This window comes from Heptranchias perlo, chromosome 5, assembly GCF_035084215.1.
Source record: "Heptranchias perlo isolate sHepPer1 chromosome 5, sHepPer1.hap1, whole genome shotgun sequence".
Lineage (NCBI taxonomy): Eukaryota > Metazoa > Chordata > Chondrichthyes > Hexanchiformes > Hexanchidae > Heptranchias > Heptranchias perlo.
This window is the reverse complement of record NC_090329.1, coordinates 90785855-90930033: the sequence shown is the minus strand read 5'-3', so window position 1 is coordinate 90930033 and position 144179 is coordinate 90785855. Positions and strand designations below refer to the sequence as shown.

Here is a 144179-nt window from a genome sequence, read left to right as displayed (position 1 = left end):
GCCGCGAGACTAGTGGGATCCATTTTGGTAGTGGACAGAACAGACTATTGCAAAGAAGCATACCGACAACTGGACAACCAGGAACACTACAGACGGTTACCCGCAGATCCGACCAAAGAACACAACCACCAGCTCAACAAACTGATCAAGACCTTCGATCCAGACCTTCAAAGCATCCTACGCACTCTCATCCCACGTGATCCCCGCGTGGGAGACTTCTACTGCCTCCCAAAGATACACAAAGCCAACACACCCGGACGTCCCATCGTATCAGGCAACGGAACCCTGTGTGAGAACCTCTCTGGATACATCGAGGGCATCCTGAAACCCATCATACAGGGAACCCCCAGCTTCTGTCGCGACACGACAGACTTCCTACAAAAACTCAGTACCCACGGACCAGTTGAACCAGGAACACTTCTCACCACGATGGACGTCTCGGCACTATACACCAGTATCCCCCACGATGACGGCATCGCTGCGACAGCATCAATACTCAACACCAACAACAGCCAATCTCCGGAAGCCATCCTACAACTCATCCGCTTCATCCTGGATCACAATGTCTTCACCTTCGATAACCAGTTCTTTACCCAAACACACGGAACAGCCATGGGGACCAAATTCGCACCCCAATACGCCAACATTTTCATGCACAAGTTCGAGCAGGACTTCTTCACTGCACAAGACCTCCAACCAACACTATACACCAGATACATCGACGACATTTTCTTTCTATGGACCCACGGCAAGGAATCACTAAAGAGACTACACGATAATATCAACAAGTTCCATCCCACCATCAAGCTCACCATGGACTACTCCTCAGAATCAGTTTCTTTCTTGGACACACGAATCTCCATCAAAGACGGGCACCTCAGCACCTCACTCTACCGCAAGCCCACGGACAACCTCACGATGCTCCACTTTTCCAGCTTCCACCCTAACCACGTCAAAGAGGCCATCCCCTATGGACAGGCCCTGCGAATACACAGGGTCTGCTCAGACGAGGAGGACCGCGATGGACACCTACAGACGCTGAAAGACGCCCTAGTAAGAACGGGATATGACGCTCGACTCATCGATCGACAGTTCCGACGGGCCACAGCAAAAAATCGCATAGACCTCCTCAGGAGACCAACACGGGACGCAACCAACAGAGTACCCTTTGTCGTCCAGTACTTCCCCGGAGCGGAGAAACTACGCCATGTTCTCCGCAGCCTTCAACATGTCATCAATGAGGACAAACACCTCGCTATGGCCATCCCCACACCTCCACTACTCGCCTTTAAACAGCCACCCAACCTCAAACAGACCATCGTTCGCAGCAAATTACCTAGCTTTCAAGAGAACAGCGTCCACGACACCACACAACCCTGCCACGGTAACCTCTGCAAGACATGCCAGATCATCGACACAGATACCACCATCACACGAGAGGACACCACCCACCAGGTACATGGTTCATACTCCTGTGACTCGGCCAACGTTGTCTACCTCATACGTTGCAGGAAAGGATGCCCCAGAGCATGGTACATTGGCGAGACCATGCAGACGCTGCGACAACGGATGAACGGACACCGCGCAACAATCGCCAAACAGGAGGGTTCCCTCCCAGTCGGGGAACACTTCAGCAGTCATGGACATTCATCCACCGACCTTCGGGTAAGCGTACTCCAAGGCGGCCTTCGAGACACACGACAACGCAAAATCGTCGAGCAGAAATTGATAGCCAAGTTCCGCACCCATGAGGACGGCCTCAACCGGGATCTTGGGTTCATGTCACGCTACACGTTACCCCACCAGTGAACAAATGTTATCTGTTTTTAATATAATGGGTCATTTGCTGGCTTTCTCTGCCTTCCGGATGTTTCTGCCTCTCTCTGTTTTTTCTTCCTGTTTGTTTTTTTGTTGAATGTGTATTCGGGGGTTCTGCAGGTGACACCTCTCTGTCTGAACACGGTGATTGCCTTGGCAACGGGCAGTTGCAGGGGCAGTCTGTAAACACCATGTATTGTTCTGTGATGTATAAATGCGTAGACTTCAAGGAGCTCCTGAACATTTACCTGACGAAGGAGGAAGCCTCCGAAAGCTTGTGAATTTAAAATAAAATTACTGGACTATAACTTGGTGTTGTAAAATTGTTTACAATTTATAAATAGAGGCAGAGAGTACAAAAGCAAGGAAGTTATGCTAAACCTTTATAAATCATTTGTTAGGCCTCAGCTAGAGTATTGTGTCCAATTCTGGGCACCATACTTTAGGAAGGATGCCTTGGAGAGGGTACAGAGGAGATTTACCAGAATTATTATTGTCCTTAGAGCAGAGAATGTCATGAGGAGATTTAATAGAGACGTTCAAAATTATGAGGGGTTTTGATAAAGCAAATAAGGATCAACTGTTTTCACTGGCAGGTGGGTCAGTAACCAGAGGATGCGCATTTAAGATAGTTGGCAAAAGAACCAGAGGGCAGATGAAGAGAATTGTTTTTATACAACGAGTTGTTATGTTCAGGAATGCACTACCTGAAAGGAAGCAAATTCAGTAGTATGGTCCCACAAGACCACACAGAATACGTCGACCCACGGTTGGGACCAGGCATATCTGGGACCCAGTGAAATTTTCAGCCATTCCAGTGGACGCCCGCTGAAGTTACAGCTCATTTTAGTTTTTAAAATTCTTTTCATAGTAGCCCATGCTTGAGTTTTGACACAAAGGTTGGACTATAGCCCGAGAACTTGTATTGATGATTAGGCAGGGACACAGATCAATTTACCCAAACACCATAATATTTCTATTTTCAATTTAGAAATGTCTACCATCCCTCACATGCTGAGTTCCAAACTCAGCTGCGATGACTCCAAGTGAAGGGTACTTCTCCTCAGTAAGAGAGAGGAAAATTGGTCACTACATATGGCTCTCACGCACCTCCTAGTGGTCACTTAAGGGTGGCACTTGCAAAGAGGTGGAAGCACGTTTACCTGGCAACCATCTTCAGCCAGAAGTGCCGAGTGGATGATCCATCTCGGCCTCCTCCCGATATCCCCACCATCACAGAAGCCAGTCTTCGGCCAATTCGATTCACTCCACGTGATATCAAGAAATGGCTGAGTGCACTGGATACAGCAAAGGCTATGGGCCCCGACAACATCCCAGCTGTAGTGCTGAAGACTTGTGCTCCAGAACTAGCTGCGCCTCTAGCCAAGCTGTTCCAGTACAGCTACAACACTGGCATCTACCCGACAATGTGGAAAATTGGCCAGGTATGTCCTGTCCACAAAAAGCAGGATAAATCCAATCCGGCCAATTACCGCCCCATCAGTCTACTGTCAATCATCAGCAAAGTGATGGAAGGTGTCATCGACAGTGCTATCAAGCGGCACTTACTCACCAATAACCTGCTCACCGATGCTCAGTTTGGGTTCCGCCAGGACCACTCGGCTCCAGACTTCATTACAGCCTTGGTCCAAACATGGACAAAAGAGCTGAATTCCAGAGGTGAGGTGAGAGTGACTGCCCTTGACATCAAGGCAGCATTTGACCGAGTGTGGCACCAAGGAGCCCTAGTAAAATTGAAGTCAATGGGAATCAGGGGGAAAACTCTCCAGTGGCTGGAGTCATACCTAGCACAAAGGAAGATGGTAGTGGTTGTTGGAGGCCAATCATCTCAGCCCCAGGGCATTGCTGCAGGAGTTCCTCAGGGCAGTGTCCTAGGCCCAAACATCTTCCGCTGCTTCATCAATGACCTTCCCTCCATCATAAGGTCAGAAATGGGGATGTTCGCTGATGATTGCACAGTGTTCAGTTCCATTCGCAACCCCTCAGATAATGAAGCAGTCCGAGCCTGCATGCAGCAAGACCTGGACAACATCCAGGATTGGGCTCATAAGTGGCAAGTAACATTTGCGCCAGATAAGTGCCAGGCAATGACCATCTCCAACAAGAGAGAGTCTAACCACCTCCCCTTGACATTCAACGGCATTACCATCGCCGAATCCCCCACCATCAACATCCTGGGGGTCACCATTGACCAGAAACTTAACTGGACCAGCCATATAAATACTGTGGCTACGAGAGCAGGTCAGAGGCTGGGTATTCTGTGGCGAGTGACTCACCTCCTGACTCCCCAAAGCCTTTCCACCATCTACAAGGCACAAGTCAGGAGTGTGATGGAATACTCTCCACTTGCCTGGATGAGTGCAGCTCCAACAACACTCAAGAAGCTCGACACCATCCAAGATAAAGCAGCCCACTTGATTGGCACCCCATCCACCACCCTAAACATTCACTCCCTTCACCACCGGCGCACTGTGGCTGCAGTGTGCACCATCCACAGGATGCACTGCAGCAACTCGCCAAGGCTTCTTCGACAGCACCTCCCAAACCCGCGACCTCTACCACCTAGAAGGACATGAGCAGCAGGCGCATGGGAACAACACCACCTGCACGTTCCCCTCCAAGTCACACACCATCCCGACTTGGAAATATATCGCCGTTCCTTCATTGTCGCTGGGTCAAAATCCTGGAACTCCCTTCCTAACAGCACTGTGGGAGAACTGTCACCACACGGACTGCAGCGGTTCAAGAAGGCGGCTCACCACCACCTTCTCGAGGGCAATTAGGGATGGGCAATAAATGCTGGCCTCGCCAGCGACGCCCACATCCCGTGAACGAATAAAAAAAAAATTTGGACAATGTAATGTAAGGTGACTGGTGCCCACAAACTTGTACCACAGCAAACCTTAATGTCTTTGATTGTAGGTGGGGCGGGCGGGGGCGCGAGGGGAGAATGAAATTGGCAGAGAAAATTGATGGGAAGAAGACAAAAGGTTAAGTGTTATTCCAGTGTTCCTGAAACCACAGTCTTTGTACAAAAGATATTCACCCAATCAACCTGCAATATTACCTTTGCTAATATCACTGAGAAATCCTTCACATACACTGCAATACCATAAAGATCTGCTGGGGAGAGCCTGTGTTCTTCCTCATGCAGCAAATAAATAAATCACTGATTCTTATAAAGTATCTAGTATAATTGCGACACAAAATGACAAATCGGACACTCAGCAAAAGCTAATTGCTGTCTACTGATGAGGCTGTTTATTGTAAGTGGTGACCTCGTTTGATTCCACCACTGAAAGGTGGGTGTCTTACAGCTATCTATCCTGTATGGTGAAATATCAGCCATATATACATATATATAGTGGGTAGTTTTGATGAGTCATTTTAGTTGGGCCTTGCAAATTCTTTTAGTGTCATACAAATTGGCTTAAGGAGCCAAAAATCACACAAAAAGCATCAGTGCTTTATTTATTTGCTGCATGAGGAAGAACACAGGCTCTCCCCAGCAGATCTTTATGCTGTTGCAGGGTATGTGAAGGATTTCTCAGTGATATTAGCAAAGGTAATATTGCAGCTGATTGATTGGGTGAATACTTTTTGTACAAAGGCTGTGGCTTCGGGAACACTGGGATAACATTTAACCTGTTGTCTTCTTCCCTTCAAAATCCATTGAAAATATTGCTGAGGAAAAAAAAGTAGAGAAGAAATATTTTCAGATAAAAAAGAGAAAAATTGCATGTACTGGAAATCTGAAATCAAAACAGAATTGCTGGAAATAAACAGTAGATTAATTAGTGTATGAAAAGAGAAAAGGCAGGTTAACATTCTGGGTATAGATCCTTGATTCGAACTGTACTGATGAAGGGTCTATACGTTAAACCTGTCTTTTCTCTTTACAATGCAGACAGAACTGCTGTGTTTCCAACAATTTATGTTCTAAAATATTGGGGGTTAAATTGATTAACCCCCGAAAACAGGCGCTGGGATTGTGGTGCGTGATTAACCCACGCCCATTGGTTGCGATGCAGGCAGCATGTAACATTCGTGCTGTCTGATCATCTAAATGATTGCTGCGTGAAGCCAGTGCTACCTGCGCTGTTGATTGGCTGCACGCACCAGTAGGGGGCCCCGATATCGGGAGTGGCTAGCGCTACTTAAAGGCAGCCTGCACATCTGAAATGGGGGGTGCTGGAAGAACCAGAATTCGTTTGACAACTAACTCTTTGCTGCAGGATAGTGAGGAATGGCTGCGCCTGCGAGAGGGCATGCACCAAGGTTCTCAGACGATGCACTAGAGGCCTTGGGGAAAGAGGTGGAGGCATGGAGGGGCATCCTTTAACCCCGGGGGGCAGGAGGCCCTCCAGACATATGCTGAAGAGACAGTGGGAGGAAGTCGCGTCAAGATCAATGCCAGAAGCATCGCACCACACACATGGATGCAGTGCAGGAAGAAGCTCAATGATTTGACATGAGTGTTCAAGGTGAGTGAGTTCAACTGTCAAGTGGCATCTCCTACCAACAGCGCCACTAGCCTCATCCACTGCTCCATGCACTACACCCCCCATCACCCACCTACCAACAAACTCTTGCAATCAGTACGCGACTCTTCAAATCAAATGCTTCATCTCACCCTCACACATTACCATTCTTGCAAGCGACACACCCACGACTCTACTTTTTTTTCCTCAGCAATATTTTCAATGGATTTTGAAGGGAAGAAGACAACAGGTTAAATGTTATCGCAGTGTTCCCGAAGCCACAGCCTTTGTACAAAAAGTATTCACCCAATCAATCAGCTGCAATATTACCTTTGCTAATATCACTGAGAAATCCTTCACATACCCTGCAATAGCATAAAGGTCACACACACTGGCAGCTATTCACCCATGACAGCCACATCACACAAACATCTTGCAGGACACTCACTGACACACATCCCACTTTCTTGCAGGAGAAGGTGGTGCATAAGAGCACGCAGCAGGAAAGAACTGGGGGAGCACAGTCACATCTACACGTCCTCACCCCCATGGAGGAGACAGTATTGTCTACCATTGGACGGGCCGTTGCTGTGGCCCTGGCCACTGGCAGTGCTGGAGGTATCGACAATAAGGGTCTCTGCATACCTAATCCTCCTTCTCGCTTCCCACATCTCCCTCATCCCATAATCTTTTATGACTCACAACTTAACTCGTGTCCCTTTGTCATTTCAAATACCCAAGAACTGGAACCGGCACCATCAGAGGAGGCAGAGGACGATGACAGTGATGATGCAGACACACCGTCACTCAATCTTACACTCACAGCCACCAGCTCAGAGACTGACACTGCATGTAGTTTAGATGTTGGGATAGAGGAGGGATCTGCACGTGGTGAGACACTGGGCACAAGTGAGGAGGAGTCGGGGCGGGGGGAGCAGATACTGCAGGTGCCAGCTCGTCGGAGGGCGAGGTCACACACACTAGTTCTGCTGCAGAGAAGTCAGATGATGACTTCGATGGGCCAGGCTACAGAAGGTGGCTGATAGGCATATACAACCAAATGCTTGGCGCACTGGAAAGCCTGCCAGGAAGCCTGCGCACAATGTCAAGGGGCATGGAGGATTCCAGCTTCAACTTGGCACAGGGCTTTGTGCACAGCTTGGAGCCCATCTTTCCTGCTTGGAATGGGTGGTCACCTCCATCAGCACATCATGATGCAGTCTCTGATGACTGATGTCGCAGCTTCCATTGCAGCACAAACATCTGCCACCCAAGGTCTGACTGCTGCTTTGGAAGCTCATACTGCTGCTAACGTGGCTCTGGGTTCCACTGTGGAACGGGCCTTCCAGGGTGTCACAGCACTCCAGCAATCTGTTCTCCAGCAGATCACCAGGATTGCTGAGGCACTGCCCTGGGAGAATGGCAGTGGCTCCATGGAAGACGAACCTGCTGTCCTTTCCCATGATGACAGCATTTCTGCTCCCACCCCTGCCACTCCGCCAGTGCCCTTGCTATTGCCTGTCAGCCAACCAAGCCAGATTGCTGCAGCCTAGGCTGAGATGGTGCAGTCTGAAGCCGGGCTCTCCCAGCCCAGAGCTGCTCGAAATCGTCCTCCAAGGCCACTGCACGCTCCTCAGTTGAAGATCAGCAGCCTTCCACCACCCATGCTCCAGCCACTGGGGATGCACCCCGTAGGCGTACTAGAAAAGGTAAAGACACACCAACGACAGGCACTAAGGGAATGCATAAGGGTGAATAGTATCAGTTTGTTTGAATCATTTGATGTGTAAATCTATAAATTTGGTTATGAATTTGTATTTGGTGTTGGTTTTCTTTTTTGCAATGAACTGTGGGAGGAAACAATGTGTAATCATAAGGAGGATGATTTGATGGTCATGTGGGAGAGGAACGGTAACGAGTGTAGGACTGTTGGTGAATGGGGAGGTGTTGTTGCGGTTACTGGTATCACTTATTAATCGTCTGATCACGCAGAGCCCTGGCAGAGAGGGCCTGTCTACCTTGTAGCCTCCCTGCCTCTTCCTTCACTTCCTCCTCCTCCTCCACTTCCTCCTCCGTCTCTCCCTCCTCCTCCTCCTCCTCCTCCTCCTCCACCACCTCTTCCTCCTCTTCCTCTGCCTCTGGTTCAGGTTCTTGTTGGATAGGTGGTGGCAAGGGTTGTCCCCTCATAAGGGTGAGGTTGTGCAGCATGCAGCATACAATGACAAATCTTGATACCCGCTCAGCTGAGTACTGCAGGGCTTCTCCAGAGTGGTCCAGGCAGCGGAAGCTTTGCTTGAGGACGCCTATGGTGTGTTCTATGATGTTCTGTGTGGTAGCATGGCTCTTGTTGTATGTCTGCTCTGCACACGTGCGTACATTCCTGGCCAGTGTCATGAGCCACTTCATGAGGGGATAACCCTTGTCGCTCAGTAGCCAGCCTTTGACTTGCCATGCTGGTTGAAAGATAGCTGGCATGTTGGACTGCCGCAGAATGAAAGAATCATGACTGCTGCCAGGATAACGGGCATTGACCTGCATGATGTGCTGCGTGTGGTCGCACATTGAGGGAGTGGAATCACTTTCTGTTCATGAATGTGGCCGAGTTCAGATGTGGAGCATGCATGGCAATGTGCATGGAGTCAATAGCATCCTGCACCACTGGGAAGCCTACAATGTGAGCAAACCCTCGTGCTCGCTCATGCTGCATGTCTCTGCAAGGGGGAACGTGATGAATCTGTTTCTGAGTGCGTACAGAGTGTCAGTGACCTCCCTTATACAGCAGTGCTCTGCAAACTGCGAGATGTTGCTTATATCTCCAGCAACAGCCTGAAAGGAGCCAGAGCCATAAAAATTAAAACCACTGTTACCTTGACATTCACAGGCAATGCTGTCCTTGCCCTGCTCTGAGGGTGCATATGTTGACAAATCTCAGTCATGACCTCTTTGGTGATCTGCAGCCGTCGGACGCACTGGTCGTCGCTGAAGTTGAGGTAGGAGAATTGCTCCCTGAAGACCCTCGTTGAATATGCCTCCTGCTGAGTACCGTGCTCCTCCTCCGCCTCCTCCTCCTCCCTCTTCTAGCAGCTTGTCCTGCTCTGCGTGGCCTCTCTACATGCTTCCAGTTATGTTCAATTCTCAGAGGAAGCTTTAGCAGGCCACCCATGTCTGGAAGCAACCTTGTTCAGCACACTATTTTAAATGCCACTAACAGCACTTCAAGATCAGCCAGACCACTCCCTGTATAATATTGCAATTTAGTATAGGAAACTTCCACAAACACCCACAATTGCACCAGCAGCCAGAATAACTAATCCAGCAACTAACCTGTAACTCATGCATGCTAACATTAAATAGCGCTGGGGTGGGTCCTTCATGTCCATTTACTGCTGTTCAGCTGTGTGAGCTTGGGACAGTGCATTGGCTGGAGTAGGGAGTTCGAAAATGCTGCCGACTGCTTCAAATCAGCGTTGCACACTGATTAATGTCATAATCTCCCTACTCTATGTGCTGCTGGCGTTCGTTAGGTGCAACCACATTTACCAAGATGGCATCCTGCACACATCATGCTGGAAGTGTGTGCATACATCTCGGACCCCATTTTTAGAATCATAGAATCATAGAAGTTTACAACATGGAAACAGGCCCTTCGGCCCAACATGTCCATGTCGCCCAGTTTATACCACTAAGCTAGTCCCAGTTGCCTGCACTTGGCCCATATCCCTCTATACCCATCTTACCCATGTAACTGTCCAAATGCTTTTTAAAAGACAAAATTGTACCCGCCTCTACTACTGCCTCTGGCAGCTCGTTCCAGACACTCACCACCCTTTGAGTGAAAAAATTGCCCCTCTGGACCCTTTTGTATCTCTCCCCTCTCACCTTAAATCTATGCCCCCTCGTTATAGACTCCCCTACCTTTGGGAAAAGATTTTGACTATCTACCTTATCTATGCCCCTCATTATTTTATAGACTTCTATAAGATCACCCCTAAACCTCCTACTCTCCAGGGAAAAAAGTCTCAGTCTATCCAACCTCTCCCTATAAGTCAAACCATCAAGTCCCGGTAGCATCCTAGTAAATCTTTTCTGCACTCTTTCTAATTTAATAATATCCTTTCTATAATAGGGTGACCAGAACTGTACACAGTATTCCAAGTGTGGCCTTACTAATGTCTTGTACAACTTCAACAAGACATCCCAACTCCTGTATTCAATGTTCTGACCAATGAAACCAAGCATGCTGAATGCCTTCTTCACCACCCTATCCACCTGTGACTCCACTTTCAAGGAGCTATGAACCTGTACTCCTTGATCTCTTTGTTCTATAACTCTCCCCAATGCCCTACCATTAACGGAGTAGGTCCTGGCCCGATTCGATCTACCAAAATGCATCACCTCACTTTTATCTAAATTAAACTCCATCTGCCATTCATCGGCCCACTGGCCCAATTTATCAAGATCCCGTTGCAATCCTAGATAACCTTCTTCACTGTCCACAATGCCACCAATCTTGGTGTCATCTGCAAACTTACTAACCATGCCTCCTAAATTCTCATCCAAATCATTAATATAAATAACAAATAACAGCGGACCCAGCACCGATCCCTGAGGCACACCGCTGGTCACAGGCCTCCAGTTTGAAAAACAACCCTCTACAACCACCCTCTGTCTTCTGCCGTCAATCCAATTTTGTATCCAATTGGCCACCTCACCTTGGATCCCGTGAGATCTAACCTTATGTAACAACCTACCATGTGGTACCTTGTCAAAGGCTTTGCTAAAGTCCATGTAGACCACGTCTACTGCACAGCCCTCATCTATCTTCTTGGTTACCCCTTCAAAAAACTCAATCAAATTTGTGAGACATGATTTTCCTCTCACAAAACCATGCTGACTGTTCCTAATCAGTCCCTGCCTCTCCAAATGCCTGTAGATCCTGTCTCTCAGAATACCCTCCAACAACTTACCCACTACAGATGTCAGGCTCACCGGTCTGTAGTTCCCAGGCTTTTCCCTGCCGCCCTTCTTAAACAAAGGCACAACGTTTGCTACCCTCCAATCTTCAGGCACCTCACCTGTAGCTGTCGATGATTCAAATATCTCTGCTAGGGGACCCGCAATTTCCTCCCTAACCTCCCATAACGTCCTGGGATACATTTCATCAGGTCCCGGAGATTTATCTACCTTGATGCGCGTTAAGACTTCCAGCACCTCCCTCTCTGTAATATGTACACTCCTCAAGACATCACTATTTATTTCCCCAAGTTCCCTAACATCCATGCCTTTCTCAACTGTAAATACCGATGTGAAATATTCATTTAGGATCTCACCCATCTCTTGTGATTCCGCACATAGATGACCTTGTTGATCCTTAAGAGGCCCTACTCTCTCCCTAGTTACTCTTTTGCCCTTTATGTATTTGTAGAAGCTCTTTGGATTCTCCTTTGCCTTATCTGCCAAAGCAATCTCATGTCCCCTTTTTGCCCTCCTGATTTCTCTCTTAACTCTACTCCGGCAATCTCTATACTCTTCAAGGGATCCACTTGATCCCAGCTGCCTATGCATGTCATATGCCTCCTTCTTTTTTTTGACTAGGACCTCAATCTCCCGAGTCATCCAAGGTTCCCTACTTCTACCAGCCTTGCCCTTTACTTTATAAGGAATGTGCTTACCCTGAACCTTGGTTAACACACTGTTGAAAGCCTCCCACTTACCAGACATCCCTTTGCCTGCCAACAGACTCTCCCAATCAACTTCTGAAAGTTCCAGTCTAATACCATCAAAATTGGCCTTTCCCCAATTTAGAATTTTAACTTTTGGGCCAGACCTATCATTCTCCATAGCTATCTTAAAACTAATGGAATTATGATCACTGGTCCCAAAGTGATCCCTCACTAACACTTCTGTCACCTGCCCTTCCTTATTTCCCAAGAGGAGGTCAAGTTTTGCTCCCTCTCTAGTCGGGCCATCCACATACTGAATGAGAAATTCCTCCTGAATGCACTCAACAAATTTCTCTCCATCCAAACCCCTAATTCTATGGCTGTCCCAGTCAATGTTGGGAAAGTTAAAGTCCCCTACTATTACCACCCTATTTTTCTTGCAGCTGTCTGTAATCTCCTTACATAATTGCTCCTCAATTTCCCGTTGACTATTTGGGGGTCTGTAGTACAATCCTATCAAAGTGATCTCTCCCTTCTTATTTTTCAGTTCTACCCATATAGACTCCATGGGCGAACCCTCGGATATATCCCCTCTCACTCCTGCCATGATGTTCTCCCTAATCAAGAATGCAACTCCCCCTCCTCTCTTACCTCCCGCTCTATCTTTCCTATCGCATCTGTACCATGGAACATTGAGCTGCCAGTCCTGCCCCTCGCTTAGCCATGTTTCAGTAATGGCTATAACATCCCAGTCCCATGTACCCATCCATGCCCTGAGTTCATCTGCCTTGCCCATCAGACTTCTTGCATTGAAATAAATGCAGTTTGATCTAGACTTCCCTTGGTCTTTGCCCTGCTTTCTCAGACCATCTGTCCGGTCATGTTTTGTACACTCTCCCTTACTGCCTTTTGTTTCTGTCACCACTTTACTTCCCACTGACTTTCTGCATCGGTTCCCATCCCCCTGCCACATTCGTTTAAACCCTCCCCAACAGCACTAGCAAACACTCCCCCTAGGACATTGGTTCCAGTCCTGCCCAGATGCAGACCGTCCAATTTGTACTGGTCCCACCTCCCCCAGAACCGGTTCCAATGGCCCAGGAATTTGAATCCCTCCCTCTTGCACCATCTCTCAAGCCACGTATTCATCCTAACTATCCTGTCATTCCTACTCTGACTAGCCCGTGGCACTGGTAGCAATCCTGAGATTACTACCTTTGAGGTCCTACTTTTTAGTTTAACTCCTAACTCCCTAAATTCAGCTTGTAGGACCTCATCCCGTTTTTTACCTATATCGTTGGTACCTATATGCACCACGACAACTGGCTGTTCACCCTCCCCCTCCAGAATGTCCTGCAGCCGCTCCGAGACATCCTTGACCCTTGCACCAGGGAGGCAACATACCATCCTGGAGTCTCGGTTGCGTCCGCAGAAACGACTGTCTATTCCCCTTACAATCGAGTCCCCTATCACTATAGCTCTGCCACTCTTTTTCCTGCCCTCCTGTGCAGCAGAGCCAGCCACGGTGCCATGAACCTGGCCGCTGTCACCTTCCGCTGGTGAGCCATCTCCCCCAACAGTATCCAAAACGGTATACCTGTTTTGGAGGGAGATGACCGCAGGGGACCCCTGCACTGCCTTCCTACTCTTCCTCTGTCTGTTGGTCACCGATTCACTATCTCCCTCAGTAATTTTTATCTATGGTGTGACCAACTCACTGAACGTGCTATCCACGACTTCCTCAGCATCGTGGATGCTCCAAAGTGAGTCCATCCGCAGCTCCAGAGCCGTCAAGCGGTCAAACAGTAGCTGCAGCTGGACACACTTCCCGCAGGTGAAGGAACCAGGGACACAGGAAGGATCCCTGAATTCCCACATCCCACAAGAGGAACATGACACGGGTCTGGGATCTCATGCCATGACTTAACCCTTAAGTTAGCTTAACAACAACTACAATGTCAAGAGAAAAATAAAGGAAAGAAAAACTACTTACCAGTCACCAGCCAATCACTTCCCTGTTGGCTGTGACTTTGTGCCTCCAGCAGCTGCAGTGGCTCGATCCTCCTCCTCGTCAACTTGCTTGCCCTCCTCACAAGGACCTTGATTCACTGAACCTACTCACCAATCAGCTGCCTCCCCTGCGCCGCGTCCCTTTTTCACTGGTGACGTCACCTCTGGAACTCCGCCGCTGGTCCCAGTTTACCCGCCTCCGGTCTTGCTCAGCTCACCTCTCCCACTCTCGGGCCCTCCTTTATCCGCCTCCGGTCTTGCTCAGCTCAGCTGTCCCGCTCTCAGGCCCTCCTTTATCCCCCTCCGGTCTCGCTCAGCTCACCTCTCCCGCTCTCGGGCCCTCCTTTATCCGCCTCTGGTCTCGCTCAGCTCACCTCTCCCGCTCTCGGGCCCTCCTTTACCCGCCTCCGATCTCGTTCAGCTCAGCTCTCCCGCTCTCGGGCCCTCCTTTATCCCCCTCCGGTCTCGCTCAGCTCACCTCTCCCGCTCTCGGGCCCTCCTTTATCCGCCTCCGATCTCGTTCAGCTCAGCTCTCCCGCTCTCGGGCCCTCCTTTATCCCCCTCCGATCTCCCTTAGCTCACCTCTCCCGCTCTCGGGCCCTCCTTTATCCCCCTCCGGTCTCGCTCAGCTCACCTCTCCCGCTCTCGGGCCCTCCTTTATCCGCCTCCGATCTCGTTCAGCTCAGCTCTCCCACTCTCGGGCCCTCCTTTATCCGCCTCCGGTCTTGCTCAGCTCAGCTCTCCCACTCTCGGGCCCTCCTTTATCCGCCTCTGGTCTCGCTCAGCTCACCTCTCCCGCTCTCAGGCCCTCCTTTACCCGCCTCCGGTCTCGCTCAGCTCACCTCTCCCGCTCTCGGGCCCTCCTTTATCCCCCTCCGGTCTCGCTCAGCTCACCTCTCCCACTCTCGGGCCCTCCTTTATCCACCTCCGGTCTTGCTCAGCTCAGCTCTCCCGCTCTCGGGCCCTCCTTTATCCGCCTCTGGTCTCGTTCAGCTCACCTCTCCCGCTCTCAGGCCCTCCTTTATCCGCCTCCGGTCTTGCTCAGCTCACCTCTCCCGCTCTCGGGCCCTCCTTTATCCCCCTCCGATCTCGCTCAGCTCAGCTCTCCCGCTCTCGGGCCCTCCTTTATCCGCCTCCGATCTCCCTTAGCTCAGCTCTCCCGCTCTCGGGCCCTCCTTTATCCCCCTCCGATCTCGTTCAGCTCACCTCTCCCGCTCTCGGGCCCTCCTTTATCCGCCTCTGGTCTCGCTCAGCTCAGCTCTCCCGCTCTCGGGCCCTCCTTTATCCCCCTCCGGTCTCGCTCAGCTCAGCTCTCCCGCTCTCGGGCCCTCCTTTATCCGCCTCTGGTCTCGCTCAGCTCAGCTCTCCCGCTCTCGGGCCCTCCTTTATTAAAAGGGCAAGACCTAGACTATAGTGAGTTCAATTGCAACTAGAGCTATAATGAGTGTTTGGGCACTCTGGTAAGCAGAAGTGGCACATTCCACCTTGAGGAGGGGGAACTGACTGAGTCACTTCACCCCCTTACAGTAGTGGCCTTCTGTTGGTGGATCATGACCTTGTATAAGCAGCTGGCATGAATTACACAGTTTTGTTTGTCTCACCCTCTTTGATGTGGATATGGGAAGTTGATGATTACCCCTTACAGGAGAAAATACAAAGTTTGGGAGATAGTAATCTGTGGAAACATAAAACATAAGAAATAGGAGCAGGAGTAGGCCTTAAGGCCCCTTGAGCCTGCTTCGCTATTCAGTAAGATCATGGCTGATCTTCTACCTCAAATCTACTTTCCTGCCCTATTCCCATATCTCTTGATTACCTTAGTGTCCAAAAATCTATCAATCTCAGTCTTGAATATACTCAATGACTGAGCATCCACAACCCTTTGGGGTAGAGAATTCCAAAGATTCAAAACGCTCTGAGTGAAGAAATGTTTCCTCATCTCGGTTCTAAATGGCCGACCTCTTATCTTGAGACAATAATCCTTAGTTCTAGACTCTCCAGCCAGGGGCAACAGCCTCTCAGCATCTACCCTGTCAAGCCCTCTAAGAATTTTATACGTTTCAATGAGATCAAATTCTAAACTCCAGAGAATATAGGCCCATTTCACTCAAACTTGGCTCATAGGACAACACTCTCATCCCAGGAATCAATCTGATGAACCTTGGTTGCACCCCGTCTAAGGCAGGTATATGCTTCCTTAGGTAAGGAGACCAAAACTCTACACAGTACTCCAGGTGTGGTCTCATGAGAGCCCTATATAATTGCAGCAAGACCTCCTTACTCTTAAACTCCAACCCCTTGCAATTAAGGCTAACATGCCTTTTGCCTTCCTAATTGTTTGCTGTACCTGCATGTTAACTTTCTGTGATTCGTGTACAAGGACACCCAAATCACTGTGAATAACAACATTTCCTAGTTTCTCACCTTTTAAAAAATATTCTGCTTTTCTATTTTTACTACCGAAGATGATAATTTCACATTTCCCAACGTTATACTCTACCTGCCATCTTCTCGCCTGTCTTAACCTGTTTTGACCACTTAGCCTGTTTGTATCCCTTTGCAGACTCTTTGTGTCCTCCTCACAGCTTACTTTCCCATCTAGATTTGTATAGTCAGCAAACTTGGATACATTACACTCAGTCCCCTCATCTAAGTCATTGATATATATTGTAAACAGCTGAGACCCAAGCAATGATCCTTGCGGCACTCCATTAGTTACATCCCGAAAGTGACCCGTTTATCCCTACTCTCTCTTTTCTGTCCGTTAACCAATCCTCAATCCATGGTAATATATTACCACTAATCCCATGAGCCATAATCTTGTGTAACAACCTCTTGTGTGGCACTTTATCGAAAGCCTTTTGAAATCCGAATATACGACATCCATTCGTTCCCCCTTATTTACCCTGCTCGTTACGCCCTCAAAAACTTTAATAGATTTGTCAAACATAATTTCCCTTTCATAAAACTGTGCTGACTCTGCCTAATCATATTATGATTTTCTAAGTGCCCTATTACCACATCCTTAATAATAGATTCTAGCATTTTCCCTACTACTGATGTCAGGCTAATTGGCCTATGGTTCCCTGTTTTCTCTCTCCCTCCTTTCTTGAATAGCATGGTTACATGTGCTACCTTCCAATCCATGGGGACCATTCTACAATCTAGGGAATTCATAGAATCATAGAATGGTTACAGCATGGAAGCAGGCCTTTTGGCCCGTCGAGTCCATGCTGGCTGTCTGCAAGAGCAATCCAGCTCGCACCACTCCCCCACCCTTTCCCCTGCAAAATTTTTCCCTTCAAGTACTTATCCAATTCCCTTTTGAAAGCCACGATTGAATCTGCCTCCACCACCACCTTAGGCAGTGCATTCCAGATTATAACCACTCGCTGTGTAATAAAGCTTTTCCTCATGTCGCCTTTGGTTATTTTGCCAATCACCTTAAATTTATGTCCTCTGGTTCTTGACCCTTCCGCCAATGGGAACAGTTTCTCTTTATCTATTCTGTCTAGACCTTTCATGATTTTGAATACCTCTATCAAATCTTCTCTCAACCCTTCAACCTAAGGAGAACAACCCCAGCTTCTCTAGTCTATCCACGTAACTAAAGTCCCTTATCCCTGGAACCATTCTGGTAAACCTCTTCTGCACTCTCTCTAAGTCCTTCACATCCTTCCTAAAGTGCGGTGCCCAGAACTGGACACAATACTCCAGTTGTGGCCGAACCAGTGTTTTATTAAGGTTCATCATGACTTCCTTGCTTTTGTACTCTATGCCTCTATTTATAAAGCCCAGGATCCAGTATGCTTTTTTAACCACTTTCTCAACCTGCCCTGCCTCCTTCAATGATTTGTGCACATATACCCCCAGATCTCTCTGTGTCTGAGCCCCTGAACCTCTTCATTCTTTCTACCAAAATGTATCACTTCGCACTTTTCTGATTGATATTTCATCACGTGTCCGCCCATTCCACCAGCCTGTCTATGTCCTCTTGAAGTCCTCTGGCACACCCCCGTATCTAAGGGCGATTGGAAAATTATGGTCATCCTTACTTCCCTCTGCAATCTAGGATGCATCCCATCTGGACCGGGTGATTTATCTACTTTAAGTACAGCCAGCCTTACTAATACATCCTCTGGAAGATGGGGTTCTGGAAGATCAAAACCAATGCATCCATTATCTCTGCAGTCACCTCTTTTAAAACCCTAGGATGCAGCCCGTCAGGTCCAGGGGATTTGTCGACTTTTAGTCCCATTAATTTCTTCAGTACTTTTTCTTTACTAATCTTAATTATTTTAAGTTCCTCACTCTCATTAGACCCTTAGTTCCCCATTATTTCCGATATGTCTTTTGAGTCTTCTACTATGAAGACAGATACAAAATACTTGTTTAACGTCTCTGCCATTTCCTTATTCCCCATTATAATTTCTCCTGTCTCTGCCTCTAAAGGACCCAGGTTTACTTTCACTAATCTCTTCCTTTTTACATTCTTGTAGAAGCTTTTACAATCTATTTTTATATTTCTTGCTAGTTTACTCTCATATTCAATTTTCTCCCTCTTTATCAATTTCTTGGTCATCCTTTGCTGATTTCTAAAACCCTCCCAATCCTCAGGCTTACTACTTTTTTGACAACATTGTAAGCATTTTCTTTTAATCTAATACTATCCTTAACTTCTGTAGTTAGCCACTATAATATAGCACTAGATACAAGGGGTAATTTTCTGACTTTGCGTGCTGAGGGGAAACCTCACCTGCTGGAAGTGCATTTCAGAAATCTGGGTGTGCATCGTGCAGTTCTCTGTCCGTAATGGTCCAAAAATCTTGCACAGCTTGTGTCTGAATTTCCCGTACGCACTTCTGGTGGGCAAGGCTTCCCAGCAGCTTCACCAAGCTGGAAAATGACCCTATAGGTATACAATTGCTGCTGTCCTGCTGTATAAGAGGGATGACATGATGTGTTTGTGAATAGAATTTTTTTCCAAATTTTACCAAGTGAGGGAGGAAAACCAGAATCAAAAATTGCAATCAAATTCATTCAAGTTTTATTTTATTTTCACTGGGAGTATGGTCTTGAATTTAAATCTCACCATGCAAGAAATGCAAGCAGGCAATTAAAGTTTGCAAATACAGGCACTGTATTTCCAGCTTGGAAATATATCGCCGTTCCTTCATCATCGCCGGGTCAAAATCCTGGAACTCCCTTCTTAACAGCACTGTGGGAGAACCTTCACCACACAGACTGCAGTGGTTCAAGAAAGCGGCTCACCACCACCTTCTCAAGGGCAATTAGGGATGGGCAATAAATGCCGGCCTCGCCAGTGACGCCCACATCCCATGAATGAATAAAAAAAATGTATATGAAAACTTGAGCGATGATGTTGAAATCGTGAACTTTCTGGGAAGCAAGATTCCCTGTAATTCACTGGCAAAAGTTAACATTCCTTGTTGGTTGTTCCACTCAAGATTAATTTGTTTACAGCAAATACCACCTTAAGACCGATTTACACTGATGTACCGGTTTTTACATCTTAAAGCAGCAGTGGAAGGACAAAATCCTCTGAAAAGCAATTATACTACCAATGAATTATAGCTCAGAGCAGTCTTCCTTGAAACAGATCACCAGTCTTAAAAGGAAGACACTGCATTTGGAAACTGGGTTCCAAAAATACCAGTGTTTGGTGCAGAAGCTGCTTTTTATGATTCAGGTATAAAATGTTGTAAACTTGACTTCTTGAAAATCAGGCAAAAGTTTAAGTTCTCACTTTTATGAAAGCACAATGTAATTAAATTCAAAATGCTAAGCACTGCAAAACACACTTTCAATTGACCACACCTGCAAGAAATGACAAGTTCTGAATTGTGTTTAAAATAGGAATGGCCTTGGATAGGCATGACGTTTTATAAATTCAGAAAAAATAAATGTTTTTGTTCCTCCTGCAACTGTATGATGTGATACTGGCAGCAATGCAGCACATCAGTATGTTACCATCTCTCTATGGGATTCTGGTGTCAGTAACTGGAAGGTAATAACAGGGAATCTGAAATCTCTTTACCGTGTTTTATGCTGATGATCTGTCAGATTTCTACAACTGTGCATCTGCAGGATCTATTTCCCAGATGACTTACAAATTATGTTTGTGTCTTTTATAGAGACATGCCAATAAAGAAACTGCACAAATGTTGCAAGCTGTGAAAGTTCATCTTCAACTCTCTGCTTTTTTGCACTCATTGACAATGAGGTTGAACCTATTCTTTCTAGTTATGTATTTAAATAAAGCATGTAGATTTTCTATTTATCAGCTAGATATTTGAAATTATTCCAGAACATTATTAAAGTGATATTATCTATATGTTGGACATTACATTCCTCTATATTTGTTTTTTTGAAAGGTTTGAAATTATGCTGTGCGATATTGGCATACAAACGCTTAATGATTTGATAGTAATTCCTCTGTTCTTTATTTTAATGGGGGTGTTAACCTATTTAAAACAAGCAGATTAAAATATTGGAAAATAATTTTAGGTGAACGCTTTAAAGGTTTGTACCCTGATACGATGGAGCATAATTTCAAGGTTGAAATCTTCTAAATCAACGTTAAGTCATATCTGATTAGTTTAAATAAAAATAATTTGAAATTATATAGCAGCTTTAATATAGCAAAATGTTCCAAGCACTTCGCAGGTAGGATGTAGAGGGGACTAGGGTATTATTTGGACTTAGATCAGGAGTTGGGGGAGAAAACTTGGAAGGGGGAAGAGATTGAAGATGTGGTCAAAGAGGTAAGTTTTGGGAAGGTTTTTGAAGATGATGAGAGATATAGAAGGTGGATGGATTTAAGAAGGGAATTCCATGGTGGCGGAAACCTCTACCATTAATAGTGCATCAGAGGAGGGGGAGAGGGGACACATCATCGACCAAATTCAATGCATTTTTATACTTTCTTTCTCTGTCTCTCTATCTATCTCACTCACACACACACGAGATAGGTGGAATCTCCAACTTGATGCTTTTGTCTCCAGTAAAATCCTTACTTTCTCCCACCCTGGTCATTTCCTCTGTTACAACCACCATCTTCGCTCCCTCAAGTCCAAGGGACATAGACTTGAGCATATCTGGCGCACAAGTGATTTAGCCATTCGTCATCAGATCTGGCTGGATAACATCAAGCATTATCTGGCCTATCTCTCCTCTGCCAAAACCACTCATTACTCTAGGATCATCCTGCAAAGCAAAGATAACCCCTGGCTTTTTTTCCCCACCACCAACCATCTCCTTAAACCCCTCTCCCCTGCCCCCTCTACCCTCATCTTCAACAGCAAGTATGAGAGGATATCTTTGTTACTAAGATTGAGACCATTCATTCAGCTGATACTGTTGTACCCCTCTTCCACTTGTCCATCAAGCCAAACCTCTGCCAAAGCTCTCACCTGCCCTAGTCCTGAACCCGCTTATTTTGCTAGTTTGTCCCTATCTCCCTTCAGGCCCTCTCTGAGCTCATCTTGTCCATGAATCTACCTCCTGCTCGCTTAACTCCATTCCCATTAGACTGTGGACCACCCAACTTCCCTTCCTGGCCCTCATGCTAGCTGACATTGTAAATGCTTCCCTCTCCTCAGATACTGCTGTCATCACTCCATCCTCAAAAAAAACCACCCTTGAACCCTATGTCCTTGCAAACTACAGCCCCATCTCCAACCTTCCTTTCCTCTCCGAAATACCTTAATGTGGTGTTGTCTCCCAAATCAGTGCACGTCTTTCCCATAACTCCATGCTTAAATCTGTCAAATCTGGTTTCCGCCCTTGCCATAACACTGCAACGGCCCTAATCAAAGTCACAAATGACATCCTCTGTGACTCTGAACATGGTGAACTATCCCTCCTCGCCCTTCTCATCTCTCTGGAACCTATGTCACAACATCCCCCTCCAAAGCTTCTCCTCTGTTGCCCAGCACAGTACGACCACCTTTGCTTAGTTCTACTTTTACCTATCCAATCATAGCCAGAGCATCTCTAGCAATTGCTTCTCTTCCTGGTCCTGTAATGTTAACTCTGGAGTCCACCACAAATCTATCCTTGGCCCCCTCCTGTTCCTCATCTACATGCTGTCCTTTGGCGACATCACATGAAGCCATGAGTCGGGTTCCACGTGTACGCTGATGACATCCAGCTATCCCTCTCCACCGCCTCTTTCAACCTATCCACTGCTTCTGTGTTGTCAGACTATTTATCAGTCATCCAGTCCTGGAGGAGCTGCAATTTCCTCCAGTTATATATTGGGAAGACAGAGCCATTGCCTTTAGCCATCATCACAAACTCCATTCTGCAGCCATCAATTCTCCCCCCCTCCCTGGCCACTGGCTCAAGTTGACAGACTGTCCGCAACCGCGGTGTCCTATTTGGCCCCGAGCTGAGCTTCAGACCCCACATCCTCTCCAACGCAAAGACTGCCTACCTCCACCTCCATTACATCACCCGACTCCACCTCTGCCTCTGCTCATTTGCTGCTGAAACCTTCATCCATGCCTCAGTCATCTCAGATTTGACTATTCCGATGCTCTCCTGGCTAGCCTCCCATCTTCTACCATCCATAAATTTCAGCTCATCCAAAACTCTGCTGCCCGTATCCCAATTTACACCAAGTCCTGCTCGCCTATTGTCCCTGAGCTAGCCATCCTACAAAACCTCAAGTTTAAAATTCTCATCCTCTTGTTTAAATCCCTTCTTGGCCTCAACCCTCCCTATCTCTGTAACCTCCTTCAGCCCGACAGCCCTCTGAAAATTCCTTGTTCCTCCAACTGTGGCCTCTTGTGGATTCCCCACTTTCTTTGCCCTCACCACTGGCCGCCATGTCTTCAGCTGCCTAGTCCTAAGCTCTGGAATTCCCTCCCTATATCTTTCTGCCTCTCCACCTCCCTCTCCTCCTTTAAGACTCTCCTTAAACAAACCTCTTTCACCAATCTTTTAGTCACCCCTCCTAATGGGGAGAAATTAGTTTGGGCTCATTGATTCGATGCTGCGGAGGAAGCGCGGGCCCGAACCAAGAGGCCCAGACATTGATAGAAATTGATCCTTGGGCCACATCCGAATAATTGGGGTGAGCTCCAGCACTGGTTGTGCTTCCACAGGTAGCTCGCCCCAATGGGGAACAATAATTTCGGGCCACCTGCCATGTTGGCAGCGACCTTCTGGGAGGGGGATTGGAGCGGGCTACTAGGGGAATCAATCATGATGCCTGTGGAGTCTGGGGAGCCCTCCTGCTTCTCCTGGCTCCACTGGAAAGGTTTTCAAAAAAACATTCTCAAAATTACCTTTGGTTGGTTGGCAGCCATTGGGGCTGCTGAAGAGTCCTGAGTGGAGCAGGCCCAACGCTCATCGAGAACTTATTTTAAAAACAGGTCCTTCAACAGGCGTTAGGCCCTTCATTATCATATTCCAGGGGCCGAACGCCTGTTTTAGGCGTCTTTTTTTTTATTCGTTCATGGGATGTGGGCGTCGCTGGCGAGGCCAGCATTTATTGCCCATCCCTAATTGCCCTCGAGAAGGTGGTGGTGAGCCGCCTTCTTGAACCACTGCAGTCCGTGTGGTGAAGGTTCTCCCACAGTGCTGTTAGGAAGGGAATTCCAGGATTTTGACCCAGCGACAATGAAGGAACGGCGATATATTTCCAAGTCGGGATGGTGTGTGACTTGGAGGGGAACGTGCAGGTGGTGTTGTTCCCATGTATCTGCTGCTCTTGTCCTTCTAGGTGGTAGAGGTCGCGGGTTTGGGAGGTGCTGTTGAAGAAGCCTTGGCGAGTTGTTGCAGTGCATCCTGTGGATGGTACACACTGCAGCCACGGTGCGCCAGTGGTGAAGGGAGTGAATGTTCAGGGTGGTGGATGGGGTGCCAATCAAGCGGACTGCTTTGTCCTGGATGGTGTCGAGCTTCTTGAGTGTTGTTCCAGCTGCACTCATCCAGGCAAGTGAAGAGTATTCCATCACACTCCTGACTTGTATCTTGTAAATGTTGGAAAGGCTTTGGGTAGTCAGGAGGTGAGTGACTCGCCACAGAATACCCAGCCTCTGACCTGCTCTCGTAGCCACAGAATTTATATGGCTGGTCCAGTTAAGTTTCTGGTCAATTGTGACCCCCATAATGTTGATGGTGGGGGATTCAGCGATGTTAATGCTGTTGAATGTCAAGGGGAGGTGGTTAGACTCTCTCTTGTTGGAGATTGGTTCAATGAGGAGTGTAGAAGTGCATGCCAGGAGCAGCACCAGGCGTACCTAAAAATGAGGTGCCAACCTGGTGAAGCTACAACTCAGGACTTTATGCATGTTAAACAGCGGAAGCAACATGCTAGAGACAGAGCTAAGCGATTCCACAACCAACGGATCAGATCAAAGCTCTGCAGTCCTGCCACATCCAGTCGTGAATGGTGGTGAACAACTAAACAACTAACGGGAGGAGGAGGCTCTGCAAACATCCCCATCCTCAATAATGGTGGAGTCCAGCACGTGAGTGCAAAAGACAAGGCTGAAGCGTTTGCAACCATCGTCAGCCAGAAGTGCCGAGTGGTTGATCCATCTCGGCCTCCTCCCGATATTCCCCACCATCACAGAAGCCAGTCTTCAGCCAATTCGATTCACTCCACGTGATATCAAGAAACGGCTGAGTGCAATGGATACAGCAAAGGCTATGGGCCCCGAAAACATCCCAGCTGTAGTGCTGAAGACTTGTGCTGCAGAACTAGCTGCGCCTCTAGCCAAGCTGTTCCAGTACAGCTACAACACCAGCATCTACCCGACAATGTGGAAAATTGCCCAGGTATGTCCTGTCCACAAAAAGCAGGACAAATCCAATCCGGCCAATTACCGCCCCATCAGTCTACTCTCAATCATCAGCAAAGTGATGGAAGGTGTCATCGACAGTGCTATCAAGCGGCACTTACTCACCAATAACCTTCTCACCGATGCTCAGTTTGGGTTCCGCCAGGACCACTCAGCTCCAGACCGCATTACAGCCTTGGTCCAAACACGGACAAAAGAGATGAATTCCAGAGGTGAGGTGAGAGTGACTGCCCTTGACATCAAGGCAGCATTTGACCGAGTGTGGCACCAAGGAGCCCCAGTAAAATTGAAGTCAATGGGAATCAGGGGGAAAACTCTCCAGTGGCTGGAGTCATACCTAGCACAAAGGAAGATGGTAGTGGTTGTTGGAGGCCAATCATCTCAGCCCCAGGACATTGCTGCAGGAGTCCCTCAAGGCAGTGTCCTAGGCCCAACCATCTTCAGCTGCTTCATCAATGACCTTCCCTCCATCATCAGCTCAGAAATGGGGATGTTCGCTGATGATTGTACAGTGTTCAGTTCCATTCGCAACCCCTCAAATAATGAAGCAGTCCGAGCCCGCATGCAGCAAGATCTGGACAACATCCAGGCTTGGGCTCATAAGTGTCAAGTAACATTCGCATCAGATAAGTGCCAGGCAATGACCATCTCCAACAAGAGAGAGTCTAATCACCTCCCCTTGACATTCAACGGCATTACCATCGCCGAATCCCCCACCATCAACATCCTGGGGGTCACCATTGACCAGAAACTTAACTGGACCAGCCATATAAATACTGTGGCTACGAGAGCAGGTCAGAGGCTGGGTATTCTGCGGCGAGTGACTCACCTCCTGACTCCCCAAAGCCCTTCCACCATCTACAAGGCACAAGTCAGGAGTGTGATGGAATACTCTCCACTTGCCTGGATGAGTGCAGCTCAAACAACACTCAAGAAGCTCGACACCATCCAAGATAAAGCAGCCCGCTTGATTGGCACCCCATCCACCACCCTAAACATTCACTCCCTTCACCACCGGTGCACTGTGGCTGCAGTGTGTAACAATCCACAGGATGCACTGCAGCAACTCGCCAAGGCTTCTTCGACAGCACCTCCCAAACCCGCAACCTCTACCACCTAGGACAAGAGCAGCAGGCACATGGGAACAACACCACCTGCACGTTCCCCTCCAAGTCACACACCATCCCGACTTGGAAATATATCGCCGTTCCTTCATCGTCGCTGGGTCAAAATCCTGGAATTCCCTTCCTAACAGCACTGTGGGAGAACCGTCACCACACGGACTGCAGCGGTTTAAGAAGGCGGCTCACCACCACCTTCTCAAGGGCAATTAGGGATAGGCAATAAATGCCGGCCTCGCCAGCGATGCCCACCTCCCATGAATGAATATGAAAAAAAAAATCACGTGGAGTGAATCGAATTGGCTGAAGACTGGCTTCTGTGATGGTGGGGATATCGGGAGGAGGCCGAGATGGATCATTCACTCGGCACTTCTGGCTGAAGATGGTTGCAAACGCTTCAGCCTTGCCTTTTGCACTCACGTGCTGGACTCCGCCATCATTGAGGATGGGGATGTTTACAGAGTATCCTCATCCCGTTAGTTGTTTAATTGTCCACCACCATTCACGACTGGATGTGGCAGGACTGCAGAGCTTTGATCTGATCCGTTGGTTGTGGAATTGTTTAGCTCTGTCTGTAGCATGTTGCTTCCGCTGTTTAGCATGCATGTTGTCCTGTGTTGTAGCATCACCAGGTAGGCACCTCATTTTAAGGTATGCCTGACTGCTGTTCCTGGCATGCTCCTCTACACTCCTTACTGAACCAGGGTTGATCCCCTGGCTTGTTGGTAATGTTAGAGTCAGGAATATGCCGGGCCATGAGGTTACAGATTGTGCTGGAATACAATTCTGCTGCTGCTGATGGCCCAGTTTTGAGCTGCTAGAAATGTTCTGTATCTATCCCATTTAGCACGGTGGTAGTGCCACACAACACGTCAGCTGGCGTCCTCAGTACGAAGACGGGACTTGGTCTCCACGAGGACTGTGCGGTGGTCACTCCTACCAATACTGTCATGGACAGATGCATTTGCGACAGGTAGATTGGTGAGGACGAGGTCAAGTAAGCTTTTCCCTCATGTTGGTTCGCTCACCACCTGCCGCAGGCCCAGTCTGGCAGTTATGTCCTTCAGGACTCGGTCAGCTCGGTCAGTAGTGGTGCTACCGAGCCACTCTTGGTGATGGACATTGAAGTCCCCCACTCAGAGTACATTCTGTGCCCTTGCTACCCTCGGTGCTTCCTCCAAGTGGTGCTCAACAAGGAGGAAAACTGATTCATCAGCTGAGGGAGGGCGGTAGGTGGTAATCAGCAGTTGGTTTCCTTGCCCATGTTTGACCTGATGCCATGATATTTCATGGGGTCAAGAGTCAACATTGAGGACTCCCAGGGCCACTCCCTCCTGACTGTATATCACTGTACCGCCACCTCTGATGGGTATGTCCTGCCAGTGGGACAGGACATACCCAGGGATGGTGACGGAAGAGTCTGGGACGTTGGCTGAAAGATATGTTTCTGTGAGTATGGCTATGTCAGGCTGTTGCTTGATTAATCTGTGGGACAGCTCTCCAAATTTTAGCACAAGTCTCCAAATGTTCGTGAGGAGGACTTTGCAGGGTCGACTGGGCTTGGTTTGCCTTTGTCGTGTCCGGTGCCTAGTGGTCCGTCCGGTTTTATTCTTATTATGACTTTTTTTAGCGAGATTTTACAACTGAGTGGCTTGCTAGTCCATTTCAGAGGGCAAATAAGAATCAACCACATTGCTGTGGGTCTGAAGTCACATCTCAGCCAGACCGGGTAAGGACAGCAGGTTTCCTTCCTTAAAGGACATTAGTGGACCAGATGGGTTTTTACGACAATCCGGTAGTTTCATGGCCACCATTACTGATACTAGTTTTTTAATTCCAGATTTTATTTAATTAATTGAATTTAAATTCCCCAACTGCCCTGGCGGGGATTTGAACTCATGACTCCGGATTATTAGTCCAGGCCTCTGGATTACTGGTACCAGTAACATAACCACTATGTTATCGTACCTGATACTCATCTGCCCGGGTTGCATTAAAAATAGGCCCCATTAATTTAGCGATGGGGCCAAGGCCTGCACAGATTGGGCGCAGGCCGACCCACTGCTAAATTGGTATGCTTTGCACCCATTTTACACCTGATAAACGGGCGTAAGGCATACCAATTTCTGCCCCAATATTTCCTTCTTTGGCTCGTATCAATTTTTGTCTCATTATGCTTCTGTGAAGTGCCTGGGGACATTTCTATATGTTAAAACCACCATATAAATGCAAGTTTTTATTGCTGTTTTTGAACAACTACCGCATTGAACTCTTACTCTGTTTATAAACATAAAACCCGATGTATTTTCACCACTTTTTTTGGACAACATTTAGAACTTTTGTTTTTTATTTGTGACCAAGTGCACACATATATTAGATTACAAATACAACAGTTCATGTACAATACATATAGAATGCAACAGTAGAAAAAAACACAGCCAGCACTCCGCAAGCTGCTACATTTCTTCAATTTACAATAAGAAAACCAAGCTTTCAGTCTGCCAAAAACCCTAATTACCACTGTGCATTCACCAAATCTCATAGGCAACTCATCAGATCACAAGCCACTTTTTAACCCTCTGTGTTCTGGATGTTTATTAACCCATTAAGGACTGCACTATCATCTTATACCACATAAAAAGTTACAATTTCCTCCTAATTGTTTTATATCGGAAATAGGGATATGTTCTATTTGTTCTGAAATCTTTTTTACATTTTTCCTTAAATCATCTCCATTTTTCCTCAGTTCTATTGGCCTGTGCCTTCACGTGGGAGAGAGAGGCAATCTAGGCTTTGGCTGCTTTTATGACCATCACCAACTCAGTTGCATGTTTAGCTAAAAAAAAGGCGGCCTAGTGGCAGGTTAAGATGAGGAGTGTCACTTTCCTGCCGTTGTGGGGGAAAGACAAAGGTGTTTTACTATACAGCTGGAGGATTGGAGCGTCTGATTAATTCTACAATGCAAATCTACAGTCCCTGGATTCTCTGACTGTCCTACACAGGGCAACTGTTTAATGCTCTTTGTCGTGAAAGTTTCATGTTTTCAGAATATAACTTAAACATAAGAATAAAGATAGGCAAGAATGAATGGTGGCTAGGAGAGAGGATATGCAAATATGCAAATACAATACAGTGGATGATATCGGGCATTATCAAGCTTACAAGCTTGGATGATGATGGAACTAATCAGTCCAAGTTAGCGTGCTAAATTAGTTTTGCACATCCTAGTTATTTAGTTTAATGAGTCATTGGAATGAATGAATAAATAATTGGTACAAGACACTGGTGATGCTCAAAACTCACTTCCAAGTAACAAGATATTGCAAAGAAAATATCCCATTAGGCAGGAGTCACAAAGTGTATAAATGGGAGGAAAACATTTGTTATTCAGAATTGTTTCTTAAGGGTCCTTCAGTCCCCAAAGGTCAAAGTGATAACACCCATTTTTCTAGGTCTAACTAGGAGTAGGCCATTCATCCCCTCGAGCATTTAAAATAAAATTAAATGAAGTAAAGTGAAATAAAATAAATATTGATGAGTAGCCTAAAAGGGTTTAAAAATAGTTGTATATTCCTTCTGTTAAAGTTTAGTGCTGACACAGCATGCAACAGAACAGTGTTTCAGCTCAGTGTAAATAATATGATACATTCTTATAAGAATTTTAAAGTGGCAGGATTCCTTTCATTGTATTTTTGCTGTCATGCATTAATAAAGTATGTTTTAATGGAAGAAGCAGATAACTGGCTGCTGATACTGATGGGGGTCTACTTTCTATTCACTGCAGTAGGAACCAAAGGCCAGCTCTTCACTCTTTCATCCTCCCTCATCTTCCCCATACTGGCTCTCACCTCCAGTGCCACCTTTACCCGAAAGGAGTGAATAAGTAAGCAGGCAAATTCAGGATTCTAGCACCAAGTCTCTGTCACACACAAGCCAGTGAAGAAAGATACATTATTTCAGTAATTTATTCTGCTTCTCTCCTCCTTCTCTCAAGGTCAGTCTGTCACTCAGTTGCCATGAGGCAACCCATCAGGCAAAGCATCACTGATCCTAATAACTGTGAGTATGACTTGCATATTCAAAAATGATAAGATCTTTTAGGTGTGACCACAGAGTAGGAAAGTCAATGGCTGAATGGCTATAATTTAAATTTCAACAGTTTCGTTTTTGGATAAGTGACTATTCTTACTATTGAAATTAAAGTGGTTGGAAAATAACACATAACTAGTAATAGAACATACCTTGTACTTATAGTCGATCCAATCACTTGCTGTACAGATAGTAAAATCTGAGTTAGACTGATTGCACCAGGTTAATTCAAACATCAACTTGCATTTATATAGTACCTTTAATGTAGACAATGGTCTGAGATGCTTTACAGATGCGGGGGAGAGAAGAAAAAAGAAAAAGAGAATAAAGGTGTGGATGCTGAGCCATAGTGCAAGAGTTAAAGAATAACTGAAAGCTTGGCCAAAAACAATGGGTTCCTGGAAGGAATTTAAGGGTGGAGAAATAATTGGGGAAGGGAATGAATTTAGCCAGGAAATTCCAGAAAGTAGGGCCGAAGGGGTTAAAGGCTTTTCTGCCAATGAAAGGAGGGGGGATATGCTAAGGTCCAAAGTGAGATGACCGAAGGGTGCGGAATGAGATGCAAGGCTGCAGAAGGCTGCAGAGAAATGATGAGGTGAGGCCATGGATTATTTGAAGATAAGAACAAGGATTTTAAACAGGAAAACAATGTCGGTCAGTCAGGATGGATGTGATGGGTAAGCATGACTTAGTGTGGGACAGGATACGACCAGCTGTGTTTTGGAGAAGTTGGAATTTATGGATGGTGGAAGACAGGAGGTCAGCATGATGGAGATTGGAGAAAGCAAGTCTAGATTTGAAAAAAGCATGGATAAAGATTTCAGTGGTGGAGGGGTCGAGGTAGGGATGGAGGCAGGCAATAATACTGAGGTCTTGGTGAGGGATATGATGTGGGGTTAGAAGCTCAGTTTAGGATCAAACAGGACACCAAATGTTTGTATGGTCTGGTTCAGCTTGAGCAGGTGGCCACGGAGGAGGATAGACACATGTAACAAGGGAGTAGAGTTTATGTCATGGGAGGAAAATGATGGTTCTGACCCCTCCCCAACAATGCTTATATGGAGGAAATTTTGATTCATCCATGACTTGAAGTCAGACAGGCAGTACGACAACACAGAGTTGGTTCTAGAGCCAAGGGAAGTGATGGAGAGGTAAAGGTGCGTGTTGTCAGCATATGTGTAGAAGCTGCGTCTGTGTCTGTGGATGATACTATGAGGGGCTGCTTAGATCAGGAAGACGAGAGGGCCAAGTGCAATTTTATGTTCCTATACTGAGAGATCATTGGAGGAACTTTAGAGGGATGTTATGGGAGCAGGAAGAGAAGCTATTGCTGGAGATGTGCTGGCTGTGTATTGACAAGTAGGAGTGGAACCACGTGATGACAGTCCATGGAGGAGAGATAATGGAGGAGAATGATGTGATGACAGTCCATGGAGGAGAGATAATGGAGGAGAATGGTGTGCTCAACTTTATCAAACACTGCAGAGAGGTCAAGGAGGACAAGGAGAGAAAAACAGTTTCTTTGAGTGAGTTTAAAAGATTTGACTCCAAATTGACACTGGAATTGGTAAATTGCAACCACTTTGAATTATTTTGAGAGTGCATTTGAATTCTGAACAGCTGAAAACTTAGGGAGAAATTCCAAATTTAAATGAGAATCATGAAATTGTGCACCAAGTTATCTAGGCATTTCTTGCAAGAGAAACAGTATGCATGTCATACAGCTTGACCAGGCATTTTAATTAAAGAGATACAAAAAAACTGCATACATAGGGCCTATACTCTCTGGAGTTTAGAAGAATGAGAGATGAGAAGTGAACTCATTGAAATGTATAAGATTCTGAGAGGGCTTGACAGGATAAATGCTGAGAGGGTGTTTCCTCTGGCTGGAGAGTCTAGATCTATAGGTCATAGGCTCAGGATAAGGGGACGGCCATTTAGGACTGAGATGAGGAGAAATTTCTTCACTCAGAGGGCTGTGAATCTTTGGAATTCTCTACCCCAGAAGGCTGTGGATGCTCAGTCGTTGAGTATATTCAAGACTGAGATCGATAGATTTTTGGACTCTAAGGGAATCAAGGGATATGGGGATAGGGTGGGAAAGTGGAGTTGAGGTAGAAGATCAGCCATGATCTTATTGAATGGTGCAGCAGGCTCAAGGGGCCGTATGGCCTACTCCTGCTCCTATTTCTTATGTTCTTATGTTCCTATACTGGGAATCTGAAAGAAAAAGTTCTAAAAATGCACAGCAGGCTGATCAGTGACTGAGAAAGAGGGCAAAAGGTAAATGTTTTAGATGTGATCATGAGTTCTGTTGAAAGGTCAGACCCAAGATATTAACCTCTCTTTCGCTCAGATGTTGCTCGACCAGCTTGGAATTTTCCACCTTTGCTGTTTTTCAATAATGTCTGCATCTGTCTTTTCATAGGTAAGATAAATTGTTCATAATTTTTCTTAATTATAGTGTGTTTTAATTTTTTGAAAATGTAAAACTAACATTTCCTTAATAATCAAATAAGTCATTTTAGTGTCAAATGGTAACGAGCTTTTTGTCACTCAAATTGAAAAAAAAAACTCACTGAGGTCCACATGTGCTGAGATATCAATACCAAAGCTCAACAGTGTCACTGTCACATATAAGTAACAATACTACAAGATGCACAGAAAACCAACTTCATTTTGCCAAAAAATAAAATAATTTAAAAAGGGTTTTCAATTAAGTTCAAAGTGAAAATGCACAGAGGACATGTGATCAGCCATGTGATTATGACGAATATTTTTATAATCAATGTCCTGGTCTGTCTGACAAGTGGAGATATTTATCCTACCACATGGCTCAACATGACAGCTTTTATTTATAACACTTGCAGTCAGGAACATAATTTGAATGAATGCTTTAGCAGTTTTTGTTTCTCTGTGTTGTCACGTTACATCGTTGTAATGATATACCAGTGGAAATATGGGCCCTGAAAATCTGTGGCCATTCCCGCTTCCTCCTGCCATAACTTTGGCGGGAGTCCACCAGAATGGTGGAAACTAGGCCAGAGCTCAAATAAACTGAGTCCTGGTCGAAGCCACACATGTAAAATCAGAAGATTCCAGGATGTTCTGGGGAGACTGGATTTCCCAAGAATCTTGAGATGGTGCAATCAAATTACATCATGTGAATATTGAGCTGGTTTCATGGCACATCGTGTAGACTGTTATCTGAAAAGGGATACTGCACTTTTGAATCCAGTGATTAAGTTGTGAAGTGTATCACTATAAACACTATAAAAACAGCACAAATGTGCACTAAATGTTTCAGTTTTGTAATAATTGTGACTCCCATGTGAAGCTTTTGTTGGCCTCTTTCTAGTCTTTCTACAAGAGAATAAAACACCTTCTTTAAAAAGTGGACTTCAGCAGCAAGAAAGCTCTGGTGACTTCAAAGTTCATTCACTGAGTTCATTCTGTTTTCTCAATCTTGCCATCTTTTTGAGATGACTCCAAGCTCTTCCGCAGTGATGCTTTATCTGTGTTGCCATTGCCCTGGCCATTCTCAGGTGAGCCTCCGTTTTTAGTAACCGTGTGCTTATCCAGGTAGTTGAGCATTTCGCTGAGGACAGTTTGGAAGCTGCTGAGGGCAGCGCAGATAGCAGGGGTACCAAATCCATGTGTGATCAGGCTACATCAGATTTAAAAACAGGATGTGTTAATATTTGTGTCTGAGTGTACTTAAACAGTGAAAATTCATTATTACTATAAAACTATTATTAGAAACACATAATTATAAGCAACTTTTCAGCAGAAGCTCTGTTATAAGCAGAAAGATTCTCAAACCAAATAAAGATGAGCACCTTGATAAGAAAATCTACTCACTGTAGCTAACATTACAGTTGAAAAAAATCGCTACAAAGTCTATTCATGACTTAGCAGGAAATCACAATGACTTCAATGACAATGATCAGAGTTAAAGGAATGAATAGAATAAAGAGATCTGCACTGAAACTATAGAGCTGATACATTTGAAATTCCAACTGCTCAACATAAATCTTTGTATCAGATTAATGTTGCTCCCACTTTCAATGGAGTTTTTCAGTAATATTTTCATAATTTATGTTTCAGTCATGCCCATTGTGTTATCAGCATAACGCACGGCACCCTCCTGTGGAGGAACTCATTTGGCAAAAGGGTGGCTCACCTGACGAAGGAGCAAAGCTCCGAAAGCTTGTGATTTCAAATAAAGCTGTTGGACTATAACCTGGTGTTGTACGACTCCTAACATAAAATTTGTAATACAATTTATAACTGTAGGTTAGGAATCCAAATACTGGACTTTGACAACGAGTTCATCAATGCTCAGAATTCATCAGGTAAACAGTTTGGAAACATTGGGCCAGATTTTGCTGTAAAAATAACAGAGAGGCTTTCTGCACTCACCGTTATTTATGTGCAAATCTGACAGTGACTTCCAGCAACTACACATGTGCAGTTAAACGCGCCAAAAAAAGTTAGGGCTTGTCCATTCCGGTGTAAGTACCTTTTTAATGTCACGGTAAGTCTTAATTACTGCCAAATACCCTCACTGGCACTGAAAATGTACTTTTACAAGTATGGAGTTTCATTCCTTCAGTTTTTATATTTTTTTTAAATTTAAATAAAATTTTTTCGCTTACTTTTTCTTTTTGTCTCTTTTATCTCTGTCTCTTAATCCGATCTTTTTTTCCCCTCTCTTTATTTAGCTTACTGTACCTGATTTGACATTGAATTCACTATTCTAACTTACATTTCCTGGTTCAGTCTCTATGCTGCTTATTAACGATTCTTCAGTCTGATTGATTAAGGAGACACACAGTTGCTTGCCCTGTTCACACAGGTCCCAGATGCCCTGTAGAGGGTGCCGTGCTGAATGGATCTCTAACTTACAGCAACTTGCAGTGCAAAACCCCTATGGGCAAGTGTAAGTCTAATGAAGGGCTGGCGCCGTTCGTTCACCGCTCACAGCAAAATCCAGCCCATTACTTCCATAAGATTATATAGAAAAATGCAAATTTGATTAAACTTCAAGAATGGTATATTACTGAAAGCACACCTTAGGCAGAATTTTACACTGACAGTTAAAAAATGTACATTTGGGAATTGGTGGTGCCACAGCATCAAGTATTTACCATCCTCCTGTGTTCAAGCACTGATGCCAAAAAGCCTTGCCTAGGCTCAGAGCCAGAAGAAGGTGGGTCAGGGGTCCCACTAGTATACATATCATTGGAGCATCAAGACATCAGCCATACAGTGCTGCATCTTACCACATGCAGACCAATATTAACCCGCTGCGTCTGATGAGAACAGGGTAGGCGGGTGGTTAAATTTCCGTTAGAGTACTTACTGCTGCATTCTCAATGCACTCCTGCCCACCGCTATCTTAACTGCACAGTTTTCTGAGTCATCCAAGGGGCCCGCCAAAGGCACGCAGGGGCCTCATGAAGACATGTAAATTGTGACACAATACCATTTTAACATGAAATTGCAAAAGTCCCACACATAGCCCAACCTGCCAGTAAAGCCTAACTGGGTTGACCTGTCAGACCTGCTAGAGCAGTATTTAAAGGGGCACTCATCTGCAGGTAAGTCGATCACAGGGTCTGTGTGCTTTTGTGCTATTTGGATTGCCAGGAGAGTTTCCAGCTTCCAGATTGCTTCTTTCTGGTATTTACTTATCCTCAGTAAGCTTTATCCGCTTATAATGGGTGCTATTATTGCCAGTTTTATTTGAATGGAGGAACAGTTAGAGGAAGAGCAGCAGAAGCAGCCTCAGCAACCAGCAGCAGCAGCTGGGCCTATTAGAAGAGAACAGGTGAGGGGAGCTGTCTCGTAGGAAGCCATACGCAGCTCACAGGGTGTACAGGCCAGGAGTCATTTTCTCGGATCTACCAAAGAGCAGATCATCAGGAGGCTGCCCTTCTCCAGGCAGGCTGTTGTAGATCTCTGCAGCCTCCTGCAACAGGACCTGCTGTCTGCAGGGCCAATGGGCCATGCTTTTGAGAGTTAGTCACGAGCTTGAGGAAGCTTGCCACTCTCCCTTTGTGCACAAGGTTTTCTAATAAACTTTAACTTGGTCAGCAGTTCCAGCTCCGTCTGGTTTTGCTCCAAAAATTCGAGTCTAACACTTTGCCACTGGCTTTCAAAGTCACTACAGCTCTCAACTTCTTTGCCACTGGTTCCTTCCAGGGGACACAGGGGACATCTCCCGCACCTTCCAGCCTACAGTACACAGCTGCATTAAGCAGGACACCAATGCACTGTTCACCAGGGCTGACCAATACATCACCTTCTTCATTGACCTCAACAATTAACAGGAGAGAGCTCGAGGATTTGCAGCAGTGATTGGCTTCCCTCACATCCAGGGAGTCATTGACTGCACATATGTTGCCTTCAGAACACAAGAACACTAGCCAGATGCGTTTGTGAATAGGAAAAGCTACCACTCTATTAATGTCTCCAATCACAGAAACAGGATCGTGCAAGTTTGCGCAAGGGAGTCAGGCATCTGTCATGATGCATTTATCTGGTGACATTCTACCATCCCTTCAATATTCGACCCATCCATGAATGTAGTAGAATGGATGCTGGAGGACAAGCCCCTGTGCTCATGGGTCATGACAACCCTCTGCAACCCCGCCACTTCTAAGCAACATGAGTATAATCAAAGCCAGGGGACCACCTGGATCATTATTGAGCATAGGATTCTGAAGCAGTGGTTCAGGTGTATTAACAGTCAGGGGGCTCCTTAAAATAGGCCTCAGAAAGAGTCTCCTGCATCACAGTGGTGTGCTGCATCCTGCACAACTTAACCATATAGGGAGTCTTGCATTTGGAGGAGGCAGAGCAGTAGCAGTAGTTCCCATTTGACAAGAGGAACCGAGGAAGCAGCAGAAGAAGGAAAGTCACCTCAACACCTTGCAGCAAGAGATGTGAGGGAAATTAATTGCTCAGCGATTCTGATGTCACACTCATTCCCCTGTGTTACCCAAAGCTCCTCTGCATTAACAACCCTTGTTACATCCTTCACTGCTCCCTTGATCCTGTATTAAAGAACATTGAAATGATTCAGACAGCTTCTATATCAATGACATACTGACAATGCAGACTATGAAGTTGCGATAAAAGCACACTGTAGACCAAAGTGCCAAATGTGATAAAGGTGATGAATTTAATTCCCAACACACTAAGTGCCTTGCATCCATTTCTCACCCAAGTGTCAACACATAATGCCTTTCTTTTAAGAAGATTTCCTAACTCTACCACTCCTACGAGATGCTCCCTTAGTGGCCTCAGTAATGCTGAGGGAATGGTTGTTGTTGCTCGTGCGGGGACCCTTGAGATGGCTCATGGCCGGTGACTTCTGGGCACTCAAGCCTGTGAAGGTCCGGCTTCAGACTGTGCACCTCGGCAGCTGCCATGGAGTCTGGTCCAGCTGACTTGCTGGTACCTTGATGGGTATTGGTTGAGGGAGTGGTGAAGGAGCACACATGCTGACATTCTGAGAGAAGGCAACACGTATTGCTCCCATCGCGCCCCTGCCATTCCCATGGGGCTGGGGCTCATCACTTCCACAGATCTGTGGGAGAGAAGATTGCAGAAGATGGGTGACTCATTGAAAGCCCCTATCTGTCCTCATCTCTGTCCTGCTCAGCAAAGCTGGGAGATAACCTTGCCCTCTGGTGAGCTGTCTCCTGGCCTGTCGTTGTCACCAGTATCTGCTGCTGCTCACTTGTGCTGGGTGTTTCAGCTCGCGCAGTCCCCTCTGGCTCACTACCTACCCACACAGAGTGCCAATATTTGTGCTGGTGCTTGGGAGAGATGCAGTGCATGTTAATGCATCCTCAGGAGGTTTGTCCTCCTATGAGGTGTGTTATTCTGCAGGGTCTAGGTGTTGAGAAGGTACTAGAGGAAAGAGAAGAGGGGCAAGCATTAGGATGGTATCGAGAGGCTGGACATTAGCAGGTGACAGTCTTGAGAATGCAGCTTGAAGTTGTGCAGCTTTCTGAATATTTGCTGAGGTGAATGAAGGGTGACAAGTAATAGGCAGTCACCCTGCTCAGATAATTCGACAGCCTCTCCTTCCCCGATGCTCATGGCTTTGCCCAAGCCACTAATCTCCAGGTCTTCTTGCTTCGCTTGAGTGAGGGTAAGTTTTTATTCCCAATGATTTCATAATAAAACTACTGTAATAATGCATTATAATGCAAACTCCAGATGGTAAAATATGGTTTAAATCAGCAATTATGTCAAGAGCAGATTAACTGTCTGTTGCTAATACGATATCAGGTGACTGAGAATTGAAATTGTCATTTCAGTCTTAAACATGATAAGAGAAATAAATACCTAAAATGTGTTAAATGTCTCTGGATGTCGAGGTCTAGAATTGGAGTTGGTCTGGAGGATCCCAGAGGTGATCTGTCCTGGCTTAATAGGTCCTGAAATTCCTTACAGATTTGCCTGCAATATAAGAAACAACATAATTCATTAATGTCAAAAGCAAAGTACTGCAGATGCTGGAAATCTGAAACATAAACAAAACATGCTGGAGAAGCTCAGCAAGTCAGGCAGCATCTGTGGAGAAAGAAACAGAGTTACCGTTTCAGAACTCAGACGACCTGAAACGTTAACTGTTTTTCTCCACAGATGCTGCCTGACTTGCTGAGCTTCTCCAGCAATTTTTGTAATTCATTAATGTATTGGGTTTAATGCCACTTGTGTCCAGATATCTGTTAGGTAGCATCCAGGCGTCTTGGTTTTGGTGAGATATGACCTTGAATAGACAATCTCAGGAAAGCTCAACAGACTGAATTGGTAAAAAAAATAGTGTATGAAACAACTGGTGCCTGGGAGTCTCTCACAAGTTACAAGACAATCTCAGGTCCTAATGTCCACATAACCCTCTCAATTCTTACATTTTATGACATCACCAGAGCCCCTTTATTGTGCTACAGTCATGTAATATGCTCCAACCCATCATCTCTTCCCTGCATATTCTGCTGTTGCACCAATTCTTTTTACTGTTTTATCCTTCCTCTTTAGGCCTCCGGCATCATACATTGTATCTCTCTCATAAGGGTGGATGGGCATCCTTCTCATTAGGCCAGTAACTAGAGAATGCTTTGGAGGAGCATGAGAGAAGAATGGGTTGATAAGCCTGTCAGTTTCCTTCTTCCCGCTGGGAAATACCATTGTCTCAGTGTCTTCCCTTGTCAGTTTGGACAAAATTGTGAACTCACCATTTGGGAACTCCCTCTTGTAAAGCACTTCCTACCACCCTTTGGCACAGTTCTACAAAGTGCTACACCAACAGGTCACTTTTGTTTTTCCCATTTGTTATCATGTGACATTTGCAACGTTAATTCTTTTGACTCAAGATCAGTGGTGGCAAACATGCAGGTCATAAACCACATGTGGCTCAAATATACCTCTGTGGCCTTTCAACATGGTTAATGGCACTGCAGCTGCAGGATTGGGTAGCTGCAGTCACATCGTGCACTCAAGAAGCAGATAGTACCATTTTTTTGTCAGAGGAAAGTTTTTAAAGAAGCAGGACGAGTGCTTAGCGGGGTGCGGGAATGGCATTGTGGAGTGAAATTGGTATTTACAAGTGGGTCTGGAGAGGGACTGATCTTTTTGGCAGAGTGGAGAGCAGCAAGCTATGTAGTGATGCCAATATAGCAGCAGCATCAAGAGAGAACAGCAAACAAAATGGTGAGTAAAACATGATGGGGACTTTTCTGTAAATCTAAGCCAAGATAATTTTAGCAGTAATGTGGCTAAGCAACTAAGACTAAGAAAAATGCCAGAACTATCATTTGGAATAGTGGTTGAGGTGTTGGAGTGCAACTAGCAACCATAGGACCTAACACTGAAGGAGTCAATGGAGCCGATTTTCATACGTAGGTCGCATCAGGTGGGCAATGGGTGTAGCGATAGTGCCACCTACCCAATGGCACCAGTGAGAGGCCCAAATCATTTTCATAGTCAGGCCTCATCTGCATAATTTAGGCAAGCTGCCAGCGCTCAATAAATGCTGATAGACTCTTCACTGAACTGGGAGGGGGTGTGGAAAATCCTTCAGTTCCTCTGCAGAACCGAGCTGGAAAATGCCTTAAGGAAGAGGAGAGGTTATCCCGGGGCAGTGGGGTCACTGAATGACTGGCAGCAGATGGAAAGATTTCTTGTGAGGCCAGGAGAAGCATTCGTGCTCCTCCTGGCCTGACGAAAATCAATGTGGCCATTTTTGGAGTAGCCTGTGGTGGACAATTTAAGGACCACGGGTGGCTGAGAATTGCATCAGGGTCCTACACATGACCTGGCACTCCAATTTAAATGTTTTAATTAGAAGTGCTGGCTGCCCATTTTGAGGCCTGCTCAAAAATCGAGTCAGGTGGGCCTTGGGCAGCCAGCGGGTGGCAAGCTTAAAACAAAATTGTCAACCTACTGCCCCATTTTTAGGAAAATTCACATTTTCAGCGTGAATAGGACAGTTGGCAGATGAAAATCACCCCCAATGTCTTCAGGAGAGATATGAAAGGGAGGAAATTGGGGAGAAAAACCAACACTGCAGAGGAGATAGTGACCACTTCAGGTGTAAAAAAGCATTTACTTTGAAGCTTGTTTTTACTGTGCAGGTCAAGTGATAAAAATGAATTGCTATTGCAGCTCATTGTTGAAGGAGTGTGCTGTGCTACCCAGTGATTCAACTGAAAAAGGGCTGTCCCAGTATATGGGCTTGATTTTCAAAGTAAAAAATGGGTAGGTTGGGGGCAAAGGGGGGGCCAGGGGGGCACTGAAAATTGCTACCATTTCAGACCAGCCTTGGAGAGGACATCTGCAGGTAAGTCTGCAGGTGAGTCTTTGTTTGCATGGAAGGGAGGGGGTGAGGGGGGCATGGGTGGGCACGGGGGCATGGGTGGGCATAGGTGGGCATAGGTGGGCATGGGTGGGCACAGGTGGGCACAGGGGTCGCGAGTCATGGGGGATGGGATCAGGGGTCAGTCACTGGGGGGGTGGGCGGGATCGGGGGTAATCGAGGGGGTCCGCGATTGTTGAGGAGGAGGGTCGGTAGTCGGAGGATCGGGGGACCCGCCTCCAACCCGCCCATTTCCCATTTTCAAGGGGCGGGACGAGGGGCGGGTGACCATCCTGCTCCCAGGAGGAGGGTCGGGCCTTAAAACCTTTCAAGGAGGCTTCAGGCCTCCATTTAACTAACTCCCCATTTCAACCCCAGGGGGCGGGGATTCCCGGGCCTTCTGTTTTACGCCTCGTGAAAGGAGGCAAGAAGGCCCGAGACTGAGGTAAGAAAGGCATAGCTTGTGGGGCCCGGAGGAGCAGAAGTGCTTCCCCCAGGCCCAACAAGCCTACCTGCATCGCCCTCCCCACCAGATCGTGGAGCCCCCCCGATTGCGGCCACCCCCCCACCCCCCCGGTCATGGACCCCCGACCCCCTGACCCCAATCCTCCCTCTCCGACCTCGATCCTCCAACCCCGATCCTCCGACCCGATTCTCCGACTCCGATCCTCCGACCCCGATCCTCCGACCCCAACCCCGACCCCCCGACCCCGATTCTCCGACCCCAACCCGGACCTCCGACCCTAACCCCGATCCTCTGACCCCGATCCTCCGACCCCAACCCGGACCTCCGACCCTAACCCCGATCCTCTGACCCCGATCCTCCGACCCTAACCCCGATCCTCTGACCCCGATCCTCCGACCCCAACCCCGACCCCCCGACCCCGATTCTCCGACCCCAACCCCGACCCCCCGACCCCGATTCTCCGACCCCAACCCGGACCTCCGACCCTAACCCCGATCCTCTGACCCCGATCCTCCGACCCCAACCCCAACCCCCTGGACCCCGATCCTCCGACCTCAATCCTCCGACCCCGACCCCAATCCTCCGACCCCGATCCTCCGACCCCGACCCTGATCCTCCGACCCTGACCCTGATCCTCCGACTCCTCCCCCGATCCTCCGACCACCGACCCTCCTCCTCAACAATCGCGGACCCTCGCGATTACACCCGATCCCGCCCCCCCCCGTGACTGACCCCTGATCCCATCCCCCATGACTCGCGACCCCTATGCCCATCTGTGCCCACCCATGCCCACCTATGCCCCTTGCCCACTCATGCCCTCGTGCCCACCCATGCCCCCGTGCCCACCCATGACCCCCTCGTCCCCCTCCCATCCATGCAAACAAAGACTCACCTGCAGACTTACCTGCAGATGTCCTCTCCAAGGCTGGTCTCCCGTCCGACTGAGACCAGCCTGTCAATCAGCCGGTCAGTCGGACGGGAAACCGACAAAAAAAAATAGAAGATTGCGTCAAAATCATAAGGACGTCCGGGAAACCGAACGGTACAAATGGGTTTCCCGACCTCATATTGACCCCCTGCTCCCTTCCTGGCTCCGTTTGAAAATTGAGCCCTATAACTGGACCACACAAACCAGAATGATTATGGGGGTAATTTTGACTTTGGACGTTAGCATAAAATGCGTGATTTCGATTCAGCCACCCCGATATACATCTCTCCACTGAATTGATAGCATTTTGCACTATCACCCAAAGTCAAAATTACCCCCTACAGTTCTAATTCTGACCTGCACTGAGTCAGTTGATCTCAACTTGAGTAGGAATGCAGGCTCTATAGTTAATCTCAGTGCCCCTGGAGTAGGAATGGGAAAAATCAATCACTATTTTCATTTCTCATTACTATCCAGTGATCCCGGTTGGAAAATGCCCATGTGTGGATGTTAAGTGAGACCAGATTGAGCTCCCATGGTGAAATAACCTGCCGGCACTCATTACCTAGGCTCTCACATGAAGAATTTTAACTTGTCCAAGGTGCAGAAAGGCAGCCAGTGTCTGTAGAACCCCAGTATAAATCAGAACCGTCAGGAGAGAAGGGAAAAATTTGAAAGGAAAGGAAACGTAGTTTTATTTGATGCTGGAGCTTTCCCTTAAATGTTCCATAATTATTTAAAATAAATATAAGGTAGAATAAATGAAATGTACAGAAGTAAACAATATTTATTTTGTTTGCAGCATTCTCTGAATAAGCAAAATATTTATAACTATGTTGGATTTTCTATTATAGTGCAAAGTGCAGGCCTCAAAGGGATGAGATGAAATCAAATGATTTCAAAATATATATAAGGAAAGAAACATTCAAAGTTTCTGTTGGAAATCACCTCAGGGAACAATTACTTCTTGAAGAAAAGAAAGAAAAACAGACTTTAAATACAACTCCTTGATTCACATGGTTTCAGCTTCTTTATGATGTGTATGACCTCCAGTCCTAGGCTATTCTTCCTGAGCGATGCCCACCCTTTCGGTAGTCTCAGACAGTTACCAAATACAGGTCATTCTAATTACACTGACTCCTGCACAGTCAGCTAAGCTGTCAATCAAACCAGTCTGATAGCAATTAATATAACTCTTAAGAAAAAAATCAATACACGAACACTTAGCCTTAGCACTGTATCACAGACATAGACACGTACTGTGTCTAGAAATTGAGGATTGATTTTTTAGACTCGAGCCCCCAGAAATTTATACCCATGAAACTGCATTTCTATTTATTTTATTGGGAAATTACATATGCTGCAGTCAAAGTAATCCTTCAAGGACCTGAACTAAACTAAAACCTTAAATGTATTTTTTAGGCTTCATATTTTGATTTCACCTTTACTGAACATTATTTATTATGATTCAGAAACAGTGCTGATTCTCAAAAAGATGTTTCTCTAAGTCAATAAAATTGATGATACTAAATATGCTAAACTCATTTACCCCTAGAAAACACATAGCTTTGTCTTCAAGGGAAGCTTTCTGAAGAACCTTTAATGCTGAACCTTTCTGGTACTCTGCAGAATCTTAAGGGGCAATTTTAACTGGAAGTAGGATTCAGAGGTGGGGTGGGGGGGAGGGGAGTGGGGCAAGCGCCATATGAGCCTGATGTTGACAGTGTGAGGCCCACACAATTTTAACTCTCGGGTCTCATCTTCATGCCGCCAGAAAGCGGCAGCTGGCTGGCGGGCGGGAGTGAAAGTTCGGGTGGCAGGAGGCTGCCATTTTTTAAGGGACCTTCCCTTGGGCACATGGAACACCAGCCTGTTTCTGGTCTCTTGATTATGCAACTCATGGTCTTACAAAGTAGTTAGAACCCCGATTGCAGTTTTCAGGGGCACGTGGGCAGAGCGTGCACCACGGACATTCTGCCCACGTATCCTGGCGTTGAGTGGCCTAACCACCGATCCTTAAAGGGACAGCTTCCGACCACCCCAAAAATGAGCCAGAAAAGCTTCTGAGGTATACTGCAGGTCACTTTCCCCAAGATTAGTGATCTTTGTTTTATTGAGGCAAAAAATTTGAATCAACCTCTAAGTCCAATTAACCCATCACTATTAATTCTATAAATTTGATTCAGTTAGCATACAACATAACAGCAGAATGGGATATTTAAATTGTTGATGTTTTTATTTTGTTTATCTATTCCTTCAGATACATATTTTAATGTAAAACATGCTATTTTCAGTTAAACTCATATTTTGCTGCTAACATTGCTGGAAAAACAAAATCAAAATGAGTGACATATTCGCAATGTGAAAATACTTTATTTCACAGTTATGTAAAGATGCCACTATTGTACTTGAATACACTGGACAATTTCACTGGTTCCACCTGCATCACGGGAGTACCTGTCAGAGCAGCAGATCAAGGGAATAGGAGCTAGACTCTGAAAAATTCAGCACTTCACAGGATTATGGGATCTGATTCTCAAAAGCTGCTGTGGAACAATCTATATACAGCTCCTGAATTGGTTATTGTGAGAGGTGTACACAAGCTATGCCTTGGCTTACATTGCAACTACAGAGACAGTTCCCAGAATTCCATCAGGTTCTGACAGCGTGAAAGTGTCAGGGAGAATTTTATTTTTAAAAGTTTCTCTGACACTCAATAAATTTGCATATCCCTTTATTGCAACCAACAATAGCCACTTTTAATTTCCTCTGCGGATTAGAGATAACATAACTACATTGAACTGTAGTCATTTTGTGTGCTATTATTAGTTAAATTGGCACTAGCATTTTCCCACACACCCAAAATGTTATTTTTGGAAGCAATAGGTATAACATGCTGACCCTGCATTAACAATCTTTCTGCTGGATAAAGGTTTCTTAAGGAGGGATTGAAAGGTTTCTCTCTAATTTCCTAAGACTTTGGCGTTTAATGGAAAAGGCGTTTTATTAATGTTTGTTTAGAGTTGATGCTATAGCAATAGAAGGAAAAGAAAGATCCATAAAGTGACCTGAAGCTGACAAAACCAGCATGTGAAACAGTGGAGAAACTAAGATAAATGTATAGAGTGGTAAAGAGAGTGAAGAATAGCTAAGGGTGTCCTGATGGAAAAATGTTTCATGTACCATAAACACCCGGGGATGCATTAACACACGGGCCTACAAGGCCCGGGCAAAAAATGGGGCTCCCTCCAGGGGTGGCGAGCCATAAGTAATAGATAGCCCGCCTGTTACAACCCAAGGAGCTCAGTCTCCCAGCCCCCAATCCAATTGGAACGAGAAGCCGCCTGTCAACGCCTGTGAGCAGCAATAATAAAAACAGAAAATGCTGGAAATACTCAGCAAGTCAGGCAGCATCTGTGGAGAAAGAAACAGATTTAACGTTTCAGGTCAATGACCTTTAGTCAGAACCGGAAGAAGTTGAAGATTAAACAGTACAGAGTCAGGCAAAGGTTGGGGGGGGTGGGGGGGGGAGGAATGGGAGGGAAGTAAAGAACAAAAGGGAAGGTCTGTGATATGGTGGAGGGCTAGAGTGATTAAATGACAAAAGGGATGATGGTGCAAGGCAAGTCGGGGGGTAATGAGACAAGTAAAGAAACAAAAGATGGGTCTAGAGGAGCTGTAAATGGCAACAGCAGAACCATTACCAGCGCCTGCTGTTCGAAAAAATGGGAGCAGTGGTTATGATCTGAAGTTATTGAAATCAATGTTGATTCCAGAAGGTTGGAAAGTGCCTAATTGGAAGGCCTTCTCCACTGGGGGAGGTTGAAATGGATCAGGCGGGGGGTGGTGGGAGATATTTTGCGGGGGTTGTGCAGGGGGAAACCCCCCCTTAAGATGCTCAATACATGCTCAATATGACAGGCATTGCTTTGTTGCATTGGAATTAAAATTTGAAAATGCTGGAGATGCACAGCAGATCTGTCGACATCTGAGCAGAGAAAAGATAGGGGACTAAAAAATCGGCCATGTAGCACCCATTGTTTCAGTGCTACATGGCCTCCCGAAGTTCCAAAATGGCATCTAGGACGGGCGTGCTGCTTCTAGTGTGACATGCGCTGAACGCCATCTTGTTAAAGGGTTTCGCACACCCGCAAATAACGAACGCCGGCAGCATGTCAAGTCGGGAGAATATCTGTCAGTGTGCAACGCTGATTTAAAGTGATATTTTGGCACTTAACACTCCACTCAACACATTGTCTTAACCATGAACACCTGAACATGTCTCAGATGGCCTGGAGGACCTCACACCACAAAAATTTAAAGGGAACGTGCATGATTTACAGGTTAGTTGATAGATTATTGCTCTTGGCTGCTGGTGCATTCATGCCTGTTTTTAGAGGTCTCCTATACTTGGATACTAGGATGAGGGGACATAGCCTAACATTTAGAACCAGGACTTGCAGGAGTAAAGTTAGGAAATGCTTCTACACACAAAGCGCGGGAGAAGTTTGGAACACTCTTCTGCGAATGGCAGTTGACGCTAGCTCAATTGTTAATTTTAAATCTGAGATTGATAGATTTCTGTGAACCAAGGGTATTAAGGGATATAGGGCTAAGGCAGGTATATGGAGTTGGGTCACAGGTCAACCATGATCTCATTGAATGACGGAACAGGCTCGAGGGGCTAAATGCCACTGCCACTTGCTGCTGCCTGTCGTGTGCCACCTTCTCCTGCAAGAAAGCAAGAAATGTGTCAGTAAGTGTCCTGCAGGATGTTTGGGTGATGTGCCCGTCATGGTTGAACAGCTGCCAGTGTGCATGACCTGTGAGTTGTGGATGTGCAGCTGACAACAGTGGTAATGTGTGAGGGTGAGAGGAAGCATCTGATTGAAAGAGTTTGTTGGTATGTGGGTGATGGGGGGGGGGGGGGGGGGGGTGGGGGTTGTAGTGCGTGGAGCAGTGGATGCGGATGGTGGTGCAGTCAGTAAGAAATGCCACTTGACAATTGGCTTCACTCATCTTGACCATTCCTATCAAATCATTGAACCTCTTCCTGCACTGCATCCAAATTCATGTGCTATGCATTGACTGCATCCCCTACTGCCTTCCATTGCCTCTTGAGCATATGTCTGGAGGGCCTCTTGCACACCCCTCCCCCACCGCCCCCCTACGGATATAGGATGCCCCTCCTTCTGTCCACCTCTTGCACCAAAGCTTCTAGTGCATCAGCAGACAACCTTGGTGCACGCTCTCTCGCAGGCCTGGTACAAATTCCGATCGGCAGATTAGTGAGGTCTGGCGTGCAGATTGGAGGATGTGGAATTTAGTAGTGCGCAACCTTTATTCAATGTTTTAACATAACTGAACATCTTGTAACATAGGGATGGGACCTGCATCTGTGTTTCACGTGTGCAATGTTTGATCTCCGTTCAAAGTCTGTGCGGACCCGTATCTTATTTTTTCCAAATAAGAGGTGCAGGCAGCCTTTAAGAGGTGCAAGCAAATCACGCAATAATTCCTCCCCTCCCCCACACTGGTGAGAAGTGCAAACCTTGTGCAAGGCCTGATTGCTGCGCTTCGATGAGGTAAATGACCAGGCAGCATGAACATCTCGTGCTGCCTGCATCGGAACCATCGGGAGCGGGTTAATCGCGCACTGCGATGCCCGCGCCCAGATTTGGGCCGTATTCAATTTAACCCCAGGTTTCCTATTCATAAAGGATCTCTACTCAAAATATTAAGCTATGACTCCTCTTTGAGATACATATGCACCTGTTGTTTATTCCGAGAATTATATGCTTTTATTTCAAATTTCCAAGTTTTGTATTTTTCTTACCAAAACTTCAGCTTTTAATATATTCTTTACATGCTGACTTTGTGCCAACTGTGAGTTCAATTTTTCTGTTTCTTATTGTGTCAGTTTCATTCAATTCTTAGCACTCTTGCGCCTGGATTAAAAGCTTGTGGGTTCGATCCACACACTAGGACCTAAGCTCATAATGTGCACTGGCACTTAAATGCAATACTGAGAGAGAGAGAGAGAGTCAGAAGTCCGTCAGATATGATGTTAAACTGAGGTCTTGTCTGTCTGTGTAGGTGGATGTTAAAAAGGTGAAGACAGTGGGGATAATGACCTATCTTCTGACCTTTTGTCGCAGTTACATATGGGTTTACTGCTGGCTTTGAGGGGTATGTGGATGAAGATGTCAATTTGAAAAATAGTAGCAAAGTTAGCAATATGAGTAATTGACAATTATGCCACACGCTATATATAGGTATGACTGTCAATTACTTTACATTGCTACATATGGGTAGGAGTGCCCATTATCTTACATTGTTAGAAATATCTATCCAAGGAGGTTACAGGTGTCAGCCATATTTACCGGAATAATTTCACACAAGAGTATTATTAACCCAAATTTACGCACCATCTCGCTGAAGTGAAACAGAAAAGAGAGGTAATGAGGATATTTTTGAATTATTACAACAGGTTAGAAAAGGTAGGCCTCCTTATTAGCAGCTGAGAAAGATTGTTCTAACTACCCTTTCACGTAGACATGACTGACTACACAAAAGCACTTAATTTGCTTTCCTGCTTTTGTATCATCTGGTACCAAGGCATTTTACATGTCATTCTAGTAGATCAGGCAGCATATACAGAGTCAGACAGTCTTTGCTTCAGTCTGCAAAATTACATATCATGCAAAACATGCCATTCTTTTTGTTGCAAAAGAAGATATTCTTCAACAGGTGCCAGAGTGCTGAGACTGGTACTTGCACACAATGAGTAAAACCTCTATGAGAACATTATCATAGAGGTCATAGAGTAAAAAGTTGTACAGGGCCTGTGGGAAACTGAAGTTTGTGGATATGACAATGTCGTTGATTTGTACAATGATAATCGCATACTTTTGCTCTAGCAATGATTTTTATTTTCATCAGATTCAATAATGTACTCATCATGAACCATAGGGGAGAGTTTTAAACTTCACTGCCTATATGGTAATCCAGCGGAGCGGTTGCAATGGGATGAAAATCGGGCGGGTTCTACAATGAGCTGGCGATCTGCTCTGCCAGGGTACCGCTCGGGTGACGAAGTTGAAAATTACCCCTATAGGGTTGTTCACTGTTATAGGAGCAATATGTATTTACAATTCCACGTGTTCATGCTGTGCCATTTCCTTTTAACAGAAAGGCTATGGATCCTACTGAGTCATTTGTGTTTCTGACCTCCAGGTAAGGGAAAAGGCTTTCTTTGTGGGGCCAGGAGGAGAAGGTGTGCTCCTCTGAGCCCCGCAAGGAAAGTCGCGGCCTCCCCTACCCCAGACACCCCTGCCCGCCTGCAAGACCATCCTGAGATTCTCTCCCTGCCACTTATCTGCCAGCCCACGGCCAAGCAAGGACTACCCGATCTTCCCCTACAGGCAGCCGCTCTACACCCTCTTACAAAGTAAAGCTGCATTCTGCAATTTCCGGACTTTCTCCCTTGATTCCATTTTCCCTCCTACTTTGGTATCAGCTGCAAATTTCATTATTTTGCATTGAGTTCATGAATCCAAGTCACTGACGTAAATTAGAAACAGTTGTGGTCCCAACACTGAGCCCTGAGGCACTCCAGCCAATACCTCTCCTTACATCTACATAACTCGTCTAACGACTATGTATTATTTTCTTCCCTTCAGTCAATTTCTTATTTCTTCCCAAGATTTAGCCTAGATGCCCACAACTTTTGAGCTTAAACAATATCCTTTCGTATGGAATTTTGCCAAAAGCCCTTTGGAAATCCGGGTACACCATGTTGTGGGGTTTTCCACTTGCCACATCATTTCCTCAAAGCAGTTGAAGAGATTGGTTAGGTAGTATCCTCCGCTTCTGAAGCCACGCTGACTGTTATTTATTTGGTTATTGTTGCACTAATAATCCTCAAGTTTATTCTTGACACTCAGCTCTATTATTTTACACAAAATTGACGTAATCATATTTCAAGACTGTGCATTCCCACGATTTTAATTGTTATTTTGCAAAACAACAGGCATTTATTCCATTTTTTAATAAGAAAAATAGAAATGTTGGTAACTTAACCATAGGAGAAAAACAAAATCAGTTAAAATGGATCAGTCTGATTTCAAGACATGCGGTTGATTATATTCTGAGGCATGAGACGGTTGATAATTGCCGTGTGTGGTAATTCCTTCAGGATGTAAGACAGGTTTGTCTATTCCTTCAACAAAGTATGTGAGAAACATTCAGTGAATTGATTAAAGAAATTAAAGGAGCAGTACCATCATGAGATGCTTTTCTTTATGTTATTTTATATTTTTCCCCTTTATAAATCTCTCCGAACCACACAACATAAAATTGCAGGAAGCACTTTTACTGACTGTAAGTGCCTTGACTGTCACCATACAGATCTATCAACCATGGCACTCTTGAAGATAAAAGGAGTAATTTTAACTTAACTCGTCCAGCAGGAAACTGACCAATGTGGGTTAGCCACCCACTTCACACTTCATGTGATTTTACTTTCCAGTCAAGTCAATGGAGAGCAAAATCACACAAAGTGGGGGTGATTTTAAACCCCAAGAACGGGCGGGTTGGGGGCAGGTGGGAATTGAAAATAGTTGTTCTTTTGGGTCGCAACTGCAAAATTTTCGGACTTTGAATTCCCAGTGGGAAGCCTGTAATGCGCTGACATTAAACCCAGAAATAAAGCCGGGTTGCGGACATGATCCAAAAAACAACTATTTTCAATTCCCACCGGCCCCAACCCACCCGTTCTTGGGGTTTAAAATCTCCCCCAGTGTAAAATGGGTGGCTAACCCACACCGGTCAGTTTTCCACCAGATGGGTTAAGTTAAAATTATCCCTAAAGTGTCTAAACTGCATAGAACGAAAAACAATGTAGACACATGGGGGTTAGTTTTAAACTAACCCACCCGGCGGGAATGGGGCAGTTTCGGGTCGGATGCCCAATGTTTCTGGACCTACCTAATCCAGTTAAAAAAAAATTCACGGGGGCAATTTAGATAAAAAGAATTTATTAAATTGTTTATATTGTCATTTGACTTCACTTTCCTGGAGGCTTGTCAGAGCCTGATTCAGGTATTTGGGAACTTAAATGGAGAAATCGTGGGTGCAGCATACTACATGACTTATGTTATTAGGAGGTTACAACTTGATGAGGGGGGAAAAAAAAAAAAAAATCGGATAAGGCCTATTATTGGGCGTGGGTAGTGCGATCAGCTGTTAACCTGTGCCCAAAGGACTATGCAGGACGAGAACTTCATCTGGCGTCAGTACTCACCTTCAAGCAGTGTTGAAATCTAGGCCTTACACATTGATTCAAGTAAATGCGCACTTTCCACCAGCAGGGGAGCCCCAATCTCTTAAAGGGAGGATGTCTCTTAAACTCTCCTAAAGGCAGCCGGTACCTGTTATTTGCTAAATATAACAGTGTACTGTCTGCACGGAGTCTGAACGGAGATCAGACATCACACACGTAAAACACAGATGCAGGCTCATTCCCTATGTTTACAAACTGGCGAGTTATGTTAAAACATTGAATAAAGGTTGCGCACTACTAAATCCCACATCCTCCAATTTGCATGCCAGACCTCGCCAATCTGCCGATCTGAGTTGGTACCAGGTCTGTGAGAGAACATGCACCAAGGGTCCCTGCTGATGCACTAGAGGCCTTGGGCAAGAGGTGGACAGAAGGAGGGGCATCCTATATCCACTGTGGGGGGGAGGGGGGCAAGGTGCTCTCTAGATATATGCCCAAAAGGCAGTGGGAGGCAGCAGGGGACAAAGTCAACGCCAGGCACACAGCATCATGAACATGGATGCAGTGCAGGAAGAAGTTCAATGCTTTGACAAGTGGTGAAGGCGACTGAGGTCAATGGTAAAGTGGCGTCTCCTACCAACTGCACCACTAGCCGCATACACTGTTCTACGCACTACACCCCCCATCACCCACCTACCAACAAACTCTTCCAATCAGATGCTTCCTCTCACCCTCACACATTACCACTGTTGCAAGCCACCCACCCACAACTCACAGGCCACGCACATTGGCAGCTATTCAACCATGATAGAAACATCACCCAGACATACGTCCCGCTTTCTTGCAGGAGAAGGTGGTGCATAACAGGGTCCAGCAATTGGCAGTGATATTTAGCCCCTCGAGCCTATTCCACCATTCTTTGAAATCATGGTTGATCTGTGACCTAACTCCATATACCCGCCTTAGTCCTATATCCCTTAATACCCTTGGTTCACAGAAATCTATCAATCTCAGATTTAAAATTCACAAGTAAGCTAGCATCAGCTGCCATTTTCAGAAGAGTGTTCCAAACGTCTCCCACCCTTTGCATGTAGAAGCGTTTCCTAACTTCACTCCTGTCCCTGCGTCCTAGTATTCAAGTCTAGGAGACCTCCAAAAACAGTTACAAATCATCAGCAGCCAGAAGCAATAATCCAGCCACTAACCTGTAAATCTTGCATGGTCCCTTTAAATAGTGCTGGTGGGAGGTCCTCTAGGCACTCTAAGACATGTTCAGATGGTCATGGTTAAGACTGTGCGTTGAGTTGAGCGTTAAGTCCCAAAATGGTGTCTATCACTTTAAATCAGCGTTGCATGCTGATTGTATCCATCTTCTCCTTACTTTACATGCTGCCTGCGTTCAGTATTTGCACATGCGCTAATACCTAAACCAAGATGGTGCCCGGCACACGTCACGCTGGAAACGTGCGTGCGCAGCCAAGGCGCCATCTTGGCACTTCAGGAGGCCGCATAGCGCCGAAACAACGGGCGCTACATGGCCCAATTTCTAGCCTGATCTGCTATGATACAGTTGAACACACTGCAACAATAATTAATAGAATAAGGAATAACTTAAGGAGCCAATATATCAATATATGATCTTCAGAAATAACTACTAGGGAGTTAAACCAATGGAAAAATGCAGGTAAAGGCCAGAAAAGAAGATGGGCAGCTATTATTTGACTTAGTATCTCTGGACTAGGGAGGGGGAAATATCAGCCACAACTGGTTGCTATTCAGTGCCACTCCTGGAAAGTGTAGGTGTCAGATTAAGACAGGATCAGGCTCGACTGTGATGCCCCCAATGTTAAATAGCCTGAAACACACACCATTTAGGCTCGCACATAATGGAGAGCTGCAGATGATAATGAAACCAAGAGTCACCAGTTTAATAGAGAAAGAGAGGAATGGGGGGGGGGGAAACAAATGAAACATATCATCAGAATAAAAGAGTAATGCAGATTACATACTTTGTTGCTAGAATCATTTTTTTCCTTGGCGTCTGTTCTTTGGGCTCAAGATACTGTCGGGCCAGTTGCTCCCCCACTGCTTTGGCAGGAAACTCTGTCTCACAAGTATAGCCAAAATCCCGGGCCAAATGGAGAGCCTCGCCTTATGGGGAGAAGAGAAATTAATTTTAACTCAAAAAGACAAACTTTGAAACTGTATTAAATGTGGTTGTTGACTAGAAGATTCATTTTCAACTGATAAAAGTGTTGAATTAGGCACTGTTACAGGATCTCCAGTGGTAAATAACTAGGTTCCCAATATGAGCATCTGATGATAGTGTAAACACTCCCAACTATATTGTAGCGCGCATGGATACACATTCCACAGTGTGGTTACTACGTGGCTGTGTACGAATATAAACTCCATTGTGCAATGATCAGACTGCAAGCTGTTCCTGCACCAGCTTTCCTCTGATTATCAGGTGGTTTCTACACTCAGCTGAAATTCCTGAAAAATTCACAACAATGATTTCGCCCAGCAGCCATGACTGATGTTCAAAGTCTAGTATCATCACTGGGCATGTTGCTCTTATTTCAGTCAGGCCACTAGATGGTGCACTTTGTGGTGGCAGAGTGGTTCATCTTTTAGGGGAGGGAAGGAGGGGGGGGTGGATGTACAAAAGCCCCATACCCTCTGCAGAAAAGCACCTCCCTGATGTCTGTTCATGGAGCTGAATTGACAACAGTCATGGAGAAATCTGCAGGGCAGACTTGTCTGTTCTGTGGGCTGAAAAAGGCGTGGCAGCAGTGGTGGAAACTAAGGGGATAAAACTCTAATAAAAAACACATTATGACAGATGAGCTCACACCGAAAACAAATATAACAAGAAAAACATAAGTATCAACAATAAGGAGGAAGCAAAGATTGTAACAAAATTTATAAAAACACATGATTAATTTCACTGAATTTAGCAAAATGAGTCTTATGATCCAGTTAGACTGTGGTTTTTTTTATAGATGTGCAATGATTATCAAATCACACAAATACAAAACAAGAGTGAAACTGCTGAACTGAGGAGACGTCAGCTTTTGACAAGTGCTGCAAAGCCACATGAGGAGGCATCTCGCATCACTTTAGCTTCACACTGATTGCAGTGTAAGTGCAATCAGTATAAAGCAAATGTTATGAAGTCCTCGGATGGTCTTTCGAACTTTTTAATCTTTTCCTCCACTTTTTTTTCTCATTTTCTCCCTTCCCCTATCCTGAAGCTGTTGATTATTTGATGGCGTACAGTTCTACAGTGTTGGTTGATGAATCAGTAGCTAGAGGACTTAAACATCATCACCAAAAGAAAGAAACAGAACTTGCATTTATATAACACCTTTCACATCCTCAAGGCATCCTGAAGCACTTTACAGCCAATGAATTACTTTTGAAATGTAGTCACTGTTGTTATGTAGTCAAACACAGCAGCAAATTTGCACACAGCAAGATCCCACAAATGACCAGATTGTCTGCTTTTGGTGGGGTTGTTTGAGGGACAAATATTGGTCAGGAAATTGGGGGAACTTGCCTACTCGTCTTCAAATAGTGGCATGGAATCTTTTACACAAGAGGGCCTGATTTAATGTGTCATCTGAATGATGGCATCTCCCCCAATGCAGCATCCACACAGCACTGCATTGAACTGTCAGCCTGGACTGTGTACTCAACTGTGCGAGTGCAGCTTAAAACCATAACCTTCTGACTCAGAGATGAGAGTGCTACCACTGAGCCAAGCTGAATCTAAAGAACAAAGAACAAAAAAAAATATTGGGAATAGTTAGGAGAATTTTTTTCATGCAGCAGGGTTTTAGGACATAGAACTTCTTACTAGAAACAGTGGTGGAAGCGAAATCCATTATAGCTTTTTAAAAGGAAGCGGTTAAATACTTAAAAAAGAAAACAATTAAGAAGAAAGAAAGAACTAGCATTTATATAGAGCTTTTCATGATCACAGGACATCCCAAAATGCTTTACAACCAACAAAATACTTTTAAAGTGTAGTCACTGTTGTAATTTAGGAACCGTGGCAGCTAGTTTATGCACAGCAAGATCCCACAAACAGCAATGAGATAATGACCAGATAACTTGTTTTAGTGATGTTGGTTGAGGGATAAATATTGACCAGGACACCAGGGAGAACTCCCCTGCTCTTTTTCAAAATAGTGCCATAAGAAAAAGGCATTCATAAAGGGCAGCAACATTGAACTAAGTAGGAAGGATGGAGGAGTGGAATAGGTCTTTCAGCCAGCTTGATGGGCTGATAGATCTCCTTGTGTGAAATTCTCTGATTCTATGGTCACCCTTTGGTGTGTCTTCCAAGTAACCATTCTTCTGGTGTGAACATTGACAGGACATGCTACATGACTGTGAAAACATCAAAGCCAAACCCAGTTTTGTCCTCATCCAATGGCCACATACTTACGCATACTTTTCAGGAGGGATCTTTGGATAACAGTCAGGAGCAGGAACTCTTTATCCTGGAGTGTTGAGTCTGATTGTAGTACCCGACCACCACCCTGGTTGAAAGCAACTAACTCAGCGCAGACCGGATATCGAAATTGGAACCTTCCTGCTCTAATGTAACTCAGTTACTTGGAGCTTCAACCCACTGAGCCTTTGGGACAAGTCAACTTTTAAATGTAAGCAAAGAACTGACTGTCCTTTAAGCTCTCCTCGAACATTAAAAATGTAACTGGGATTTAGACACTGAGGGGGTAGATCTTGACTTTCTGCAATAAAACGGATGATAGCGAGTCGGCAGCCCGTTTTACATCTCTCCCGATTTTTATTTCCATTGAAGTAAACCTATTCTTAGAGTTTGCTCTGTAGATATTAATATTATTCAGTGTTAGTCAAAGATCTACCCCTGAGAGTGAAGCTCTGGGCATGTGGAAGTGCATATGGATAGAGTTCTGCTTCTCCTGACCAGAGAATGATGCGAAGCCAGCAATATAATACAGTGCTTCAAAGTAGGTACAGGAGTCAACAATTGTGCCTCCCATCACAGTGGTCCTGAAATTAAAATGCTAAAAACAATCCTAAAGTGCAACAAGGTCATTCAGCTTGGTAGCACTCAGCTGCCTCCATTATTGACATATTATCCTGTAAGGTATTCAGCTTGATGTAAATGTCTGAATGTCAGCCCAATTTTAGCAAAATGGTCTAATCTTGTTGCCCCAAGGATGAGACCAAGTCAAACTCAGGATTTAATCCCTTGACTGGCTTAGAATCATCCTTTGGATCCAGTTTTTAGTTAATTAGGTGATTTAAATTAGTATCGATCAGAGCTGGATCCAAAATAGGAGGATGCAGAAAGCAGAGAAACAGGAAGGAGATTGACTTCAACTTTTAAAAAAAATTGAATAGGGCACTTAATAATAAATAATGTAAGATAAAAGTTAAAGTAATAAGTATGGGAGAAAAGCTAAATAGGGAAGAAGGGAAATTGAGGAAAAAGAGAAGAGCAGCAGAACTGAATTAAAAGCGGGGTCCAGACTGGCAGTAAACAGTCCTGACCTTTGCAGCATCAAGGGACTTTAACTCCCAGGCCTCATCTGCCTGCCCCAGCCAGTTTCCTGCCCAAAACTGTCAGGAAGCGGCAGCTGGCTGGCGAGCGAGAGCGCAATGTCGGACAGCAGGATGCCATTGCTGGGAATGATGGAATGGCGCCGACTCCTCTTCCTGTTAGTTGGATCTGGCGGGAAAGCCACAAGCCCTTCCCTATTCAAGCCCACAGTTAAAATAGCAGTCAGGCCCCGATAACGGCATCTGCATATTTAAAATAGGACCCTGTCAGTTTCCGACAGATGTCCCTCTTGCCTGCTCAGAAAAGCAGGTTAAAATCAGAGTCTGTGGGATTGATGTCAGATTTCAGCCAGTGTGTTCCACAGGTGATTTTAACTGCCCACCCACCCGGTTTCTGCCAAGCCAGCAAAGTTAAAATCGCCCCTTAAGTTTTTCAAACTTTTTCATTTAAAATTTCTAAAAATAGTATATTTTAGTTTTATGAGATTAATATCATGATAATAAAGCTATAGTATTTCTGACAGCGGAGTTTTATTACTGTAATATTGGAGTTTGCACCCTCGTCATTTTGTGTTAACTGAAAACTCGAAACAATGGAGGAAGATCAAAAGTCCCTGGAGCTGCAGAAGCTTAAGGGTTAAAAAGAGCAAAATCTATGGGACAAATTTCTTCTTGCCAAAGAGCCATTTTTCTTAGGAAATGCCCAAACTCATTTTAAAGTGTACCTTTACAGCCAGTAGGGAAAGATGGGTTTCATCCTGTCATTCTGCATTGGATTTGGACCCAGAGGTGAAATGACATTGTGCCACTCAGTCCTCAAAAATCTACTGTACCTGGCATTCCCAGGAAACCTCCCTTCTAAGAATTAACCAGAGCTGCCCCAGCTTGGCTTCTGAGATCAGACAGGAGGGGACAATTTCAAAGTAGGATAAGTTGATGATGTCAAACAGCTGGCCTGTTAGTTTTAGTAAGTGGAGACAGGAGTAAATGTTTGTTTTTTGTGAAATGTCTTTGTGTTTATAGGAAGAGAATGCCTTTTGCTTGATTTAACTCAGTGATTACATCATTAATTAATCACAAACTAGCCACTTCCTGCATAAAGCAGGAGATTGCTTGAGAGGACAGTAAAAATTCAGTGGGCTCAATATAACAGAAGATCTCAGGTAAGTTTTAACATTTATTTCAGATTGCTTTAGAAAATAAGAAGAATTTAAGAAAAGTGAGGGTGAGAAAAGGCTATTTAGCCTATTGAAGCTCATTTCTCGTACCCAAACTCTCCCATCACATCAACCAACTGTGTTGTGAACAACTTGAATGTTATTGTCCCTAATACACTGATTTCAAAATCCTCCACTGATTTCAAAATCAAATGCTAGATGTATCTCAAAAATTGGAAAGCAAGTTAGTATGATCTTCCCTCATTAATACTCCTAGAAAATATCCATTTAACATTTCAACTATTTTATCTCCTTTAATTTCACTGCCACTTTTATTCTTGAGAGTTTTAACATTCTCTGTAACTACACAATGGCAATTCTACTACTAGAAGAATGTTTTCATATTGTGCTTACCTGGAATGAATTTTCTGTGGCCTTGCTCACCAGCAAGACTTCTGCCCATCCATTTATGTCCTTGAGCCTAGCCCACTTTCTGGCATCAGGACATCTAAATACTTGGGTGGACACTGGTGCCATTTACAGTGCCACTGCAATTCCTGACTCAGTTGGGTGGGGAGGAAAGTTGCTGCGGTACCTTGTCACAGTGAAAGTGGGCCCCAATGGTACCAGGGAACATTTACAGGCAAAATTAGCCTTTTTCAATTTTAACTCTTGCCAAGACCCTTAGCAGTGCTGAATGCCAGGGAAGTACAGGTGTAAGAGATGCATCAGATGATAGTCAAAGAATGATTCCAGTAATTTCTATTGGTGAAGTTGAACTTTTAAAACTCACTTGTGACTTCGTAACTTGTGACATTTTGGGGTGCTTCCTGAGTTCCCATGAAGCATTTGTTATGAACTTTATCCGTTCCAATATGGCCTAAAATATGACTTAATAAATCCTTCAAAATGTAAATCACAACTTATGTTGGGCATCAATAATTCATTGTCACTGATCCTGTCTGAATGTTGCCCTTACCTTCGACCAGTGAGGTTAGCAAGGTGACATTGGCTGCTTTCCGTCTGCCAGCCGGTAGGTTCAGTCCCAACCTGTCCAACTTCTCTCGTAAACACCGCCCCCCATTCTTAGATTTTGCTCTGTAGATATTAATATTACTCAGTGTTAGTATCATTCACAACGAAAACCAGCTCCACTAAGTGAAGAGCACTAACACAAATATGCTAATCCTTGAACTCAAGTCAAGATATGCATTACAATGTTTAACTAGCCAATTTCTTTCCTGTCCAACCTAGGATGGTAAAGTAAAGCCTTTAGGGCTGATTTTAACATTTGATGGTGGTAGAAAACAGGCAGTAGCAGATTGGCAGCCCTTTATACACCTAGTCTGATTTTGGAGTTAATGGAAAGGAAAACCAGATGAGTTGTATAACAGGAAGCTGATCCACTACTTCCCGTTTTTCACCACCATCGGAAATTAAATTGACCTCTTTTATCCAAAATCAGTCTGCCTTGAGATGCTCTGGTAAATAGCATGTTCAGGTTCCGATCAAGCCATGTGAAAATAGTACACCCAGCTCAAGAAAAATCTCTCAAGGATTCTCTTTATTAATATTGACATTACAGCAGCTTGAATAACAAAACTGTGAGGGACAACTGGCCTTTCACCTCTGGGATCTGCCTTCACATTCAGCCCAGACTAATGGCATGGAAGTCTCCTCTGTCTGCTGGCTACAAGGGCCCTATATGAAATTAATTTTGGCGGTTTCAATCCAGTTCCTAGTGAGCATGGGCCCACAGATACCCCTAATTAGAAAGGAAGAAGCACCTTTCATATTCTCGGGACATCACAAACTGCTTCACAGCAAATAAATTATTTTTGAAGCATAGTCACTGTTGTTAGGTAGACAAACATGGCAGCAAAGTCCACAAACAGCAATGAGCTAAATGACCAGTTAATCTGTTTTTGTTGGTATTGGTTAAGGGATGAATATTGGCCAGGTAACTGGGAGAACTCTCCTGCTCTTCTTCACCTAGTGGCATGGAATCTTTAGCATCTAAATGAACAGGTAGACATAGTCTTGGTTTAATGTCTCATGTGAAAGACAACATCTCCCTCAGTACTGCACTGAAGTGGCAGCCTAGATTATGTACTGAAGATCTCCTGACTTGAACATGCTACCAGTGATCCATTTGACAATATTGTCAACAGTAGCTGGTGTAGGAAATGGGAAAATAATGCACTGGTGTAGTGGGGAGGGGGGTGGCGGGGGGGCTCTTCTAAGTTTGGAGCTAAGGCACATTGTTGGGCACAGTAGAGGGACTTTACTTCTGCTTCCAGCTGTGCGACACTTGAACTGAGAGTGCTTGCTGCTGACATCAGATGGTTAAATTAACACCCAGTGCCATTTTAGGCACCCAGAATGAAACTCTTCCACCCTTACCCACATTGATGAGCACAAAAAATCATGACGGGGTCGGTTTCCGTTTCTTTCCATTAGTTATATCATCGCAAACCGGATGGAATTGGCCAAACAAGCGCAAAAGATCGGGGTACTTTAACCATAAATGAGTTACGCCCAAAACCACTTACGCTCGTGTTTTCCGCAATCTTTTATGCTGGCTCAAAATTCGATTCACCCAAATCAGGCCCTGCCCATAAAACTGGCCACACCCCCAGGTCGACATTGCGAGATTCCGCCGATTGCGCTGGTTCGGGAAGGCTTTTCAAATTGCCTTCGTTTTCTTAGGCTCACCAGCAATATTAGGCACGTTTTTTCATATGAAAAAATATTTAATTTACTAAGAAACTGACTAGTGCACACCAATGAAACTATTAAATGGTTCAGCATAGTTTTCTTAAGTCATTTTCAGTGATTTTAAATCAGGTTACTCACAGGTGGAGGGCTGGATACCAGTATTAAAAATGCTTATTTTTGATCATAAACCCATTTTCAGCTGTATTAATAAAACTGCACCAGGTTACCAGTCTTAAATACATAAAGGAGGTGTAAAAAAATGGGTGCTAAATTGGGCTGTGTAGCGCCCATTGTATTGGCGCTACGCGGCCTCTTGAACATCCAAGATGGCGTCTTGGCTGTGCACGCACATTTCCAGCGTGACCATGCACCGGACGCCACCTTGGTATAGGAGTTAGCACATGCGCAAATACCGAACGCCGGCTGCGTGTAAAGTAAGGAGAAAATGGAAACAATCAGTGTGCAACACTGATTTAACGTAATAGACACCATTTTGGCCGTTAACGCTCAACTCAATGAACAGTCTTAACCCCAACCATCTGAATGTGTCTTAGAGTGCCTGGAGGACCCCATTCAGTGCTATTTAAAGAGAGCATGCAGGATTTACAGGTTAGTGGCTGGATTATTGTTTCTGGCTGCTGAGACATTTGTACCTGTTTTTGGAGGTCTCCTATACTTGAATACTAGGACGCGGGGACATATCCTAACATTTAGAGCCAGGACATGCGAGAGTGAAGTTAGGAAGCACTTCTACACGCAAGGGGTGGGAGAAGATTGGAACGCTCTTCTGCAAATAGCAGTTGATGCTAGCTCAACAGTGAATTCTAAATCTGAGATTGATAGATTTCTGTGAACCAAGGGTATCAAGGGATATGGGGCTAAGGCAGGTATATGGAGTTAGGTCACAGTTCCACCATGATCTCATTGAATGGTGGAACAAGCTCGAGGGGCTAAACGCCGCTGCTGCTTGCTGCCTCCTGATATGCGCCACCTTCTCCTGCAATAAAGCGGGACCTGCGTCTGGGTGATGTGGCTGTCATGGTTGAATAGTTGCCAGTGTGTGTGACTTGTGAGTTGTGTGTGTGCGGCTTGCAACAGTGGTAATGTGTAAGAGTGAGAGGAAGCTTCTGACTGGAAGAGTTGAGTATTGATAGGAAGAGTTTGTTGGTATGTAGGTGATGGGGGGTGTAGTGCGTAGAACAGTGGATGCGGTTAGTGGTGCAGTTGGTAGGAGACGCCACTTGACAGTTGACCTCACTCACCTTGACCACTCGTGTCAAAGCATTGAACTTCTTCCTGCACTGCATCCATGTTCATGATGCTGTGCACCTGGCATTGACTTCGTCCTCCGCTGCCTCCCACTGCCTTTTGGGCATATGTCTGGAGGGCATCTTGTCCTCCCCCGCCCACACCTCTCCCCCCCCCCCCCCACCACCACTGGATGTAGGATGTCCCTCCATCTGTCCACCTCTTGCACCAAGGCCTCTAGTGCATCAGCAGAGAACCTTGGTGCATGCACTCTCGCAGGCCAGGTATAAACTCAGATTAGTGAGGTCTGGCATGCAGATTGGAGGATGTGGGATTTAGTAGTGCGCAACCTTTATTCAATGTTTTTAACATAACTCATCAGTGTGTAAACAAAGGGATGGGACCTGCATCTGTGTTTTACGTATATGATGTCTGATCTCCATTCAGACTCCATGCAGACAGCAGACTGTTACTTTTAGCAAATAACAGATACTGACTACCTTTAAGAGATTTTAAGAGACATGCTCCCTTTAAGAGATTGGGCTTCCCCTCTTGGTGGAAAGTGCAAATTTCATTGAATCGACGTGCAAGGTCTGGATTTGACCCCTATATCTTTTAAAAGAAGGAAAAAAAGGAAACAATTACATCCTATTACGCTGCTCGATTGCCCCCAAAGCGGAAACACTAACCCAACATTTTCTATTTATCCATGTGATCAATTATTTAAACAGGTATTTATTCATTTATTAATAAAGTTTTTAAAAGTTGCTAAGTATTTTGTTGAATTATGGACACCAAAATCTATATCCATAAATTTTTGTTATTAGTATTCTCTGCGTTACTATTAACTAACATTTTTTTTATGAATTGAACCATCGAACAATAGAAGTTTATAGCGCAGAAGGAGGCTATTCAATCCATTGTATCTCTGCTGGCTCTTTGACAGAGCAATCCAAAATTTATCCCACTGCTCTGTTCTCTCCCTATAACCCTGTATCTTCCTCTGTTTCAGGTACCTATCCAATTTTCCCTTAAAAGAGGCAATAGTCTCTTTCTCAACCATTCTTTGTGGCAAAGTATTCCATGATCCAAATACCCTTTGTGTAAAGAAATTTCTTGTAACCTTTTTTCTTACTCTTTTAGTGATAATTTTAAATTGATGACCCCACATCACTGACTCTCTAACCAGTGGAAATAACCTTTCCCTATTCACTTTATCAAAACTTTTCATAATTGTTTTGAATGCCTCCATTAAATCTCCTCTTAGTCTTCCCTACTTCAGTAAAAACAATGCCAGTATCCCATGTTTCTCCTCATAATTATAGCTTCCCATTCCTGCCATCATCCTGGTGGATATACACTATACATTCTCTATGACTTTAATATCCTATCTACTATGGAGCACCCAAAGCTGCATACAGTACTCTAAGTGTAGCCTAGATAATGGATTGTTAGGCAAGGCTATTAATAGTTACGGAACCAAGGTGGGTAGATGGATTTAAGATACAGATCAGTCATGATCTAATTGGATGGCGGAAAAGGCTGAAGGGGCTGAATGGGGTTCTCCCAATTTCTTGCTGTAACTTCGGTTGAAGAACGATGGAAATCCTGGAAAAATGGTGTAAATGGTTGTAAGTGGTTCGTAGGAACATAGGAACAGGAGTAGGCCATTCAGCCCCTCGTGCCTGCTCCGCCATTTGATAAGATCATGGCTGATCTGTGATCTAGCTCCTTATAACTGCCTTTGGCCCATATCCCTTAATACCTTTGGTTGCCAAAAAGCTATCAATCTCAGATTTAAATTTAGCAATTGAGCTAGTATCAATTGTCGTTTGCGGAAGAGAGTTCCAAACTGTGGAGTTGAGGTAAAAATCAGATCAGCCACGATCTCATTAAATGGCAGAGCAGGCTCGAAGGGCTGAATGGCCTACTCCTGCTCCTATCTCTTATGGTCTTATGGATCTGACTGCTATATTAATCCCAAGCCTGTGTTTAGAATTCCTTGTTGCTTTCCGCCAGGCCAAATGTGCTGGGAACAGGAGTTGGGCTAGAAGCCGCCCAGCAAGGTCGGTTTTAAAAGTTTTTTGGCAGTTTCCTTGTGGGCCAGGAGGAGAAGACCGCTCCCCTGCACTGGGATTCCCTCCCCTTCCCCCGACTGCGATGGCTTCTGGATCCCTCCCCCTGATGATTTACTTTATGCCAGGGACCATTCTCTCGGGTCTCCGGCAGCAGATTCCTGCCACCCGCCATCCCATCCCACCCACCGCCTCCTCGTCATTCCCACTGGGTTCGGGCAGGAATCTGTTCTACAGAATATTAATGCGGTCCGGTTGTTAAAATAGCTTAGGCCTCCCCACTGCTGCTCCCAGATAGTCCGGCAGCTCGCTTGGCCGTGTTCCCGCCCAGGGTTAAAATTAACTTCCATGCATCTATGTGAATTGTTTACTACAAGAAAATATTTTATAGAAACAAAATATATTGTGCAGTGGTAAAGACACAATGAAGGTCTCAGTACATACAGTAGAGTTATCAATTATACGTTATTGATATAATTATTTGTTCCAATTTATGTCCAATTTATCTTGCTCAAGCTGTCATTTAATTTGCGCAATTGGGAGACACAATCAATTCTTCTTAGGAGCGAGAAAGATTTCCGACAAAACTTTTCTTTAAAAATTGCTCCTTTGAGTATTTTTTCCAATACTGCTAATTGCCTAACAATTTTGCACATAAAGTTAAATTACTCTTCAGTAACCTGTTCTTAAGGAAGAAATAAACTGTATGTAGCAGAGGCCTAGGGGGTAATTTTAACCTAACTCGCCAGGCAGGAAACACACAGGATCAGGTGAAATGCCAGTTTTAAACCTCGCCCAATTTACTCTTCATTAATCAGGCAGAGTGTAAAACCAGCGTTGCACCCCAATCTTGTCAGTTTCCCGACAAGTGGGTTAGGTTAAAATTGTCCCCCTAGATTCAAATCCAAGGCCCAAAGCCTGAAGAGTCAGTTAGGTTTACAGTGTTCAGAGCTGGAAGCTATTTGATTCCCATAAAGTCAAAAAATAGGCTGCTGCTGGCAAGTACAAGTTGATTTTCATCATTTTTTCTAAAAGACAAGGTTCATTTTAAGGATGAACAAACAGGTCAGATTTTACTTGTCCCTTAAAGAGATAGATTTTCTGATGTGCGGGCTTTGATCTTTTTGTCTGACTTTTGTTTCAAGCTTCAATCAGTGCTATTTTCCTAGAATCAGTACTGTTCTGCAGCATTATCAACAGACAGATGTGAGAATATAAACTACTATAAAATGAGTCCATCTTATGCAAAGCGAAATTTAAATAAACTATAAAGGTGAAGTTTCCATATTTTAGCATAAATACTATTGATTTCAAAAGATAAAAGATTACAGAAAGCTCATCAAAGGAATTGCCCTTTTAAGAGGGAATGAACTGTTATTCATTCTTGTATCAATTTAAAACAGAGGTCAAGTGCTATATTGTAGACAAAACTGATATTTTGCATCATCAGCAACAACTTGCATTCATATAGTGCCTTTAACATAGAAAAAGGCCCTAAGGCACTTCACTGAGGTATAATAAAAACAAAACAGTTTTTGACATTAGTTACTTAAAACATTTTACACTCTATTCTTTTTCTAGAACCTGATAAGAAATAAAACTATATGCTCAAACTCTCAAGGAACATTTGAAGATTGAATGTGGGGCCATTGAACTGTAGACATTGCAATTAAAATTGTGAGTCTATGAAGGTACCAGTACTCAAAAATACATTGTTCCGACAAAAGCTGATATGAACTATCTGTCCACGCAAGTTCATTTACCTTCCCTCCCAACTAAAGGATTCTGTGAAAATGTGAGAGTAGTGAAAGGGAAAAAGTAGGAAAAATGGGGGAACATGGTTTTTTTTTAATTGATGGCAATTAGGAATTACTTAATTATTTTATTAATATGCTGATTATGGATTTGAATGATTCATATATTTCTCAGGTGTTATTTTATAATTAGTTTTCCCTTTAAATAAATTACTGAAACATATGTCCTAAAAACAGTGTACTCCCAGCCCAGGGTATATCCAAATCTGGTAGAATGTATGTTTACTAAATGGCCCCCTGTTAAAGGAAATATGTATTCAAATGTTGTATGTTTGCTAATACATCCTAATGGAACAAGTTGCTGGTTTGCAGGAACAAGCTGAGGCTGCTGTTTCAGGGGCAGATTCCTTAGCCAGCACTGTGGGAACTGACAGTCTCCTGTAGATCGACTCAACCTATTTGACTTGTCTCACAGCAAAAGCAGATTGTGTTGAAGCAGCAGTTCCTGGCCCAAGGGTGGGGGGTTGGCGAGGTGCGGGGGGAGACAATAAAATGGGTGACAAGCTAAATGAAAAATAAAATACTTGTATTTCTACATTGGAATTCATTTATTTTCATAACTTATCTGTTCAGTGGGATGATCAAGGCAATGAACTTGTAATACATGCATGTTTCTTCATCTCATACTTTGATAGCTTTTATATATTTTATCTGCATTATCAAGCATTTTATTAATACTATTCAAGTAGTTGCTCTAAACAAATTCTAGCCATTATATATTGGTCTGCTTTTAAATCAAATATCGGGAGCTTGTCATCTATGAACTGGTTCCCGGCAGCTGTGCTGTTAATGCATTTTTCAAGATCTCAGTCTACAGAATAAATTTTCATCTTTACACCTTGCATAAAGCATCGTCTGGATGGAGCACCGAGATGAAAATTTGGTGGGGAAGATTGCACATCCATAATGGAGCCCACCTGATTCCTCCTGCCTAATTTTCCTTTCTGCATTCTGTCTTTGAAATGCTTTACACCCAAGCAGTAAAGATGAAAATCTGCCCTTAAAAATCTTCCACCAGTCCACAGATTCAGGATAGCCAACTCACAGATACCAGTCTCCTGGAACCAGAATTAAAAGAAGACGAATATAAAATACCCCTTTGAGAGCACTTCTATGTAATAAACAAAAGCTGAAAGAACACCCAAGAATTCTTACAGTGGCTTCACATACATAATACAGTAGCTGCTTGCTGTAACACTTGCTCACATCTCACAATTACGGGTATAACATATGCTGTTTCTTATTCCCTCATTATCAGAGAAACTACATAAAAAGTCTCATGTAGAATCTATCTGGGTATTTCAATTTGGCTTAAATATCAAACTCAGGATGCATGGTGATGAAATGTCACAACAGCTCTATTAGAAAATTAAAAGGGGACTTGGAGTGTGAGTATAGCCTTCCACTACACATATTATCCCAATTTCATGTTTATGCTTATCAAAGTGAGGGCTGTCAATGCTGAGGAAATTAATATTTTTCTCTTCCACCCAATATCTATGTCAAATATCTTGATTTCAGATATAGCAAGGTCCCAATATAATGTCTCAAGAATCTCGACCTCAGAAGAATGCTCCTTGCTGCATCATGCGACTTCCAGAATGGTAGAAAACGAACTAGATGGACTTTGGTCTTTTTTCGTCCAGCAATTCCTATGTTCCTATATTCGAGTGTGAATTTTCATTTCCCACTCCAGCTATTTTATGACCTCTCTGAGAGAGATTGACAATTTAGAGGCAACATGTGTCAAATTTAGGGCAGCTTTATGCTGTGATCTGTCACCTACTAGAAATTGAGTTGAGACTGCCCAAACTCATTTCACTTAGGTCCTTTATAGCCATCAGACAGAGGAAACATTCATACCAACATTATGGGCAGGATTGAAATCCAGAGGTGAAAAGATAAAATGCTGGCTCACTGCTTAGTTCCTAAGACAGCAAAATGTTTGTCAGGTTTTAGCCATTCGCTTTACAGTACCTCTTTATGAACATCTTAATCTATGCAAGAAAGCTTGGGATGAGACAATGTCATTTGGCCCAACAAGCCTGTTCAGTGCACAGGTGTTGTACGATTTGCCTTCTGATGAGCTTGATGTACATTGTGATTTGGTATTAAAATTTACCTTCGTAAGATTCCTCCTAAAAGAGAAGCATTGAGACATTCTGGTGGTGACAGGCGCCTTTTCACTTCTGCAATGGTCACTTTATATTTGGAAGTGGAGCTGAGTAGTGACAGACGTCCAGGAACAGAACAAAACAAGTCCGTAGGATTTACAACACATGTGCTACCTGAAAATAAATCAATACATTATGAAATATGAATCATATAGTGATTCTTTCTAAATAATGCAGTGGTTAAAAGCATGTGCACAAAAACACATTTTACATTAAAATATTTCAGCATAATGACATTGTATGTGAACTGGAAGCTGAAAATTGAGTTATTACCGAGCATTCACTAGAGTTGGACAATGTGTTTCCTTTTAAATTATGCTAATGATGCAGATACAATCACATACAGGATAACTGTAAGTTATTATGTTATTGGTGGCCAATCAAGATTAAATAACAAAACAGGAGTCTCAAAGTGTTTAAATCAGCTGGGAAGCTTCATTTGCAGGTGTAGTAACATGCAGCCCTTTTAAATTTGCAGCAAATCTGTTACCAGGCAACTACAGACACTGGACTTGATTTCTGTGTGGGCAAGTGGTAACGATTTCCCATTGGTGGTTCTGGCAAAAAAAAACTATTTCACTGCTCTCTCCCTACAGTGCTGAAAAGTCATGTAAAGCAGAATATATCCACACAGGCCTCCCAATAAGTATTTGCACCACGTGTTCTGGTACTCAGCCATACAGAACAGGAAGCCTTAGTTTATTTCCTCAGTCTGTTGTTAGTTCGTTGATTTGGGCCGGGTCGGCTGCACGTGTGCTATAATTGGCTATCAAACCGTGTAATTTATCCTCATTTAGAGGCAATTTCTAAACAACCCCCAACATTTTTTAAATTAGATTTACTGTTGAGCTCTCCCAATAGCACAGCAAGTTTATCCAGCAGGTAGCTGAGTCAAAGACACCAGGGCAGTGCCAGATTCTATTCCTAGTCTGTGCTGAGTTAATTGATATCAATAAGGGCAATGGTATGGGTGCAACAATTGTCTTCAGCACTCCTGGGTTAGGAAAGACAAATGGTACAGAGTTGCTGATTCTGATTGCTTTTCAGCAACCTCTGTTAGAATTGGAGATATGTGGACTTCAGGTGAGGACAGTATAGGGGTTGGCTGTGATGCTTTTCATGGTTGAATAGCCTGCAGACACTCATTGTCTAGAGACAAACATAAATAATGGTCATTTAAAGGAGGTACTGCTAGATTTTAACCAGCTAAAACTGAGCAGCCTTCCAGCACAAGGCACTGGTAAACTTCCTGATGCTTGTTCAGCCAGAATCACCCTATCTGTTAGGACTTTGACTTGCAGGGTGTTCTGGAGCCCGGTTGGAATAATCCCCAGCCTTCAGGAACAGGTCTACCCCTCCGCGTTCCATTAGTGAGCCAGGCTTGTTGATCAATTATCAATAATGTCCTGGATTATTGTGGATCTTCCTGGCTCAAGTATCAGATTGTCCACAGTTTCCCACACATGATCAACTTAGTTACAAACTTCCATCACCAGGAATAACTCATTGGAGCCACTTCAACCGTAAACTATCTCACTCGAAGGAGGAACGTCACTAGTTTGTCATTGGAAAACTGACAAATGTGGGTTAGAGCCCTTGCTGGTAGGACAGCAGATAAAAGGAGCTTCTAATGAGTGTAATGGTGAGCAGCACAATAAAATGCCTGAGTCTATTGCCACTATCTACTTAATCACACTATGGGCACACACGAGACCCTGTTAAAAGGATGTTCCACCAGATGGAGGCGTGGAGTTTCAGCAGCAGCAGTTTTCTCTCTGCAACCCTATGCATCATAAGTATGATAAAATTTTGTAGCCCCATCTCTGGTCCACGCTTCCTAAGAATGAGACTTGTCGCTAGAAGCATGAGATCAGTCGTGTGTTATCATATCTAACTTGTTTTGCATAATTTGGTTAATTAGAACTATCTTGGGCATAGGTCTAAAAATATATTAAATTACAGTTTGAGATAATTGAAACTGTGATTTATATATTTAGGAGAATAAATTGTAAATGCTGGTACTATACATTCCAGAGTTATTGGCCAATTAGCAACTGCATAATTAGTAATGCTGGTTTCTGAGAGGCTAAAACATTCTTTCACAAACTTATGGGGAAATCATGGGAATATATTTTCAATGTGTTCATTAGTATCCAATTATTGTAAGAAAATGTTAATGTGGCAGGGGGATGGGAACCGATGCAGGAAGTCAGTGGAAAGTAAAGTGGTGACAGAAACAAAAGGCAGTAAGGGAGAGTGTACAAAACATGACCGGACAGATGGTCTGAGAAAGCAGGGCAAAGACCAAGGGAAGTCTAGATTAAATTGCATTTATTTCAATGCAAGAAGTCTGATGGGCAAGGCAGATGAACTCAGGGCATGGATGGGTACATGGGACTGGGATGTTATAGCTATTACGGAAACATGGATAAGGGAGGGGCAGGACTGGCAGCTCAATGTTCCAGGGTACAGATGCTATAGGAAAGATAGAGCAGGAGGTAAGAGAGGAGGGGGAGTTGCATTCTTGATTAGGGAGAACATCACGGCAGTAGTGAGAGGGGATATATCCGAGGGTTCGCCCACTGAGTCTATATGGGTAGAACTGAAAAATAAGGGAGAGATCACTTTGATAGGATTGTACTACAGACCCCCAAATAGTCAACGGGAAATTGAGGAGCAAATATGTAAGGAGATTACAGACAGCTGCAAGAAAAATAGGGTGGTAATAGTAGGGGACTTTAACTTTCCCAACATTGACTGGGACAGCCATAGCATTAGGGGCTTGGATGGAGAGAAATTTGTTGAGTGTATTCAGGAGGAATTTCTCATTCAGTATGTGGATGGCTCGACTAGAGAGGGGGCAAAACTTGACCTCCTCTTGGGAAATAAGGAAGGGCAGGTGACAGAAGTGTTAGTGAGGGATCACTTTGGGACCAGTGATCATAATTCCATTAGTTTTAAGATAGCTATGGAGAAGGATAGGTCTGGCCCAAAAGTTAAAACTCTAAATTGGGGAAAGGCCAATTTTTATGGTATTAGACAGGAACTTTCAGAAGTTGATTGGGAGAGTCTGTTGGCAGGCAAAGGGACGTCTGGTAAGTGGGAGGCTTTCAAAAGTGTGTTAACCAAGGTTGAGGGTAAGCACATTCCTTATAAAGTGAAGGGCAAGGCTGGTAGAAGTAGGGAACCTTGGATGACTCGGGAGATTGTGGCCCTAGTCAAAAAGAAGAAGGAGGCATATGACATGCATAGACAGCTGGGATCAAGTGGATCCCTTGAAGAGTGTAGAGATTGCCGGAGTAGAGTTAAGAGAGAAATCAGGAGGGCAAAAAGGGGACATGAGATTGCTTTGGCAGATCAGGCAAAGGAGAATCCAAAGAGCTTCTACAAATACATAAAGGGCAAAAGAGTAACTAGGGAGAGAGTAGGGCCTCTTAAGGATCAACAAGGTCATCTATGTGCGGAACCACAAGAGATGGGTGAGATCCTAAATGAATATTTCACATCGGTATTTACGGTTGAGAAAGGCATGGATGTTAGGGAACTTGGGGAAATAAATAGTGATGTCTTGAGGAGTGTATATATTACAGAGAGGGAGGTGCTGGAAGTCTTAACGCGCACCAAGGTAGATAAATCTCTGGGACCTGATGAAATGTATCCCAGGACGTTATGGGAGGTTAGGGAGGAAATTGCGGGTCCCCTAGCAGAGGTATTTGAATCATCGACAGCTACAGGTGAGGTGCCTGAAGATTGGAGGGTAGCAAATGTTGTGCCTTTGTTTAAGAAGGGCGGCAGGGAAAAGCCTGGGAACTACAGACCGGTGAGCCTGACATCTGTAGTGGGTAAGTTGTTGGAGGGTATTCTGAGAGACAGGATCTACAGGCATTTGGAGAGGCAGGGACTGATTAGGAACAGTCAGCATGGTTTTGTGAGAGGAAAATCATGTCTCACGAATTTGATTGAGTTTTTAGAAGGGATAACCAAGAAGATAGATGAGGGCTGTGCAGTAGACGTGGTCTACATGGACTTTAGCAAAGCCTTTGACAAGGTACCGCATGGTAGGTTGTTACATAAGGTTAAATCTCACGGGATCCAAGGTGAGGTAGTCAATTGGATACAAAATTGGATTGACGACAGAAGACAGAGGGTGGTTGTAGAGGGTTGTTTTTCAAACTGGAGGCCTGTGACCAACGGTGTGCCTCAGGGATCGGTGCTGGGTCCGCTGTTATTTGTTATTTATATTAATGATTTGGATGAGAATTTAGGAGGCATGGTTAGTAAGTTTGCAGATGACACCAAGATTGGTGGCATTGTGGACAGTGAAGAAGGTTATCTAAGATTGCAACGGGATCTTGATAAATTGGGCCAGTGGGCTGATGAATGGCAGATGGAGTTTAATTTAGATAAATGTGAGGTGATGCATTTTGGTAGATCGAATAGGGCCAGGACCTACTCCGTTAATGGTAGGGCGTTGGGGAAAGTTATAGAACAAAGAGATCTAGGAGTACAGGTTCATAGCTCCTTGAAAGTGGAGTCACAGGTGGATAGGGTGGTGAAGAAGGCATTCGGCATGCTTGGTTTCATTGGTCAGAACATTGAATACAGGAGTTGGGATGTCTTGTTGAAGTTGTACAAGACATTAGTAAGGCCACACTTGGAATACTGTGTACAGTTCTGGTCACCCTATTATAGAAAGGATATTATTAAACTAGAAAGAGTGCAGAAAAGATTTACTAGGATGCTACCGGGACTTGATGGTTTGACTTATAGGGAGAGGTTGGATAGACTGAGACTTTTTTCCCTGGAGAGTAGGAGGTTTCGGGGTGATCTTATAGAAGTCTATAAAATAATGAGGGGCATAGGTAAGGTAGATAGTCAAAATCTTTTCCCAAAGGTAGGGGAGTCTATAACGAGGGGGCATAGATTTAAGGTGAGAGGGGAGAGATACAAAAGGGTCCAGAGGGGCAATTTTTTCACTCAAAGGGTGGTGAGTGTCTGGAACGAGCTGCCAGAGGCAGTAGTAGAGGCGGGTACAATTTTGTCTTTTAAAAAGCATTTGGACAGTTACATGGGTAAGATGGGTATAGAGGGATATGGGCCAAGTGCAGACAATTGGGACTAGCTTAGTGGTATAAACTGGGCGACATGGACATGTTGGGCCGAAGGGCCTGTTTCCATGTTGTAAACTTCTATGGTTCTATGATTCTTAGCCATTTTACTAGGATATAAGGCTAGAAATGACTGTTGTCAATATTAGTATATAAACTCTTGATCTAGGATTAAATAAGTGGGTTAATGCCTGTGTTAAGATAGTGAACAGAAGAATTTTATAGGAATGCACTAAGTTTTTGTCATGTAGTCTTGCCAACAATAAATTTGAGACTATTGTCTGTGTTACAAATCTACCAAATTAGGGCTTTTCTAATGATACATTAATGAAAGCATTTATATGTGGATATAAAATAAAACTACTGACATTTTTTAAACAATGGTTTATATAAAAAATGAAAGACCCACAAAAGTTAGCACATTCTGAAAGGCTGTAGGCAATGACCAACAAAGATGCGACTAGTAATTGAATAGAAATGTATATTATTAGTAAAATGGAACATTTTCTAAATATTGTAGTATTGCAGAAAATAGCAACACAATGGAAGCCTCTTTCATAGGAAAATAGTTGTAAGGGTACGTACCGTGAATTATAAATACTTACCTTGAGATTAGTTCCAGGTAAATACTATGAATGATAAATTCTTGCCCAAGAAGAGTCCCACGGGCTTAGTTTAATTCTTTTCAGACAAATTGAAATTCCTCTTTTAGTGAGAGAAGAGAATACTTGTTTTCTCCAGAATTAATAACTTGTTAACAAAATCACATTTTCAAAAATTCTACATTTCAAAATCATAGGAGGTTATTTTAACTTTTATCACTGGGTGAAAAAAGTTGAAATTATCCCCATACATTCCTGTAATTCTGTTAGGAGCTCATTGATTATGGAGAAAAGTGACATTCTTCTGTTCTCCATTGAAGTAAAAATTTCACTGCCTAAATTAGTTGCCCAAATATTCCCATTCATTTGTCACAAGACCTCAAGATAATTACAGAGGAGGAAAGCTATTCAGTCCATCTAGTTCATCCATCCAGAAAGATCCTACTGTTCACCCTACCTTATCATGGCATTGAGTTGTTTCTTAAATAAGTCCAGGGTTTTTTCTACACTACTTTATCTAAAAGTCCTTTACATGTGTTGATCATTCATTGTATGAAGAAAACCTTTCTGATATCAGTCCTAAATTTGCCTTTTACCAGTTTGAATCTGTGCCCTCTTATCCCTCCCTTGCAATTTAGTTTAAAGCAATTTTCTAGATTTCACTTTTCCGTATTGTTTATTATGTTATTTGCCTCAGTAAGATCACTTCTCAGTCTTTTTTCAAAGCTGAAAGCCTAAATTGCCCCAATCTTTCCCCATAACTCAGATCTCTAACATTATGGATCAGCCTCATGGATCTTCTCTGTGCTATTTAATGCATTTGAATGCTTCCCATTTCTCAGTGATCAAAATGGACACAGTAATCAAAGCGTAGTCTGACCAGAGCACTACAGTTTGAGTATCCTCTGACTAGTAGCCTGTTCTGGTGATATAGTTCAGTATTCTAATTTTTTGCTGATTACTACTCAGCAGTGGTCTGACGCGTTGAGTGTTGAGTCTACAAAAACGCCAGGGTTTCTTTCAACATCATCCTTAGCTACCTCAATACCATTCATACAGCACATTTTATTCTTCCTAAGTGTAGAATTTTGCATTTGTCTGCATTACACTTTGTTATTTTCTGGCTACTTACATAATTTGTCCAACTCAATTTGTAATTCCTCCACTATCCCTTAGTTTGATGTAACCTGTAATAGTGACTAATTTGCATTGAGTTTCTGAATCCAAGTTACTGATGTAAATTAGAAACAGTGTGGTCCAATATCTATCCCTAAGGCACCACATTCAGCACTTCTCCCTGCCCCAACATAACTCCTTTAAGAAGTATCTGTTGTTTTCCAGCCTTCAGCCAATTTCTTACCCACTCCCAAAATTCACCATAAATCCCCACAGCTTTCAGGTTATCGTCTTTTGTGTGGAACTTTATCCAAATACTTTTGGAAGTCTAGGTACATCACATTGTAAGGATTTCCACAGTGCGCTGGGGATGTCAATTCTTCAGGAAAAAAAAGTCATGGAGACATAAACCAGGGAAACAAAAAGCAAAATACTGCAGATGCTGGAAATCTGAAATAAAAACAGAAAATGCTGAGCCCATTGTATACCAAGTTAGGCAGCATCTGAGAAGAGAGGAAGGTAGGGGTAACGTTTCAGGTCTATGACACTTTGGCAGAACTGGAAGATATTACCGGAATGAATCACTCTCAGAGTGTGTACACTTTGTAATATTTGTATCAGCGTGACTGATCTGCTTTTAGATGGATTACAAATTGCTGCTTGCAGCTGTTCTGAAAATAGACAAGTGACACTGACATCAATGTTTGGAAGTGGGTGCATTCCAAAGGGATATTTTGGCTGGCATTACCCAATGCATCTGTTCCACTGATGTTAATATCTGCTGAGATGAATGTTCAAAATTCCATGCATATTGTGAAAACTTTTTTTAAAGATTTAAGTATGCAGGATTACATTCTTTAATGGAAGCACCTCTGTGGCAGCTATTCCCTTTATTGAAACTTTCTCATTAAGCAACAAAGTCTGTGTCCATATCTAGACTGTTAATAACCTATTGTACAAATATTCAGGAATATCTTTACCCTATCATCAGGCTTACAAATGGCTATTGAAGAAAGTAAAATTGGCCCACAGAGTACACTTAGGACTGAGCCCATTGTATACCAATTATAGAGGTTATGAAAAATTTTCCTTTTCCTCTTGTTAGTCTGCATGTGCCACACACCATCTCTGGCTGAAAGGACCAATACTCTGCCACTAATATTACTCAATAGCAAACAACTAGGAGATGTGTGAAATTGGCCTGGAGTGCCACTGGTACTCTCTGCCTCTCTGTAAGGAGATACTCAAGCCCCGATATTAATGAGGAGGCAGGGAGAGTGCAGGGGAGGCCAAAAACGACCAAAGAACCCAGCAAGGCCAGGGATGCTGAGGTCCTGCCGAAATTAACAGCAGGACCTCATTATCATTTTTTTCTTCCATTTCCCACCCGGCAGCCAGTCAAGTTGACAGGCTGGCTGGCTGCCGGGCAAGTAAACCAGCAGCAGGAGGCCGCAGCTGGGGACCTTTGAGCACAGTCCCCGGCAATCGGGAGGAGGGAAGGTCAGCATTTAGGGCTTTGTGGAGGGTGGGGTCGGCCACAATCAAGGCTCAGAGCGAGTGGCATCGGGGCTTGGTGGTGGCGGAGGTGGTGGCGGAGGTCGGCCACAATCACGACAGGGGGAAGAATAAGGCTGCGATTGGCAGAGGGGAGGCTGAAGACTTCCTTGAGGGGCTGGGAGTGGGGACTACTCCGGCTCTTCGTGACCCACAATGAGTGTTGTAAAAGGCACTTACCTTGTGGAGTCGGCAACTCCTGCCTTCCTTTCACTGCCGAGTTTCCTGACCCCTGGGAAACCCGCACAGCAACTGTAAAATTTAAATCGGGCTCTTAATTGCATTGTGGGAGCTTGATTTAAATATATTAATGAAGTGTCCCACCTCTCCACAGCGGGATACTTGGACACCATGAAACCTGAGTAAAAACGGCATGGGCACATATGCGGCAAGTTGGGGTCGCGATCCCCGTTTTTTCATTTTTAACCCCCCTCCCGACCCTCTCCTGCCCAGCATAGGAGGGTTAATAGCGAGGCCTTAATCTTTGCACAACTCCCCATGATGACATAATTGAAATTGAACAAATATGAAAATGCAGACAGGAGCCTGCATTCGACTATTCTGATATGGTATGCTTTTTTTTCAATTTTTGGTGATCTGTTGTGTTCATCAAGGTGAAGTATAATAACACTAGGAAATCAAACACTTTCCCCTTTCAGGCATCAAGTGTCAAAAGTGCAGTACTCTCAGGACAGAAATAGCACTGGTTAGATGTTGAGGAAAGCTCCCTCCACTTTGCTGCAACAATATGCCTTTGTCTCAATCACAGAAGAGTGCCTCCGACTACACCAGTGTGATATTTCTATTTCGCATTCTTGTCATCCTTGTGACCTCTCTGAATGAGAGTGTCAATTTTGTGTTGCAGTTTGACACCACAACAACTAGGAACTAGATTGAGACTGCCAAAATTAATTTTAGACCAGACCTATAATGACGACGAACAGAGGAGACTTTTGTGCCTCCTGAATTTTGCCTTGGCTGGAGTTTGACCCAGAGCTTAAATGTAAGAGGTCAGTGTGCTCACCAACTGCACTATTCTGTCCCATGATATTGCATTTTGGAGCAATATTATGTTGCACCACCTCTCCTGCTTCTGAAAAATCAAACCAGTGTTCAACAGAAAATTTTTTTACCTGATAACTGAAACTCCAAATATTGTATACCTGCCAAACTACACTGGTTGGAGTGTTGTATAAATATACTACTTAAAAAGCTGCATCCTCTTTCACATTTTATCTAAAGCAGTGTGTTTTTTTAGTTACAATTATAGAGAATGAATCTGCGCCTGTTAAGCAATATGAGCTATCCATGTATGTGACAGCAATCACAACAAAAACTGCAAAAAATGCAAAATAAAATCCAGAGTTAACAACACCGGAACCCACATCGGGCTCGTTAATGGACCCTGGCACCTCAGCATTACACAGCAATCACAACATAAGGCCATAATGGTTTTATAAACTGATTGTATTAAAAGCTGAGGGAAAATTACTTCTGATTATTATTTGTTAATGACATTATCAACATAAAAGGAACATTTCTAACCAAATTGTAACAGCATCGAGAAGTGCATATTTATAATTTCACTGGAGATAACAATCAGAGGAACCTTCACAGTATGATTTTGATATTGTTAATAGGTAGCGACCAGAGAAATCTTGCCCCTGTCCATGTATTAAACAAAAGTTCCTTTTTGTTTATGAAGAATTATGTCAATAAAGACAGGGAAAGTGATTTAATTTCTGTAAATTAAATTACAACATTTATAAATATCTAACTATAGGGCACATAACATATTAGAAGCATAAGTCATATTAGTAAGGCTGACTTAAGAGATTCATGTTTATCTAATGTTAAAACAGCCCAGTTAATCTGGGACGCATAATTCCCATGTAAATAAAGAATTCTAAAATTCATCGTTAAGATGGCAGCAAGCATTTTGTTTTACATTTTTAATATATTCCTTTTCATCTGAAACTTAAAAGTATGGAAAATTGAATTGATATTTAATTTCTATAAACCAAGTCTAGCCTGTAATATAAATTCTGGTCTTTATTAAAACTAGATGATCTATCCAGTAGTTCAAATCTCTTTGGTAGAAGAATTTCTCTGGTCACTATGTTTAGCCATATGGTAAACATATTCTTTTTGAAAGTGTTTACTGTAGTTACTAAAAAATTCTTCCTCCAATGTAATTAACTTATTTAGAGATTAAAGGCTTGCATTGGTATTTTATACACATGCACATTCAGACACACACACACACACACACACTCAGACACACACACACACACACACACACACACACTCACAACTGACCTGTCAGATGTGTCTCATTAAGAATGACAATCCCAATGGGGCAAATTTTGCTGTTGAATGACATCTAACAGCATCTGCCATTAGTTAGACTTGCCCTTGTACGTTTACGTTTTCAAATTTTTTGCGTGGCAAGTTACTGAAAGTACAAGCTGATAACATCGCAGCGAGGGAAACAGGGCTTCTGGGACCCGAGTGAACAACAACAACTTGCATTTATATAGCGCCTTTAAAGTAGTAAAACATCCCAAGGCGTTTCACAGAAGCGTTACCACACTAGCAGATATTAGGGCCAAAAGCTTGGTCAAAGAGGTAGGTTTTAGGGAGCATCTTAAAGGAAGAGGGAGAGGTAGGGAGGCAGAGAGGTTTAGGGAGGGAATTCCAGATCTTAGGCCTAGGCAGCCGAAGGCATGCCCACCATTGGTGGAGTGATTAAAATCGGGGATGCGCAAGAGGCCAGAATTGGAGGAGCGCAGTGATCTCAGAGGGTTGTAGGGAGGTTACAGAAATAGGAAGGGACGAGACCATGAAGGGAATTGAAAATAAAAATGAGAACTTTAAAATCGAGGCGTTGCCGGACTGGGAGCCAATGTAGGTCAGCGAGCACAGGGGTGATGGGTGAACAGGTCTTGATGCGAGTTTTGGATGAGCTCAAGTTTATGGAGGGTGGAAGATGGGAGGCCAGCCAGGAGAGCATTGGAATAGGCAAGTCCAGAGGTAACAAAGGCATGGATGAGGGTTTCAGCAGCAGATGAGCTGAGGCAGGGGTGAAGACGGCCAACGTCACAGAGTTAGAAGTAGGTGATCTTGGTAATGGAGCGGATATGTGTTCGGAAGCTCATCTCAGTGTCAAATAGGACACCAAGGTTGCGTCGGTCAATGGCTTCAGTTTTCTCAAAATTTATTTGGAGGAAATTTCTGCTCATCCAGTGCTGAATGTCAGACAAGCAGTGTGACAAATCAGAAACAGTGGAGGGGTCAAGAGAGGTGGTGATGAGGTAGAGCTTCGTGTCGTCAGTGTACATGTGGAACCTGACGTGTTTTTGCATGATGTCGCCGAGGGGCAGCATGTAGATGAGAAATAGGAGGGGGCCAAGAATAGACCCTGAGAGATTCCACAGGTAACAATGCAGGAGCAAGAAGAGAAGCTATTGCAGGCCACGACTGGATAGATAAGAGTGGAACAAGGCGAGCGCAGGCCTGCCCAGCTGGACGATGAAGGAGAGGTGTTGGAGGAGGATGGTGTGGTCAAGCAACTGTGTACCTCCTTAACTAATCAAATTGAAGGATTGTGAAATTAACAGTGCAAGGACTGAGAAGGAAGTGTAAATTAGAGTGGGTGAATTCAATGTCAAATCTGGTGCAGAAAGAGAAATAAAGAGAGGGAAAGAAAGATTGGATTAATAGACAGAAAAAAGAGACAGAACATAAGAAATAGGAGCAGGAGCAGGCCATACGGCCCTTCGAGCCTGCTCCACCATTCAATAATATCCTGGCTGATCTTCGACCTCAACTCCACTTTTCCACCCGATTCCCATATCCCTTGATTCCCCTAGAGTCCAAAAATCTATCTATCTTAACCTTGAACATATTCAATGACTCAGCATCCACAGCCCCCTGGGGTAGAGAATTCCAAAGATTCAAAGCCCTCTGAGTGAAGAAATTCCTCCTCATTTCAGTCTTAAATGGCCGACCCCTTATCCTGAGACTATGCCCCCTAATTCATGACTCTCCAGCCAGGGGACACAACCTCTCAGCATCTACCCAGTCAAGCCCTTTCAGAATCTTGTATGTTTCAATGAGATCACCTCTCATTCTTCTAAACTCCAGAGAGTAAAGGCCTATTCTACTCAATCTCTCCTCATAGGACAACCCTCTCATCCCAGGAATCAATTTTGTGAACCTGCGTTGTACCATGCCTAAGGCAAGTATATCCTTCCTTAGATAAGGAGACCAAAACTGTACACAGTACTCCAGGTGAGGTCTCACCAAAGCTCTTTACAATTGTAGTAAGACTTCCTTACTCTTGTACTCCAACCCCCTTGCAATAAAGGCTAACATGCCATTTGCCTTCCTAATTGCTTGCTGCACCTGCATGCTAACTTTTTGTGTTTCTTGCATGAGGACACCCAAATCTTCCTGAACACCAACATTTAATAGTTTCTTAACATTTAAAATAAATTCTGTTTTTCTATTCTTCCTACCAAAGTGAATAACCTAACATTTCCCCACATTATACTCCATCTTCCACCTTCTTGCCCACTCACGTAACCTGTCTACATCCCTTTCAGACACTTTGTGTCCTCCTCACAGCTTACTTTCCCACCTAGCTTTGTGTCATCAGCAAACTTGGATACATTATACTCAGTCCCTTCATCTAAGTCATCAATATAAACCATAAATAGCTGAGGCCAAAGCACTGATTCTTGCGGCACCCCACTAGTTACAGCCTGCCAACCTAAAAATGACCCCGAAAGACAAAGTTAAAAAAATATAATTTTAAATGTTATACTTTTTAAATCTCCAAAAACAACTAAAACCTGAAGGAATGAGCCTTCACAAGTAACACTTATGCATTCCAGTCTAAGTATCCTTTTAACAATGTGATAAGACTTAACTTTCTGTGGCGAGTTTAGCTTGTATCTACCCTGCAAATACAGCAACTTCATGCCATTCAGTGCATTTCAATGGTGAGGCAGCGGATGAGATGCTGTTTTCACGAAACTCAAGGCGAAGCTCAGCATCTCAGACAGCAACTTTTGGATATCCGCATTTAACCACACGTCTGCCCCTCGCCTGAAATTGCAGTACCATTTGCACATCAATAATGACAAGCGCCATTAATCTTAGTATTATTTTGACAGCAAAATCTGGGCCCTTGTTTAAAAATGTGGCCTATTTTGATGTACCTATATATAATTTTTAAAATAAGCGGAGCTCTTTTTCTTCAAATGGGTTTGCAATGGTGTCATTCCTGTTGATCACATATGTCACTCCTAACATTTTCTTCATTTTGACAGTACTGTCTCACTCTCTCTCTCTCTCTCTCATACAAACACGTAAAAATATGGCGTGCTTCATTTGTAACTCTGGAATCCAATTAATTAATTGCAAATTCTCATATAGGTGCTATTATGTTTCATTTCAATGAAAAGTGTAATTTATTTTGCTTCTTAAAAATATAATTGTAGTTAAATCTGGATCCTAAGCATAGATTTACAAACTTTGTAGAATGAGGAATGAATGGAGAAAACAAACTTCTGTACCAATACTAGTTAACATTAATATGAACAAATCTTCCAAATGTTATCCTTAAGATTATTCAAACACATATCAGCACTTTGAGCAGACTGATCTGTGCATGTTAGTGATGGTACATATAGGTCCAGATGCATACATATATCTTGAGAAAATAGTTTGAGTTTCATCTTGATCTAATAATTGGAATAATGTGTTTCTTATCCTGTTGTATTCAATAGGAATAGGAAATAAAACTAAGATTTATTTTTTGTCATCCCAAGTGCCCGACGCATGCGGAAACGCAGCGCCTACTTTAAAATCTCCAAATCAAATCTTTAAATTATAGTCATTTTTTTCCTTATTTGTCAGATACTCGGACTGTTGAATATGAGGGACAACTCCTTGAGCTGCACGTCCACCTGTTAAATATTAAGAAGAGGACGCACATCAGGTGATACTTGGAGACGAGGTGAATTCACATTCATTAATCTAGAGTGTTTTGTAGGATGAAATTACACATTGAAATCTAACAGTAAAAATGCTCTCTGTAAACTTAATACCGTTTTTTAAAAATGAAAATATATATTGTACATTGTAGCTTTGGGCGTAGAATACGGAATTGAACATAAGGGAAACATTTGTGAACGCTTGTTGGTAAAAGTGAAATTACACTTTGTAAATCAAACCAGATGAAAGTTCCTCCTTTAAAGGGAACAAAAAAACTGAACAAAAATTAAAATAAAATTCTTCGTATTTAACAAGTGTTGTTGGATTTTACGTGGAACGAGTTTGAAATTAGATTTGATCTGGGCATTATTCCGTGACTAGGCGTAAAATCAATGCTTGGAATGATTTCACAAACCAGACTCTCTTAAAGTGTAGTGCAGCAAGCAGGGTTCAACTCATATTAATTCCAAAAATGTTTTGATTCAAAGTAGTTTGTATTATATGTTGCCAAGAGCAATCGAAAAGTGCTATTGCCGGCAGTCTGGTCCTTTTTGCATGGCCCAGGGGCTATAGTAGTGTTTAAGCTTTTGAATTTGCCTGGGGCAGCAAGACTGAATGATCACAAGGCGAATCAAGAGCTTTTTTAGGAGTTTGCCATCAAGATTTCAAAAAACGACATGGACCAAATGTCACTTTGTTCCCCTTATAGCAAAAATATTGGAGTAAAGACCACCTAACATCTCCTATGGCTTCACAATAGCAATATACCTTCGATATTGCACCTGCTGCCGAGTTTCATTTCTGACATTTAAAACAAACGCACCTTTCTTAATTAAAGATCTAAACTTAAGCCTGATCAGTTAGGATTTTAGATGGTTGAGATGAATTGTTAATACCAACGGTGATCAGAAAGGGGGCGATTTCAGTAAATAGGCGACGGTTTTCGTTTGAAAACAGGAGATCTGAATATTCATCTAAGCGAAGCACTAGTCCGTATGAACAACATTAATATGATCTCTACTGAATTTGGTACTCAAAAATATTAACATATCAAAGCAGATGCCCCAGGCAAGAGAAGCTATCGATACTGGGGCACTATGCAATGTAAAGATTATTGGTTCTGATGGTTGGGAGAGTGAAGCTTCGGGCTAAACACTGCACACCATTAACTGAAAGTGATAGCAGAGGGATTTCAGCATCAGTGCAATACCACAATAACACCAAGTCTTTTACTTTTAAAATATAGATTTGGAATAAGTGTAAAAGTTTATTTTCAAAATTACACTACGGAAAAGTAACAACTCAAATAAAACAAGCCTGGAGAAATATCAATTCAACATTTCTTCAGTTAAGCCGAAAACTGTCTAAGAAATCTACTCTTGGACAGGAAAACGATTCTTTTTGAATTAACATGTAAGTCTATATCGAAGAACTGAGGACACATGTCCGAAAGTAGGTGAACAAAAGCAAGCCAGTATCTTGAGGAATCGTTTTCAGTTCGTCTTAATGCAATAATTCGAGTATTGTGTTTCCTATTCTATTGTATTCAATAGGAATATGACATAAGCAAGATTTTTTTATACTTAACTGGATGTCTGACACCTACAGATGCCCATCATTATCTTAAAAGGTCTTCAATCCAAATTATTGAGAAGCCTACATTCGTGGATTCCTCATTGGTTGGAGAATCTTAAGCATGATAACGATTTTCCCACATGCTATTTCCATATGGAAGGTGCATTCACACCACAATTATTTGTGGGAATGTGGGAAACATCACGGCTTAGGAACCCCAAAATGTGTGTAGGGGTGTTGCTTTAGTTTAGGATGAAGCCCTCTGCCCATGTGACTGCCTCTCCTTTTTTTGCTATAAATCCACATCATAGTTTAGCCCTGAACTCTATGCATGGACTTTTTGCATACCCATCAACTATGAAACACGAAGGGGAACCGTTTGGACACACTGCTTATATAGCACAAGCTATAGCATTGGAACTTTGCTGTCATTGATAAGTCAGCCTTCTCAGCATAGTCCCAAACAACGGTGTCCAAGCTAAAGTTGGCATCCACTACAAGCCCCAGGTACCAATGTGAGTCAATAATTGGAAAAGATGCCCCTCATATTTTTCAATCAATACCTTCAAGATTCTTTCATGAGCCACACAGAGCTATAATAATTCACCAGGGAGGCACCAAAAACCCTCTCATTAGTTACTTTATGGTTTAAGTCAGTAATTGGGGTAACACCCTCTACAATTCTTGCAGAAATACCTAACATGAAGCACAACCATTCTTTCAGAAGTACCTGGGACACAGACTTCAACACCATGCCTTATGATGCCATCAAATGCATCATTGATGAAAAGAAAATGCATTTAAATAGCACCTTTCATGATCTCAGGCCATCCAAAGCGTTTTACAGCCAATGAAGTATTTTTGATGTATAGTCACTGTTGTAATGTAAGAAACCTGACAGCCAATTTGCACACAGCAAGATCGCACAAACAGCCATAAGATAATTACTAGATAATTTGTTTTTGTGATGTTGGTTGAGGGATAAATATTGGTCAGGACACCATGGAACACTCCCCTGCTCTTTTTCGAACAGTACCATGGGATATTTTATGTCCACCTGAGAGGGCAGATGGGGCCTCAGTTTAAGGTCTCCTCTGAAAGACAGCACCTCTGACAGACAACTAATTGGATAGGTGGCAGTGGACAACAGTCCCTCACTTCACTTTTGAGAGAAATAGGGTTAGTAAGTCTCCCACTTACCTTTATGTGGATCTTGGAGCAGTAATACATATTCTAGAGAACTTCCAAGATTTGACCATTTGCTCCCATAATTTTCAGCACTCTTCACGGGAGGAGTTTGAGGCACTAGGTCAAATTCCTTTCAAACATTGATGAAAGCAATGTAAGTGGATTTTCCCTGAACGTGGATTCTTTCACAATCTTGTATAAAGACCCAACCTGTCACATGCATTCCTCAAGAGAACAAAATCCAACTTGTTTCTTTTGTATTACACAGTGGACGTTACATGTATTTGCCACCACGACCCAATACAGCCACCATGACCCAATACGGCATCTTGCGAGCCATCGATTTCAACAAGACACCTGTGTGCTTTTTAGTCTCAGAATGATATTATTTTGTGGATGGAACACCAACTGTGCTCTGGAACACGAAGTATATGGGTGCTTCAAACAGAAATCTATTCCCCAGTCTCAGAAGGGTAGCTCCAAGGGGAATCATTGGTTCTTGGCATTGATGTGTAAGATCATTAGCATTCTCCCACCCCCTTAGAGCAGCTTTTAGGAATTCAGTATGAATATCACCCAGGCCTACCAACCTTTAAGAAAGGATAACTTGTTTATTGTTACTACAGTCCAATAGCCCAAAGAAAGAAAGCAAAAAAGATTAGTCAGTCTATTTGATAACAAGGCTGAAACAACAAAATGTTGACTAACAACTTCCTGGATAACATTATAACAGTCCTCAATAAAATATTAAAATGATATACATCCAAGATACGTGGCGTCTATTCTAAATATTATACCGAATGCTTCCACTAAGATAGGCACAAGGCTAACCAGCATACCAGTTAAGATAGGGACGCTTAGAATCGATCGGCGATTTGAATTCACATTTTGTGGTTGGGAACTCAAAACTAAAAATTAGATTTTGCGTCATGCCGAGTGACATGATTGTTAGTACCCTGGAAATTAGCTGATTCCAGAGTTTTGTGTGCAAAATACGGAAAATTAACGAACAAATAAAGCGCGTCATTTTCACTGGGTTGATAAATGCCTTAAGGTTGGCGTGGATTAAAGCGAAGGGAGCTGTTTTCAGCACCATCGCTTCTCAATGGACATCATCTTGTTCTGACTATATTTCTCTGCTTCTAACTGAATACCTCCAGACAACAATCCATGGGTCACTTCACTGTAAATAACATGCTCGACTTTTAGAGTAATGGCATCTAATTTAAACATATCACGAATAGGCTATGCATTAGGCATTCCAGCCGTAAACCCCCAGAAAACCAGTCAACAGTATGGATGAAATACATTGCCTTTTCATTGCAATGAACATTTTTACAATGTAATAATATTCATTATCCATTATAATTATTTTAAATATTCTTGCGTTCGTAATATTTCATATTACACCGATATAATGCATTAGAAGATCTTTTTCAAGTAATAATTATTCATTTAAACATGTTATACCAACATCAATGGACGATATTGAAAGAAAGAAACCATTTTTAGATTCAAATGTGTTGACAAAAGCTACATCAAGAACCCGCCTTTGGCCAACGTGTATAAACCTCTCATTACTAGTAAATCTTTCATTTTATATGGGGAGGCTCAATACGAAATTAAAATTGCAGATTACACGGGGAGTGTTATTCTACTGACCTGGAGACAGATTTCATGACATTTCAAAGTGCTGTAGCTGTCTTTTTAAATACTTGGGGATTGCAAAGTTTTTTTCTACCGCTCCTCGAAGAAACATAAGCTAGATATTTCACTTGACAAAAAGTAACATAGATGCAATCTACAGTTTTGGAAAACCCGTTATTGTTATGATCTACAACATATTTTAAAAATAGTGGAATAATGGTAAATTAAAAGTCTTGCATGCTCGAATGGTTAAATATTATAATTTAAATGAATAAACTGATTTCATCTTAATTTGTATTCCTATTAATTTGCCTTAACTTTTTTTTACTAAGCAGTTTCCCACACCACCGGAACGTCGGAAATATAGAACGATAATTTCTGCAATGTTTGCGGATAAGCTCTGAAACGTGTCCAGCGTGGACTGACAATGGGGAGATTGGCTCCTTTATAGGAGGTGCTCAGTAACAGGAAAGATCACTCGGTCATAATTCTGACTTATATTCTAGTACCTGTAATTTAGCCCAGAGAACTTTTTTTTATAATTGATATATGTACATATCGATGTAATTTGCTGGTGCCTTACCATGGCAGAAAATGAGCGGATTCGCACACTGTGTGTTTTTAAAGGCCAATTGGTGATATTTTTGTGCAGCTGCAGCCAACTGTATTTTAGACCGTTTGCCCTCCACTGACCTTAATGTTTGGAGTTTCTCCTTTAAGTAGGGGGTATGCGCACATTCACAATTTCAGCTATTTTCTTGAAGAAAATGTATGCAAGATGACATAATGATGTTCCTAACTGGGTTACACAGTATTAAATATCAGCCGAGTTATTTTGAATATATGCGTGTGCAGACAAAAAAAGGCCGCTTCTCAAATGTTTAATACTTTTCAGGTGTTGTTCAAATTATGCCTGGTCAAGTTTTAGCTTGATAACATTATTGGTTCCTGTTTAATTTCCGTGAGTCTGAGCAATCCGTACACACACTATAGTTTATTAAGACCCCACCATGTATTGTAGTGTGTTTGCTTTGCTATTCTTTCTACTTATGGTTACAGTACTCGGAGACCAGCAGTGCTCAGTACACTCAAAATTGATAAAAGTCACGACAGTCTGTATCCCTGTGAAGACGGGTTCACTTCTGGAAAAAATATTTTGTGACCCCGTTATCGTGTCACGCACCAAAGAAATAATGAGAGCAATGACTTACCTCTCCGTATCACTCCGCCTTGACCATTTAAAACTAACCCACATTGTGCCTCCACTGAGTTCTGTGAATCAAAACACAATTGCGAGATAAAGAAGCTGCAATAAAAAATAATATTCTATCATTTCATAACAGGGACGTGGACAATGCTTATTTTGGCATACACTCATTTCGCCCTCCGCAAACGGCCTCTAATAATCTTATCTATATTGATTTCATATTTGGAAAAAAAAAATCGACTTTTACTGATTTAGTCTCTCACATACACAAATATACTATATGTAATTGGCGTTAACGTGAATATTGTTGTGTTCTACATTAAATTATATATCTCATTAGCTGCGATAGTTTCCTGGTAAAAATATATTTTTGAAAAACGTGCAGGCAAATATATCTGATTTGCATTTCAGCATTTATTTCTTCACAGGCCGCCTTTCTAGTAAAGTATACAATACATGTTCCAACCGTTATCCCAAATGAAGCAATTTAATTTATTAAAATACTCTCCTCACCAAACATACAATTAGTTTAGGGACGGTAACAGCCAGATCACAGCTAAATTTAGAAATCCGTGGAACTTTGAACTGATTTTAACAAAACTGTTTTCGCTGAAATTACTATTCCCATTACTATTTATGTAATGATAAATATTTATTTTGTTTACGCACGAATTTCCAATTTCTCGACACAAAAATAAAGCTCTTTGGCCTGTCTAATCCTTGGAGAAGTTTGAAAAGAATTCGGAGAGAGGTGTTGCATACTAAAGACCGCTCGAATTTGCCTTGGTCCCTTTTTTTCTCTCCTTGTTTCGCCCTATTGACGCGCTCTTGTAAACCTTTAGAAACTCACAGGCCTTTCTCTTATGTTCTGGGGTTAAAGTGATTATAAAATCAATATAAAAAAACTCCTAGATCAAGCATAAATTAAACTCGTGACGGGGAAAAGGTGTGACAGTTTCTTTTGTTTGGCATAACAAATCTTTTTAGGGAGCTCAAAGATGTATCTACTGCCTAAAGACCGTTTGCATCTGTTCAGCTGTTTAAGCAGTCGTCAGTATATTTGAGTTTAGCACAAATTGACTAGGAAGCAACAAAAAAATACTAGATACAAGCGCTATTTGCTGCTCGAACAGCAATAGCGGAATGAAGTTTTTGCACAGATTTTACACAGGGGCCAAAACTTAAGCCGGGTAATAGACATATGTAATTTGGTTTCCATTGAATGTTTCATTCACACAGCCGTTTTTTAAAAAAAGGGAAATAACTAATCTAGTCAGATGACGTTGCATAAGTAAATAGATGGGTGACATAAAGTCGAAAATTGGATAAACTACGGTGCTCCCGCGCATTGCATTTTCTTATTGTTTCTCGCTTGCAAATTCCCTAATCCGCTCTTTAAAAAAAACCACCACGCTTAGTGTGAAGGAAAAGAACTAAAAATGTACAACTATAAAAATCAGCACCAGACGTGCTCAGCAGAGGAAAAAAAACATAAAGGGGTTTTAGTTGAGCAGAATGTGTTGAATGAGCAGAATTTTCCAAGACCCAATTTGAGAACTTCTCGCTAATGAGGCCACAACTCTCTTCTCGGCCAGATATTCTGCTATTTAATTTGTTGCCGCGGCTTTAGTAAACCAAGGGAGAAAGCCACGTTTTACGTACTCTAATCGTCTTATTTTCCTTCCTGATCCAAGAGATAAGGTTTATTTTTTTATTATTATAGAGTATGCTGAAATATACCGTGTCTTTAGAGGGAAACACACACAGCACTGCGGCGGGCGAGATATCAGACAGCGTTTGTCAAAGTCCTTTTTTTACTTCAGAACTGACTTTTTATTTTTTTTAAAAAAGGAAGGAGCACCAGTCTTGCAAGCAGAAAACAGGAAAAGAACCTGAATTTATCGTGAGTATAATTTCCTAATGTTGCTAATAGAAACACATTTTAAAAAGAGAAAATTATAAGTAGTTGAGTGGTTCAGGGATTCAATATTTTTAAAAAAACTAAATTCATGCCAAAAATATGGGCTCTGTAATATTTTAAGGATTTTAAAAATTAAGTTGATTTAATTCTGTTTCATAAAATAAATCTGTCTCCAAAAACCGTTCCTGCATTCTACTTCTATTTTGAAATCACGTTTAATTTTATTTCCCTCGACCTTTTTAATAATAAAATGTGATTTTCTTGCCTTCAAACTATTTTTGTTCCTATTTGTACTGCGAGATTCGGAAAGTTCCTCCGAGGAGGTGGCGGACAAGTTATTACATTAACGAATATATAGCTGGACATAGAACAGCTCTACTTCTCGCGCTTTTAAGGAACTTCAGAGCAGCTCATGTTTAAAATGACACAAAAATTACGAGATAATAATAGTTACGTAATAATATTCGTCACATTTCGATTCTTATTTATTTCTATTCTGTTTGCGCTATCCACAGTTGGACGTCAAGTGGCGGCAAATAACGGACTGCCCTTCAGTGTCAGAGGAATCACAGCTGCTTATTATCAGTAGCTTATGTGATATTAGAAAAGAACTTTTAAAGTCACAGCAATATCTTTTTCAAGGATCGGACAGTGATACAAGAAATGTATCAAAAATAATGATATACGGCCGTGCATTTTACTGTTAAACTCGATCATTGCTGTTGGATGTGAGTTACTTCAGTTTGATTGCCGTAACCTTTGTTTGTTCTGCTCCTTTCCAAACTACTGAGAGCAGACAAAGATCACGCGCTAATTCATTTCTCCATTTTATAAAATTAGCTTTAAATCGACGAGTTTTGAATATTGAAACCGCAAATTTATATGAGGAACAAAACGAATCCATCTTTTCTTACGGGGCAGCATGGATTTTGGAACCTCTAGACTATTATTATTAATTGTATTATTAATTTTACCTGTATATCATCAGATCCTGGCGGTGGTAGCCCTAGACTTGGACCTGGCAGTAGTCTCTGGTCTGGGTGTATGCCATATTGGGACCCATGGCTGATAAGGGACAGGTCATGTCGGCGGTAGGCTTCCAAGCAGCCCAGCTCTCTCCTCTGCTCATCCAGGCAAGAGGACTTGAGAGTCCGGGCATTGTGAAGGTTGATAAAGTCTGCAGGTTCTCCATGATGGATCTGTTGGTAGTACTGTTGGGTGTGGTGGAGGCTATTCAAGGAATAGGCATCTGGGTTGACGGCAGGGTGGCTGTGCTGGAACTCATAGTGGAAGGATTGGTGGTGGAGAGGGTTATACTGGTGGTTTGTGGAGAAATAAGGTGAGGTAAAATCGGTTCCATTCGCAGAGTAGGTTAAAGGGGATGAGGATGAATAGGCGACTGTAGAATTTGCCACTGATTCCAGACATCCCAGCTGCATCAGACGATAGCTGTTTGATCCATCATGACGTATCTGAGAAAAAGAAAAGAATAGAAAACAAATCTGGTTTGTCATTTCTTATACCTTGCAGGTACAAAAGTACAATCAATCCATTCCATCGCTCAAACACTAAAGCCTTCCAGAAAATTCAACGGCAAACGTCTTAAATCTATCCATCACCAATGGAAAATACACAAATCGCTTCAAACAATACACGGCGGTTTATCTAAATCTGGCTACTTAACTTTCAATCATTTTAGGGATAACAATTTTTTTCATTATGGCAACTGTTGCAATGTAACGAATGCCATTCTCGCGACAGATGTCATAACGAATAAATTTCGTTCTTAAAGCCACAAAAAGTAACTTTTAATTGACCACAGCAGCTTTAGAAATATAATAATAATCATCATCGGAACAAAAGTACCTCGGGATCATGGACGAGACCCGGGAACGTTGTTGACATTTTCGATCCAAAAAGAGGTTCTAATGCGAGCAAGTGAAAAAAAACCATTCGATTTTCCCCCAAAATTATATTGTCTCTCTACACCCCGGAAGAATCCGTCTATTCCGGGTGAAATAACGTTTCCTCTGCACAAAAGCAGCTCCCTGTATCACATTTTGTACTTGTCGGGGTTTTTTTTTCTTAACTGATGGCGTAGGTCCCTTGGTAATATATAAGTTTTGAAAATTAAGCATCAGCATTGAACTGGGAAGACAATAGACAGAAGCGCTTCATCCCAGGAGACGCGGAATAAATATTGTATCTTCTCCTCATCACAGCCTCGCTTGCTCTAAGTTGTTAATTGTATTGGGGAGTTTTTCGTGCTTTTTCCTGTTTTCTCTCCGGTAGCGGTGGACTTATGATGCCTAATCTTGTAAGCCTTTATTACAATTTTTGAAGACATCAGGGAAGGAGTGATATATTTGTCGGATCTATGGGATACCTGCTTAAAGTAAGTAGAGATTTCACCCCAAAAAAGGATATTAATAAATCTGTATTACGCTATAAGACGGTTTTGTAGTATTTAAGCGACTATGAGTTTAGAAAAAAAACGCCCAGTTTTGTCAGAGATGCGGATAAATATGACAGATTATCGAGGATATCTAGAACTATCTCAATACATAATGGTTTCGATAGTCTTTTTTTAATTATTAAGAACTTGATGGGTTGTGTTCAATCAAAGAAAAATAGTCCACCTGCGTTTATTAGTTTTAAAACATATAAACGGGTTTTTTTTTATTAAAAGCATTTATACAAGGAGAAGACCCAGGTTTATTGCATATATTTAACTTTGTTGACTTTAATTGATTTTCTAACATGAAAGCGAACAAGAAATATATCATTAATGACTTCTAGTCAGCCTATCATACCTTTTGCACGTCTTAATATCATGAATATTTTCAGTGCATGTTTATCTGCATTTTTTAAAATTTCAAAAAGTCCTACAATTATAATTCAATTTTCCTATTTTAGTTATATTTTAATACTACTAATAATGATTTTTAAATGAATGCTTGTGGCGGTTAGAATGGCTGTGTTGCTTTATTAAGTGTTGCATCATGCACATTTAAGAAGGCTTTGGCGACCTTACAGGGACTTTCTCGATTTGAATATATCAAATAATATTACAGTAAAATGAAAACGTGTCCTTTCTTATTACTGTGTGTGGACAGAGTAATTGAACGGATCGAGACTCCCACCAATGATGACGCGGTTATTAAACAATCCACTGTTCCTACTGTTTCTACCGCAGGAGGGAGAGATACATTTTACAATCTCTATGTTAGAATATTTTATTACACGGATGGTTGGAAGTTGCTTCTTCTGCTCGGGACATGTACCTGTTTTAAAGATAGATTATTAATTTTGCCCTTTTATTAAACTTCAAAAAACAGCATATTTTTCTAAAATTCTGCCGACCAACAATATATCCCACTTTAATTAACACATTTATACGTCAAGTATTTCACTAGGCATGTGCATACAAATTATCATAGTATCTAATTTTCTTTGATAAACTTGTATTGAAACAATAAGCACTCTGCTATGAGACTGGGACAGATTCAGAAGGATAGTGTGCATATCCTGTTTCCTGATAGTTATTAAATAGAGCCCGTGCAAGACTCACAAACTGGGTATTGTCTTTTTTAACGAGCAGCAGGCGATCTAACATTGAACTCTATGGAATAATAAAAACCAAGTTTTTGGTGTGGAGGTCTGTCAGACCATTCGTCTTTGCTCATGCAGACTAACCAGAGCTGTCACCCTGGCCCCTTTCCCTTTGTACAAATCAACAAAGGCACACGACTACTATTTGCCTCCATTGTGTGAAGTCCAAGTGTGATTATCCAGGCGTGGAAAAAGGTCAGTTTCTTCTCCTTCAACATTTCATTAGCTCTGTTGAATGTATATATAATCTTCTCCACTTAGACAAGAAACAAACAAAAAGGAAGAAGGATCCTGACATAGAAAGGAGCAGTTTCATTATTATCTCATTATTAGTTCACGATGTGTACATTATTGTTCTGTAAATATGCATTTGACTATTACGCCTGCATATAATTACAGTTACATATGTAATTCTACAGTTTATGATTTCAGTCTAAATATATACTTTCTGCTCTTTTGCTTTCCGTTCTTCGTAATTGTTTATCAAATACGTCATATTGTTAAATGAGAGAAGGTTATTGTCCACACTTTATATGCTCCTTCACGCCACCGTGTTGCTTCTCCATACACCTGACAATATCCGGTCAGCTTGATTCAGTCATCTTGCAGAGGCAATTGACCATGACTCTTGTCAATCGATGTGTGCAATCAACTCTAATAACTTTTAAAAGAAAATTAATCAGAGAAAAAAAATCACTACTTTAAACAATGTAACTGAAACCGTCCTGCACAGGTGTCAGTATGGGCCTATAAGGTTTCAGTGAACGACACGTTACGATTTGAACGTCCAGTAACATTTATTGTTGGCAAATTTGAAGATTATGTAATGTAGGACGCAAAATTATGTTTCGAATCTTAGAATTCCAAAACACTTTCATTATGAAGAAGTTTCAATTCAAGTACATTTCCTGGCAATTTACTCATGCAGACTTTGCCTCTCAAGTATTGTCAAAACAAATGCAACAACTCCGAAAATAATTGTTTTAAAGTACCCATTACCTAGAGCAAAGCTGTCTGCCAAAAGCATCTCCAAAGAGAAATCTTAGAAATTTCTCTAAAGTTGCAATATGTTGATGTAACTAGAATTGTTTTGTTACTATATGAAATTCTGTAAGAATTATGAATTTAAAAGTTAACATTTTGTTGCAGTAATTTATTTGCCGATGGTCCTACTTTTAAACTCTATTACATACGATGATGTAGTTTGATTTTGTATCAAGATACAGTATTTGGCTGGAGTATACTGTATTCCAGTCTAGGTTGAAAGTCAGCCAGCCGTAATGTGTAACTGGCAATTGAAATTGTTATTGGAATACAGGTAGTTAGAATTATTTACCATTGCTTGCCCTTAGGTTTCACAAAACTTTATGAAAAGAAAGCATATAGTACGCGTTCAATACTCAATTGTAGTGAGTTTGCAAGAACTGTTCAGTTAAGTCTGAAGGTAGCTATCATGGGACTATTGTAGATACCACTTTTTTGCATAATGAGTCTGCGCATTTACGTTTTCAAGTCTTAATTACTTCATCTGGGACTCAGAATGAAGCTTAATTGTGTCGTTTAATAAGCGGCAAATCATCTGAAAAGATGACTACATCCTTCAGCAACGCATTTAATCACCATTACAGTCTGCTGTGTCAAAGACGTTTTAAATTTGGCGGGCATACTGCGTATTTAAACGGAAGGAAACTCAATCCTCCACAGCAAGTCAGACATATCAGTTGTGCCATATGCACAGTACTAGTCAAATATTATGTTCCATCTGTTGTTATTTTTGTCCATTTCCCTCCCTCTTGCACTAATAGATGAACTGAAATATACAATACTTTGTGTACAATGAATGGCTCCAGACGTGTAGCAGTTACAGTGTGAATAGTGTCAGTTATATAGCTTTTGTATGGATGCGGGGATTTAAAAAAAGCACGGCACATAGGTGCTGTGTAAAATTGTAAACTCGGATAATTATAGGCACTGTATGCCATTTGTTGATCTTCACATTGCAAAATTATTCAAAAGGAAACCTTCACAACCTACCCATAAAAGCAAGCTTTAGGTAAAAGGCAGTGACTGTTACCAGGGTTACAGCGATGGCAATTTTATTTTACAGTAGAATGTTATTTCGGAGCCAACCATCAAATTATAATCCAGACATGCTATTTATATATTATATATGCAAAGTAAATCCTATACTTTTTTTTAAAAATGCAGATTTTATTGCATTGGTAGAAACAAATGTAAAAAAAAACACATGTACACCTATACAAATACTTAATACTTTTTGTCTAATATACTTCCCAATATTATAAGAAATTTAAAAGCAACCTATCTGCTATAAAATTTGATATAAAGCATGTTCACAACAAGGATATGCATAATTAAAAATACTAGTATGAACATAAAAGTTTAAGCTTTGGTGTTCAGTTATACTGAAAGTCAGCATGGAATTAGTTTATTAAAAAACGGTTGGATTCCGGTCACCAATTTGTTCTTCAATATGTAAGAATTCAATAAAATGCACGTTTTGTAACAAAAAGATAAGATATGGCATTTTTGATGATAACTTGAATCGAAAACAATAATTGTTTGAGTTTGTATTTCCTTTATACAAAATCCTTAAACAGAGGTCAGCCAAAGAGTTCAAAGTTCTTCTTATTATAGCTGTCCTCACAATGGGCCTCCTAAAAACATAATTGTTAGAAATTAAATGTGCACAATATCAACATTACAGCTATTCTGTTAATAAATGCACTTTGATTATTTTAGTTTCAAAGACGATTTATTGTGCCCAGATGGGGGGTTTTTTTGTAAGAAAACCACGTATTCGGTTAAACCTTATCCCCTCTAAAGTGAGTGAATCGGAACTGTAACGTTCATCTTATACACGGCATATGGATAAGCTGATTCTGGAATGGGGCATGTGTGGTCTTCTATATGCTTCACTGCAATAAGATCACTTCGTCTTTATTCCCGGATCGTACACTAACTTTAGAAACGACAGCAATTAAAAAGCTATTCTAGACTTTCGAGGTAGAAGGACTGCAGGTTTAAGGCTTGGTCTAAGGTGTTATTATGTACAATATAAGAAACTTTAAGCATCTTAAAGTTTTTTTTGCAATGCTTTTTCTTACAGGGGCACACCGTTTTTTTCTTACAGAGCGCATGTTAAGAAGTACAACCGCCTCTTCGATTCACACCTGTCGCCAATTGAGTTGTTTTCACTGTTACAACGTAAACGTTCAAGGCACATATGTTCCACCTTAATCTGCTGAATTGCTCCCAAACTGCATATCCGAAAGCGTTAATAAACGTATACACAGTAAAAACGCACATCCACATCAGTGCTGTAGTAGTGTGGCAGCTCGGAATCTCATTTAGAGCGTCAATACTCTGACATAAAGCGCAATAACAGGATTTTAGGCCACAGAATTTGATCATTTATATGGAGGTCTAACATAAAATATAACCTGGTAACAATAAGCACATGCTGGAGCATATAACCTAGGCTGACACTTCAGTGCCCTACTAAGGTAGCGCTACACTGTCCGAGCTGCTGTCTTTGGGGTAAGACTTAAACTGAGGTCCGCTGCCTTCTCGGGTGGAGGTAAAAGATCCCGTGGCACTATTCCAAGAAGACCAGGAAGTTATCAGCGTGTCATGGTCATTATTTATCCCTCACCCAACATTATTAAAACAGATTATATGGTCATTTATCTCAGTGCAGTTTGTGAGACCTTGATGTGCGTAAATTGGCTGGCCCTCTTTGCCTTCATTACATTCGTGATTACCACTCAAAAGCACCTCATTAGTTATGGGGCGCTTTGGGACATCCTGAGGTGGTGAAAGGTGCTAAATAATTGCTAGTTCTTTATTCTTTCTTTCTAAAAAGAAAGAAATTAAAAGTATCCTAAATATTGATTTAAAGTTTGTCAAATCACCTCGGATTATCTGTAATAATGCGGTCAGAATATAACTGGTGAGGCACACCAGAACTCGGGATTATAGACTATACCTTCAGAATAAAATAGAAAAGTCGTGATATCACCCGCCGATGATCATCTAAGATGCTCACTCTGATGGATTTTGTTCACCTGGATAGGTTTTAGGACATTAACATAGTAAAGTTGATAACTGTAAATATGTTGAACAACCAGTCCATATTGTACTGCGTTAACTATAAAATGTATAACCTCGGTTAAGTCTGATGCCCTCAGTGTGAATTTTTGTATACACAATTAACATTAACAGCACTGATACCTCAACGTATGGATCCAAAGTGTACAAGGTCAGACCTGGTAAATTGTTAAATTTCATTTTCACAAACAAATCGTAAATTAGAAACATCGAACGTAAACAGTAAACATCTTTTTCATCACAGAATGATAAGTTTGACATTCTAGATATTATTGCATCAAATGGTTTTCACCAAATGTCACAGCCAGGCTTGGAAAACTTTGCCATTACTAACCGCGAAAAGAACAAAACTGGGACTCTGCATGTTTCAGGGCCTTGTTCGGAATTTGAATATATTAGGATTGTATTTCTGTGAATATGACTACCATTGAGTTTATTTAACAATGAAAAATAGTGCGGCTTTTGTGTGTATTTTAGCAGCAATGCACTGTAATCGCGTTGATCTAAGAGGCAGATAATCACACTTCGGCGCAGTTATGGCCTGACGAGAGTCACGTACATTCTTCCTGTTGCTAAACGTCATGGGTGTTTGACTACTTTGTATGAAACGTATCAGGTGAAATAACTAACACAATAGAAAAATACAGGTTTTGTAAAATGGGTTAAATTGTAAATATCAGACTTGCTGAATGTGAAGTTAACTGCAGTTCGAAACTTCTGCAGCTTTAATACGTTTAAAGGAGAATTCAGCAAAAGTTTTATAACATGGAAACGCAGTTCACTGGAGACAACAGAACGCTCTAAGAAAGACTTTGCACAGTTATGATGCATTACACAGCCAGTGAAAGCCCGAACCTTTTCCATTTTTTTCCTGTGAGCTTTTGATGTAATTTGTCACGTAAAATCAGTACCTCAAATGATCATCAATTGGGTTATGGTAGAGGTGGCGAATAGAATGTGATTAATACACCAGGTAATTTGGGGACTGTAGTTTGCTAAAATCCATGTATTTTAATGTTACCATTCTTGTTAGGTTCAGAAGAATTATATTAATTGTACTCTTGTTGGTCAAAAGAACGAAGGATTCGGACTTGCAAACACATTGCTCGACGTCTGACTTTACTGCCGTCTTTGTTGAATCAAGATTCGCCTTCACGAACACAAGTTAAATTAATAGTAAGTAATTTACGCCAGGGACAATGTTACCACCAGCAGGTCTGAAGTGCATTATTTATTCACCATCACTATAGAATATTAATTGTGTATAACCGCATTGCTTTAAGGCAAATATGGTTGGACATGATTGATAGCATATTTTCATGCTGTTGTAAAGGCTTTTCGGTTGAAACTTCTTGCCCATGTTTAAAAATAAAATTATTTGAACTTGGAAAGTTGACATGGATTTTGATTCGAAGAGGTATAATATAGGTTTCAGCTAACTCATAGGATACTGGCTCTCTCTCTCGAGATCGGATATAGACTAAGGTAGATCAGATATGTGCAAGTTGGTGCGTTCGTATGTGTTTAGGATGGCCAGACAGCTGGGCAGACACAGATAAACAGATATACTAAATAGATTGATTTAGAATAGGCACGCCTATTGCATGCACATGAATAGGCAGATACAAACTGAAAGGAAAAATATACATGAATTTATAAAAGAGGTGGGTCTATAAATAGACACGCAAAAATAGAAACACGATTGATAGGATGGCAAAGATAGAAAGATAGATAGATGATAGATAGATCAATGATAGACAGATAGATATATGAATAGACAGGCAGGCAGATGGATAGATAAAGAGACAGACAGGCAGACGTAAACTGCAGCTTAAAAAGTTCAAATTTAGTAGCCACAAAGATTCTAACTCAGAGTCGATTTATACTGTTGGGATAGACTCCCAAGTTATACTGACACTTTTACCTCTCTGCCAAGTAAAAAAATAAATTAGCAGTGTTGCTAAAGTTGTAATATAAATGGCCCATACATTATGCTTCAATGAGAGGAAACTTTGACATATCAGGGAGATAATAAGTTAAAATGTATTAGTACACAATTAACAGAGCAAATATACAGCATTGTGAATGCTTAATGTATATCAATGTCTAATATGTGTGTACATTTAGTGGAGCACTAATATCTAATCCATTTGAGAAAATAAAAACTAATGCTGGCAGGTTTGGTTCAGTTTGACGTGGAAACTGTTTATAATAATAAACTCTAGTGCTTAAAAACTGTTTATAACAATTAAATAACAAAGTTAATGTTGAATGGGCATCACCACAGTGGTCATTGTATGGTTTTGTTACTGGAATAGTAATCTAGAGGCCTGGACTAATAAAACAATTTAAATCCCACCGTGGCAGTTTGAGAATTTGAATTTAGTTTTAAAAAGCAGGATATAATAAGCTGGTAATTAAAATGACAATGAAGCTGTATGATTGTCTTAAAAACCCATTAATAGGGAAGGAAACCTGCAGTCCTTACCTGGTCGGACCTGGTCTGGTCTATATGTTACTCCAGTCCCACACCATTGTGGTTGACTCTTAACTGCCTCTGAAGTGGCCTAGCAAGTCACCCAGTTAGGGATGAGCAATAATTGCTGGCCGTGTCACAAACGCCCACATCCTGAGAATGAATTAGAAACACGGTAGAAGTGCACTGCTGATAGAGTGGTAACTGGTCATAAGATTCATATTTAAATTATTAAAAAACAAACGATAATATAATGGCTCCGTTCAGATTGTGTTAGACGAGGCAGTAATCCATAGGGTTAGAAAGGGAAACTTTACATCAAGACTTTGGGAAGTGTTATGTAATCAGTAACTGGTTCATTGTTCTTCCCGACTGATGATTATAGACATGGACAGAACACCAACGTTTACTTCCGCTGATTCACGTCAGGGAAGAAATTATGATCAGAATTAGGATGCATTTTATGATCTAAGGAATCTCGTCGAGGTGCATAAGTTCGTGAGGCTGCGGTTGGAAGTGTGGAAATCCGAATTTCCTTATCAAATTTGATCTGATTAAATCTATAGGCATCGTCACAAAAATATAATTTTCTTTAGCAATTTGTTAACTTGTCCTTAACGTCCTCATAAATACAGCTGAGTAATTTTGCAGTTATACTGTATGCCTCGTGCACTGGTATAGTTACGTTTTCAGTTTGTTAAAACTCAGTATCGAAGCCATAAATTTAGCAGTCTCATTTCGATTTATATGCATGGTAGCGTTCTCAGACTTCCCGAATAGAGAGCAATGCACGAATTACTGAAGGATTTGGAGTATAATTTATTCAGTGTTTATTTTATGAGCTGTTGGTATAACCCCATGCAGTTCAATGGGTTTCATCACCAAATACAATGGAAGCTCTGAAGTGGTATTGGTATTCGCCGACGTATACGTTCTTTTGAATTGCGCTGTATCAAGGGCACCTTACATGTGTGTTATAAAACAAGGGTTCAGCTGTTCTTATTTATAATGGCTCAGGTTTTAAACCCACTGGATTCAATTTCTCTACTACGTGACTGCCAGCAAAATTCTTCGCGGTGCTCACCTAAGACTAGCTCTGGTTATATCCTCTCCAAAGTTCGTTGCCATTTTTTGAATAAGCGAAATTCAAGTACTTGCATCACCCAAAGTGACTGCCAAACTCTTATTCCTATTTTATGTAACCAGTTCATTGTATAAGAGTCAAACAGATAGGTATAAATAAATATACACATAATAGTAGTATTATCTATAAAGGTGGAGTTTTTTTTTCCCTTTGGCAATTGGCCTTACTTTGTTTTACGATTTTTCAACTCTCATCCTGTCACACCCTCTCACCATAGCACAAATTGGCAAGGTGCCCATTGAAAAAATTTCTACTCTTTAATGAGGGGCATCGTAAACCTTGGAACGCTCGTAGTTTATTATATGTTACAGAGATCTCATTTGCCTGCTTCTTAAATTTCAACTACAGAAGAATCACAGCTACTAGTTACAAGCTTTGAGATTTATGGATGGTTATGTAGAAGTGCCGTGGATCAAGCGCAGTAATGGAGGGTGGCATTGCTTGGGACCCCAGAGGACCATCTGCATAGATGAGCAAAGTGCTTGTGAGGAGGTGGCTATGCATGTAAATACTGACTCGAACACTTAGAGGAGCTGACAGCAAAGAGAAAGAAATGTTCAAATCTCACTAGGTCAGCCGAGGTATGGATATCTATCATTATCTTATATTAGCTGTTCTAGCTGTTCAAAGAGACGATATGGTATATAGTGTTTTCCCCCCTCATACTATATTATAGTACTCTGAAGGATTATCATGCATAGCCATTATGCAGCTTTGCTGCACTTTGCTTACACTTTTAAATGATGCTTCAGTCACAGCCTTAAATGATCGAAGGATTCACCCGTAGCAAATCCTTTGATCTGAATGTAGCACCATAATGCATGCACGTGTAATCACGCCAACATTGGACTACATGATGACACTTGGGATGACTTTATGTCCTTCTGACAATTTGAACTTCTTGCCTCCGCTTTTTGTTTGCAAGAGAAGGTTGCACATAACAAGAGGGTATAAACTCTTGCAGGAGGACAGTCCCCCACGTTAAGGGCCCTGAGTGCCTTTGAGGAGGCCACTGTCCAGATCATTGAGTGAGAGGACATAGAAGAAGTAGTGGATGGTGATGTTGAAAGCCTCCTCTCCACCTCAGGGTACTACTTTCCTTCGCCTACTCTTCCTCCTCATCCTACTTATTCATTCAGTCACTGGCACCAAAGCATATATTGAAGTACAATATATGTAACTCATTCTGCCATAAGCTATTTTTCATGAGATACCATGATGACAGCATTGTAACACATGTCATCTTGTCTTTCTTTAAATGTGGTCCAGGAGGCTTTGCCACGGCCAAGAGGCTTAGACCTGCCCAGCATCCACTACCCCTGACCCCTACACTACCAAACACTTGCTGTAGGATATCCATCCCAAAGGATTTTGATAGTGAAGTGGAGGATTTTGATATTGAAGTAGAGGAGGGTAAACAAGGTAATGCACAGAGCACAGTGGAGCAGGAGCAAGTGGCGATGATAGAGCAGGAGGTGGAACATGCAGTATGTAAGGTCATCTCTGTCCTAACCTGTTGAACCCAGAAATCTAGTCTTCATACAAACATATGGACGAACATACAAATTAAGAGCAGGAATAGGCCATTTGGCCCCTCGAGCTTGCTCTGCCATTTGATAAGATCATGGCTGATCTGATTGTGACCTCAACCCTACTTTCCGTCTATCAACTATAACCTTTCACTCCCTTGTTAATCAGGAATCTATCTAACTCAGCCTTAAAAATATTCAATGACTCTGCCTCCACCGCTCTCTGGGGGAGTTCCAAAGACTCACGACCCTCTGAGAGAAAAAATTCTCCTCATCTCTGACTTAAATGGGAGACCCCTTATTTTTAAACCGTGGCCCTTAGTTCCTGAGGGGAAACATCCGCTCAGCATCTACCCCTTCTAGTTCCCTCAGGATCTTATATGTTTCAAAAAGATCACCTCTCATTCTTCTAAACTCCAGTGTATACAGGCCCAAATTGTCCAACTTTTCCTCATAAGATAACCCCCTCATCCCAGGAATCAGTCGAGTGAACCTTCTCTGAACGCCTCGAAAGCAATTATGTCATTTCTTAAATAAGGAGATCAAAACTGCGCACAGTATTCTAGATATGGTCTCACCTGTAGCAAAACATCCCTACTTTTATATTCCATTTCCCTTGCAATAAATGGCAACATTCCATTTGCCTTCCTAATCACTTGCTGTACCTGCGGACTAACTTTTTGTGATTCATGTACTAGGACACCCAGATCCCTCTGTACCTCAGAGTTCTGCAATCTCTCTCCATTTAAATACTATACTGCTTTTCTATTCTTCCTGCCAAAGTGGACAAGTTCACATTTTCCCACATTATACTCCATCTGCCAAATTTTTGCCCACTCACTTAACTTAGCTATATCCCTTTGCAGACTCCTTATGTCCTCCTCACAACTTACTTTACTACTTACCTTTGTGTCATCAGTAAATTTAGCAACCATACATTCGATCCCTTCATCCAAGTCATGGATATAGTGGTCTGCTTTTAAAGGAAGAGTGATTTTTAAGCAAAGAACTTTACTACAGGCATTGGAGATGTGCTAAACAATCTTCAGCAGCAGAAGGGTAGTGTAGATGAGTCCACTACCTGCATCTGTACAATGCTGATGGACAGATTTGTAGAACTGCTAGACACGTGACAACTTTGTGAACTTCTGCCTTGGTACCCCATAGGCAAAGGCCCTGTTGCCACTCATAGCATCTCTCATGAATGCTCAGACTACTGCTTTCCTAGTTTCCTCATGCTTGGGAATCTCATTGAGAGAACCCTTGGTGGTAACAGCTCTGCTGTCTTGCCAATCAGTAGGCTCGGGGCTCAGTGGCAGGGCATGACTGGGGTTGGCTTGTATGAATGTGCTATCTCTCAGGGTGACAGTGCATTGAGACCCTTATATCACCCAACTCAAGTGGCTGTAGATGTGACAGAAACCATGCAGGACTATGCGGTCACTTCACCTACAGATGTGGATGCTATCCAGTTCAAGCAGGTAGATGGTCATCTCACTTCCAATAAGCTCCCAGTTGCCTCATTGTCTCCTGCCATGAGAGAAGCATATAGATGGAGAAGGTTAGCTGTCACTAATGGCCAGCATCGGGGTGCTAAACACTAGGCACAGGCAGATATCACTTTTAGGAATTAAAATTTGATTGCATAGAAGTTCAACTTTGTCTCGAGAGGGTTCTTGTTATAGTAATGGATAATGTATTGGCAGGGGATAGGAATCGGTTCTTTAGTAGTTTATTTGACACTAAATGCAACGTATGAAATATGTTTTTGCCAATACTATGGTGAAGATACACAGGTGTCTGTTGATGCAATAGCTGCCTGGGGAAATTAGGAAAAGGTGCTATCAGTGTAAACCTGACATGCCTGCAAAGGTACTTGATCAGTAAGATCTTCTGGCCCCTCCTGCTCTCTTTGTTTCCTTGTTAAGATTAGTTGCCCTCCTTTGGTTACTCCATAGTTATACCTTGTTGGATCACGAAGTTGTATAGCATGCAGCACACCACAGTGATCCAGAGTGGAGCTATATTGTGTGGTGCTCATTCCAGAATGCTATATGATACATAAGCACTATGTGCCAATTTGCAATGCACAGATTTATCAAGCAAGTGTCTAATGCCTTGTTTGTTAGTACAAGTAGTTATATCACTTTTCCCATGAATAACTGTCAAAAGAATGAGAGAACATTGCACCTTTTCCAAATGGCAGGAGTCCCAAAGTTCAGGGCGTTATTAAGCCACCGCTAGTGTCATGCCAGTGGTGAAGTTTGGTTAAAGGTCAGATTCCAGCATGCAGCATAAATTTGTCATAGCCTTTCTCAGGAATTGCAGTCTATGAAAATAGATTCTTTTGGACAAATCCAGGTATGTCTACATCTGCCTTTAGAGAAAAATTCCAGGGTAATGGCAGATGTGAGATGTCTATTTCTGGTTCAACCTCACCTGCCTGACATGAAACATAGGAACAGGAGTGGGCCATTCAACTCCTCGAGACTGTTCCTTCGTTCAATTAGATCATGGCTAATCTGTACCTCAACTCCATTTACCTGCCTTAGCTCCACATTCCTTGATACCTTTAACTAACAAAAATAAAAACATCCCTCCTTTAGTTCTCCTCTTTCCCCTTTAAATAATGTAAACCGAAAATGTATTCCCACAGCTATAGCCATGGTGCAAGTATAAATCAAACCAGATAAAAATGGTACTACCAAAACAAACAGTATTAAAATACATTTTTTTTAAAACCTACAATATTCTTCTACTGCACACTACAAAAGTCAATGAAAAAAATTGGCAAGTCTCCTTTAAATACCCACTTCCTGTCAGCAGGTAATGCGGCTTTCTGGAACAGTCATTTTACAAGATGCGATCATGAAAAATTGAACATGTGTTCATTTAATGTATTTGAATCTCATTATCATATTTAAATGGAGTTCTCACTTGCTTTTGGTGTGAACTTTCTACCCCAAGTCTTGCCCAACTGGAAGTTGTAAGGCTGTACTATATGGGAGGAAATCTGGTGAACAAGACCTCAACTCAGACTTCTCTACTTGATGAATTTATGCCTCCACTGGTGGTGTAAACTAATTCAAAATGGACCCTATCATGGCTTAGTATGTATATCTTATTTAGACTCGTTGACCAGAAATATATATTAGAAATTTGGATGTGCACCTTCCATGATTTCCCATTCATTTATAAGGGTGGGGTATAAATGTATGGTTTGTTTTGCTATCAAATATATATTTTTCTATATATAATAACAAAAATAAAGCACATTCCAGTGTAAAAGGCTTTTATACCCCACAAGTAACATCTTCACGTTCAGGGAATGAGGGTTTCCTAACCCCAGGTTCAGATAATATATCAAATTGTTGACTATTTTGTATTCTCCAATAATTAGCAGGTTGTGAGTTTTTTCAGATTTCATAAACAGCTAGTGATAACTTGTAAAATCCTATGTCATGTCATAAGGTCCTACATCATAAAACTTTATCCTATAAAATCCAACATTACAAAAATTATATTCTGTGAGCGGAAATATCATCTGTGCATAGCGCGTCATTAATCCAGTCCAGCAATCTACTTGCGCCCATGTTTTCATCACTACAGGATGGCAGCTATAAAGTACATTCCCAAGTAATTTTCCACATACACATTGATTGCTTTGTTTTTGAACCTTCATTTGATCAGGTTGTCTGGAGTATTTGCCCACTGCTGCCCTCACATAGGTCAGGCCATATTATTGTTTTGTTGGTAGTTCTCATTCAAATGGCATATGATTGGCTGGTTGGATTTGAATGCTGAAAAATGACAGCAGCCTACATCAATCCAGTCCATATGCCAATATTTGGTATGAAAGTGGGATGCAACTGAAAAGAGGATGGTGAAGGTCTCGTAGTTGTTTAAAGCAATAGGCTACTTCTTTGCAAGCTGCTTGAGCAATATAGAGGTCAAACATTGGAATGAGTCATCAACAGCTGGTAACATGCCAACTGGCAACTCTTTACAGCATTCCCTCCGAGTGCCATTAGGAGCAATAATAGTTCACATGCACCAAAACAACCATATTGAGCTGCCTGCTCATTGTGCTTAACTTCTAGTCACTGGCAGAGTCATACCTAGCACAAAGGAAGATGGTAGTGGTTGTTGGAGGCCAATCATCTCAGCCCCAGGACATTGCTGCAGGAGTTCCTCAGAGCAGTGTCCTAGGCCCAACCATCTTCAGCTGCTTCATCAATGACCTTCCCTCCATCATAAGGTCAGAAATGGGGATGTTCGCTGATGATTGCACAGTGTTCAGTTCCATTCGCAACCCCTCAGATAATGAAGCAGTCTGAGCCCGCATGCAGCAAGACCTGGACAAAATCCAGGCTTGGGCTGATAAGTGGCAAGTAACATTCGCACCAAACAAGTGCCAGGCAATGACCATCTCCAACAAGAGAGAGTCTAACCACCTCCCTTTGACATTCAACGGCATTACCATCACCGAATCCCCCACAATCAACATCATGGGGGTTACCATTGACCAGAAACTTAACTGGACCAGCCACATAAATACAGTGGCTACAAGAGCAGGTCAGAGGCTGGGTATTCTGTGGCGAGTGACTCACCTCTTGAATCCCCAAAGCCTTTCCACCATCTTCAAGACACAAGTCAGGAGTGTGATGGAATACTCTCCACTTTCCTGGATGAGTGCAGCTCTAACAACACTCAAGAAGCGCAACACCATCCAGGACAAAGTAGCTCGCTTGATTGGCATCCCATCCACCACCCTAAACATTCACTCCCTTTGCCACCGGTGCACTGTGGCTGTAGTGTGTACCAACCACAGGATGCACTGCAGCAACTGCCAAGGCTTCTTCGACAGCACCTCCCAAACCCGCGAACTCTACCACCTAGAAGGACAAGGGCAGTAGGCACATGGGAACAACACCACCTGCACGTTCCCCTTCAAGTCACACACCATCCCGACTTGGAAATATATCGCCGTTCCTGGGTCGCTGGGTCAAAATCCTGGAACTCCCTTCCTAACAGCACTGTGGGAGAACCTTCACCACACGGACTGCAGCGGTTCAAGAAAGCGGCTCACCGCCACCTTCTCAAGGGCAATTAGGGATTGCTGGCCTCTCCAGCAATGCCCACATCTCATGAACGAATAAAAAAAAATCCCCCATGGCATCGCCCCATCATAGCTATACAATCTGCTCCAACCTTACATTACAGTCTATGCCCTGTGATCTGGCCTCCTCTGCATTCCCTCTGTTTCACTTACTTCCAACATAATTGTGATAGAAATGGTAGAGTCTTCAGCTGGCTCGGTCCTACTCTCTGGGACTTTCTCCTTAAATTTCTTGCTACCACTATCAATTTTTCAAAAAGCTTCACAAAACTTATTTATCTGATCATGACTATGGCTATTTTCCCTAACTGTTTTATTACTGTTCAGTGTCAGCTTCTCCTTTGTGAAGCACCTTGGAGTGTTTAGTATATTAAACACTTGATATAAATATAAACTGATGTATCCTGTGAGGTTCAATTGTTATGACCAACATCATTTAAGTCAATGTTTCAGGTTGGTTACCTTTCGTCAGAATGGTTCTCACAAAAGGTTATCGACCTGAAACATTAATCCTACCATCCTCTCTCCATAAATGCTGCCTGACCTGCTGAGTGTTTCCAGCATTTTATGTTTTTATTTCAGATTTACAATATCTGTAGTATTTTTCTTTTTGTTTTATCATATGTCATACTCTGTGAGGTCCTGGATTATGAAAGTCATATCTTAGAAAGTTTCAAATCATAATGCACTAAAGAAAGAGTTTACATTTATATAGCATCTTTCACATCCTCAGGATGTCCCAAAGCACTTCACAGCCAATAAAATATTTTTGAAGTGTCGTCATTTTGTAATGTAGGGAAACACAGCAGCCAAATTGTGCACAACACGGTCCCACAAACAGCAGTGAGATAAATGACAAGATAATCTGTTTTAGTGATATTGATTGAGGGATAAATGTTGACCACAGCGCCATAATATTTTACTTCCACCTAAAAGAGCAGACGGGCCTTAGTTTAATATCTCATTCGAAAGACAACACCTCTAACAGTGCAGTACTCCCTCAGTATTGCAATGAGGTGCCGGCCTAGATTATGTGCTCAAATGCTGGAGTGGGGCTTGAACCTGGACTCGAGCATATAACTGAGGCTCGATACTCGTGATATCAGCTGACCAGGCAGCTATTGATGTGATTTAGTAAAAATTCAGTGTGTTCTAAATATGATCAACAATTCTGAACAGTGATCAAAGACATCAAAATAGTAATTCAAAAAGGGCAACACACTTAAACTTTTCTCTCTCTCTCTAGATATGTATCTACATCTATCTATCACTTGAAGTTGGCTAACACCTTCCAGAACCCTTACATCCAGCAATAATCCTTTTGTGCCTCTTGTGTTATGTAGAAAGCTGACCTGAGAATTTTTAAACAAGAAGAAGTAAGTGTTCTAATAATGATAATTCATATCCTTACTTGTATTAGAGGAGAAATATTTGAATTTATGTCTGCAAAGCAATCTGCTGCATTTTAAATGGTTTTTCACATCCTATAGTGGAACATTCTGTTCTTGATTTGCACGAAACCTGACATTTGGGGATAGCCCTGTGATTATATTACTTAAAGGGGGATAGTCTTCATAAATTAAGCTTTGGTAAAGTTTTTTTTAATGGAAGAGAAAGAGTGAGAAGAACTGCCCATCATTATGATTACAATTACATTGAAAGCAAATGGTGCAAAGATGCTTTTCAGTATGAGTTTCATTGTCATGCTGTTTTCTTGAAAATAAAAAAAATTGTCAAACAATTTTCACAAAGTCAGTCCCCTTTTTAAAAGACAGTTTTGTGCAATTGCAACAAAATATAATTCTTAGTGTTCTAAATGTACCATACGTAATTCCTAATCATTTACCTTACAATTAATTTTACAACAATGGTAATCAATTAGTACAAAGTTTTTTCTTTGGGAAAGTTCAGTTGCTTTTAAGCAAGTGTGGCTCTGCATTTACGATAATGGTGGCCTAAAAAGATCATTTTTACCCAATGCACTGGTTAAAAGTGTTCAGTAGTTTAAAATGTTCATTTCTATTACTGTAAATTACCTATTTGTATATTTTAATATTGCAAATGTTGTATGATTCATAATTTCTTTAGTAATTATACAATTGATATTTGTGCATATTTTTGTGCAGTTGCTTGACTACAGTGGGGGGAGCTATTGTGTGCTGTGAGAGCACTGGGATCAGGAAACTAATAAACCTTGTAAGGAGTGTTAATCAAAGGGAATCAGGAGAATCTTTAACCCCTTCACTTTAACTCCTCATCAAAGAACTATCTGGGAATTCACTATCCATGTCAAGGGAAGTATTAGATGCCTACATTTGGCCTACTTGAACTATCTTACGTTGGCTGGTCCAAATTATATTAACATTTACACTATCAACCCCCTATTAGGATACATGCAAAGTACTGAGTGAGTCAGTTAACCTCTTCTTGCCAAAATCATCAAAGAGGTAGTCAGACCATCAAATCAAGAACTAACATTTCTTTATTGACACACTTATGCAATACAATAAGTATTTTAAAAAAAAATAAACAGTAAGAGTATGCAAGTTATTTAGGTACATATAATTAACTGACATAATTAACATCTGAGATTATGAAGCCAGTTCCAGTGTATCACTCAGCATCAGCTGGGCTCTACTTATTACAAGTTAATAATACACTCAATGTCTAAGATTGACATAAAGTCAGCAAGGTTAGTTTAGGTTAGACTCTGTGAAAAGCTGCCATGTTAATATCAGGTCTATTGCTATTAGTTAGTTTAGTTTATTGCTGATAAGCTCACAGGTTTAGCAATGATTCCAGGAGTTTTAAAAACCTTATCTTTATGAATCAGTGCAGTAGAGTTGGTTGATTCGCCTCCCTCTGGAATGCTTGTACTTGCCTCTAGGACGTTGATGTGATGAATCTCCATCTGTCATCGTTGTATTTCTTCCTTCTTCTGATGTCTGTTTTCTCAGTAGAACTAACCTCGCTTCTGTTCTCGGGAACTTAACTTCTACATACATGTGATACACTGAATTATTTGTCTATCTCTGGCTAGTAGAGTTCTTAAATTTAAAGGCTTTCTGAACTCTTGTAACCTTCCTGTCTATTGAGACCCTTCTATTTATTAAAGTTCCCTCTCCAACTTCTCTTTTTTTTCTCTCTCTGATCTTAGAGTTAAAACCACAATCTTTAAAACCTTTGAGTTTCAAATTTCCTTCAATATCATTTTAGCCAATCTGTGTGATACTTTATTGGAAGAATTCCCTGTTTAAGTGTCAATACCTTAGACATTAATGCCAAGAACTTTTCATGGTCAAATTTTAATTATATGATAAAGGCCAGGCCTGCTAATTGGTTTCAAAAATTCATTTTACTTCCTTTGGATTTAAGTAACAGCAGAAGACAGACCAGGTAAGGATTTGGTCACACCCATGTATCCTTACTGTTTGGAGTCTAACAACACCAGGTTATAGTCCAAAGCTGTTGGACTATAACCTGGTGTTGTAAGACTCCTTACATTTGTCCACCACAGTCCATCACCGGCATCTCCACATCCTTATTGTTTGAAAGAGCGACAGGGGCCAATTATAACTTTCAGTGGATTTCAGGCAGGTGGTGGGTGGAGCAATCGCATTGCCCACCTGATGTATTTGACATGAAGTCCAAGCCACTTTAATGGTTGGGCCACAATTTCATGGAATCGGGGAGCTGCAAGATTGCCAATTAGCGGGAAATTCTGCTAAGCTGAGCAGAAGTTAAAGGTTAAACGTGGAGAGGCAATCGCAGAAGGGGACATGGAGAGGCCAACAGCGGGTGGAAACATTTTTATGGGGCCCAGAGGGGACCTTCCTGGCCCCGCAAAAATCTTAAAAAAAAAACTTACCTTTGCCGTTTTTGTAAGTGGCCTGCGGAAGCTCTGTTAAGGACCACTGGATAGGCCGCTCTACATCTAGTACCAATGGGTGGAGCATGCATGGCACAAGCTCCACCCAATGGTACCTGAAAATTGCATCAGGATCCTATGCACAGCATAGGGTCCCAATTTGCCTTAATAAGGCCCCTGCCTGAAACTGATGGGCACCCTGGCCACTCAGTACCAGGACTGGCTGGAAATGGCAGTGGGCAATTTGAGAGTGGGAACTGGGTGGTAAGTTAAGTGACAACATTTTTATACCACTTGCATCCCATTCCTGCTCAGCAAGGGCAGTGAATATTGTCCCCATAGTCCTCCATTCAACCTTGACAAGCCTGGATATACATAGCTCCAACCACTAATTGGAACCAAATACTAGCTATGAAAGTTCCTTTGTCCTCACAGTGCACACATGTAGGGTTTGTCACTACATAAGCCTTAGATGGGGTGCAATGAAGGTTCACTAGATTGATTCCTGGGATGGGAGGGTTGTCCTATGAGGAGAGATTGAGTAGAATGGGCCTATATTCTCTGGAGTTTTGGAGAATGAGAGGTGATCTCATTGAACTGTATAAAATTCTTAGAGGGCTTGACAGGATGGATTCTGAGAGGCTGTTTCCCCTGGCTGTAGAGTCTAGAACTAGAGGTCATAGAATCAAGATAAGGGGTTGGCCATTTAGGACCAAGATGAGGAAAAATTTCTTCACTCAGAGGGTTGTGAATCTTTGGAATTCTCTACCCCAGAGGACTGTGGATGCTCAGTTATTAAGTTTATTCAAGACTGAGATCAATGGATATTTGGACACTAAGAGAATCACAGGATATGGAGATGGGGCGGGAAAGTGGAGTTGAAGTCGAAGATCAGCCATGATCTTATTGAATGACGCAGCAGGCTTGAGGGGCCATATGGCCTACTACTGCTCCTATTTCTTCTGTTCTTATGTAATCCAAACACTGGTTCCTACTGGTCCAAGGGTTGTTTAAATCTAGATGGTAAACTTTGGAAAAGAAATACATGAACAAATCGCTTTAAGATTAAACACAATTTTATTTAAATGATTGGTACAAGTTCATATAACCTTTTGGCAGTAGAGAGTGGTCGTTGAGTTTACAGGTGATCAATCTGCCCCGCTCAAGGCTGTTGCTTCTTCTTTGATGTTGTAGCTCTTTGACTGCAGTCATAGTAAGAGAGAGAGAGTTTTTGCCATGAGGTCTTCTTTTATGTTGTTTCAGAACAAGGCGATATAGAATTGGGGGAGGCATCACCCATGTCCAATCGCCTCTTGTTAGGCTTCGACCACCAGCAGACCTCAATGATTGACAGTTAAGTCAATTAAAACTAGATGTCATGATCTCTTATGGCAGGCAATTGGTCTTCAATGTGTCCTGTTGGTGCTTCATACTTCTATCGTCTAATCATTCTGTGTGTTGAAGACTTGACTATCTTCATTGTCTCTTGATGGCTTGGTGTGATCTTGTGGTCTGTGGCCCCTTTATCTCATTAATGGTTTTTGCACATCAAAAACCTGATGGCGGATTTCTGGTCGTTCCTGTTTGCAGTTTTTAAATTGATTGTCCAAATGTTCAAATGTAACTTTGAAAAGCTACCGACCAGTTTCTGCCCCTCCATTGTTCCAGCTAGTCTCTGGTATTAACACATATCAGGAGAAAATGGGATCCCTTCCACACACGATATGGCTACCATATGTGGATTAGGGCTGAGCTGTCTGTCTTCATTATCCCGGCTAAGTTCCAATGTTTTTACAAGCCAAAAGCTTGTTCTGCAGGTTTAAGGCACAAAGTTAACCCTTTCCTGAATGTCCAATGTTTCCAATTCACAATATCAAAAGGGGGTTTAACCCCTGTCTTACAGTGTCTTTAGTGTACAGCTCATGAGAACGTCCAACTCCATGGTGCAAAAAGGCTCTCAAATCTCACACACTATCTTGAAGTACCCATGGTTATTAGCATCAACCATTTTTGGTTTCCGGGAACTCAGCAGGATTTTTGCAAATACCATTTTTCAGCATTTTTAGTGTACTTTTACTATAGTGCCAATGGATATGTTTTGTGTATACTATAGTTAGGTACAAATGATCAAAAATCTCATTTATATACTTGTTTATGTTTAACATTGGATCCTACAAAGTCCTTCTATTTATCATGCTTTGTTTTAGCATTAGTTACTGTAACACTAGTATTAGTTATCAGATTGATAGACGTTTGTATTTAACAGACAGAAACATGGACATCTTCGAAGTTGCTCAATGCAATATTAATTTATGCACACGTTAGTAATAGGTATAGTGTAATAGGTATAGTAATATAAATAATCCGTTCCACCAATTGAACTGAGTAGACAAAAATGTGATCAGTCTTGATTGTGTGCTTTGGGACAAACTCTGCCCCTTGCTTAATTTGAGTCTCTTGCATAAGTCTGAATGTGTACATTCTGCTTTTCCTGTACTAAATCATTTTTTATTTTCAAAATTCATGATCATTTCAATTAACCTTTTCTTATAAAAGTTTTGACTATTAGATATATCTCAGACTTAAGGCCTCTCTTATACTATGCTTCCAGTCTGAGAACAATAGATGCAGAGGGCAGTTCCTAGCTGGCAAGAGCCCTATTATATTTTCTGGCTACAAGTAACATCCTCGCAGCTATAGGAGAGCCCATGTATGTACAGAACTCTGCTCCATGCTGATAAAGTCTGAATATTTCCATAGAATGGGTGGGACCATCGGCTTTATCAATATCCTTTGCAAAGTTCTGCTTAAGTTTATAAAGCTTCCAACCTGGCCTGACTATTTACTGGAGTTATAGTTCATGTGTTGTCAAGTTGACTCAGTGTGAGGTAGAATCCCTAATGTGTGAATTATACTGTCACCTTTGTCTTTCTGAAAGCAGAAACTACCTTGCAGCATGCAAAAGTAACAGTATAATGAGATATACTTCACTATCTCTACTTCATTAGCACTATGGGAGACCCTTTACCGCATGGACTGTAGCGGTTCAAAAAGGTGGCTCACCACCACTTTCTCAAGGGCAACTAGGAATGGCCAGTAAATACTGGCCTTGCTAGCGACACCCATATCCCAGGAATTTTTTAAAAAATGTCTCTAGTGACTGGATGCACAACTGATAAAATAGCAAAATGGTTTTCTCTGCATCATCTGTACTTACAACATGTACTTTCAGTTAAAAAGCGAACAAACATTATTTTGTCAAAATACATATTACCTAAATGCAGTTAGATTCTGCATCCTGTACAAGTTGATTGCATCTATCAATTGAGCAATTTATCTATTTTAATTTGTTTATATTTCAAAATAACTCAATTGAAATTGGTAATGACAGTAAAAATGTTTCAGGTAGCTGTTGCATATATTACATTATTGAGGGGTCCCATACACACGTGTATACTTAAATATATATACATTTTGTTTAGATGTAGCAAAAGTAATATTTGCACTGACTTTCAGTTACTGATATACTACCGAAACTATCGGGGAAGAACTGCTTTGATCGTTAGATTTATCAACATCATAAATGTGTTCATGAAGACTTCCTCTGTTTAGTTCAAAAAACATTTAGGATTTTGATTTAGAGGCAGCAACCAAAAGAATTCTACCCCCCTAGATTTTTATCTAACAATGTAAGTTATATTCAAGCATTTCATTAAACTGAATGTTATGTTTAAAGAGTTTTCCTCATTGTTCCCATTGTCCTTATTTATTGCTGCTTAGTTGTTTGATTATACTAATCTTGTCATTTCATATTGAACCCATCTAAGAGCTGATTAGGTTCCCAGATAGTGACTACGTCCTGATTGTTGTGGAATTATGGTTGAATTTTGTCTTAGCTAATGGAATCACTTCTATACTTATCAATGTCATACAGGTAGTGAAATTCTCTGCACATGGAAAATACCAACACAATATTTTCAAATTAAAATATATAGAGTATTTCCACGGATCACCTATCAACGACAAGAATGGTCCTGTTAAACTTTGTGTTTGCTCTTTATTTTTTTACTCTTTGCGTTTGATCAACAATCTCTGCCCCTTCCACACCATACAAACACACACATGTCATCACATATGATGTTAGAAATGCCAACGACAGTCTGTTTTAGCCATGAATTAAAGAGATGAGTTCCACCAAAACCTCGCCGAGGACTTGAGATAGATTTGAGGGAGGTAATTCAATATTATCCATAAGGCACATTTTAACTCCTTATTTTTGGTTTGTCCATTTTCTAAATGTTAAAATAGTCAAGGAATACTTTAGGTATTATACCTGTTTAATTTTGCAACAGTATAATTTTCTTAGTTCTCCTTGATATTAATGTATAATGGCCCAGAAATTGCGCTGAACGGCAAACGAACCTCACCCGCCACTCGTTAGTTATAAACTCACCCACAAACTATTCGCGGGTTTCTGGGCACCAACTTGCTTGATTGGTGAGCTGCAACAAGTCCAGAGGTCTTTCCCGGGCTTCTGTCAGCTGAATCTCTCTCCCCTCAACCAATAAGCTTGAAACATCCTTGACAAGCTGCGCAGTCAGAACCAGGAAGTGAAAGCTACAACAGTAAATTCAAATGTAAAATTAGTTAGACAAAGCAAAATAAATAGAGGCTAAGATTAAAAGACAGAGATAAAAGAGACAGAAAGAAAAAGTTAAAAAAATAAAAAAAAAATTTTAAGTGTCCAACAACAATTAATATCGGGAGGAATGAGACTCCACATTTTTAAAAGTTAATTTTCAGTGCCAGAGGAGTTGTTTGGCAGTCATTTATACTTACCACACTGTTAAAAGTTAGTTTAGACCTGATATAACTCAGCATACCTTTCTCTGGAGAGATTAGTTAGTTTCCAGCTGGGCAGGAGAGCAAGTTAACACTGGTCCATTCATTCCAGCCAGCGAGATCTCGTTACCGCAAAGCTTTCAGAGAAGCAAGGAATCATGTGGAACAATTTCAGGATTTTTGCATTTGACTCTGCATATAGACTCTCCTGAACTCGCTCTTCCATTTTCCCTGAAATAATGGTGAAAGCTGTTCAGCACTCTGTTATTTTACCAGCAATTTCTGGGCCAATGTCAATATATAACACATTTACCTTAATCAGCAACAGTGAGGTCAATGCTTCCCATTGCAGCATTTCATTTTTAATTAATTTCAGTCGCGTCATCTATAAAAGAAATCAACAAAGACGTTATAGATATTACGATGGGAATTGCTTTATTTTGAAGGATTGTCGCAGTGATGTGCTGGTTTCCCTCTGCAGCCTCCTTATGTATTGTAATTGTTTTGATTAACTCCTTTACAGAATCAAGATGACAGCATCGATGACAGGTGGAGGATCAAAAACGAAAAACTACAGAAAAGGGTTTTGTTTTTAATTTGTTCTGGACTTCACCATCAACTGCAATGGTGTGATTGTATTGGCTAACATAATGATGAAAATGTTTTATTGGAACTACTTCATGCTTCCTGATCAATTTAATGGTAGCAAGAATTTGAAGAAGTATCAATCATGTGTTACTTGCACTTTACCTCTTGATCTCATTTGTTACAGCCATGTGAATGCAATCATTTAAAGGATCACACGACAAAGTGCAGAACAATGACATGCCCATACTTCTATTAGTCTAGGTTAAATGATCAGATATTTTCTATTAATGATTTATGGTTCAGAATAAGCTAGCCTGATTGTCATTTTGGGAGGTTAAAAATTTGTGATTTACAAGCTATCATGAAGTAAATATGTATTACTTAAAGATTCCGTACAATATGCTTAACAATTTGCTTCCTGTTTGTCTTAAACTTGGGGCTATTCTAATCCATTAATGCACTGTAGTAGGTCCTTTGATGTGGATATAAAACCAAGGCCTCAGAAGAGGCACACGCTATGGGGTAAGTTTAAAAATCTCTTGAGTCTTCCCTTTCAATAGAACAGTATCTGTAAAGGTTAACGTGTGAATACTGTCACAATATCTCAAGAAGACACATGGACAGCTATACCTTTATGCCTGAAGAGAGATTGAGATTGAAGATGCGTAGCTATTTAACCTTTAAATCACACGGTAAATTATATATATGCACATGTAAGGTTACACTTATGCAAACAGGTGGTTGTTTTGCAATATTGGGAAAGAGTGGACATTGTCTCCTAATGTTAAAAGGAGTTATTATTGAGCTTATAAAGTGCCCAGGAGATGTATCAACTGGCTAGAGTGTTTTTTTAAACCTGACTTTATATTAGACTGAGTTATACTCTATTGAGTGCCAAACCCAAACCTAAAAGGCCAGCGTATTGTGAAAGGTCAGACCAATCTGCCCACAAACAGTTTAGTCTTAGAGGGAGTTCAGCCCTCAGGTGCTGTTGGACAGGTTCTCCCCCCTGTAATTTACATGTGTGAAGTGAGTAGGAGGAGTTTGATTCTTATGAGAGTTTGGTGCTAGCAGGAATTCAGGCTAACACTATCGTAAAGCAATGCTAGTGTAGGGAACCCTTGTGATGTGCAATATGTAGCCCCATCATAGATCCTAGAACCAAAACAGCAACAATGTCCTTGCAGAGAAGGTAAATAGAGCAATGGAGGATGATTTAAACTAATTCAGCGGGAGGTGGGGAAAGTCTAGGTTTGAGATGAGAGAGGGGAGCAGGATTAATAAAGCTAATAGAATAGAAGCAAAAAATATAGCATGCAGAAGCAATAAAGGAAGTTGATGAGGAAAATCAAATCAATCAGATATAAGCAACAGTAATGAAGAAAATAATAGCACTAAAGAGTGACAAATCCCCAGGACCAGATGGTTTCCATCCCAGGGTTTTAAAGGAAGTAGGTGAGCACACTGCAGATGCCCTAACTATAATCTTTCAAAGTTCTCTAGATTCAGGAACTGTCCCTCCAGATTGGAAAATTGCACATGTCATTCCGCTTTTTAAGAAAGGAGAGAGAGGGAAACCAGGGAATTATAGACCAGTTAACCTAACATCTGTTGGGGGGGAAAATGCTGGAGTCTATAATTAAGGATAGGGTGACTGAACACCTCGAGAATTTTCAGTTAATCTGAGAGAGCCAGCATGGATTTGTGAAAGGTAGGTCGTGCCTGACAAACCTGATTGATTTTTTTGAAGAGGTGGCTAAAATAGTGGACAGGGGAATGTCAATGGATGTTATTTATATGGACTTCCAGAAGGCATTTGATAAGGAACACGTAAGAGACTGTTAGCTAAGATAGAAGCCCATGGAATCGAGGGAAAAGTACGGACTTGGTTAGGAAGTTGGCTGAGCGAAAGGCGACAGAGAGTAGGGATAATGGGTAGGTACTCACATTGGCAGGATGTGACTAGTGGAGTCCCGCAGGGATCTGTCTTGGGGCCTCAATTATTCACAATATTTATTAACGACTTAGATGAAGGCATAGAAAGTCTCATATCTAAGTTTGCCGATGACACAAAGATTGGTGGTATTGTAAGCAGTGTAGATGAAAACATAAAATTACAAAGGGATATTGATAGATTAGGTGAATGGGCAAAACTGTGGCAAATGGAATTCAATATAGATAAATGTGAAGTAATCCACTTTGGATCAAAAAAGGATAGAACAGGGTACTTTCTAAATGGTGAAAAGTTAAAAACAGTGGATGACCAAAGGGACTTAAGGGTTCAGGTACATTGATCATTGAAGTGTCATGAACAGGTGCAGAAAATAATCAAGAAGGCTAATGGAATGCTGGGCTTTATATCTAGAGGACTAGAGTACAAGGGGGCAGAAGTTATGCTGCAGCTATACAAAACCCTGGTTAGACCGCACCTGGAGTACTGTGAGCAGTTCTGGGCACCGCACCTTCGGAAGGACATATTGGCCTTGGACGGAGTGCAGCGTAGGTTTACTAGAATGATACCTGGACTTCAAGGGTTAAGTTATGAGGAGAGATTACACAAATTGGGGTTGTATTCTCTGGAGTTTCGAAGGTTAAGGGGTGATCTAATCAAAGTTTATAAGATATTAAGGGGAACGGATGGGTGGATAGAGAGAAACTATTTCCGCAGGTTGGGGATTCTAGGAGTCGGGGGCACAGTCTAAAAATTAGAGCCAGACCTTTCAGGAGTGAGATTAGAAAACATTTCTACATACAAAGGGTGGTAGAAGTTTGGAACGCTCTTCTGCAAATGGCAATTGATACTAGCTCAATTGCTAAATTTAAATCTGAGATAGATAGCTTTATGGCAACCAAAGGTATTAAGAGATATGGGTCAAAGGCAGGTATATGGAGTTAGATCACAGATCAGCCATGATCTTATCAAATGGCGGAGCAGGCACGAGGGATTGAATGGCCTACTCCTGCTCCTATGTTCATATGTTCCTAAGCAGAGAATAGACTGAGATAAATTAATGAGGTGTTGGCTTGAACAAGAGAAAATCAAGGGAAAAGGAGAAAGAAAGAACTTGCATTTATGTGGTGCCGTCAGGGCCTCAGGGCATCCGAAAACACTTCCCAGCCAATTATAAACTTTTGAAGTGCAGTCACTGCTGTAATATAGGGAAATGTGGCAACCAATCTGCGCACAGCAGGATCCCACAAACAGCATGAGAGACATGACATCAGTTTTAGTGATGTTGGATGAGGGATAAATATTGGCCAGGACACTGGAGAGAACTCCCCTGCTCCCCTGCATTTGTTTTTTTTAACCAAGCTGTGTCTCTTATTGAATGACACTGGGCCTTTGCGTATTCCAGTGCATGCATCACAGCTGTCCAGCTCTCATGATTTGTATGCACGATAGTCTCCAAGAACATCTGTATTCCCCTCCCCCTCCTCCGTAGCTGCAAACAGTTACCATTTCATTCGCAGTTCTGGAAGTTAGAGGATTTCCTTTGCTGGGTATTGTAACCACGTATTACAATTGGATTCACCAGTACTTCTGCCTTTTAACAGTTGCATGTCTGTCAGAGTTACTATCAGATCGATCGCTAGTTGTAGATGTGCAGAGCTGCTGAGTTTTCTCCAGGTTACAGTGCAGGCGGTCATTCATCCAGGGCAGGGGAAGCACATGCGCACTAGCACAGTGTCAAAAACAATTAGCTTAAATATTTTAATTAAAGAGCACAAGCTTTCCCGTCGCCATGCCGCAGACGGACTGTAACAGAAATTGCATGTTTTACTCTTTTAGTTTGTAATAAAATCATTCATCTGGACATCAATAACTTTACGGAAGTCATGCAGGTAGATAACTCTCTCTCTCTCTAAATATATATATATAATATATATATATATCTGTATGTGTTTATATATATAAGTTTAGAAAGAAAGAGCTGAAAAAGATGGTTGACTGAACAGAAGGCAAACTTAGTAGTGGGCTTTCAGAACCAAACAAATAATACTTAGAATTACATAGAATGTACAGCACAGGAACAGGTCATTCGGTCCAACAGATTCTTGCCGGTGTTTATGCTCCACACGAGCCTCCTCCCTCTCTTCATTTAACCCTATCAACATATCCTTCTATTCCTTTCTGCCTCATGTGTTTATCCAGCTTCCCCTTAAATGCATCTATGCTAGTCGCCTCAACTACATCTCATTTGTTGTCTACGTACTTAGTGTATGCCTTTTTCTTTAGTTTCAATTTTGCCCTTATTTCTTTATTCGTCCATGGTGTATCATTACGGCTAGTTTGTTCTTGCATATATTGAGATATATGTCTCTTAGACTCTATTGATCACCATTTTAAATGTTTCCCACTGCTGTTCTATTTCTTTGTTTATCAGTAGATTTTTCCATTTTATTTTCCCTAGTTCCATTTTAATCCCCTGAAAATAAGCTTTTTTCCAATTTATTACTTTGGCCTTTGTCTTACTTATGTCCTTCTCAATCTTTATCTTAAACCTTATTATGTTGTGATCGCTACTGCCTAGATGTTCTCCTATGCTTACTTTTCTTATCTGTTCTGGTTCATTTTCCATTACTAGCAGCATTTCATCTCTTGTTGGGCTATTTACATACTGGATAAGAAAGGTGCCCTGCACGAATTGTAAGAACTCCATTCCCTGTACCCTTTTACCTACCTCTATTTGCCAGTTTATTTGTGGATAGTTAAAATCTCCCATGATTATTATTCTATGTCCTCATTTCACATATTTGCTTACATATTTCTTCCTCCACTTCCTTTCCACTGTTAGGTGGTCTGTAGCATACCCCTATTAGTGTGATCAATACCCTCTTATCTTTTATTTCAATCCACATGGATTCTGTTTCTATCCTTCTGTTAGTTATGTCACTTTTTACAACTGCTATTACATTATCTCTAATTAGTTCAGCTATTCCACCTCTATCCTTTCTGATTATGTTACAACCTGCAATATTTAGTTGCCAGTCTTGATGTAGCCATGTTTCAGTTATTCCTACTACATCTGGTTCCTCACTGCGGATTATTGCCTCCAGTTCCCCCATTTTATTTTGGATGCTGTGTACATTGCTGTACAGCCAGTTTAATTCATCTTTAATAGTTCCTTATACTTTATTTTTAACAGTGCTTTTATACTTCTGTTTTATAACTGTATTTGTTCCTTGTTTGTTATCTTTATTCCTTACCCTGGTCTGACCTTTACACTCATTTCCTGTTTCTTTTATCTTTAAGCTTTAGTTATTGCTACCAGATCCCTCCCCCATCTTGGTAGTTTAAAGCCTTATGCACCGTCCTATTTATCCTTTCCTCTCAGACTGGTCCCATTCTGGTTCAGGTGGAGCCCGACTCAACGGTACAGCTCCTTCCTGTCCCAGTACTGGTGCCAGTGTCCCATGAAATGGAATCCCTTCTTCCCACACCACTCTTTCAGCCGTGCATTCACCCTTCTGATCTGCCTATCCCTATGTCAATTAGTACACGGCTCAGGTAGTGAACCTGATATTACCACCCATGAGGTCCTGCTTTTTAATTTAGTTCCTAGCTTCTGATATTCCCTTAGCAAGACCTCCTCCTTGTTCTTCCTTATGTCATTGGTGTCGACATAGACCATGACAACTGAACCCTTCCCTTCCCTTTCCAAGTTTCTCTCCAGTTGCTCCGAGGTGTCCTTTACCCATGCACTAGGTAGGCAACACACCTTCCTGGACTCTCAGTCACAACTGCGGAGGATATAATTCCTGGAGGAAAAACTGCCTATTACTTTGAGACAGAAAACTCAAACTAACAAACCTAAGTTAGGTTTGCTACAAATGTGATGTGTAGAGCTACATGACCACTGTGTTCTGTTTTTACATATAATTTAATTTAGGACATAACTAGATGAATACAGCACAAGTGGGTCAGCACAGATTGCTTTTGGTAAATACCTTTTCTAAAATTTTCTTTAAATTAATTAGCATATTTCTGCCTTTCCAATTCTCTAATAATTAACTTGAGTGTTTAATTTGTAACAAATAAAAACCAAGATCGAAAATTATACATATCGTCTATAAAAAGGTTAAAATAGAGTTCAGCTGGAATAAAGTAGGGACCTTCACACATTATATGTGGGATAACTGTAGACAATGGGAAATGCAATTAACCTGTATTTTTCAACTTGTCAAATATTGAACAAGATATTCATTCCAAATAGAAAATCATTCCGAGAGAATACATTAGAGGTGAAACAAATCCTATCAGATGAGTCCTATCTGATAATAATTCAGGACCATGAAATTACTTATGGATTACAAGGGTACAAATGCTTAATGTGTTCTTCTGAAATTCCTCTTTGCACCATTTTAGTGGAGATGTTAATCTGTTTAAAATAAATGGGTTAATGCCTCCATCAAAATAATGGAGAGAGGAATTTTGAGTAAACGTGTTAATCTTTCAAACATTAGTATTCCATGGTGTAAATTCAATATGCTTATTGTTATGTAGTGAAGTGTAGCACTTTCAGACTTTAATTTTCTTCAGATAGTAGTTTACCTGATGTTTGTTCTGTGTACCTCTATACATATTCAAACTATTGTTATCTGTAATTTAATTTTAGTCACAGCAGTGACTGCAATATTTATTTAATTCAATTCTGTAATATTTTATTTTGTTTGATTTTAGTAGTTTCAACATGGATGGTAAAAGAAATATAATTACAGAATCATAGTCAATTTAAAACTGCGCTATATTTTGGTGATATATAAAGGCAGATTATCCTGCACTAGACAGGAGCGCCCAAAGTGCACTGCTCCTGTCTGGCCCCAGCATTGCTGGGGTTTTCTGCCCTCGGCTATTTACATTTACAGATTTGCCCTCTGGCAGGGAATGCTGGTGGTGGGGTCAGGAAAGTGAGGGCCTGCAGCTGGGTTTCTGGCCTTGATGATTTGGACCTTATGGCTACCGACAGAGATCAATAGCCAGCAGGTCATAATTTCATCTGACAATCCTGGCAGGAGTATGGGAATTCCTAAAATCGGCCCCACCTGAAAGTCTTCAGCCAGTCTGAGATCCCCACAGACTCTCCAGTTTGCAGGGGTCTGAGGGTGGGCCACAACGCCATATTCTTCATGCACCTCTGCCCCAGGGATGCCAGCAAGAGGGAAATGAGGCAGGAGCTGGGGATGCCTTCTCCCGCTTTATTAGCATACATTCCAACTGGCACGCAGACCAAGCCCCAACTTCCAGGAAAGCCCTGGAAATCCCAAGAAAACATTAAAGGGGCAGAGACCTGGTGATCTTGGTCTCTGACTCTTTTTCCTGACCACTGCAATCAGGAAAGGAACTTGGCGCTCTCCAAGGACAAAGATCAAGAAAATCCACCCTGTTATCTTTCTAGTTTCAGAGTAATAGTATAATGTCACTTTAGAAAAAAATAGGCAAAAATGAAAGCCATATTGGCTCAATCAAAGCCTCAGTTTTGCTGAAGCTACTGGTCTCAGATTGGCCCACCCTCTGAGTGGAGTGTGTTGGACAATTCAGAGAGAAGAGTTATACTATCTCCTGCAAGTCAACAACAAAGGTGTTATGGTGTTTTGCACATGCAAGCACTAATCCCTGGGTGGCAAATTTCTGATGCTGAAAAATAGGTTTACAAATTGCACAAGCATTTTCAAAACTTGAGTTTGGAGTTATATAGTACTTAATGCAAACACAAGCTAGTGTGAGATAGCCTCCTGGGGGGGGCGGGGTGGGGCGGTCACATCAATTGGCTTTGGTGCACTCAAAAGTCAGTTTGGGACACATTGCCCGAGTTATACTGCCACTTTCGTATCTGTGCACACCTGTAACCACTTCATATCAGTGGAAAAGTGGCAGTGTAACTTCACCCAGTGCTTCCAATGTGGTAAGAGATTGTTAGTGCAAGATAACCTGCAAGAACAATCATTTGTACTTCAGGGAGCATCAACAACTCATGATGTTGAGCTTCCTAAATCATACTTAAACAGTGACACTATTCATTTAGCTATCTTAGATGCACATCCCTTTTATTCACCACTGTTAGTCTATCATGTAAAACAAATGTTATTTGACCTTCATATTAAAATTCATGAAATTACATTAAATAAAGTACAGCAGCCTAAAGCTACATAAGTAACCAAGTGAAGCATTATAATCAGGCGTTCCATTTGGACTCTAAGGGGTCAATTTTCGGATGGCCAAGTGGGTGCGTTCGTGGCTGGGTGGCGGTGGGGGGGCTCCTAAAATTGGGGATTCCCAGACCGGGTCTGGAGCCCGGCTCCAACCCGCCCACTTCCGGGTTCCCCAATGACGCGAATGAGTGCGCGCGCAGCCCCCGCATGCGGGACTCCCACCGGCAATCAAAGCCGGCAGGATCCCACTTAAGATCATTATCTGGGTATTTGAGGTTGTTTACAGACCTCATTAGTTGGAGATTTTAGGAGGATTCGGATTTTGGACTACCCAGAGTGTGTTTCCCTAGCTGGGGGAAACAGTCCCTGTTTAAACAGACGTGTCGCAGCCAGCAACCAGTGGCAGCTGCAAAGGTCCATTTAACAGGTGCGGGGTAAACCCTCATTCATTGCAGCAGGGCACTCTGTCACCTCAGACAAAGTTTTGCCTGCCACACCGTTGTCTCCACACTCCAAATTATTAAATCATACCCTAAACTCTGCTGTCCAAACACATTTACCTACTTTGTGGACCCCCTCGCACTCACACCATCAGGATGGGGCGTCCATTGCTGCATTCATCACTCCATTGGAGCACGAGTAACATCACCAGCCTCGCCAGGCACACCGTCCACCTCCGCCACGTGGAGCTCCACAACACAGTGCTGTGCAACAGGCACCTGCACAAAGTAGTCGTGCAACTACACATACACCCACTGTAGGGTGACCCAATGGGTGGCATCAAGGGTTTTCATGGAGAACCTCATGAAAGGGCCTTATTGCACAAGCCAGTCAAGAATGGCCAAGATGTGGCAGTAGTGGTGACAATATAATATGTAATGTGAGTTGGTCAGAAATCAAATATAAGTAAAAACCATGACAAACCTTCACACACCCTTGTGCATCCCCTTCATGCTCACGACACATTTGCCTTACGCTTCCTACTACACATACGTGATGAATGCCCTGTGGCTGCAGCACAGGTAGTGGCAGGTGGGGTGAGGCTGACCGTGAAAGAGATGCATCAGAGGGTGAGTATGAGATAGAGCCATGAGATTGTATGAGGATTGGGTTGAGTGGTAATGGCGGGATGAGTACTCGCGAGGTGAGTAAGTGCAGGTAAGTTGAGGATGAGCTTTGAGTGGGTGTGAGGAGTGATGTGATAGAGTAGTGTTGGCAGTGCAGAAGGAGATGTGGGGTGGGGGCGGTGATGTAGGGGAATGAGTAAGTGTACTCACTTCGGCTGACCAACTTAGGTCATTGAAGTGCCTCCTGCACTGTATGCAGGTGCATGATATGTTGGTGGTGCTGGTGACCTCCTCTGCCACCTCAAGCCAGGCCTTCATGGTGGCAGAGGCAGGCCATTTCCTCCCGTCTGCCAGGGAGAAGATCTCTGTCCTCTCCCTCCTCACCCCATCCAGTAGGACTTGGAGTGAGGCATCATTAAACCTGGGAGCAGCCTTCCCCCTGGGCAGCTCTATGCTGTAATTTTGCCTATTTTCTGCAGCATCAGTCAGTGAAGAACTGCCCTTTTAAATAGGGCTCCTCCAGCTGACAGCTTATGATGCGGGTGTGCAGTCTGCCCACTGCGCAGCTTTCCAGCGCGAAACCCGGAAGCCAAGGTAAGTGGCTTCAATTTACTTACGATCGCGTGCCAAACCCACCGATTTCACTGGGCGTGTGACCCACCCGCCCAGTCAACCCCCCACTGCCAACCCGCCTCTCTTCTAATATCGGGCCCTAATTCTTTTTTAAATGAGAGAATAATGAGTAAAGATTTCTTCCGTGTGCTCAGTACAGCTAAATTGTAACCCCATTCTTTATAAATGCGTTAACAATCTCACTACACCTAGCTCTCAGAGGAAGTCTTCCACCAATGTTCTATTGTTTCCTCATCTAACTCAGAATGACATTACTGAAGTTCTCAGTACTCAAATGAAGAAACGTGGAATGGAATAGAGAAGCAAAGTCAGAATAGGGCAAAAATTATAGGGAGAAGGAATCAGGCCAAAATCAGAATATGTAAAATATTCGCATAACTCACAATAACAATTCATTATTACATATGTTTAAGATCACAGTCTGCTTAAAATCATCAGTTTTGTGTACTCAATGGTATATTTTCCCAGACAATAAGGATAGGACTGTCAGCTGTGTCTCCAACAACAACTGGTGAACACAAAACTGGCATCAAATAACAAACAAACATCAATCAGTTATGGACATGACTTCCTGTACCATTTCAATACATTCCTAGGAATGTTCCCTTTCAAATTTCCTATTTTGGATAACAGTGACAAAAATGATGAATCGCTTAAGAATTTAAATTTTAAACACCAATTTTATAAAAGAATTTAATATTAGGCTTCAGTCAGGAAATGTATCTTTTATGTGCTTGTCTGAATTTTCAGAATAATTACTTTTCTTCTACTTTTATCTGTTGCTCTAAAGTTTATATAATATTCAATAAGGGAATTAGCTGCTTGAGGTTGGTCATTATGTAGATGGAACTGACGTAATAAGAATGTAAAAAATGTAGAACAAGAAAATGTAATTTGGCCAATCAAGCCATTTACTTGCACTAACCATGAATGATCTGTTCTATCATGAATTGCACTCAATATATTTAAGCTCCTGAGAAAACAAACCTGCAAAATTCCTCTCTGTTCCGAAAGGTAAATCAAACAAATCTCCAGAACAAAGTTGTATCTTACTCATTCACCCTTGACTCATTGGGCCCGATTTTAGCACCCGCTACCGGGTGCGTTCTTGGCGGTGGGGGGGGGGGGGCCCGAAAATCCCGAAATCCCGGAGCGGGACCGGATCGTGCCTCGATCCCGCCCACGTCCGGGTTCCGCGCTGACGTGCGGGGGTGCGTGCGCAGCCCCCGCTGGTGGGAATCCCGCAGGCAATTAAAGCCAACGGGATGCCACTTGAGTGTATTTACTTTGCTTGTTCAGGTCATTAACTGACCTGATTAAGGGACTGTGTGTGATTTTGGATAAACATGGGACTGTTTCACATACTGGGGGAAACAGTCCCAGTTGAAATGGACGTGTTGCAGCCGTCAGCCTGTGGCAGCTGCAAAGGTCCATTTGACAGGTGGTGGGGGAGGGGGGGGAGACCCTCAGCCATTGCAGGAGGCCGCTCTGTCACTTGGGACAAAGTTTGGCCTCCACCACCCTCCTCCTGATGGTCGAAGTCACCAACCTGCACACTTACCCAGGGGTCTGGAGACGTGCCTACCTTGTGGACCCCCTCAGATGTACATCTTGCGGATGGGGGCCGCCGTAGCTGCAGTCATGACCTCCTCGGAGGGCGAACGGCATCACCAGCCTCACCAGCCTCGCCATCCACGCCGTCCACCTCTGACACGTGGAGCTCCACAACAGAGTGCTGTGACACATCCACCTGTACAGCAGGAGGGAGGGCTACCGCAGAGAGAGATGCGTCACAGAGGGCACTACCCTCGCCACACGTTCCACAGACCGAGGCTCAGCCTCCTGGACCTCTCTGAGCGGCAGTGCACACGGAGGCTCAGAGTCACTCGACATGTAGCCGTGGACATCTGCAGCCTCTTTCATGCCGAGCTGCTCCTGGCTGGCCCGAGCACCATCTTCCTACCTGTCGCTGTCAAAGTCACCACTGCCCTCCCTAACTTCTGCTCCGCAGCCTTCCAGGCTGCAACCGGGGACATCCCCGATGTCTCTCAGTCGTCTGCGCAGAAGAGCCCTGCAAATACACCTACACCCACTCTGCAGTGACACACTGGGTGGCATCAGTTGTGGGTCTTCATGGTGATCCTCAGGAAAGGGCATTATTACACAAACCAGACAAGATTCGCAAAGACGTGGCAGTAGTGGTGCCAATATAATATGTAATGTGAGTTGGTCAGAAATTCAATATAAGTAAAAACCATGACAAACCCTCAAACACCCTTGTGCATCCCCTTCATGCTCACGACACGTTTGCCTTACGCTGCCTACTGCACATATGTGATGCATGCCCTGTGGCTGCAGCACAGGTAGTGGCAGGTTGAGTGAGGCTGACTGTGAAAGAGATGCACGAGAGGGTGAGTATGAGATAGAGTCATGAGATTGTATGAGGATTGGGTTGAGTGGTAGTGGTGGGATGAGTACTGGCGAGGTGAGTAAGTGCAGGTAAGATGAGGAATTGGTTTGAGTGGGTATGAAGGGTGATGTGACAGAGTAGTGTTGGCAGTGGAGAAGGAGATGTGGGGTGGGGGCGGTGATGTGGCAGATGGAGTGTAGGGGAATGAGTAAGTGTACTCACTTTGGCTGACCTACTGAGGTCATTGGAGCGCCTCCTGCACTGTATGCAGTTGGGCGATGTGTTGGTGGTGCTGGTGATCTCCTCTGCCACCTTGAGCCAGGCCTTCCTGGTGGCAGAGGCAGGCCGCTTCCTCCCGCCCACCGGGGGGAAGATCTCTGTCCTCCCCCTCCTCCTCACCCCATCTAATGATACCTGGAGTGAGGCATCATTAAACTGGGAGCAGCCTTCCCCCTGGGCTGCTCCATGCTGTAATTTTTTCTATTTGTTGCAGCATCTGTCAGTGGAGGACTGCCCCTTTAAATAGAGCTCCTCCAGCTGACAGAGCTTACTGCGCATGCGCAGCCCGCCCGACGCGCAGATCAGCAGTGGGGAACCCGGAAGACAAGGTAAGTGGATCCAATCAGTCTGTGATCACGCAGGGGGCAGACTGATTTCACCGGGCGCGTTACCTACGCACCCAATAGCCCCCCCGCCGCGAACCCGCAGCCCTGCTAACATCGAGCTCCTTATGTTGCTCGGTCTCAAAGTTTGCTTAATAATCACTCCCGTGAAGCGCCTAGGGAGGTTTTACGTTAAATGTGCTATATAAATGTAACCTCCTCCAGCCCTACAACCCTCCGAGATCTCTGCGCTCCTCCAATTCTGGCCTCTTACGCACACCCAATTTTCTTCACTTCACCATTGGCGGCCGTATTCTTGACTGCCTAGACTCTAAGTGCTGGAATACCCTCCCTAAATCGTCTCTCTACCTCGCTCTCCTTCTTTAAGATGCTCCTTAAAACCTACCTCTTTGACAGGCCCAATAAATGTCACCTGTCCTAAAATCTCCTTATGTGGCTCGGTCTCAAATTTTGCTTAATAATCACTCCTGTGAATTGCCTTGGGAGGTTTTACATTAAAGGCGCTATATCAATGCAAGTTGTTATTGTTGTTGTTGTAATTCACCATTATTATGGTCTCTGCCAACATTGTTTCCAAATTCAATAAGCCTGACAATGGTTTCTGTAAGTGGATCATATCACTTATGATCTGAAATCTCCCTCTGTCATCTTCTGCCTTGCAGATGTAGTCTGGGTTTAAAAATTACCATTATTGTGGTAACTTACTGGAATTTATGAAGGATTGTCATGGTGCCTTTAATCTTTTAGATCATAGAAAATATCGCTTGTTAAGCCAGCTTCATACAGGCTAAAAGAACTAATCATGATTATTTACACTTAAATCATTTATAGCAGCAAAGATATAGGCATACATCATACTGTCCAATAAATGTATATAAAAGATCTTGAAACAGCCCTTAAGAGATTCATTTATTCTCGTCAAAGATTCAGATTTTTTCCAATTCAAAACAAAACAATCCAGCAAATATTTTTTTCTGGTAGAATCTTTCAGCTTTTCCTTTGCCGAACCCCTTTTGTAGAGGAATCCATGAGAAATATGTAAGGCATATTCTCAAAGAGCTCTTGAGTCTGAACAAATTTCAGAAATCCAGGACATGCTCAAGAACAAGGAAATTTCCACTTGTTTTAAACCCTTAATTTCTTTGAAGATAGAGGTGTCAATCAAGCATGATCAAAGTAATGGAATTATTTTGACAGTGTGCCCTCCAAGTGACCTAGGCAATGGAAGAATTACTTCAAGGTTCCAAAACATTGCTCAGTGAGTGGCCTTGTTTTGGCATGGGCCTCACTGTAGCACATCTACCACATTGGTTGTCATTGTGATGAATGTCAGCAATCAGGGTTGTAAAGAATAGCCATAATGCCCCAGTAGCCATCCATCCAGCTCACCATCTCCTTGGAACAGATTTCAAATTTTGGACCGTTGCAGGATGTAAGAGTGATTGCACCTAGCATTAATACCTAGCATTAATCTGCATATTGTCTGAGTAATATCTTTGTCTATTTTTGTATAGCATGGCTTGGCCTGATGGAGCCTGAATATGTACATGTGTGTAACTGATAATCCTCTACACCCAAAATTATCAATATTAAATGCTGCTTGTATTTCTTCTGATGTGATCAGTGCCAGACTGCTCTGATGGAGTCCATATCCTAGGAAAATCTTGATGTCATTACTGCACCTGAGGATTGGCTCACCCTTGTAAAATCCCCCATGTCAGTTTGGGAGGACCATGACTTTTATTATGCTGTAACACTATCAGTTTTATGTTGATACAAAGCGGTTTTGGACGTGCATCAACATGAAAGTGGTAAGGCAAATTAAAAGTCAGGTTGGCAATCTGATTTTGGAATGCACCATTTGGATTTCATACATTAGGGGTGATTTTCACAAATTCACACTCCTGTTGTGGAGAACACAGGCTGGATATTTATTTGCTAATTTCTCATGATTTTCTGTCCATTTGTAAAAATGCCTTTGTGGTCTATTTAATATTAAGAAAGAGCCCATGCTTCTCCTAGTTTTCTTCTAACATTAAAATGTAACCAACCAGTGAATGGAGCTTCATGTATGCATGTGAAGAATTTCTTTGCTACTAGGTATAGTACAATTAACAGCTAGCAGCACAACTGAGGTCTACCTACTGTACATAACATTATACAGATATCAGTCTGAGTGGTATGTGAAGTATAATGGCACTGTTAGGATCACACTTTGACACTTTTTAAATATGACACTAAAAGTTCAAACTTCCTTCAGTTCGGTTGTACTAAAAGTACCACAAAGTGATGGGCTGTGATGGTGAAGCATTGTGGCAGCTCCAATCTAACTCACCATTACAATGCAGTAACAACATGACATACATTGACAATACATTTTTCCATAAACATGATGGGCTGTAAATTGCTGTGAGTGGCGAACGAACGTCGCCCGCCGCTCGTAAGTAACTAATTCACGCACAAACTTTTTGCGGGCTTCTGGGCGTCAACTTACTTTAATTGAGACCTGCAAGAAGTGCAGTGGTTGTTCCTGGGCTTCTCTGAGCAGTGAGAGGAGGAAAGGATCTCTGTGACCCCTGCACCAATCAGCTTGAAACAAACCACGCTGTGAGAACCAGGAAGTGTCAGATAAGATTAGTAAATGTACTATAAAATCAGATGGAGAACGCAAAATAAAGAGAGGGTAAGATTAAAAGACTGAGATAAAAGAGACAGAAAGAAAAAGTAAAAAAATAAAAATCTTAAAAATTTAAATTAAAATAATTGTTTTTTTAAATGTCCAAAAATTATTAAAATTTCTAAGCTGCATAATTGGTTGAATAACACAACTCAATGAACCAGAGCACTTTAAAATAATGAGACTCCACATTTTTAAAGGCGAATTTTCAGTGTCAGGTTGTTTGGCTACAATTAATACTTACCTCATCGTCAAAAGTTAGCTTAGACCTGATATAACTCAGCGTACCTTTTTTTCTGGTGAGATGAGTTAGTTCCCAACTGGGCAGGAGAGCAAATTCCCGCTGACGATATCTCTCTCTTTGACGCATAGCTGTCAGATCAGCAGGGAATCAGGAACAGCAAATTCCAGATTTCCGCGTTTGACTGTGCATGCACGCTTGCTGGAACTTGCTCTTCCATTTGCCCTGAAATAATGGTGAGCCTTATTTTCCTCACCTACCTCTGCCTCACCAGTCCACCCAGCATTTGCCTCCCTCCCAGGATTGCCGCTGCCTCCCCCTTCCCTGCCTTCTACACACAAGTGGTGGCGGAGGAACGGGGCCGGTTCTCTGGAGGATTTCCCTCCTGTTCATTCCATTTATCGCCAGTTCCCGGGGCTGCCATATTGAAGGTGTCGGTAAGCCCTGAGAAACATCAGTAAAGACCTTGAGTCCCCCTGTGCAGAGAGACGACCATGTAGTGGCCTCCTGCCCCTTCAGTTGCCCCCAAAAACTTACCTGCTGAAGACCTTGGTCTTGCCATCACAGTGGTCAAAGGCTACAGTAGGAGCCATGGTCTGATTGTCAGGGCACTTTTGTTCTTTTAACGTTCCTTGCTACCTCTTCTGTGAGGGTGGAAAATCCTAGCGGTGCTGCAGCAGGTACACGACTCCAGCACCAGATTTTCTGCTCTTGCAACAGTAACCTCCTTCTTGGTGGCGGGTTGGAGCAGAACTGGAGGAATGGGCAGAAGTCCCAACCCAATGGAACACAGTCCCAAAGGGGGGAATCCTAGCAATTTGTCAAAGTGACCCATGGGTCAAATTTAACTGTTCCCGCTGGGCAGGAAAAGGCCGGGTCGACTGCTCGTTTTACACCTGGCCCAATTTTGCAATTCAATTCAACGGAAAGGAAAATCATGCAAGGTGTAAAATGGGCACTCAACCCGCTGCCGTCTGTTTCCTGCTCAGTGGGAACAGTTAAAATTGACCCCTAGAGTTGTGTTCAACCTGTTCCACAAACAGCTATGTTTTGGTATTGCTGGCATAGGGCCTTTCATATGTCCATACAGCCAATATTTATGTTAAATATATGGAATTTTAAAAGCTAACAAGTAAACTCTACCATATTTTAAAGTGCTCTGATTCATTAAGTTGTGTTATTCGACCAATTATGCAATTTAGAAATGTCAGCTTGGCTCAGTTGGTAGCATGCTTGCCTCTGAGCCGGAAGATTGTGGGTTCTAGGCGGACTCGAGAATTTAAGCACATTTAAGCGTACAATCAGTGTGCAGCTGAGTCATGTTTTCAACTACTGGAGAACATTGTGATGGAGATTCCTTCAGAAATCAATCAGAAGACAAGCTCACATCTCGCAAGGTAATGCAACTGATCTTGAATGAATTTGGCATTTTCAAAATTGAACGACGTTTTACTAAAAATTCATATTGTGTTACATATAAGGTGAGAAAAGGATATTTACTAATTTATTGGTTTTACAAATGTTACCTGTGTAATACTCATTTTGGTGAATTCATGTTGAAACTGAAAATACTTGTGTTTGAAAAGTAGGGGTACATTTAAATCAGTATGAATTAATTAAGTCAAAGCAGTTCATTACATCGAATTACATTGAGTTACATCGAAACTACAGCACAGTAACGGGCCATTCAGCCCAACTGGAGGATGCAAAGAGGCTTCAGGAGGATGCAAAGAGGCTTCAAGGCAATTTAGACAAGTTGAGTGAGTGGGCAAATACATGGCAGATGCAGTATAATGTAGATAAATGTGAAGTTATCCACTTCAGAAGGAAAAGCAGAAAGGCAGAGTATTATTTAAATGGTGATAGATTGGGAAATGTTGATGTACAAAGGGACCTGGGTGTCCTTGTACACCAGTCACTGAAAGCAAACATGCAGGTGCAGCAAGCAGTTAGGAAGGCAAATGGTATGTTAGCCTTCATTGCAAGAGTATTTGAGTACAGGAGCAAGGATGTCTTACTGCAGTTATACAGGGCCTTGGCGAGACCACACCTGGAGTATTGTAGGCAGTTTTGGTTTCCTTACCTAAGAAAGGATATACTTGCCATAGAGGGAGTACAGCGAAGGTTCACCAGACTGATTCCTGGGATAGCGTGACTGTCGTATGAGAAGAGATTGGGTCGACTCGGCCTGTATTCACTCGAGTTTAGAAAAATGAGTGGGCATCTCATTGAAACATATAAAATTCTGACAGGACTAGACAGACTGGATGCAGGGAGAATGTTTCCCCTGGCTGGGGGGTCCAGAATGAGGGGTCACAGTCTCAGGACTCGGGATAGGACATTTAAGACAGAGATGAGGAGAAATTTCTTCACTCAGAGGGTGGTGAACCAATGGAATTCTCTACCACAGAAGGCTGTGGAGGCCAAGTCACTGAATATATTTAAGAAGGAGCTAGATAGATTTCTAGACACAAAAGGCATCAAGGGGTATGGGGAGAGAGCGGGAATATGGTATTAAGATAAAGGATCAGCTATGATCATATTGAATGGCGGAGCAGGCTCGAAGGGCCAAATGGTCTACTCCTGCTCCTATTTTCTATGTTTCTATGTCTATAACTGGTCTATGCCAGCATTTATGCTCCACACAAGCCTCCTCCCTTCCTAATCCACCCTTCTATTCCTTTCTCCCTCATGTGTTTTTCTAGCTTCCCCTTAAATACATCTATGCTATTTGCCTCAATTACTCCTTGTGGTAGCGTGTTCCACATTCTTACCACTCTTTGGGTGAAGAAGTTTCTCCTGAATTCCCTATTCGATTTATTAGTGACTATTTTATATTGATGACCTCTAGTTTTGGACTCACCCACAATTGGAAACAATTTCTCTACATCTACCCTATCAAACACTTTCATTATCTTAAAGACCTCTATCAGGTCACCCCTCAGTCTTCTCTTTTCAAGAGAAAAGAGCCCCAGCCTGTTCAGCCTTTCCTAATAAATATATCCTCTTAGTTGTGATATTATCCTTGTGAATCTTTTTTACACCTTCTCCAATGCTCCTATATCCTTTCTATAGTATGGAAACTAGAACTGTGCACAGTACTCCAAGTGTGGTCTAACCAAGATTCTATACAAATTTAGCATAATTTCCCTGCTTTTCAATTCTATCCCTCTAGAAATGAACCCCAGTGCTTGATTTGCCTTTTTTGTGGCTTTATTAACCTGTGTCACTACTTTTTTAGTGTGATTTGTGTATCTGTACCCCTAGATCCCTTTATTCCTCTATCCCATTTAGACTCTTATTATTCAAGCAGTATGTGGCCTCCTTATTGTTCCTACCAAAATGCACCACCTCACACTTAGCTATATTGAAATTAATTTGTCAATTACACACCCACTCTGCAAGTTTATTAATGTGGCATTTTAACACTTCCTTCCTTTGTACTAACTGCACCCCCCAATTTCGTGTTGTACGCAAATTTTGAAATTGTACTTTCAATTCCCAAATCCAGATCATTAAAGTAAATTGTGAACAACAATATTCCCTGCACTGATCCCTGTGGAACACCACTTCCCACCTTTTGCCAGCCTGAGTAGCCAGCCTTAACCCCTATTCTCTGCTTTCTGTTTTGTAGCCAACTTGCTATCTATTCTGCTACATGTCCCCTGACTCCACATGCTCTGACCTTAGTCAAGTCTACAATGCTGTACCTTATCGAAGGCCTTTTGAAAATCCAAATATATAACATCTATTACATTACCCCTGTCTACCCTATCTATTACTTCTTCAAATAATTCAATATGTTTGGTCAAGCATGACTTTCCCTCTTGAAATCCATGTTGAATCTATTCTTTATTATATTTTTGTTTCCTAGATGTTTTTCTATTACATCTTTGAATAAAAATTCAATTAATTTTCCTACCACTGATGTTAAGCTAATTGGTCTATAATTCCCTGGACTTGTTCTATCTTCCTTTTTATATATGGGAATCACATTAGCTGTCCGCCAGTCCTCTGACATGATTCCCTTTCCTAATGAATTTTTATATATATGTAATGGTGCCTCTGTTATCTCATCCCTAACTTCTTTTAATATTTGCAGATGCAATCCATCCGGACCAGGGGTTTTATCCTCTCTAAGTTTGATTAGTTTATCAATTATCTCCCCCCTTTCTACCTTAAATGTTTTTATATCTTTTTTGATCCCTTCTTCTAATGTCATGCCCACCTTATTAGTCTCCCTGGTAAATACTGAGGGAAAGTAACTATTCAATATTTCTGCCATTTCGCTGTCATTATATGTGAGTTTATTTTTTTTATATTCAAGATAATCATTAGTGTTTAAATAAAGTGCTAAGGAGCTTGTCTACAGCACTTTGTCTCCACAAGGACTGTGTGGTGGTCATTCCTACCAATACTGTTATGGACAGATGCATCTGCGACAGGTAGATTGGTGAGAATGAGGTCAAGTAGGTTTTTCACTCATGTTGGTTCTCTCACCATCTGCCGCAGGCCCAGTCTGACAGCTATGTCCTTCAGGACTCAGCCAGTGCTACCGAGCCACTCTTGGTGATGGACATTGAAGTCCCCCACCCAGAGTACATTCTGTGTCCTTGCTACCCTCACTGCTGCCTCCAAGTGGTGTTCAACATGGAGGAAGACTGATTCATCAGCTAAGGGAGGGTGGTAGGTGATAATCAGCAGGAGGTTTCCTTGCCCATGTTTGACCTGATGCCATGAGACTTCATGGGGTCTGGAGTCAATGTTGAGGACCCCCAGGGCCACTCCCTCCTAACTGTATACCATTACTTCTGCCACTTCTTGTGGGCCCGTCCTGCCAGTGGGGCAGAACATATCCAGGGGTGTTGATGGAAGAGTCTGGGACGTTGGCTGAAAGGTACGAGTCTGTGAGTATGGCTATGTCAGGCCATTGCTTGACTCAACTGTGGGACAGCTCTCCCAATTTTGGCACAAGTCCCCAGCTGTTAGTGAGGAGGACTCTGCAGGGTTGACTGGGCTTTGTTTGCCTTTGCCGTGTCCAATGCCTAGTGGTCTATCTGGTTTTATTCTTATTATGACTTTTTGTAGTGGGATTTTACAACTGAGTGGCTTGCTAGGCCATTTCAGAGGGCAGTTAAGAATCAACCTGATTACTGTAGGTCTGGAATCATATATAGGCCACAGACTGAATAAGGACAGCAGGTTTCCTTCCTTAAAGGGCATTAGTGAACCAGATGGGTTTTTGACAACAATCTGGTAGTTTCATGGTCAGTGTTTTTATTACAGATTTTATTTAATTAATTGAATTTTAAATTCCCCAGCTGCTGTGGCAGGATTTGAACTCATATCTCCAGATTATTAGTCCAAGCCTGCTAGGCATTATTAGTCTAGTAACATTACCACTATGCTACCGTACCCTTATCTTGTGCATCCCTTAGTGACCCTATCCCTATCCTAATTTTTTTTTGTTATTTATGTGTCTGTAGAAAATTTTACTATTTCTTTTTATATTCCTTGATAATTTAATCTCATAGCTCCTCTTTGCTTTCCTAATTGTTATTTTGACTTCTTTCCTAACCTTTTTGTATTCCCTTTTCTCATCCACTCCTTTATTGTCTATTTACTTAGACTATGCTTTTCTCTTTAGTTTCAGTTTTGCCCGTATCTTTTTATTCATCCATGGTGTTTCATTATTGGCTAGTTTGTTCTTGCTTTTTAGAGGAATATATTTCTCCTGAACTCTATTGATCACCATTTTAAATATTTCCCACTGCTGTTCTATTAATGGATTAAAAAGTAATATCAGATAAAATCAATAATTATTGCTGTCTAGGATCTCACGAGTAAATCTGTTAATATAATTTTAGGATTTTGCATGTCAGAAGGTCAATTGTAGAATCATAGAATCGTTACAGCACAAAAGAAGGCCATGCGGCCCGTTGTGCTTGTGCCAGCTCTTTGAAAGAGCTGTCCAATTTAATCCCACACCCCAGCTTTTTGCCTATAACCCTGCAAATTAATCCTCTTCAAGTACATGTCCAATTGCCTTTCAAAAATTCCTATGGAATGTGATCCCACCACCCTTTCACATAGTGCGGTCCAGATCTTAACAACCCTCTGTGTCAAAAAATTTCTCCTTATTTCCCCTCTAGTTCTTTTGCCAATTATTTTAAATCGATGACCTCAGGTTGCCAACTCACTTGCCAGAGGAAACAGTTTCTCCCTAGTTGCTCTGTCAAAACCCCTCATAATTTTGAATAGCTCTATTAGGTCTCTCTTTAAACCTCTTCTCCTCTAAGGAGAACAATCCCAGTTTCTCCAATCTCTCTACATAACTGAAGTCCCTCAGCCCTGGTATCATCCTGTTAAACCTCTTCCGTACCCTCTCCAAGGCCTTGGCATCCTTCAGTACTTTTAAGTTTCTTCATTTTTGCAACTATATAAATTCATCAGCTCCCTAACAGATCAGAAGTTTATACAGTGTGGTATATAGATTAGGAAGGTTCCCATATTTAGTGTATGAATTATGCCAAGTTATCTTATCTCAGCTGGGAATGTTGAAAGGACAGTATAATTGGCCTCTGGGGGACAGAGTTAGGCAGGAGAAAATCAGTCAAGTTCCAATCCTGATCGCTATCCAATGACCCTACTACAAGTGCACGTGTGCTAATACTCGGTAAAAATGGGATCAGGCTTGACAGTGATGCATCCCACAAGTGAAAAGCTCTCACTCTTAAGGAACACAAGAATACTAGTCACTAAGGCAAGTTCCTGGAGAATTGATTAGCACCTGTGGGACCATTATCCAGCAGTGATTCAATGGGGATGATTTTCAACTGCTGGCCGCCTATTTCTCACCTGAAAAATGGGCGGCTGGCAGTTGAAAATTGTAGAGTGGGGGAGCCACCTCAGCTGTCACTTTGACGCCGAGGCCCAACTGATGCAATTTTCAGGCAAGCCTGTAAATGGGTGAGCAACCTTATATAACGGCACAAGGCTGCTTAAATATACAAATTGGAGTCCAATGCCAGTTGCAGGGCCCTGTTTGCAATTTTCAGGTATAAATGAACGGAGCGTGCACCCTACATGTTCCGCTTGTTTGTACCAGGCGTTGGGCAGCCTCACCCTCAGGGTTCACTGAAACCACTCAGAAAACGGCCCGGGAAATTTTTAACTTTAATTTTTGTGGGGCCAGTAGGAGCAGGCCCGTGCGAGGCCCTCCTCCCGTGGATTGCTTATCCCTTCCTGGCCTGACCTGACGGCTAGTTTGGACGTGCGCGCTGGCCAATTTTTCGCCTTCCCACAGCTGGTGAGCTGCAATGGAGTTCCCACTTGGAACTCGCAGATCACCAGCTACACTCAAATAAGGTCCAAACCGAATATGGTTCAGGCCTCCCAACACGACTTTGGGCACACGGTTCGGCTGCTTTGCTGACTTCGTGCCCCCCTTTTGGGGCATTCAAGAGAGGTGGAAAGGGAAGAGAAGGAGAGAGCTGGCGAGGGGAGAAAAGGTTAAAAAAAAAAGGTGCTCAGAGACAATAAATAATTTTTTAAAATACTTATATATGATGGGTAATCTGTGCAATATATATAGTTTTTCTTAAATATACAGAAAGCCAACAAGAAAGAGTCATTTGCTCTAAATATGGGAAAGCAAATCCTACATGGCAAAAAATGTATATAAGAAGTGACCTCAGAAATAAGTCTTCAAAAAGTTGGAGGATTAGAACTCTGCTCACTAAGTGTCAAGCCCGCCCACCCATCATTCCTACGCTCGCTGACCTACATTGCCTCCTGGTCCCCACAACCCCTCCAATTTAAAATTCTCATCCTCATGTTCAAATTCCTGCATGGCCTCAGCCATCCCTATCTCTATAGCTTCCACCACCCTTACAATTGTTTGAGAACTCAACGTTCCTCCAGCTCTGGCCTCCTGTGCATCTCCCAATCCCTTTGCACCATCTTTGGCAGCCGTGCCTTCAGCTGTGTAGGCCCTAGGGTCTGGAATTCCCTCTCTAAACCTCGACCTCTCTCTTTTCCTTTAAGACCCCCTTAAAACCTACCTCTTTGATCAAGCTTTTAGTCACCCCTCCAATTATCTCTTTCTTTGGCTTAGTGTCAATTTTTGCCTGATTACACTCCTGTGACGTGTCTTGGGACATTTTCTTACTTTAAAGGCACTATATAAATGCAAGTTGTTATTGTACGTTCAACAGCGGAAATTATAGTTATATTTTGCTCATGACTTTTCCCTTAAAAATAACAACTAGCGCCCCATTTTAACATGGTGAACCAATTCTAATTTAAATTAAATTCATAGAATCATAGAATCTATTTGGTTAGAATTAAGAAACAATAGAGGTGCCATTACACTACTAGGTGTACTCTATAGGCCACCAATTAGTGGGAAGGATATAGAGGGACAAATTTGTGGGGAAATTACAGAGAGGTGCAAGAGCCAACTATCCTAATATAGACTGGGATAGTAAAAGTGTAAAGGGCAAAGAGGGGGAGGAATTTTTGAAGTGTGTTCAGGACAACTTTCTTGACCAGTGCGTTTCCGGCCCAATGAAGAAGGAGGTATTGCTGGATCATGTTCTGGGGAATGAGGTGGGTCAAGTGGAGCAAGTGTCAGTGGGGAACATTTAGGAAACAGTGATCATAGACTCATAATGTTTAGATTAGTTATGGAAAAAGACAAGGAGCACTCTAGAGTAAAAATACTCAATTTGGAGGAGGGCCAATTTCAGTGGGATGAAAACGGACTGGCCCAGGTAAATTGGAATCAAAGTTTGGCAGGCAAAACTGTAATTGAACAGTGGGTAGCCTTTAAAGAGGAGATGGTTCAGGTACAGTCTAGGTACGTTACCATGAGGGGGAAAGGTAGGGCAACTAAAGCCAGAACTCCCTGGATGACGAAAGAGATAGAGATTAAGATGAAACAGAAAAAGGGGCATATGACAGATGTCAGGTTGATAATACAAGTGAGAATCAGGCTGAATATAAAAAGTTCAAAGGGGACGTGAAAAAGGAAATAAGAGGGGCAAAGAGAAATTATGAGAATAGATTGGCGGCTAAGTCCCGTCTTCGCACTGAGGTCACCATCCAACGTGTTGTGTGGCACTACCACCGTGCTAAATGGGATAGATTCAGAACAGATCTAGCAGCTCAAAACTGGGCATCCATGAGGCGCTGTGGGCCATCAGCAGCAGCAGAATTGTATTCCAGCACAATCTGTAACCTCATGGCCCGGCATATTCCTCACTCTACCATTACCAACAAGCCAGGGGATCAACCCTGGTTCAATGAGGAGTGTAGAAGAGCATGCCAGGAGCAGCACCAGGCGTACCTAAAATTGAGGTGCCAACCTGGTGAAGCTACAAATCAGGACTACATGCATGCTAAATAGCGGAAGCAACATGCTAGAGACAGAGCTAAGCGATTCCACAACCAACGGATCAGATCAAAGCTCTGCAGTCCTGCCACATCCAGTCGTGAATGGTGGTGGACAATTAAACAACCAACGGGAGGAGGAGGCTCTGCAAACATCCCCATCCTCAATGATGGCGGAGTCCAGCACGTGAGTGCAAAAGACAAGGCTGAAGCGTTTGCAACCATCTTCAGCCAGAAGTGCCGAGTGAATGATCCATCTCAGCCTCCTCCCGATATCCCCACCATCACGGAAGCCAGTCTTCGGCCAATTCGATTCACTCCACGTGATATCAAGAAACGGCTGAGTGCACTGGATACAGCAAAGGCTATGGGCCCCGACAACATCCCAACTGTAGTGCTGAAGACTTGTGCTCCAGAACTAGCTGCGCCTCTAGCCAAACTGTTCCAGTAAAGCTACAACATTGCATCTACCCGACAATGTGGAAAATTGCCCAGGTATGTCCTGTCCACAAAAAGCAGGACAAATCCAATCCAGCCAATTACCGCCCCATCAGTCTACTGTCAATCATCAGCAAAGTGATGGAAGGTGTCGTCGACAGTGCTATCAAGCGGCACTTACTCACCAATAACCTGCTCACTGATGCTCAGTTTGGGTTCCGCCAGGACCACTCGGCTCCAGACCTCATTACAGCCCTGGTCCAAACATGGACAAAAGAGCTGAATTCCAGAGGTGAGGTGAGAGTGACTGCCCTTGACATCAAGGCAGCATTTGACCGAGTGTGGCACCAAGGAGCCCTAGTAAAATTGAAGTCAATGGGAATCGGGGAAAACTCTCCAGTGGCTGGAGTCATACCTGGCACAAAGGAAGATGGTAGTGGTTGTTGGAGGCCAATCATCTCAGCCCCAGGACATTGCTGCAGGAGTTCCTCAGGGCAGTGTCCTAAGCCCAACCATCTTCAGCTGCTTCATCAATGACCTGCCCTCCATCATAAGGTCAGAAATGGGGATGTTCGCTGATGACTGCACAGTGTTCAGTTCCATTCGCAACCCCTCAAATAATGAAGCAGTCCGAGCTCGCATGCAGCAAGACCTGGACAACATCCAGGCTTGGGCTCATAAGTGGCAAGTAACATTCGCGCCAGATAAGTGCCAGGCAATGACCATCTCCAACAAGAGAGAGTCTAACCACCTCCCCTTGACATTCAACGGCATTACCATCGCCGAATCCCCCACCATCAACATCCTGGGGGTCACCATTGAACAGAAACTTAACTGGACCAGCCATATAAATACTGTGGCTACTAGAGCAGGTCAGAGGCTGGGTATTCTGCGGCGAGTGACTCACCTCCTGACTCCCCATAGCCTTTCCACCATCTGCAAGGCACAAGTCAGGAGTGTGATGGAATACTCTCCACTTT

General features: G+C 42.5%; 1 protein-coding gene across 1 annotated transcript; it reads right to left on the bottom strand.

The window, feature by feature from the left end:
• Nucleotides 1-33485: 33485 nt before the first annotated feature.
• tfap2d (transcription factor AP-2 delta (activating enhancer binding protein 2 delta)) lies at nt 33486-92162 on the bottom strand. Its single transcript, XM_067983850.1, has 8 exons — nt 92124-92162; nt 91232-91729; nt 88341-88401; nt 68285-68450; nt 59287-59405; nt 53601-53742; nt 38403-38516; nt 33486-33705 (listed from the first exon to the last, which is right to left on the bottom strand). The coding sequence occupies exons 1-8, from the start codon at nt 92160-92162 to the stop codon at nt 33486-33488; spliced, it is 1359 nt and encodes a 452-aa protein (XP_067839951.1).
• Between the last annotated feature and the right edge of the window lie 52017 nt (nt 92163-144179).

Excerpts from the sequence above, each read along its gene's own strand:
- tfap2d (XM_067983850.1), bottom strand. The coding sequence starts at position 92,162 with ATGTCAACAACGTTCCCGGGTCTCGTCCATGATCCCGAG. Across the intron at positions 68,451-88,340 it reads AGGCGGAGTGATACGGAGAG|GTAGCACATGTGTTGTAAAT; the intron begins GTAAGTCATTGC and ends ATTTATTTTCAG. Across the intron at positions 33,706-38,402 it reads AGACATTTAACACATTTTAG|CCTGATCACACATGGATTTG; the intron begins GTATTTATTTCT and ends AATCTGATGTAG.